At 36.4% G+C, this 144,179-nt stretch overlaps 10 protein-coding genes and 3 long non-coding RNA genes across 17 annotated transcripts; 4 read left to right on the plus strand and 9 right to left on the minus strand.

Moving 5' to 3' along the window:
- The first annotated feature begins 25,177 nt into the window (after positions 1–25,177).
- On the plus strand, positions 25,178–26,054 carry LOC145089619 (uncharacterized). The gene is made up of 3 exons (XM_079028035.1): positions 25,178–25,512; positions 25,609–25,722; positions 25,826–26,054. The coding sequence occupies exons 1-3, from the start codon at positions 25,178–25,180 to the stop codon at positions 26,052–26,054; spliced, it is 678 nt and encodes a 225-aa protein (XP_078884161.1).
- Positions 26,055–47,065: 21,011 nt separating this feature from the next.
- LOC145086887 (uncharacterized) lies at positions 47,066–54,884 on the plus strand. The gene is made up of 3 exons (XM_079024737.1): positions 47,066–47,944; positions 53,923–54,468; positions 54,597–54,884. Exons 1-3 carry the CDS (start codon positions 47,177–47,179, stop codon positions 54,693–54,695), a joined length of 1,413 nt encoding a protein of 470 aa, XP_078880863.1. The 5' UTR covers positions 47,066–47,176; the 3' UTR covers positions 54,696–54,884.
- A 24-nt stretch (positions 54,885–54,908) lies between these two features.
- On the minus strand, positions 54,909–56,357 carry LOC145086888 (aquaporin SIP1-1-like). The gene is made up of 3 exons (XM_079024738.1): positions 55,790–56,357; positions 55,306–55,578; positions 54,909–55,183 (listed from the first exon to the last, which is right to left on the minus strand). Exons 1-3 carry the CDS (start codon positions 56,084–56,086, stop codon positions 55,031–55,033), a joined length of 723 nt encoding a protein of 240 aa, XP_078880864.1. The 5' UTR covers positions 56,087–56,357; the 3' UTR covers positions 54,909–55,030.
- A 2,904-nt stretch (positions 56,358–59,261) lies between these two features.
- On the minus strand, positions 59,262–62,333 carry LOC145086889 (uncharacterized). Its single transcript, XR_013700664.1, has 3 exons — positions 61,947–62,333; positions 59,488–60,001; positions 59,262–59,414 (listed from the first exon to the last, which is right to left on the minus strand). It is a non-coding gene; the product is annotated as an uncharacterized LOC145086889 (long non-coding RNA).
- Positions 60,046–61,014, minus strand: LOC145086264 (uncharacterized). The gene is made up of 2 exons (XM_079024017.1): positions 60,847–61,014; positions 60,046–60,760 (listed from the first exon to the last, which is right to left on the minus strand). Exons 1-2 carry the CDS (start codon positions 61,012–61,014, stop codon positions 60,188–60,190), a joined length of 741 nt encoding a protein of 246 aa, XP_078880143.1. The 3' UTR covers positions 60,046–60,187.
- A 1,760-nt stretch (positions 62,334–64,093) lies between the features above and the next one.
- On the minus strand, positions 64,094–67,984 carry ELM1 (fission ELM1-like protein (DUF1022)). The gene is made up of 10 exons (XM_079024739.1): positions 67,685–67,984; positions 66,607–66,845; positions 66,416–66,512; positions 66,174–66,323; positions 65,347–65,473; positions 65,137–65,249; positions 64,984–65,047; positions 64,791–64,884; positions 64,609–64,717; positions 64,094–64,512 (listed from the first exon to the last, which is right to left on the minus strand). Exons 1-10 carry the CDS (start codon positions 67,868–67,870, stop codon positions 64,411–64,413), a joined length of 1,281 nt encoding a protein of 426 aa, XP_078880865.1. The 5' UTR covers positions 67,871–67,984; the 3' UTR covers positions 64,094–64,410.
- A 2,964-nt stretch (positions 67,985–70,948) lies between these two features.
- LOC145086891 (vesicle-associated membrane protein 714-like) lies at positions 70,949–72,477 on the minus strand. The gene is made up of 4 exons (XM_079024740.1): positions 72,178–72,477; positions 71,477–71,667; positions 71,206–71,369; positions 70,949–71,107 (listed from the first exon to the last, which is right to left on the minus strand). Exons 1-4 carry the CDS (start codon positions 72,392–72,394, stop codon positions 71,017–71,019), a joined length of 663 nt encoding a protein of 220 aa, XP_078880866.1. The 5' UTR covers positions 72,395–72,477; the 3' UTR covers positions 70,949–71,016.
- A 17,000-nt stretch (positions 72,478–89,477) lies between these two features.
- LOC145086892 (NAC domain-containing protein 90-like) lies at positions 89,478–91,328 on the minus strand. Of its 2 annotated transcripts, none has more exons than XM_079024742.1 (3): positions 91,005–91,328; positions 90,587–90,882; positions 89,478–89,706 (listed from the first exon to the last, which is right to left on the minus strand). In XM_079024742.1, exons 1-3 carry the CDS (start codon positions 91,153–91,155, stop codon positions 89,674–89,676), a joined length of 480 nt encoding a protein of 159 aa, XP_078880868.1. In that variant the 5' UTR covers positions 91,156–91,328; the 3' UTR covers positions 89,478–89,673. The 2 variants fall into 2 exon arrangements, with proteins under 2 accessions (XP_078880868.1, XP_078880867.1); XM_079024741.1 differs by having other exon boundaries at positions 89,478–89,749; positions 91,005–91,324.
- Positions 91,329–92,080: 752 nt separating this feature from the next.
- On the minus strand, positions 92,081–94,036 carry LOC145090474 (uncharacterized). 3 transcript variants are annotated; one of them, XR_013701598.1, is made up of 5 exons: positions 93,629–94,036; positions 93,202–93,490; positions 92,884–92,942; positions 92,702–92,795; positions 92,081–92,606 (listed from the first exon to the last, which is right to left on the minus strand). It is a non-coding gene; the product is annotated as an uncharacterized LOC145090474 (long non-coding RNA). The 3 variants fall into 3 exon arrangements; XR_013701597.1 differs by having other exon boundaries at positions 93,202–93,496; XR_013701596.1 differs by having other exon boundaries at positions 93,202–94,036.
- LOC145090475 (uncharacterized) lies at positions 94,037–94,628 on the minus strand. Its single transcript, XR_013701599.1, has 3 exons — positions 94,386–94,628; positions 94,238–94,308; positions 94,037–94,074 (listed from the first exon to the last, which is right to left on the minus strand). It is a non-coding gene; the product is annotated as an uncharacterized LOC145090475 (long non-coding RNA).
- A 25,848-nt stretch (positions 94,629–120,476) lies between these two features.
- LOC145086894 (rho GTPase-activating protein 5-like) lies at positions 120,477–124,617 on the plus strand. The gene is made up of 5 exons (XM_079024743.1): positions 120,477–121,153; positions 121,542–121,662; positions 122,453–122,572; positions 122,742–122,972; positions 124,068–124,617. The coding sequence occupies exons 1-5, from the start codon at positions 120,735–120,737 to the stop codon at positions 124,464–124,466; spliced, it is 1,290 nt and encodes a 429-aa protein (XP_078880869.1). The 5' UTR covers positions 120,477–120,734; the 3' UTR covers positions 124,467–124,617.
- Positions 124,618–125,633: 1,016 nt separating this feature from the next.
- LOC145089621 (uncharacterized) lies at positions 125,634–126,287 on the plus strand. The gene has a single exon (XM_079028037.1). It carries the CDS (start codon positions 125,634–125,636, stop codon positions 126,285–126,287), a length of 654 nt encoding a protein of 217 aa, XP_078884163.1.
- A 13,970-nt stretch (positions 126,288–140,257) lies between these two features.
- On the minus strand, positions 140,258–141,732 carry LOC145086895 (copper ion binding protein). 2 transcript variants are annotated; one of them, XM_079024745.1, is made up of 4 exons: positions 141,598–141,732; positions 140,948–141,077; positions 140,787–140,825; positions 140,258–140,642 (listed from the first exon to the last, which is right to left on the minus strand). In XM_079024745.1, the coding sequence occupies exons 2-4, from the start codon at positions 141,047–141,049 to the stop codon at positions 140,439–140,441; spliced, it is 345 nt and encodes a 114-aa protein (XP_078880871.1). In that variant the 5' UTR covers positions 141,050–141,077; positions 141,598–141,732; the 3' UTR covers positions 140,258–140,438. The 2 variants fall into 2 exon arrangements, with proteins under 2 accessions (XP_078880871.1, XP_078880870.1); XM_079024744.1 differs by having other exon boundaries at positions 140,948–141,088.
- Between the last annotated feature and the right edge of the window lie 2,447 nt (positions 141,733–144,179).

The raw sequence follows: 144,179 nt of genomic DNA on the forward strand, positions 1-144,179 counted from the left end.
CCGACGCCAAATCGTCGCGATAAGGGTAGCTATGGCGACGACATCTATGCCAACGACAATATTGACCTATGCTGACACGCCTATGCCGATGACTATTTGCCGACGACATCTCGTCGGCATACCCTATATCGACGACATGTTGTCTTGATAGGGTCCAAATTTGTCGTCGCCACAGGGTGTTAATGTTGTAGTGACAAACTTATTTTTTTGGCTTTATAGGAGCACAATGTGAGTTTTTTTTGGTCTAAAAGGTCACCGAACCGCTATTACATGTTGACAAAGACTAAAAGAGCATTTCATATCCTAGTTTAGGGACCCATAAAGCCCAAAAAAAAAACTTTAAGGACTAAATGGGTAAACCCTAGAAAGTTTGTAGTGCATTAATGTCATTTTCGCAAAAATAAAAATGTGCCACCCAATATATATTTTGTATATATTATACTACGATAACTCGATAAATGTTATAAAAAATCTAAACAAAACAACAATAATATGATATATATATATATATATATATATATATATATATATATATATATATATACTCTTAAATAGTTATATCAATCGCGAGACTCTCTGAGTATTCTTCGTAGCAAATTTGGTCAACAACTCTTCATAATTAGTATTTTTCCAATATATCATTCTCACTAGTTATCATAGTCAATCCATTAATTCTTTTTTTTTTTTGTGACATTGTGGACTATAAGTAGGAATTTACAACTTTAATTTTTGTAGCACCTGGTTCCTGGTACGTAAAATTCATCTAAGTATTTTACATTTTTAGCCTTGGACTCACTGAGTGGAGACGGGTTTGGGAGCACGTTTAAGTTGGCGACTCGGCGAGTCCCCGCTGTCTGATGAAACCCTAAATTTCAAGGGTTTGCACCCTATTTAAACCAACCTTATGCGCCCCAACCTCGCCCCCTTCACCCTCAGAGCTCCCAACATCGTTCAAACCCTTATTCCTTGTGAGATTGAAGTGCTTTGGTGTGTTTCTTGAAGATTTTGAGAAGAAAGAAGAGTAGATCAAGAAGAGAAGAAGGAGGCCAGGCATCCTTGTGTTATCTCAGTGATTTCCTTGAGGTATAACGCAATTTCCCCCTGTTTTCATGCTTATAGTCCCTTATAGCTCCATTAAAGTCCTCCTTGAGCCATTTCCAAGCTTGATCACGAATTAGGGTTTGTAATAAGTTGATTAACCCTTAGATCTAGGCATGATTGAGCTCCAGGAGCTCAGATCTACTACCTTTATGGAGCCATATTGCATGAAAGCCCTAGATCTACTCTTCTAGTGCATTTTGGGCCCTAAAACCTTCATTAGTGTTTATTTACACGTAAAGTTGGAAACTTTACGTGTTAATCAGGCCCTAGAAACCCAGATCTATGTATGGTATGAGCTGGATTCAAGCAGAATCGAGTATATAGTATTTGCATGTGGCAGACTCGGCGAGTCGTTCATATGACTCGGTGAGTCGAGTCGCGAGTCCCCGAGTTTTCCCATTTTCGTGTTTGCGGAGTGGAGTATTGAGTCATTGGGTGTGACTCAGTGAGTCAGAAGCCAGACTCACCCATGAAGAAACTCGGCGAGTCAATGCCCTGACTCGGCGAGTCCAAGGCAATCTTCTTGCCTCAAGAACAGACTCGACGAGTTGTTCATACAACTCGGCGAGTAGGATGAAGGACGTTTGGACATCAGTTTAGAAGGAGAACTCGTCGAGTCGATGCCAAACTTGACGAGTAGAGACAGGACAATGGTCAGACAAAGGGATAGGGACTCGGCGAGTTGGCAGGCCAACTCGGCGAGTCGGGTCAACTGGAAGTTGACTTTGACTTTGACTCTTGGCTTAGTTAGGGGTAAATGGTCATTTTACCCTGAGGTCGATTAGCAGCATTTGACTGAGTGTTTTATGGGGATTATAGCCGGAGGATTTCCGGGGCAGCAACAGCAGGAGACAATCAGTTCCCACACAAATCAGCAGCTACTTTGAGGTGAGTTACCTTCCAGTAGCGGTGGGTCTACGGCCACAATGTCGGCCCACCAGTAGGATTGTATGATAGATGTTTGTCTCTGTGATATTCATCTAGGGTTACTACTAACTGTGATATGTTATTGTGCTAGTATGATATGATGCTATGTGCTAGTGACAGTAGGGGGAGATAGTCCCCCAGAACACCGGTCGATAGGGCCGAAGGGGCGGTCATGCCCAGCCATGCTAGATAGTTTATGAGATATATGTGTTAGGTGGTAGTAGTAGGGGTGAAATAGTCCCCAGTATCCGGTCGAGAGGACCGAAGGGGAGACCAGCACCCAGATATGCTAGTCAGTATCCGGTCGAGATGACCGAAGGGGAGGCAAGCTCCCAGATATACTGGTCAGTATCCGGTCGAGAGGACCGAAGGGGAGGCCAGCTCCCCGATATACTAGACAGTATCCGGTCGAGAGCACCGAAGGGGTAGGTCGGGTACCCAGATATGTCTGACAATATTTGTATGTTGTGTGATTGTATGGTATGTGGTATGTTGGGGGAACTCACTAAGCTTCGTGCTTATAGTTTTCAGTTTTGGTTTCAGGTACCTCTTCTTCGAAGGGGAAGGAGATGGCGCGGTAGCGGCCCATCACACACACGCCTTGTATTCCGCACTATGAGATCCTCCTGGGAATTTGTACTCTGACTTTATTATGTTTTCTGAAATGTTTTTGAAGACATGCGATAACTTATATGAAATGATATGATCAGTGAACGTTTTATTTCTGTGGTTCGCTAAGAATATGTTTTAAAAATGAAATTTTTGGCTCGTATTTTTGGGATGTTACAAGTTGGTATCAGAGCCCTGGTTTGAGGGATTCAGACACACCTTCGGGGGTGTTTGAACTCAAATCGAGGGATTAAAAGATTTTGAAAAAAGAAAATGTGTTCTAAAAGGCTAAGTAAAGGGTTTTAAGAAAGAACAAAGTGTGTGATGTGCGCGACCAGCCAAGCTCAAGTAAGTATTCCCTAAAGTACCCATACAAGCTTATGTTATGTTTACCAGTTTCAGTAGAACAACATGCTAGAATAGGACTAAGGATCTAGGAGCGATGCCTTATGTGCCTACTTTATGTGCTTCAGTGTATGAAAAGCTGCATGCTAGAATTGAGTAGACAGCAGTAGGATAGCATGTTTAGGTTATGCCTGATAGTACGAGTTTAGCATTGTATGCCGGTTCAGTTTCTCTCTGCAAGGATAGAGTTGCTTGAGATTGTTTCCTTTTGTCCAAATGTTGTTTGCTTTGTACCATGTGGGCTTTGAGTGATGGGAGTTAGCTGTTAGGTGAATACGTTAAAGTCACATGTGATCAGGGTTAAATAATCTCAGAGTGTTGGATTTGACCCTATTACTTAGCTCTTGTTTGAGTCCTAACCGTTGTAGGGATGAGTCCCTTACTCGAAGGATAATCCGAGCCTCGTCCCATGTGATTGTATTCAGGTAATAGCTAGTTGGCATCACAAAGAGACCTTTAGCAGCTGAGGACTAGGTTGGGTGGAGTCAGAGGTTTCCTAGGGTAAGCCTAGGATAAGAATCGCAGAGATCAGCGGTAGCGAAAGGGATCTGGTGGAGTCAAGGCAGTCCTTGGAGGAGGTACGAATAGATATGGAAGGAAGTATAGGCCCGTACTACTGAAAGCAGAGGATCCGTACTCGAGCCGAGGAAGGCCAAGATAAGACCAGGGAACTTGTAGTAGGTGTGATCCCTCCAGAGGTATCAGTATCACTAACGGTTATTATTTTTGTATTTCAGAATGGTGGTACTACGCTCGAGGCCAGCAGTTGGCAGTTCAGGAGAGGGATCGGGTTCGGGATCAGTTTTCGAGCCAGTAGATGAGGGGTTGTGCGAGTTGATGTGTGTAAAATGCACTAGTTTTAATCCTATTACTTCAAACACAAATTAAACACACGAAAGGCAGTGAACCTATCGATTAATAGTATAGTTTAAGCAAGTAGGGTATCGAACACAGGGAATGGTAACAATCAAATTAAGTACTAGTATTACCTAATTAAAAACAATTAATAAAAGAGGGGGTTTCTCTAGTTTTGCAAGACTAGAAACTTAATCAATCAATTAACTTTCAAACAAAGACAATTAACAACTAAGAAGAACAATAAAGGACAACTAGATTCAATGATAAAAGAGACTTCTGTTCAGATTCGATTCACTTATTCCTATGGTTGATTTCGTGGCAAGTGCAATGGTTACCGATTCCTAATGTGATTGGATTCATGTTCATTATTATCAATCCTTTAGTAGACAAGTTAATTCAAACAATGGCCAGTTGATTAAACTAACAAGTTTCCTAGTGTTTAGTTCGTATCAAGCAAGACTTATAATAATAGTTAATCAAATTTGTTCAATTCAATCAACTCATGTATAGATGTTCATCACACATGCTCACACATTGATTTACATATTTTATAGTTAACCCTAGTTTCATATTCACTATTCCTAGGCATACAATCTTATATTCATAAAACTATATGAATCAAGTAATCAAGAAGATATTCATGCAACTCAATCACTTATTTGTTAACTAAAAACATTTATCATCAATACATAAGGATCTTTAATAAGCTTAACAATATGAATAACCAAATTAATATCAATTCAACCACTCAATCAAACCATATTCATAAGATTATCTCATCCAAACAGAAGTAAAATGCTTTTAGCTCATATCTAAAGCAAGTAATAACCTAAAATCAAAATCTAATGATTCAAACATGGTTCAAAACAAAGATTAAGAAAAGAAGAATGATTATTTGCCTTTGATTCTCTTCTAAATTGTCTCTTATGTTGCAATCTCGAAAATAGCAGCTCCAAGAACCCTTTTGGTCTTCAAAAGTCGCAGCTAGCCTCCACAAAAAGTTAGGGTTCGGATGAGAAGAGTTTCTATATATAAATTCTGAAAACAGCGTCAACTCGACGAGTTTTCACCAAAAACTCGTCGAGTTTTTTCGATAATCCACGTATACAGCGTGTACGGCAAGGCATCCTTAAATCGAGAATATTCTAATAAAATCTTCGAGTTTTTGGTAAAAACTCGTCGAGTTTACTTGGAATTAACATTTTCTCAAAACACAAAAGTCGTCCGAAATTGTGTCTAGTTTTCAGAACATTTTGAATCTCGTCAATCGGAGTTACGGTTCATGAGATATGGCCAAAACACTGATGAGGGGTCAAGCTATCCAGCAACATCCTTCTTTCTTCAAAATCCAAGATCCAAGCTTCCAATCACTCAATCCTCTTCCTTTCTCACCCGAGCATGTCTTTTATTGCTGAAATTGAAATATTAAGCTAATTAAGTATCTTTTGTTCATAAAATGATATAAAATCAACAATAATTAATAAGATAATGAATGATTATAATGACTAAATAAGCCCATATCAAAATACCCCACACTTGACTTTTACTTGCCCCCAAGCAAAACCGAATTTTAGCACACTAATACCACATAAGACAATCCCAATCGTACCCAGCCATTATGCCAAGACCGCAACGCATCCATTTGTGTCTAAAATTTCTCCTAAGGACCCCCCTCAATTCTAAATACTTACAATCCTCATAAACATTTGTCCACTTCTTTTAAACAACGCTCATTTTATGCATCCCTCCGAATCCATCCCCAGAAAACTTTCTTAACCTCAAGTCATTTTTGGTTAAATCCCCAAGCATACATACGATAAAATAACCTAGAAAAGAAAATTACAAATAAAAGACAAATACAACTTTTGATTGAATCTTTTATACTTTGTAGCTTTTGTTCATGATATTCTTCTTTGTCTTCACAGCTTTGTAGATTCTTTATTCAAACATTTCATCACTTTTTTTTTTCAACTTTTTTTTCTTTTCTTTTTTTTTCTTTTTTTTTCACACACTTTTTCCATTCAAAACTAAAAACCTAGAAAAACATATGCTTAAGCAAGGGAATTTAACTTCATCATTTATTGGTTAAAGGCATTAGTCTAGTGTGCAATGACTACTTAAGCTTTCCTGGATACATTTCTGGTACACAATGCTAAACATGTTGCGATCCTCAAACTAAGTGAGGTTGTGTTTTTGTCCCATGATTTCACTAAAATAAAGGGGGCCACAAATGCACTATAACGTATGTTGGCTCAACTAAACATTTGGGTTCTCATAGAATCATCAAATACAATACTAGCATGGAATCCTAATTGCTTTACCAAAATTTTCTAAATTAACCCTAGCAATTTTTATGCAATTTTCAAAAATTAAACCTAGGATTCTAATATAACTAATGTAATCAACCCCCTACCCCACACTTAATTTATGCAATGTCCCCATTGCATGTTATGCATGAAAAAGAACATAAAAGTAGAGAAAATTAGAACAAACTCCCCTGGGATAGTAGTTGCGAGGTTGATATTCTTCTTTTGAGCTCCTTCTTCAGCTGACTTTGGACATGGGAACAGCTCATCCATGCCTTGGGTGTCAAATCTCGTATGGTTATGCTCCAAAATATAGAGGAAAAAGATCTTGGAAATGCTCGGAAAATAAACAGTGATAGCACAGCCAATTGCCTTCGTAGAATGTAATCAAATAACCAACTCAAAGGTAAGAGAAAGAGCAACTCGTCGAGTTGGGTCGCTGAAACTGGCACAGTCGGGTTTTTCCAAAAGAACTCGTCGAGTTTATATAGGGAACTCGACGAGTTTTATGCACTGAGTGAACAAAATATACTCCAACTTCAGTTTCGTTTCTGGATTTTAAGGGAATGATTATAGCAATATTCCCCCTCATTTTTCTTCAGTAAAAGCTCATCCTTTCAGCCATTTATTCACCGGACTCGTAATTAGACTCAATTCTCCCACTCTTCTCGTTTTAGACTCGATTTCACATTTATTCCTCACGCTTTAACAATTTGATCGATTCTCGCCCTAACTTCTGCAAAGATCAAAATCAAGAACCAAATAATAAAAAGGAAAACAATCATTAAATTAAAATCCTACACTACCCTAATAAACTAGAAGTTCAAAAAGAAAAAGAAAAGCAAACTTCTAATGATGGGTTGCCTCCCGCAAGCGCTTCTTTTAGTGCGAGTCTTTAGCTGGACTCTCAAATTAATAAACTTCCAATAAAGTCAATGCCAATCCATCTGTTGCATTGAATATCTTCTTTGGTGGACCAATTTGTAAAATTTGGCTCTTTGCTTCTATAATTGGCCAAACGAGCTTGAATATATAAAACCCAAGAATCTTGATAAGGGTTAGGACCGGTTGGATACTAATCAGAAATGGATCGCGTTTCAGAACTTTCTCCAAAGTTGGAATCGTCACCCCATCCTTCGAAACACAAACTGGAAATACAGTGGGCCATGTCGTGGTAATGGTCAAACCACAGCTTGGTTCCTGCAATTCAGCTTGTTCTCGTTCTTCATTTAACCCTTCTGCTAGCAATCTTTCCAGCTCCTCCAAATCTCTTTCTGGATTAAATTCTTCATCTTTTAACTCTAGCTCTTGTAACTCAGATTGCTCTTTTTCATTAGGCAAGATGTTATCTAACCATCTTCCAAATTTCATCAAATCCTCATCTGAGTCATATTCCTCATCTTCTTGCTCAATTACCTGTACTACTTCCTCAAGAAAAGCATCAAAAGCATCGAGATTTGGAAAATACATAATAATATTATAATAAAAATTAAAACAGAAAACGTGTAACTTTATATGAGATAAATCTCACACAAAAGATCGATATCACTAGCAAATAAAATTAACTATTAGAACCGTTCCCCGGCAACGGCGCCAAAAACTTGATGTGTGTAAAACGTACTAGTTTTAATCCTATTACTTCAAACACAAATTAAACACACGAAAGGCAGTGAACCTATCGATTAATAGTATAGTTTAAGCAAGTAGGGTATCGAACACAGGGAATGGTAACAATCAAATTAAGTACTAGTATTACCTAATTAAAAACAATTAATAAAAGAGGGGGTTTCTCTAGTTTTGCAAGACTAGAAACTTAATCAATCAATTAACTTTCAAACAAAGACAATTAACAACTAAGAAGAACAATAAAGGACAACTAGATTCAATGATAAAAGAGACTTCTGTTCAGATTCGATTCACTTATTCCTATGGTTGATTTCGTGGCAAGTGCAATGGTTACCGATTCCTAATGTGATTGGATTCATGTTCATTATTATCAATCCTTTAGTAGACAAGTTAATTCAAACAATGGCCAGTTGATTAAACTAACAAGTTTCCTAGTGTTTAGTTCGTATCAAGCAAGACTTATAATAATAGTTAATCAAATTTGTTCAATTCAATCAACTCATGTATAGATGTTCATCACACATGCTCACACATTGATTTACATATTTTATAGTTAACCCTAGTTTCATATTCACTATTCCTAGGCATACAATCTTATATTCATAAAACTATATGAATCAAGTAATCAAGAAGATATTCATGCAACTCAATCACTTATTTGTTAACTAAAAACATTTATCATCAATACATAAGGATCTTTAATAAGCTTAACAATATGAATAACCAAATTAATATCAATTCAACCACTCAATCAAACCATATTCATAAGATTATCTCATCCAAACAGAAGTAAAATGCTTTTAGCTCATATCTAAAGCAAGTAATAACCTAAAATCAAAATCTAATGATTCAAACATGGTTCAAAACAAAGATTAAGAAAAGAAGAATGATTATTTGCCTTTGATTCTCTTCTAAATTGTCTCTTATGTTGCAATCTCGAAAATAGCAGCTCCAAGAACCCTTTTGGTCTTCAAAAGTCGCAGCTAGCCTCCACAAAAAGTTAGGGTTCGGATGAGAAGAGTTTCTATATATAAATTCTGAAAACAGCGTCAACTCGACGAGTTTTCACCAAAAACTCGTCGAGTTTTTTCGATAATCCACGTATACAGCGTGTACGGCAAGGCATCCTTAAATCGAGAATATTCTAATAAAATCTTCGAGTTTTTGGTAAAAACTCGTCGAGTTTACTTGGAATTAACATTTTCTCAAAACACAAAAGTCGTCCGAAATTGTGTCTAGTTTTCAGAACATTTTGAATCTCGTCAATCGGAGTTACGGTTCATGAGATATGGCCAAAACACTGATGAGGGGTCAAGCTATCCAGCAACATCCTTCTTTCTTCAAAATCCAAGATCCAAGCTTCCAATCACTCAATCCTCTTCCTTTCTCACCCGAGCATGTCTTTTATTGCTGAAATTGAAATATTAAGCTAATTAAGTATCTTTTGTTCATAAAATGATATAAAATCAACAATAATTAATAAGATAATGAATGATTATAATGACTAAATAAGCCCATATCAAAATACCCCACACTTGACTTTTACTTGCCCCCAAGCAAAACCGAATTTTAGCACACTAATACCACATAAGACAATCCCAATCGTACCCAGCCATTATGCCAAGACCGCAACGCATCCATTTGTGTCTAAAATTTCTCCTAAGGACCCCCCTCAATTCTAAATACTTACAATCCTCATAAACATTTGTCCACTTCTTTTAAACAACGCTCATTTTATGCATCCCTCCGAATCCATCCCCAGAAAACTTTCTTAACCTCAAGTCATTTTTGGTTAAATCCCCAAGCATACATACGATAAAATAACCTAGAAAAGAAAATTACAAATAAAAGACAAATACAACTTTTGATTGAATCTTTTATACTTTGTAGCTTTTGTTCATGATATTCTTCTTTGTCTTCACAGCTTTGTAGATTCTTTATTCAAACATTTCATCACTTTTTTTTTTCAACTTTTTTTTCTTTTCTTTTTTTTTCTTTTTTTTTCACACACTTTTTCCATTCAAAACTAAAAACCTAGAAAAACATATGCTTAAGCAAGGGAATTTAACTTCATCATTTATTGGTTAAAGGCATTAGTCTAGTGTGCAATGACTACTTAAGCTTTCCTGGATACATTTCTGGTACACAATGCTAAACATGTTGCGATCCTCAAACTAAGTGAGGTTGTGTTTTTGTCCCATGATTTCACTAAAATAAAGGGGGCCACAAATGCACTATAACGTATGTTGGCTCAACTAAACATTTGGGTTCTCATAGAATCATCAAATACAATACTAGCATGGAATCCTAATTGCTTTACCAAAATTTTCTAAATTAACCCTAGCAATTTTTATGCAATTTTCAAAAATTAAACCTAGGATTCTAATATAACTAATGTAATCAACCCCCTACCCCACACTTAATTTATGCAATGTCCCCATTGCATGTTATGCATGAAAAAGAACATAAAAGTAGAGAAAATTAGAACAAACTCCCCTGGGATAGTAGTTGCGAGGTTGATATTCTTCTTTTGAGCTCCTTCTTCAGCTGACTTTGGACATGGGAACAGCTCATCCATGCCTTGGGTGTCAAATCTCGTATGGTTATGCTCCAAAATATAGAGGAAAAAGATCTTGGAAATGCTCGGAAAATAAACAGTGATAGCACAGCCAATTGCCTTCGTAGAATGTAATCAAATAACCAACTCAAAGGTAAGAGAAAGAGCAACTCGTCGAGTTGGGTCGCTGAAACTGGCACAGTCGGGTTTTTCCAAAAGAACTCGTCGAGTTTATATAGGGAACTCGACGAGTTTTATGCACTGAGTGAACAAAATATACTCCAACTTCAGTTTCGTTTCTGGATTTTAAGGGAATGATTATAGCAATATTCCCCCTCATTTTTCTTCAGTAAAAGCTCATCCTTTCAGCCATTTATTCACCGGACTCGTAATTAGACTCAATTCTCCCACTCTTCTCGTTTTAGACTCGATTTCACATTTATTCCTCACGCTTTAACAATTTGATCGATTCTCGCCCTAACTTCTGCAAAGATCAAAATCAAGAACCAAATAATAAAAAGGAAAACAATCATTAAATTAAAATCCTACACTACCCTAATAAACTAGAAGTTCAAAAAGAAAAAGAAAAGCAAACTTCTAATGATGGGTTGCCTCCCGCAAGCGCTTCTTTTAGTGCGAGTCTTTAGCTGGACTCTCAAATTAATAAACTTCCAATAAAGTCAATGCCAATCCATCTGTTGCATTGAATATCTTCTTTGGTGGACCAATTTGTAAAATTTGGCTCTTTGCTTCTATAATTGGCCAAACGAGCTTGAATATATAAAACCCAAGAATCTTGATAAGGGTTAGGACCGGTTGGATACTAATCAGAAATGGATCGCGTTTCAGAACTTTCTCCAAAGTTGGAATCGTCACCCCATCCTTCGAAACACAAACTGGAAATACAGTGGGCCATGTCGTGGTAATGGTCAAACCACAGCTTGGTTCCTGCAATTCAGCTTGTTCTCGTTCTTCATTTAACCCTTCTGCTAGCAATCTTTCCAGCTCCTCCAAATCTCTTTCTGGATTAAATTCTTCATCTTTTAACTCTAGCTCTTGTAACTCAGATTGCTCTTTTTCATTAGGCAAGATGTTATCTAACCATCTTCCAAATTTCATCAAATCCTCATCTGAGTCATATTCCTCATCTTCTTGCTCAATTACCTGTACTACTTCCTCAAGAAAAGCATCAAAAGCATCGAGATTTGGAAAATACATAATAATATTATAATAAAAATTAAAACAGAAAACGTGTAACTTTATATGAGATAAATCTCACACAAAAGATCGATATCACTAGCAAATAAAATTAACTATTAGAACCGTTCCCCGGCAACGGCGCCAAAAACTTGATGTGTGTAAAACGTACTAGTTTTAATCCTATTACTTCAAACACAAATTAAACACACGAAAGGCAGTGAACCTATCGATTAATAGTATAGTTTAAGCAAGTAGGGTATCGAACACAGGGAATGGTAACAATCAAATTAAGTACTAGTATTACCTAATTAAAAACAATTAATAAAAGAGGGGGTTTCTCTAGTTTTGCAAGACTAGAAACTTAATCAATCAATTAACTTTCAAACAAAGACAATTAACAACTAAGAAGAACAATAAAGGACAACTAGATTCAATGATAAAAGAGACTTCTGTTCAGATTCGATTCACTTATTCCTATGGTTGATTTCGTGGCAAGTGCAATGGTTACCGATTCCTAATGTGATTGGATTCATGTTCATTATTATCAATCCTTTAGTAGACAAGTTAATTCAAACAATGGCCAGTTGATTAAACTAACAAGTTTCCTAGTGTTTAGTTCGTATCAAGCAAGACTTATAATAATAGTTAATCAAATTTGTTCAATTCAATCAACTCATGTATAGATGTTCATCACACATGCTCACACATTGATTTACATATTTTATAGTTAACCCTAGTTTCATATTCACTATTCCTAGGCATACAATCTTATATTCATAAAACTATATGAATCAAGTAATCAAGAAGATATTCATGCAACTCAATCACTTATTTGTTAACTAAAAACATTTATCATCAATACATAAGGATCTTTAATAAGCTTAACAATATGAATAACCAAATTAATATCAATTCAACCACTCAATCAAACCATATTCATAAGATTATCTCATCCAAACAGAAGTAAAATGCTTTTAGCTCATATCTAAAGCAAGTAATAACCTAAAATCAAAATCTAATGATTCAAACATGGTTCAAAACAAAGATTAAGAAAAGAAGAATGATTATTTGCCTTTGATTCTCTTCTAAATTGTCTCTTATGTTGCAATCTCGAAAATAGCAGCTCCAAGAACCCTTTTGGTCTTCAAAAGTCGCAGCTAGCCTCCACAAAAAGTTAGGGTTCGGATGAGAAGAGTTTCTATATATAAATTCTGAAAACAGCGTCAACTCGACGAGTTTTCACCAAAAACTCGTCGAGTTTTTTCGATAATCCACGTATACAGCGTGTACGGCAAGGCATCCTTAAATCGAGAATATTCTAATAAAATCTTCGAGTTTTTGGTAAAAACTCGTCGAGTTTACTTGGAATTAACATTTTCTCAAAACACAAAAGTCGTCCGAAATTGTGTCTAGTTTTCAGAACATTTTGAATCTCGTCAATCGGAGTTACGGTTCATGAGATATGGCCAAAACACTGATGAGGGGTCAAGCTATCCAGCAACATCCTTCTTTCTTCAAAATCCAAGATCCAAGCTTCCAATCACTCAATCCTCTTCCTTTCTCACCCGAGCATGTCTTTTATTGCTGAAATTGAAATATTAAGCTAATTAAGTATCTTTTGTTCATAAAATGATATAAAATCAACAATAATTAATAAGATAATGAATGATTATAATGACTAAATAAGCCCATATCAAAATACCCCACACTTGACTTTTACTTGCCCCCAAGCAAAACCGAATTTTAGCACACTAATACCACATAAGACAATCCCAATCGTACCCAGCCATTATGCCAAGACCGCAACGCATCCATTTGTGTCTAAAATTTCTCCTAAGGACCCCCCTCAATTCTAAATACTTACAATCCTCATAAACATTTGTCCACTTCTTTTAAACAACGCTCATTTTATGCATCCCTCCGAATCCATCCCCAGAAAACTTTCTTAACCTCAAGTCATTTTTGGTTAAATCCCCAAGCATACATACGATAAAATAACCTAGAAAAGAAAATTACAAATAAAAGACAAATACAACTTTTGATTGAATCTTTTATACTTTGTAGCTTTTGTTCATGATATTCTTCTTTGTCTTCACAGCTTTGTAGATTCTTTATTCAAACATTTCATCACTTTTTTTTTTCAACTTTTTTTTCTTTTCTTTTTTTTTCTTTTTTTTTCACACACTTTTTCCATTCAAAACTAAAAACCTAGAAAAACATATGCTTAAGCAAGGGAATTTAACTTCATCATTTATTGGTTAAAGGCATTAGTCTAGTGTGCAATGACTACTTAAGCTTTCCTGGATACATTTCTGGTACACAATGCTAAACATGTTGCGATCCTCAAACTAAGTGAGGTTGTGTTTTTGTCCCATGATTTCACTAAAATAAAGGGGGCCACAAATGCACTATAACGTATGTTGGCTCAACTAAACATTTGGGTTCTCATAGAATCATCAAATACAATACTAGCATGGAATCCTAATTGCTTTACCAAAATTTTCTAAATTAACCCTAGCAATTTTTATGCAATTTTCAAAAATTAAACCTAGGATTCTAATATAACTAATGTAATCAACCCCCTACCCCACACTTAATTTATGCAATGTCCCCATTGCATGTTATGCATGAAAAAGAACATAAAAGTAGAGAAAATTAGAACAAACTCCCCTGGGATAGTAGTTGCGAGGTTGATATTCTTCTTTTGAGCTCCTTCTTCAGCTGACTTTGGACATGGGAACAGCTCATCCATGCCTTGGGTGTCAAATCTCGTATGGTTATGCTCCAAAATATAGAGGAAAAAGATCTTGGAAATGCTCGGAAAATAAACAGTGATAGCACAGCCAATTGCCTTCGTAGAATGTAATCAAATAACCAACTCAAAGGTAAGAGAAAGAGCAACTCATCGAGTTGGGTCGCTGAAACTGGCACAGTCGGGTTTTTCCAAAAGAACTCGTCGAGTTTATATAGGGAACTCGACGAGTTTTATGCACTGAGTGAACAAAATATACTCCAACTTCAGTTTCGTTTCTGGATTTTAAGGGAATGATTATAGCAATATTCCCCCTCATTTTTCTTCAGTAAAAGCTCATCCTTTCAGCCATTTATTCACCGGACTCGTAATTAGACTCAATTCTCCCACTCTTCTCGTTTTAGACTCGATTTCACATTTATTCCTCACGCTTTAACAATTTGATCGATTCTCGCCCTAACTTCTGCAAAGATCAAAATCAAGAACCAAATAATAAAAAGGAAAACAATCATTAAATTAAAATCCTACACTACCCTAATAAACTAGAAGTTCAAAAAGAAAAAGAAAAGCAAACTTCTAATGATGGGTTGCCTCCCGCAAGCGCTTCTTTTAGTGCGAGTCTTTAGCTGGACTCTCAAATTAATAAACTTCCAATAAAGTCAATGCCAATCCATCTGTTGCATTGAATATCTTCTTTGGTGGACCAATTTGTAAAATTTGGCTCTTTGCTTCTATAATTGGCCAAACGAGCTTGAATATATAAAACCCAAGAATCTTGATAAGGGTTAGGACCGGTTGGATACTAATCAGAAATGGATCGCGTTTCAGAACTTTCTCCAAAGTTGGAATCGTCACCCCATCCTTCGAAACACAAACTGGAAATACAGTGGGCCATGTCGTGGTAATGGTCAAACCACAGCTTGGTTCCTGCAATTCAGCTTGTTCTCGTTCTTCATTTAACCCTTCTGCTAGCAATCTTTCCAGCTCCTCCAAATCTCTTTCTGGATTAAATTCTTCATCTTTTAACTCTAGCTCTTGTAACTCAGATTGCTCTTTTTCATTAGGCAAGATGTTATCTAACCATCTTCCAAATTTCATCAAATCCTCATCTGAGTCATATTCCTCATCTTCTTGCTCAATTACCTGTACTACTTCCTCAAGAAAAGCATCAAAAGCATCGAGATTTGGAAAATACATAATAATATTATAATAAAAATTAAAACAGAAAACGTGTAACTTTATATGAGATAAATCTCACACAAAAGATCGATATCACTAGCAAATAAAATTAACTATTAGAACCGTTCCCCGGCAACGGCGCCAAAAACTTGATGTGTGTAAAACGTACTAGTTTTAATCCTATTACTTCAAACACAAATTAAACACACGAAAGGCAGTGAACCTATCGATTAATAGTATAGTTTAAGCAAGTAGGGTATCGAACACAGGGAACGGTAACAATCAAATTAAGTACTAGTATTACCTAATTAAAAACAATTAATAAAAGAGGGGGTTTCTCTAGTTTTGCAAGACTAGAAACTTAATCAATCAATTAACTTTCAAACAAAGACAATTAACAACTAAGAAGAACAATAAAGGACAACTAGATTCAATGATAAAAGAGACTTCTGTTCAGATTCGATTCACTTATTCCTATGGTTGATTTCGTGGCAAGTGCAATGGTTACCGATTCCTAATGTGATTGGGTTCATGTTCATTATTACCAATCCTTTAGTAGACAAGTTAATTCAAACAATGGCCAGTTGATTAAACTAACAAGTTTCCTAGTGTTTAGTTCGTATCAAGCAAGACTTATAATAATAGTTAATCAAATTTGTTCAATTCAATCAACTCATGTATAGATGTTCATCACACATGCTCACACATTGATTTACATATTTTATAGTTAACCCTAGTTTCATATTCACTATTCCTAGGCATACAATCTTATATTCATAAAACTATATGAATCAAGTAATCAAGAAGATATTCATGCAACTCAATCACTTATTTGTTAACTAAAAACATTTATCATCAATACATAAGGATCTTTAATAAGCTTAACAATATGAATAACCAAATTAATATCAATTCAACCACTCAATCAAACCATATTCATAAGATTATCTCATCCAAACAGAAGTAAAACGCTTTTAGCTCATATCTAAAGCAAGTAATAACCTAAAATCAAAATCTAATGATTCAAACAAGGTTCAAAACAAAGATTAAGAAAAGAAGAATGATTATTTGCCTTTGATTCTCTTCTAAATTGTCTCTTATGTTGCAATCTCGAAAATAGCAGCTCCAAGAACCCTTCTGGTCTTCAAAAGTCGCAGCTAGCCTCCACAAAAAGTTAGGGTTCGGATGAGAAGAGTTTCTATATATAAATTCTGAAAACAGCGTCAACTCGACGAGTTTTCACCAAAAACTCGTCGAGTTTTTTCGATAATCCACGTATACAGCGTGTACGGCAAGGCATCCTTAAATCGAGAATATTCTAATAAACTCTTCGAGTTTTTGGTAAAAACTCGTCGAGTTTACTTGGAATTAACATTTTCTCAAAACACAAAAGTCGTCCGAAATTGTGTCTAGTTTTCATAACATTTTGAATCTCGTCAATCGGAGTTACGGTTCATGAGATATGGCCAAAACACTGATGAGGGGTCAAGCTATCCAGCAACATCCTTCTTTCTTCAAAATCCAAGATCCAAGCTTCCAATCACTCAATCCTCTTCCTTTCTCACCCGAGCATGTCTTTTATTGCTGAAATTGAAATATTAGGCTAATTAAGTATCTTTTGTTCATAAAATGATATAAAATCAACAATAATTAATAAGATAATGAATGATTTCTATGACTAAATAAGCCCATATCACGAGTTCATCGCGTCAGAGATCACCAGAGGCATCCTTCAGTCGACCCCCATTATCTTCGGGTCGATCAAGGAAGGGATATTGGAGATGATGGAGGATCGCCTCAGGGCATTCAGGAGCGACATGGCATCTGGCCAGTCGGGATCTCGCACACTGTCCTTCAACGGCTTCCGGGGCAGTGGTGCGCCGGATTTTCACGGGGCGAAGGACCCCATAGCTGCTAGACGATGGATTGCAGACATTGAATCTGTACAGTTGACTAGCTTCTGCCCTGAGGGGTCGAAGGTGAAATATGCAGCAGGATGTTTGAGAGATCGAGCTAGGGATTGGTGGGAGTCCGTTGGTGACTCGTTGGGAGCCTCGGCTGTCGAGGCTATGACCTGGTCGGACTTCGTGACCAGGTTCAGGGCAGAGTTTGTGTTGGCGGTCGAGCTTCAGCAGCTGGCCAGGGAGTTCCTAGATATGAGACAGACGACGGAGACTGTGGCGGAGATCACCGCCAAGTTCCGGGAGAGGGCGTTGCTGGTGCCCCAGTATGCAGGTGACGAGCATATGAGGAGGACCCGCTATCATGACATGCTACGAGCTGATATTCGGGAGCACGTCAGTTTTTCAGCTTGCCTTACCCTGGACTCTATGATTGCCAAGGCAAGGGAGAGGGAGATAGACCTGGAGCACATCCAGAAGAGGAAGGCGGAAGAGGGGCATGTTATGGGGGCTTCGAGGAAGAAGCCCAAGGGACCAGATGCGGGGCCGAAAGGACAACAGGGGTGGGGTCGCTGCAGGAAATGCGGCAAGACGCACGCAGAGCGTGCAAGTTAGGATCTTCAGGCTGCTACAAGTGCGGCAAGTTAGGGCACTTCAGCAGGGATCGTACCGCCCCTGCACCTGTGATTCAGACATCAGAGTTGTTGTGTTTCCACTGCAACCAGAGGGGCCACAAGAAGGCCAATTGCCCCTAGTTGACAGCATCATCGCCGATTAAGGCGCCATCTCCAGCTACCCTGCGGATTACAGATGGCCGGCAGGGCAAGGTAGAGGCTCCAGTGGTGAGGAGCCAGGCGTTTCAGCTGACTACAGAGGAGGCTCGTGCCGCACCCGACGTGGTGACGGGTAGGATTCTTTCCCTCTATCTTATTTTTTATGATGATTATGATGTTGATATGTGCTCTGTGTATATGCGTTAGGATCGTTCCATGTGAACGGTATTCCTGTTCAGGTGTTGTTTGACTCGGGTGCCACCCGATCATTTGTTTCCCTTGCACTTAGCAAGAGGTTTACTGAGTCTTCAGGCATGTTGGAATGCCCTATAGAGGTGGAGATTGCCGATGATCGATCGGTGCGAGCGTCGGCAGTATTCATGGATTCTGTCCTAAGGTTATTTGAGGAGCGTTATTTGGTAGATTTGGTTCCTATCCCTTTGCGGGGGAACAAGGTGATTATAGGCATGGATTGGTTGAGCCCTAATGGGGCAATGATAGATTGCGCACAATAGTTAGTGCGGATCAGGACCCTAAGTGGGGGAGAGTTGGTGATCCACGGTGAGAGGCCACAACGTGGACCTGCAGTATGTTCAGCAGCGAGAGCTATGCACTACCTTCAGCAGGGTTGTGCGGGATATGTTGCGTATGTTATGGATACCCGGGAGACGGGTAAGGCGACGTTGAGCGAGGTTCCAGTGGTGCAAGACTACACTGATGTGTTCCCGGAGGAGCTTCCTGGAATACCTCCGGAGCGTCAGGTAGAGTTCAGGATCGACCTAGTTCCTGGTGCGGCTCCGATAGCCAAGGCACCGTATCGGTTGGCTCCTCCCGAGATACAGGAGTTGTCTACGCAGCTGTAGGAGCTGCTAGATAAGGGATTTATTCGACCGAGCAGTTCACCCTGGGGAGCCCCAATCTTGTTTGTGAAAAAGAAGGACGGGTCGCATCGGATGTGTATAGATTACCGAGAGCTGAATAAGGTGATGGTGAAGAACCGTTACCCACTCCCGAGGATTGATGACCTCTTTGATCAGTTACAGGGAGCATATTGGTTCTCCAAGATCCATTTGCGTTCAGGCTATCATCAGATGAGGGTTAGAGAGGAGGATGTACAGAAGACCGCGTTTCGGACGCGTTATGGCCATTATGAGTTCGTGGTGATACCGTTTGGGCTCACCAATGCTCCTGTCGCGTTCATGGACCTCATGAAATGCGTGTGTAGACCGATGCTGGATCGGTCTGTGATAGTTTTCATTGATGACATCTTGGTTTATTCCAAGACGCAGGAGGAGCACGGGGAGCATCTAAGAGAGGTTTTGGAGACCTTGAGGAGGGAGAGCTTGTACGCCAAGTTCTCCAAATGTGAGTTTTGGTTGCGTGAGGTGCAGTTTCTTGGACACCTCGTCAACCAGAACGGGATTTCAGTAGACCCGACCAAGGTGGAGGCCATGATGAGATGGGAGGTTCCGAAGTCTCCATCCGAGATTCGGAGTTTCCTAAGATTAGTAGGCTACTATCGGAGATTCATTCAGGATTTCTCCAAGATAGTCGTACCCCTAACACGGTTGACTAGGAAAGTTGTGGTCTTTTGATGGGGGCCTGAGCAACAGGCAGCGTTTGAGATTCTGAGGCAGAGATTGTGTGAGGCGCCAACCTTAGCCCTGCCAGAGGGTGTAGAGGATTTCGTGGTATACTGTGATGCATCTATCTCGGGCTTAGGCGTAGTATTGATGCAGAGGGGACATGTCATTGCTTATGCCTCGAGGCAGCTGAAGCCTCACCAGGCGAACTACCCGATGCATGATTTAGAGTTGGGGGTGGTGGTCTTCGCCCTCAAGATTTGGCGGCATTACCTCTACGGGGTTCGATGTACCATTTACACGGACCACAAGATTTGAGATACCTCATGGATCAGCCGAATCTGAACATGAGGCAGCGTCGGTGGTTGGACGTGGTGAAGGATTACGATTGCGAGATCTTTTATCACCTGGGGAAGGCCAACGTAGTGGCCGATGCGCTTAGCCATAAAGCGGCACCGATCAAGGATGTGTGTATGAGGATGACAGTGGTGACCCCACTGTTAGAGCAGATTCGGGAAGCTCAGCAGGAGGCTATGAAGGAGGAACATCGGAAGAGTGAGCGAATAGTGGGTCAAGTCACCTCCTTCGATTATGATAGTCGAGGGTTATTGAAACTACACCGTAGGGTGTGGGTGCCGTATCACGGAGGCGTGCGCCAGATCTTAATGGAGGAGGCGCACAAATCCCGATTCTTTATTCATCCAGGGGCGACGAAGATGTATCGGGATCTTCGTCTAGACTATTGGTGGCCCTGCATGAAGCGGGATGTGGCGTGGTACGTCGAGCGGTGTTTGACCTATAGGAAGGTCAAGGCCAAACATCAGAGACCGCACGGCAAGATGCAGCCGTTGGATATCCCGTTGTGGAAATGGGAGGATATTACGATGGATTTTATCACGAAGCTTCCCCGGACGGCACGAGGAGTAGATTCGATTTGGGTCATCGTGGATCGGTTGACCAAGAGCGCCCATTTTATTCCGATTCAGGAGAGTATCTCGGCCAAAAAGTTGGCCGATATCTATATCAGGGAGATAGTGGCACGGCATGGGGTGCCAGTGTCAGTGATATCAGATCGAGATGTGCGGTTCACTTCCAGGTTGTGGAAGAAGTTTCATGATGAGTTGGGCACTCGTCTGAATATTAGCACCGCCTTTCACCCGCAGACGGATGGTCAGAGCGAGCGGACCATCCAGACATTGGAGGATATGTTACGGGCATGCGTGCTAGACTTCGGTGGTTGTTGGGATACCTATCTTCCCTTGGCTGAGTTCTCATACAACAACAGCTACCACGCGAGTATTGACCATCCCCCATTCGAGATGTTGTACGGACGGAGGTGCAGGACCCCGATATGTTGGGGTGAAGTTGGCCAGAGGGTCATGGGGAGCACCGAGGTGGTGCTCAAGACGACCGAGAGGATCCAGCAGGTTCAAAGTCGGCTTCAGACTGTGCAGAGTCGGCAGAAAAGTTACACCGACAAGCATCGATCAGACCTGGAGTTTGAGGTCGGGAATATGGTTCTCCTGAAAGTGTCGCCTTGGAAAGGCATCATTCGATTCAGGAAGTGGGGCAAGTTGGTCCCGAGATACATTGGTCCGTTCAGGGTTGTAGCCCGGGTGGGCAAGGTGGCATATAGGCTGGATCTGCCAGCCGAGCTCAGTCAGATCCACAGCACCTTCCATGTCTCCCAGCTATGGAAGTGCCTAGTGGATGATTCAACGGTGGTGCCGCTAGAGGATATACATGTTGATGACAGCCTGAATTACATTGAGCGCCTAGTCGCAATCCTCGACCGGAAGTCGAAGGATCTGAGGAATAAGAGGGTGGAATTAGTAAAGGTGCAATGGCAGCACCGAAAGGGTTCAGAATGGACTTGGGAGCCGGTGGAAGAAATGATGGAGCATTACCCCGAGCTGTTTCGAGATCGAGCAGCAGACTTCGAGGACGAAGTCTAAAATAAGTAGGGGAGATTTGTAGCACCTGGTTCCTGGTATGTAAAATTCATCTAAGTATTTTACATTTTTAGCCTTGGACTCGGCGAGTTGTAGGCCCGAATCACCGAGTGGAGACGGGTTTGGGAGCACGTTTAAGTTGGCGACTCGGCGAGTCCCCACTGTCTGATGAAACCCTAAATTTCAAGGGTTTGCACCCTATTTAAACCAACCTTATGCGCCCCAACCTCACCCCCTTCACCCTTAGAGCTCCCAACATCGTTCAAACCCTTATTCCTTGTGAGATTGAAGTGCTTTGGTGTGTTTTTGAAGATTTTGAGAAGAAAGAAGAGTAGATCAAGAAGAGAAGAAGGAGGCCAGGCATCCTTGTGTTATCTCAGTGATTTCCTTGAGGTATAACTCAGTTTCCCCCTGTTTTCATGCTTATAGTCCCTTATAGCTCCATTAAAGTCCTCTTTGAGCCATTTCCAAGCTTGATCACGAATTAGGGTTTGTAATAAGTTGATTAACCCTTAGATCTAGGCATGATTGAGCTCCAGGAGCTCAGATCTACTGCCTTTATGGAGCCATATTGCATGAAAGCCCTAGATCTACTCTTCTAGTACATTTTGAGACCTAAAACCTTCATTGGTGTTTATTTACACGTAAAGTTGGAAACTTTACGTGTTAATCAGGTCCTAGAAACCCAGATCTATGTATGGTATGAGCTAGATTCAAGCAGAATCGAGTATATAGTATTTGCATGTGGCATACTCGGCGAGTCGTTCATCTGACTCGGCGAGTCGAGTCGTGAGTCCCCGAGTTTTCCCCTTTTCGTGTTTGCGAAGTGGAGTAGTGAGTCATGGGGTGTGACTCAGTGAGTCGGAAGCCAAACTCACCCATGAAGAAACTCGGCGAGTCAATGCCCTGACTCGGCGAGTCCAAGGAAATCTTCTTGCCTCAAGAACAGACTCGACGAGTTGTTCATACAACTCGGCGAGTAGGATGAAGGACGTTTGGACATCAGTTTAGAAGGAGAACTCGTCGAGTCGATGCCAAACTTGACGAGTAGAGACGGGACAATGGTCAGACAAAGGGATAGGGACTCGGCGAGTTGGCAGGCCAACTCGACGATTCGGGTCAACTGGAAGTTGACTTTGACTTTGACTCTTGGCTTAGTTAAGGGTAAATGGTCATTTTACCCTGAGGTCGATTAGCAGCATTTGACTGAGTTTTTTTGTGGGGATTATAGCCGGAGGATTTCCGGGGCAGCAGCAGCAGGAGACAGTCAGTTCCCATGCAGATCAGCAGCTACTTTGAGGTGAGTTACCTTCCAGTAGCAGTGGGTCTACGGCCACAATGTCGGCCCACCAGTAGGATTGTATGATAGATGTTTGTCTCTGTGATATTCATCTAGGGTTACTACTACCTGTGATATGTTATTGTACTAGTATGATATGATGCTATGTGCTAGTGACAGTAGGGGGAGATAGTCCCCCAGAACACCGGTCGATAGGGCCGAAGGGGCGGTCATGCCCAGCCATGCTAGATAGTTTATGAGATATATGTGTTAAGTGGTAGTAGTAGGGGTGAAATAGTCCCCAGTATCCGGTCGAGAGGACCGAAGGGGAGATCAGCACCCAGATATGCTAGTCAGTATCCGATCGAGATGACCGAAGGGGAGGCAAGCTCCCAGATATACTGGTCAGTATCCGGTCGAGAGGACCGAAGGGGAGGCCAGCTCCCCGATATACTAGACAGTATCCGGTCGAGAGGACCGAAGGGGTAGGTCGGGCACCCAGATATGCCTGACAATATTTGTATGTTATGTGATTGTATGGTATGTGGTATGTTAGGGGAACTCACTAAGCTTCGTGCTTACAGTTTTCAGTTTTGGTTTCAGGTACCTCTTCTTCGAAAGGGAAGGAGTTGGCGCGGTAGCGGCCCATCACACACACGCCTTGTATTCCGCACTATGAGATCCTCCTGGGAATTTGTACTCTGACTTTATTATGTTTTCTGAAATGTTTTTGAAGACATGCGATAACTTTTATGAAATGATATTATCAGTGAACGTTTTATTTCTAAGGTTCGCTAAGAATATGTTTTAAAAATGAAATTTTTGGCTCGTATTTTTGGGATGTTACAATTATGATCTCTATCAACACCCGCATTATCAACATTAATATCACTATTGTTTTTATTCTAAGAAGAAACTTAAGTTTTTTTAATAATCCTATCAAGAACCCTACATTGACACTTTCTTAATTCTTCATATCTTGTTTTAGGTTTTTCACTACCCAATTGATGTTTAGGAGGCATAATTTCTATAAATTATACATGATATAACATTAACACTAACGAAAATCATAAACATTATTCTAATCGACTATTTAGATGAAACAAAGCATTAACAAATGTATAGAAACTAGAGGAAACTGACAATTAAAGAAATCACTCAAAACAAAAATCAGATTTCATAATGCACTAATGTGAAGTCAGAAATTCAATAATTCAAAATATGTGTATTAGTGTGCTACGTTCGCTAATTAGCAACAATCATCAAAATATAAAAATGAGAGATCGTCAGATTCAAAAATGATGAAGAGTTAGATACTTGTTTAATTTCAGTCGACAATAAAAACGAAAGTATGAGTGCAATCAGAAACGAAAGACAGTTTAGTGGACTCACAAAAAACATGAAACAAGAAACGACGCTTGATTTTTGCAATTTCCACAAATTTGGAATTGAAACAAAACGTAAACTCTTTCTTGTCGCAAATCTACATTATCCCAAATGCAAATTTTACTTTAAGACTAATTTTTAAAACGTGGGTGGTTGAGATTTGTAATCGTAACTTGAGCTATTAGAACCGAAACATGAGATTTTTTCTTTTAGATTGCCGATTGCTAGAGTATTGATAGTGAATTGAATCGTATGCAAAATTGCGCCCCCTCTATAACATGCACCCTGTGCATTCGTCCATCTCGCAAACCCTCAAAGACGCACATGAGAAGAATCACATTCCTTAAGCAACTATTTCCATTCCCTCCCACAAAACCAAATAGGTTTTTCATTGCTATGCAACAAACACCATTCCATTATTTTCCAAATTTCATCATTATTAAAGATTACCTTACTTAAATGACAAACAACTTACGTAAGGGACCAAAAGGGTAAATTATTTGTTTGAACTTTGACGTAGATTTCTTGCGCATAATTAACCTTCGGGATCTTTTCTAGACCACCGTACCTATCCTTACACATATACAATTCCTAAGACGTATCCTCCACGAATACAAATATTACACCTATAAAAGCAACCCTATATATAGTACTACCAATATCTTAGACGCTAGGAGAATCCAGAAATAAAATACGAGAGATCAGGGAGAGAATTGAAAGAGAGCGAGAGACTCTGGTGAGGCTTGAAGGCTTGAAACTCAAACAAGCAGAACACCACTAGCAATGGAGCGATCAGAAACCCATGATGATCATAATAGTGACAATGTGCATGTGATTGATATAACAACCGATCCTGCTCTTCAACCTTCCAATGAGACAAATGGTCGTCAAAAGTGCCTAGAGAATTCTGGCTATTGGAGATCTTTCCAGTTCGTTCTAACAATGAGCCAAATAATAGCAGCCATGGTTTTCTTCTACATCTCCAAACATGAGCACCCTCGTGCTTCTTTACTTGCATGTCTTATCTGTTATGTTTCTGGATGCGTTGCAAATCTTGCTCTTCTCTTTTGGCGTTTTTACAATCGCAATGAAACATCAAACACACATTCTGTCTACAGGTATATATGTAGTGAAAATTGTCTAATTGCAATTGGCAATGCAAGATATATATATGTTATCTATTTCCTTAATTAAAGATTTTGTTTCTGTTGCAGGATCAAACTACTAGAAATATGGTTGGAGTTGTTCTTTATGGGATGGTCTGTTTTTGTGGGCGTGTTGGTATATGGAGTACGTTCTCCTGGTTCTGGTGCTCCTAACTTGTACAGGTGGCAAACTCAATACATGTCATCTCGTTTCTTATAATTTCATCTTAATTTTTATGAATGCTCTTTTATAGCTTACCTTTTTTTTTTTTTTTGGTTTTAACAGGTTATTATCAGTGTTTGCAGTCTGTCTCACTTTTCAGTATAGCATGTCACTTTGTCTCCCATGTATCATTCCAGTTCTCTCAAAAAAAGCTACTAGTACTACTGAGCCGATTATCCCTGTGACCACCTTCAAAATTAATATCAAGAAACTAGAGTATCGGAATGATGAAGAACCCCACGAAAGTACAACAGAAGGTGGCGTCGTGTCTACAGTAACAGAAAATGCATGAACGTGTGATCCTACCATGAGAAGATGACATGTCAATGATGTTGCATTAGATTGACATCGATGTCGGATTTTTGTTCAATCGTTAGTTTTTTCATACAAATTTCAGCAAATCTAGTTTATTCATTCTGCATATATAGAACAGAAGTAGTTTAGATTAAAATTGAAATAGACACATTATTGATAAGCGTGTCAAGATCGATATGAAGAATACCCAAATTTCATAGCTTTTTTCATACTAATGTCTAGACAGATTATTCGTAAGTTTTGATCTTTTTGTAGCATATAATTAAAGAATGGTTGAAATATTTTAGAGTATTATCATGTAGTCTTACAATTCTACCCTCATCTGTTTCTTCTTCTTCTATTTCCCGAGTGCAAGGTTATTTAATTTTTTAATATACTAGTATCTTTTGGACATCATATATAAAAGACATTTTATTAATTCCATTCAAATACTTACTACATGTATAGGCAAAACGTAAAATATGGCCATTTTTTATAGAATATGATTATTTATTTATAATTTTATGATAAGAATGATATTATGTTGGAACGTAATCCGTACTTTCGTACAAAGTCACTCACATCTTGATGACTTCTGAGATCAAGGAACTTGATGGTTTTGCACAAACTTCTTGATTCTATGTGAAACACCAACTAACTGCAATCTAATAGAATAATGTCGAAAATTGATAAGATTTGTCTCCTTTTTGTGATTAAGTAAACACAATTCTCTGGCACAATGAAAGTTTAACCTTCAAAATTTATAACTTATTACTCTTAAAATTTATAAAATATTAAGCCTTATTGAAAGGTTTTAAAAACCAAATCAATTTTGCAAGAATTATGAAAATTTATAAAGAATATTGAAACTATAATATTTATAAAATTTACAATGATATCACAAAAGAAATGGAAGTAGAATAATGTAATACACAAATAAATGAAAGTACATTGTTATTTTTCGCGTTTAAATACAAATATGGCATAAATTTTACTTTGACGAATCTGGTGCCAAAATATACGACTCCCCCAAAATGAGTGCTTCATTTGCCTAAAAAGAAACACAATGACTAAAAATTAGTTAGACCTTGTCAATTTGATCAAGCTTGTGAACCAAAATTCAAATTATAATAACGACCTTAATACAAACAACTTTGGTCAAAATACTTGTTCAACAAAAACCTATTTATGCATTTGTGCCTAGATAGTACCTAAAAAACTAGAAAAGGGAAAAAGAACTAGTTCTTTTAGATAAGTCGCTAAAATTTTAAACAATTTAATTAGGTTTCATTACAAGAACATAGTATTAATGTCGTCCTCAACAGCAGCATTTAGTATCTCCATAGTTGAGGGGTGAACAAATAAAGTAAGTAAGGTTATACCTTCAGGAGACTTGGACTTAGGTGCATGACCACAACATTGATTATATAAATATTACAATAAACTTTATATTAATCTTATAAAACTAAATTCATAATATTGCTAAAATGTTAATTAAATAAAAATTAAAAGAAGCTTTTACATTAATCTTATAGAACTAAATTTATAATATGGCTAAAACGATAATTCCTATACATCAAAATACAAAAAGAGAATTATAATACCTACAGAAACTGAGTTTGTTGTTGGTTGTGTCATTCATTATAAGTGTATGATAGACGGTACTATTTAGTTGAACATATATCACAAAATACTAAAAAAAGTGAGGCCTTTAATATTTTCACAACTACAAATTATCATTTTTTTTATTTGTTTTTTTTTTCTTGGCTGATTTGGCAACAAAAAAACATGTTTTAAACATTGCGTATATAATCATCAAAAGTCATAAGGTAAACTGCATTTTTTTATGAAAAGTAAGATGAAAAATAAAACTTTCATCAAATTAAATTTAACAAAATAGAAGAATCACATTCCTTAAGGAACTCTTCTCATTCCCTACTACAAAACCGAATAGTTTTTTCATTGCTATGCAACAAACTCTATTGCATTCTTTTTCTAATTTCATCATTATCAAGTCCGACCTAATACATGGGCGAGTTGGATTATGGCCCAGGGCACCACAGAAAGAGGGGGATAAATTTGGTCCATTAAGTAATACTATATATATTGAGTTTGGTCCAAAGTTTAGTCCAGTAAGTGGTTTGATACCAATGTTTGGAAGGCAGCAGATTACACATAAGAGTGTGGGTTTCAAACAATGTTTGTGATATAAGTATCATTTTTATCCAATTTTACCCTCCCCACCCAATCTAACATCAATCTAATCAACATTTTACATCAATCTAATCAACATTTTACTTATGATTCATCATTTTTTTTCTTTTTTTTTTCCTTTTTCCTTTTTTTGTTGTTTTTTGTTTTATTATTATTATTATTATTATTATTATTATTGTTGTTGTTAATTTCGATAACCATATAAAATTCGAACAACATTATAAATTCGGCCGATATTATAAAATTCGAACGACAATATAAAATGAAACAAAAGTAAAGTTTGTTTTCAATCCACATAACGCACCACACATATATAATACCGGACCAATTAATATATCAATGATAAATAAAAAACAGACTTTGCTTTTATTCCGTTTTATATTGTCGTTCGAATTTTATTATGTCGTCCAAATTTATAATGTCGTTTGAATTTTAAAATTTTCTTCGAATTTTAAAATGTTGTCCGGATTTTATACGGTTATCGAAATTTATAATAATAATAATAATAATAATAATAATAATAAAATTAAAAATTAAAAGAAAAATAAAAAAAAACAACAAAAAAGAATAGAAAAAAAAAAACAACTAAACAAAAAAGTGATTTCAACGAGTGGAATTAGAAAAGAAGGAGGGTACTTATAGGGGTACTTATAGCATTATCCATCAAATGATCCTAGAATCTTAGAGAATAGCAATCGCCAAACTTATGGATGTTCTAGAAAAACACAATCTGTAGAAGATCGAGGAGCCTTGATTGACTGAATACGTTTTCAAATTTTTATTCTGATGGATATCTATTTCATTCTCATTCTAGTTTATCTACTTCTCTCTTAAACATACTACACATAGTTTCTACATCCAATTATCTAAGTTCCAATTTGTGTTAATTAAGTGTTTGTGCCTTTATGGTGGTTAACCTAGACTTGATCGCTGATAACCTTCCTGTTCTTAAGTTCTTGTATTCTAAGTTCAATTTTTTATGAAGCAAACACCAAAAAATCTGAAGATTTATGAGGTTTCGATTTACGGATTGGATGAGTTTAATTATGGGTTCTTATTTCTCTCTGATTCCCTTTTCTCATTCCAATTTCTTATTAGTGTTTATTGTATTCTGATATGATTTCGATTTTTTTTAAGAAGCAAACACCAAAAACCTAAAGATTTGTTGAGGTTTTGGATTTGTGGATTTGGTGAGCTTTATATGTAAGTTCTTTTTTCTCTTAAGTTCCGATTTTTGTTCACTATATTCTGATTTCTATATTTTTTTCTTAAGAAAACACCGAAAACTATTTTTGAGGTATTCGATTTCTTGATTGGACTAGTTCAATTACTAAATTCTTTTTTCTCGTGTTCTGATTCCCTTTTTCTCATTCCAATTTCTGATTATGTTCAATGTGCTCTGAGTTCCATTTTCTTTTCTGAAAGAAACACCAAAAAATCTAAAGATTTGTGAGGTTTTCGATTTCTGGATTGAGTGAGTTTGATTTTTGGATTCTTACTTTTTGTATTTCTGATATCATTTTTCTCATTCCAATTGTTGATTTATGTTCATTTTTTTGTTGTTTGTTTCAAGAGGCATACCATATAATTTGGGTGAGTTTGATTTCTCTCGAACATCAAAAGGTATATAATTACTTCATTGTTGCTATTAGATAGTAGTTTTTTAGAAATGGATTCTTATTTCTGATTCTAAGATTGATTTATGAGATCATTTAACATATTGAAAGAGAAAACAAAAACATAAACTTTGGTTAGGTTGTATATTTTTTTGCTTAGTTTAATATATATATTTCTTGACTTTTCAGTATGTTTCCTTGATTAGGTGCTCAAAATACAAAACTGAAAAAAGACAACAAGAAAAGGCTTTGAAGCGCTTGTAAAAGAAAGATTGAATGGATTAGTAATTGGGAATAAGACTTGTTAAGGTAATTAACTTTTCGGGTTGTTCACATATAGGTAACTATCTTTTTTTGTACACATCTAGGTAACAAACTTTTTGGAACTGTTCACATATGACCATTACGACCTACTGTAGCAGGTTACATCCAGCTGCAACAGGTCATAATGGTTATATGTGAATAATTTCATCAAGTTCGTTACCTAGATGTGTACAAAAAAAAATAGTTACCTAAATATGAACAAAACCAAAAGTAAGAGTGAATTACATGAATGGTCCGTATGGTTTGGGGGAATTTGTGTATCTGGTCCCTAACTTATTTTTTTAACTTGGATGGTCCCTACTGTTTATTTTTGTTGCGCGCTTAATCTCTGTCTTACCTAAAAAGACTATTGTGCCCTTATTAATTTATTTTTTAATTAATTTTCTTATTCATGTTTTTGTTTTTATATGTTTAAAAAAAAATTAATAGACCCCACATATTTGTATCATCACCGTAAACCTGAAACTACATTTGAGAAATTTAATATCGGTCCCACCGGTCACCATCTCATCTCACATCCTCTTTAACCTCTATTTTCTTTCAATCTTTAGTGACATGGAAGTCTTCACCATCCTTTTTTTGGTCTTACCAAACGCAACAAAACTAAACAATAGAGACCATTCAAATTAAAAAAAAATAAGTTAGGGACCAAACATATAAATTCCCCTAAACCACAGGAACCATTCGTGTAATTTACTCTTACTTTTGGTTTTGTTCATATTTGGGTAACTATTTTTTCTTTTGTACAGATCTAGGTAATGAACTTGTTGAAAGTGTTCACATGTAACCATTATAACCTACTGTAGCCGGATGTAACCTGCTACAGCAGGTCATAGTGGCCATATGTGAACAGTTTCAAAAAGTTTGTTACCTTTATGTGTATAAAAAAAAGATAGTTACCTACATGTGAACAAACTGAAAAGTTAATTACCTTAATTAGTCCTATTCCCTTAGTAATTTTAAGCATTAAAAGTTGTTTTTTTTTCTTTTGTAAAATATTGATTACTATAAAATAAGAGATGTTTTGTATAAAAAATTACAAAGACAATGTTTTAAGTGATTTTTCTATGTTTTTATTTGTATTATTTGTTTGATATTTTTATAAAAAAAATTTAAATATATGTTTTTGTCTATCGTACGGTACATATACATAAGGGCATAAAATTATCATCTCGCCCCGTATATTAAAAATCAATGGACCGGCCCTGGTGATACCTTAACTAAGGGCAGAGATAAAAATGAATTGGGAGTATTAGTTTAGTAAAAAACAGGGACCAAAAGTGATCACTTTTAAAACTTTGGTGGCAAACTTGGGAAACACCTAATGCATATGATTCAATAGGGGTGAGCAAACCCAAACCAAAAAACCGATAAACCGATTAAAACTGACGAAACCGAAACCGAAAAAACCAAAACCGACGGTTTGGGTTTGATATTTTTATAAACCGAAAAATCAGGTTCGGTTTCGGTTTTTAACCAGAAATCGACCCATCCAACCAGGTCCGGTCCAGACGGTGGGCAACCCGAGCGACCGCCCAGGACCCACGTCTCCAAGGGCCCAAAATTTATAGACTATGTGGTGTGTGTGTGTGCATATATATATATATATATATATATATATATATATATATATATATATATATATATATATATTACCTAAATGATTTTCAGACCCTAAAGTTGGTTCAAACTTAAACTAGGTCAAAAGATAAACAATTTGGCTTGTTTTTTATTCCTAATTGAACACGTTTATAATGAAAAATAAATGATATTTTTTGAATATTTATTATATTTGTCTTTAAGGACCCCATTTTTTATTTTCGCCTTAGGCCCTATATATGTTTGGACCGGCACTGCATCCAACCCGAGAAACCGACTCATACTTAAAACTGACAAACCATCCCAAGAAACCGACCCATCCAACCCGAGAAACCACCCATAATTGATTGTGCTTTGGTTGTAATAGACTATTTCGTGTTTTAGTTGTAAATTGTAATGAGCTATTTGTTGTAATACTCATGTTTTTTGAAGTACTTAACTTCAATTTGGTATTTTTTGAAGTATCTAACTTGTTGCTTCATTTATGGAAAATGGGTTAAAACCCAAAACCCATGGGTTTAAACCCATAATCTGTGAGTGTATGGGTTGAACCCAAGAAACCGAAAAAACGTCCAAACCACCTCAAAACCTAAGAAACCGAACCGACCAGAAACCGATCCTATTGGGTTCTAAAAACCAAAAACCGACCATTTATGGGTTGGGTTGGGTTTGGGTCTAAAACCGACTCATGCACAACCCTACGATTCAATAAGAATTAATATTATAAATTAATATTATATATAATTTTCTTTTGGATATAAAATAGTAGAAAAGTTAATAAAATGAATCTTACCCGCCAAGTCTTCGCTAAATTATCAATTGACTAATGACTTCTTACGTCTGTTATTTTTTAAACGACAAATAGATAGTAAAAAAGGCTTAAACATTTAGCAAGTAGCTAAAGAGCACAATACAAAGTATTACAAGAGATTAAATAATATGAGTAAAGGGAGAAATACTTCAGACTCAACTACCACAAACACTTCTTACGAACGCTAGCTACTTTTTTAATTAAAAATAACCAGCCATTATTCATAATTTTTTCGAAAAATCACTGGTAAAATAAGATTTTCTGAATATCAAGATATTGTTTATGTTAATGGAAGTGATTCATTTACAATAGCTTTTTTTTAATAAATAAGAATTTATGTTTTATAGAGCTGTAAAATATAATAATATTTTAAAATATGAATTGATATGTGATAAATTAATATGTTATCTATGAATCAATTCTCTGATTAATATCGTAAAAATTAGCAATATTACGGTATTACACAGAGTTAGCAACTGCCTACCCAATTTTGGATCGTTGGAGGGAACATCTCTTCCAGTTAACTAAGGAAATACATAAAAAACCAACTGTAAAATGTTCCGATAAAGAAATTTGATCATGCATAAAAATTTTCAAGAACTTGCTAACCAAGAGTTACATAGGTGATATGTCAACACATTTTCATAAAATTAAAGAATAAATGTTTATATTGAAAGTAGTTCGATTTTATTATGAAAATGCAATATATTTAATTTAGATGTTAACTTTTTTGTTGAGTAATGTAATTGATATAGATTAAATAATTTAATTTGGTCCAATAATTCGTCTTACCTATTTTTCAAAAGAAGTCTATGATATTTAATAAATAATTAGATATTTTACTAAAATATATTTTAAATCATGTGTCGCATTGTTTTTTACTATAAAAAATGTCTATACATATGACACGTACGAGTACAAAACATTGTTATCTTAATTAATAAGCTTGCGTAAAACTTGTTTAACTTTGCTCATTCAAATGTGTAATTATATATTATAAGATGGCATGGTACACGTGTTTTCTTAAAGACTATAACATAAAATGAAAATGAGTGATAAAAATAAAGAAAATTATTATAAACTATATTGCGAGAAATTCCCTTTACTGCTAAGAACATCATTTTCGAAAAAGTTTTTTTAGTTTTTAAAAAAAATATGAATTGTCTTGTCATTTTGACTAAAAAAAATCATAGACCATACTAAGAAAATCATAATCCAACTATGAAAATCAATACGTTTTAGTGGATTTTACTTTATAAAATAATATTGTTTTGTAAAAAAATTATCAAACCTACTATATGATATTTGGAGAAAAAATTTCAATATGTTTTTTCTTCTGATATTTATATCAATTTATCCATTTTATCCATTTTGTTCTTGTTGATATAACATAAATTCAAAAGATTTAGTATTTTATTATTGTTTGTATTGGTAGTTCATGATAGTGAGAAAATGAGAATTGATATACATTAGACCATCGGAGTAGTTCATGATAGTGAGAAAATGAGAATTGATATACATTAGACCATCCGATATAAACTTTGGTGTTTAAATTCTTTTCTATATATATTTTCCACATTTATACAAATTGGTGAAAGAGAAGACATGTTTGGATGACAAAAAAAAAGTGTCTTTCTGACACCCTACATTGAAGTATCTTATCCAAATAGCTAATGGGGTGATATGAAGCATTTAAAGAAGTGTATTCAGATGGGTTCAACTCTTATACATTTGTATGTGGTGGATAATTATCTACTAGAAAACACACATAATGTTCAATACAATGCTGCAAATTGATATGTTACTTGTTGTGACTGATCTAGCGAAAGAAGAGGGTCTGGTAGCAGAAAAAGGGGAAAGCTCTACTGAGAATAGATCCAACGGAAGAGGTAGCAACAATCAAGCATGTATGCATATCTCTCTAAATGATCCTTATAATGTTGGTAGATATATTGTATATGGAGCACTGATACACCAATAGTCCGATCCACAAGTTATTTATGAAAACTAGTATATGTATTGACAAATTTAGTATGCCAAATTCGAATATTATGTGTAGCACCATATCAAACACGGGCATGACCATATCAAACGTCGTTACCACTATGTCAAATGTCAGTAGCACCATTTCAAACACCAATAGTACAATATCAAATGACGGTTGCACAATATCAAATGTCGGTTGATCCACGTCAAATGCCTATAGAACGGAAAATTTGTTATGTCAAACTGTTAAATTGTCAGAACTTTAGTTATGTTGATAAAGTTACATGTAACGGCGATGGTAATGATGGTACCGGTTATGACGAAGGTGGCTACGCTTATTTCATAGAAAGTGGTGAGCCAAAAGAAGAAATCGTTGTGAGGAAATCCGACACAGAAGAATATGATGTTGAAATTGAATAACTGATTGTCGTAAACAATCACACACAAACACCATTATTGGTATGCCATATTTACCGGAATGTCCAGTTCACGAATATACAATTGGTCCATTGCACAACTAAAACTCGACTGATGTAATAATTGTGCTACAAATTTACAACATCAAAGTATCTCTTCAGTTGGCTCTAGGAGTAAAAACTATAGAGGAGGGTTTCAGTACAAAATTACTAGATTTACCAAAAAAAATGATTGCACATAAATTGTGTTGATAAAAATTATAAATTTTATGTTACATATTTTAAACTAAATGATTGTAACATGTTCCAGATTCACATACTAGTGGATCAACACACATGTTATTCAACAACACAGTTAAAACCCAATCCATCACCAAGAAGGAAAAAAAAGTGTTGGATATATTGTTGTCAGTGTGTTGGGTAATGATCAATGTAGAGTCTACCACGGACTCCACATCTAAAAAGATTTAACACTGAGGTTCAACATTCATGTTATTTGCAAACAAGCATGACATGCCAAAACAGTTACACATTAATCTTCTAAGGGGAACTCAAGTGGGGTCATTTCCCAAGATGTACATATAGTGTTACAACCTAGAGAAGCATGATTTTGGTTCGGTCACACATTAAAACGGATGTTGAAGACTACTTTGAGTTCTTGTTTTTCTACATTGGTTTCATGGTAGTAATTATCATTTGTGTATGAAGTTATTTTCATTAACTTCAACATTTATATAGTCATCATCCATTTATTAACTTGTTTTGATTGTTACACCTTACTTGTGTGGATCACCTGATAGAGATATATTTATGAAAATCCTTGGAGGATTAAAAACGCCTAAAGCATTAAGTGCAAAACCCAAAGAAATGTATTCTATAAAATTACAAAGATCTTTATATGGGACATTAACGTAATCTGGACATATATGATACAATCATTTAAGCAATTATTTGACAAGTAAAGGTTATACAAATAACACTATTTGTCCATGTGTATTTATCAAGAAAACAACATCTAGGTATGTGATCATTGCAATCTATGTTGATGATCAAAACATAATTGGAATGAATAAAGAAATCCTCGAAGTGATTAGCTTTTAAAGAAAGAATTTCAAATGAAAGATCATGGAAAAACCAAATATTGTCTTGGTTTGTAGATTGAGCATATGTCTAATGGAATACTTGTGCATCAATCAAATTATACATAAAGAGTCTTGAAGCGTTTTAATATGGTCAATGCCAATTGCTTAAGCACCCCAATGGTTGTTAGATCATTAAATATTGACAAATATATATTTCGTCCATGTGAAGAGAAATGAAGAAGTTCTTGGTACAGAAGTATTATATATAAATGCAATTGGGGCTCTTATGTATCTTACTAGTTGTACTAGACCCAACATTTCTTTCATTGTAAACTTGATAGCAATGTTCAGTTCATCCCTTATAGGAAAAGACATTATAATGGAATCAAAAATATTTTTTTGATACCTTCGATGAACTATTAATTTAGGGTTATTTCATCCTAACAATTCAAACCAAGGTTTGATTGGTTATGCAAATGCAGGCTATTTATCTGACTCTCATAAAGCTAGGTCTCAAAGTGGATACGTATTCATGAATGGAGGTACCGTATATTAAAATAATAAAGACAAAATAAATGTTAGATGCTATAATGACTTCTTAAGTAATAAAATAATTCTCAATTTTAAGTAATATATTGATATTTATAGCTTATATTTATATTTTAAGTTCAGACTATTGGTGTAAATTAATTGTCTAGACTGTGATATCTAAATTAATTTATATAAATAAATTCAATATTTCAAAATTATCATTCTGCAACAAATTGAATTTCAAAATAACTTTCTTTAATTCACATCTTTCAATATATAATTACATGATTTCATTAAAATGATAGAAACAAAATAGTTGTTAGATGCTATAATTAATTCTTAAGTAATAATATAAATCTCAATTTTAAGTAATACATTGATCTTTAAACTTTAGATTTAAATTTTCAGTTAAAACTATTGGTATAAATTTATTTATATATGATGTCAAGATTAAGGAATCAAAATTAATTTATATACATAAATTCAATATTTCAAAATTATTATTTTCCAACAAATGAATTTCATAATAAGTTTCCTTTATTCATATCTTTCAATATATAACTATATGATTTCATTAAAATTATATAAACAAAATAAATGTTAGATGCTATAGTTTAATTCTTAACTAATAAAATAATTCTCAATTTTAAGTAATATATTGATGTTTAAATTTTATATTTATATTTTTAGTTCAAACTATTAGTGTAAATTAATTTATAATGATGTCAAAATTAAGGTATCTAAATTAATTAATATATAAATTCAATATTTCAAAATTATCATTTTGCAACAAATTTAATTTCATAATAACTTTTCTTAATTCACATCTTTCAATATATAATTATATGATTTCGTTAAAACAAAACAAAACAAAATAAATGTTAGATGCTATAATTATTTCTTAAATTATAAAATAATTTTTAATTTTAAGTAATATATTGATGTTTAAACCATATATTTGTATTTTCAATTCAAACAATTAATGTAAATTAATTTATAGTGGTGTCTAGATTAGGTTGTCTTAATTAATTTATATACACAAATTCAATATTTCATAAGTATCATTTTGCAATAAATTGAATTTCATAATAACTTTCTTTAATTCACATCTTTCAAATTTTGGAAAATGTTAGTGATTTATATATGCATAATTGATTTGTAGAAAAAGCTTTATAAGTTATATCTATTAAAATTCAAGGTATGACCAGTATGTTTCATATATATATATATATATATATATATATATATATATATATATATATATATATATATATATATATATATATATATATATATATATATATCAGTGTTTCAGAAATCAGCCTTGGCGATCGACTAATCGTTTAGCGGCCTTCAACCGATTACGATTAGGGTGTTTGGCAAAAATTTGTCAAACTCGGGCTTGATGGTTCTTGGCTGTCCTCGGTGGTGATAGGTGAGAAATATTTAAAATATTCATTTTTTTATTTTTCAAATAGTACACCAATATATTAAATTTTCAAATTTTTAAGTTTACAAAATTTAAAATATTACACTAAAATTTTCAAAATTTTAAATTTTTAAAATTTTAAAATTTCAAATACTTATTTTTTTAGGATAGATTATTTTTTTAAATAATTTAATTAGTAATTTAGGGTCACCGGTTAATCCTCATCTAGTCCGAGTAATCGTTTATCGTCAATCGACCGCCGAGTTATTGCTGAGCAATTTTAACAACCTTGATATATATATATATATATATATATATATATATATATATATATATATATATATATATATATATATATATATATAAAGCCTTTTTATTGTCATGTCTTCTAACCGAAATTTACCCCCTTCGATCTAAGCCACGTGCCTTATGTTCCGATCAACGCAACGTATCCTAACATTCATTTTAGGCAAGATCCACCGATTCACATTTTTCGTCAAGCCCTTTTCCTGGTGTCGCCTGTATCAAATGCACACGATGTCCATCATGCCACATACCCTATATTCTAAACGACGACATGAACATCAAAGTCAATTCATCATTGTGTTGCTTCAAATCGCTCATTTGAAATGATAAGACCAAATCAATAGTGGAACGACGCTAATCAAATTGGTGACAAATGGATTAAGGTAAACCGACAAGTGTTCTTTCCAGGGATTTCAGAAAAATGATGCATTGAATGGACACAACCTCTCATAAGCTTCTTGAAGACAAAAGGTATATATATACCCTCTTCTCTCCATTCCTTTTGTTCCATCTCGATTGCTCTTATGTTTTCCGGATGCATTCTCTCTTCCTCATTATCTATTAGCATAATTTTTTTTTGTAGGGTCTAAATGGAGATGCTCTAAAGCGGTGGCAGTTTAAGCCCGAAGATGATGAATTTTCCTCGGATTACATGGTCTCAAGGATTTTTTCTTATCCGAACAATTGTGAGATTTTATTTAAAATTTTGAAATCACTAAACGAAATGATGGTCAAGTAAGATTTCATGCTCTTCTTATTTTTTTTTTTTAATTTTCATTTACTTTTCCTTTGAAACCCAGCTTTGATGGGTTTTTGATTTTTTGGTTTGAAACTCATTCAAATTTCAAGCGTGTTTGTGATTTTTTTTCTCCGGCCAACATTACATTTACACTGTATTATCATGTCTCTATGTCCTATCGATTGAACGATGTGTGCAATCAATTTCATTTTTGTTTCATCGTATCTCCTTTTCGTTTTCAATTTAAATAAGGGTTTGGGTTCATTGTTATACAATCGTTGTTTCTTTAACTCTCTGAAGAATATTTTGTTAAAGTTGGAAGATATCAAGGTAGATTAAAAATGTTTTCAATTTCTTTCCATTTATGAATGCGATTAATAAATGGCATCGCTCCCAATTTTTTAACCACCTCTTATATAGATTTGAATGGATTTGGTGACAACCAGGGCCTAGGAATGAATATTTGTTTCTGAGTTCTTCTTTTTTGATGGATTCGCATCGGACATCCCTGGGTTCGACTCTAAGCACATGTATCTTTTCTTCAACTTTATAAAGGGCATAAATAGAATGTAACAGTTTTCTTAAGAAAATGAATAATAATTTTTGGCAGAATGATATAAGTATCCATTGGATCTGAAGACCACAATTCTTGCACTCCATGGTTTAAGATCAAATGACAGTAGTTCCCTATTGAATGATATAAGATCAAAGTATAAGCATAATATGGTTAGCTAATGACAGAAGCCTTTTGTTTTGTTTTGTATTTTTTTTTAACTTCTGAGAAGTTGTGTACTATATTTGATTATATGCTTCACGGTTCTGATCTGTTGCAAGTTTGCTACTAGAAATGTGATTTTAACAGACAAGAAGTTATATTTTCTCTACGGTATGCCTATTTACCATATATGTTTTGGCATGTGTTGTGTTTGCTTAATAAATCTTAAATTTACAGTTGAAAATTGAGGTTTTGGTTGTGAAAATGGTAAAACATTGAATGCTATTTCTAATTATGTATTTCTTTTTGCAGATTATTGATAGGCCAACTAGCCAACCAAACAACTATTGAGCTCTTCATATTGCAAGCCGTTTTTGATCTCTTTCCTCGACATTTTATGTGAATTGGGGTTCTTCCACCACATTTATCTCCATTAGTGATAATGAAGCAAAAGGGTATGTACACGAGTATGCCGAAACCATTAAAAGACTTCAAGTTGCTTCTAGAAAAGAGATCCTTCCAATGCCAGGTGATGAAAAGATGAACTTTGATAATGCCCACAATTTATTTCCTAAGGTTCTTATTTACTGAGTAAGGCTAAAGAAGTTGCTGAAAGAAAACATAACGCCAGCCTCTTGTTATACAAAATATAGTTTGCAAAGTACATTCAGACTAATCATTTAACATAAAAGCATTGACCTTTGTATCACATTAAGTCCAAAAAGGGTAAAATGTTCATTTACTCAATTCATACTATTATTTTGGTCGGAAAAGTGACCAGTACTCACATTCAATCCAAAAAAGTTAAAATTGTTGCCTACTCACATTCACACTGTTCATTAACTGCAAAAAGTGACTGTTCATATGTTCAATCCAAAAAGGGTAATCCGGTCATTTTGTCACATTCACACAATTCGATTAGTCTAACAAAGGGACTATTTGTACTCAATTCAGACAGTTCATTCAGTTGAAAAAAAAGTAGAATTGTCATATACTCACATTCAAAACAGTTCATTCAATAAAAAAAGTGACCGTTTATACTTACATACACTTCATCTAAATCAGACATTACCCATATATGTATTTGTTGCTACTACCCATCTGCATATTTTGCCTTGCTAAAACAATCTTTGTGATCTTTAGTGAAGGATGTGTATCCCTAGATAAATAAATAAATATTTTTATGTAGGTGTATTCGAAAGCAATAACTGAAGATTTAATATAGATTCCACCATTTGACGTGAGCTTATTCAATATAGATTACCACCATTTATGTGAGCTCAAAAGAATTTTATGACAAATTTTATGATGGCAACAATGAGAGAACTCCAACGTGACTATTATAAACAAACAACATGAATTACAAAATTTAAGTTGTTATATATTTTTTTATTCAAGTCTAATTATATGTTGTTGCTTGTGAAGTCACAAGTGCATAATAATACATACGATTACAATAATAAATCTAAAGCGGTTTACATTTATAATTTTAGTAACCATAAGTGACATTAAAAGAGAACTAAGTTTATAATGTCCATTTCGAAAAACCACACCAATGGATTTGTTTGATTGCACACAAAATGTGTGCTATAACACACATCAAGCCATGCACTTGTATATATCCATAACCAATATTAAAAACATGTATCAACATTATCCGGTCAATTTAATACATTTACCTGTATATAAATATCTCAACAAATACAAATAGACCACACAATGGGCTAAAATTGGTTAAAGACATTGCTCTAATTAGAAACTAAGCAAATTACAGAAAAAAAAATTACATATATATTCATATTAAATATAAATCACGTCCGCGAAAACACAGCAACATTATAGCAAATGTTGCTTACCAACCACGGATCTGGAATGTCAAGAATCCTAAAATGTAAGAAATTTGATCAATTTAATTACAGTATATTCATTTTCAAGTTAAATCTAATGTCTGTTTTTGCTGGGTGAGACAAAATTATCCATCCTTATAGACACCGGTATTTTTTACATATAAGGCATCCAGGAGTACATATCCTGTTTCGTACTTCATCAACGGAGCTTCCAATAATAACGTTCTTACATTATTATCGAAATACTCAATAGAAAAACTATGAATAAAAGTTCATTGTTATTTATTGCATTTAGCCATATAAAATACCATCACATAAGAACATTGCAATTATGCAATGTATTAGTTTGAGTATGGTTTGTCAACGTAATCTTTGTGGTTTTACTAAGAAATACCGAAAACACTATTCATGGACCGTGCTTAGCACGGGCCTCTAACTTTTCTAGTATATATATATATATATATATATATATATATATATATATATATATATATATATATGGGAATAATGAATATACCCTTAAGGGATGGGAAGTGATTCGTACATAACAGTTTTTTGTCATATACAACAATTTATGCATTATAGAGTTGTACAATATAACATTTTAAAACACCAATTGTTATGTATGGAGAAAAATTATTGTGTACAAATCATCTCGGTATATATGATTAGGTACCCAAATCTATTAAACTACGTAGTTTTAATAAAATAGAACTCGATTCCTCCTCGATTTTCTGCTTTCGCTCTCCTGCTTCCATAATCAACAATTTAAAGAATTCGGAATTCATAGCAAAAATAAAGAGGTTCAATTCACTGAACACATTGACTGATTATTGGTATAATTTTCTGAAAGAAAAAACTATTTTGTTGATCGACTAATATCATTTCCAAATCACATCGGTTCCTGATTAATCCCACACATATGTTTTCGATTTATTTTTCGGTTTAAGTAGTCACAGTCGGCCATCGTTCCAATGGGTTTGCAATCCACCTGATTAATCAGTCGCTTTACAGCTTGCTTGTCCAACTAGGTTCGTGAATTGCACACTTGTATTGGACAATTTTTGGATATAGTTTGTAGCTCATGAGTATCTGAAATAAAACAATCTCATTTTCTTTTCTTCTTTCCTTTGTATATTGTGTATAGAGTGAGTTAGGTCTAATGGGCAATGTGGAATGAACATCACTACATGCAACCCATTTTCACTATAAATTGTAGTATATGCAGCCCACCCACCAAGTGCTCGATTAAATGTCTCAGTGAAATTTTCTGTGAATATTGCTTGAAAAGCGTAGGCTGGAATTGGTATTATCAAAAACCAATGACTGAAATACCCTTGAAAGTGTATCTGTCATGGCTTTTCCAGATTCTTTAACAGCCGAAAGGTTACTATTGCTGCTTAAATCCGATAATGAGGTTGTCGACACTTCCAACACAAGAACAAAAAAAGAAGTCTAGTTGCAGTTTACTGAAATACCCTCCTAGTCCTCTACTCCTCTACACAACCTTACTAATGACTGAAATACCCTTGTTGCATGTTCCATGATCTGTAAATCATTTTTGCATAATGATGGAGATGTTAAGAGCCAAAAATATTTGGGATCAAAGGGTCTTAACAAAAACAAACTTGTAGAGAGTTCTGTAGAGAGTTCGATGTTCATATTCACCAAGGATACAACTACAATCTGTGATTCAAGTACGACTATTGCTCTTCACTATGTTAACTTTGTATGTCATTATTTTCCTGTTAGTGATCTAATAACTTTTTTTAGGAGAATGAACAAACTTTGTGCAAAGTAAATCTTGCAAAGCCTTGTTGTTGGAATATTTTCCTTCTCTTGATGATAAAGTGTTGTAGCTACAATAGAGGTTGTGATTAGCATTTCTCAAAAACAAAGGATTGTTGAAACTTGAAGAATTGAAAGAATTGTAGAAACGCTACTAGTTGTTCAAAAAGAAAGGTATTTATAAAAATAATTAAATCTTTGATTTTAGAAATATGATAATTATATTAACAATTTTTTACTTTTTCATGAATCTGGTAGATGAAGCATTGCAAGAGAAAAAATGACGAGATGTGTTGTTTTTGTGAGCAAATGAAAATTTTCATGTGATTCTTGACATTTTTTACTTTCTTTTTTGGTCAACCATGTATGAATAATTTGGAAAGTTTTTATGTTCCTTAACATTTTTTAATGATTTGGAAGTAGCACAAGATTAGAGGCAATCAAAAAAAGGAACACATATGGTTTCCTCCAACTTTTTACCAGTCAAAGTTTTAACTTTTTTATACAAATTCATTGCATATGAGGATTCAAAAAAGACGATAACAAACACCAAATAAAGAGTCGTACAAAAATGACAAGTGAAATCGTATTATAACAACTTGTAAATTATACATAAAAACTTATACATCGCTCAAGCCTCAATGCTCCATCATTAACTATACAAAAATAATGTAATCGGTTGGATCTCATAGCAAAAAAACACACAATAGAATGACATAATCTAACAGAATTACATCAGAAATGTTGGAATCATGCACCAAAACATTGTTACCATCTTTCTCCATACTTAGAATCTGCATAAATCTTTAACTAACAGCAAATCATCTAACTAAATTGAAAAAAATAGTGTTATGATATGGGATGACATTTTGTTAAACACCTGGTGGGTTTTTTTTAATAAAGTTGCAAATGAAAAAGAGCCGACTATAATGAATAAGTCTCAATTCTTTAAGAAGGCTAGAAAAAGAGTAGAGCTTACAAATATTCAATCACAATCATAAATCAATTGTCGGCACCAAGTGAATAAGTCTTAATTCTTCAAAAATCAAAACGTCCACCAATAAGAAATCAAATAACTTTCGAGTGAATAACTCTCGATTCTGAAGGTTCAATCGTGGTTCAATCGTTCAGAATAAATAAATAACTTGGAATAAATTCATAAAACCATAAAAGAATAGGAAAAGAAATCGATTTAAACATTGACGTTTGCATCATGCAATCATTGACTTAAGGAAATCAGTCGATGTGATCATCAGTATGCGTTTTTTTTTCCTGTGAGTTCTATGAAATCCAATTAGTAGAAGCAGGATGTCAATCTGTGAAATCCATGGGAACGTGATGTATCAATATTTTTAAGAAGGAAGAAGTGTCCACGTATCAATTTTTCTTTCAAACGAAGTCAATAATGAAACGACACAGTTTTAAGTATTGGGTTTGTAATCTTATATACGGTATATTCACTATTCCTTATATATATATATATATATATATATATATATATATATATATATATATATATATATATATATAGGGAAGAGTTATATGGAAAATGAATGATTAGGGCAACACATATTTGAACCAATGAAAACATGACAACACATTACTTCTACAATAACTTCCACAATACATTACTTGTGAAGAAAGAAATGGACACGTGTCATTTGATTATTGGTTCCGGTAGATGTTGCCCTAGTTATTTGTTTTCCATAAAACTCATCCCTATATATATATATATATATATATATATATATATATATATATATATATATATATAGAGAGAGAGAGAGAGAGAGGTGGGTTCAATTGAGAAAATAAAAAAGGTTGAGAATTGGGGAATCATTCTCAGCCACTCATTTATATAAGCATAAAAAGACACGGTGGCAAACTTGTAAATATGTTAATAACCTTCAATGTCAAATACGTAACTATAGAGATTTCGATAACAGTTCGTTCATCCTCAAAATTTCTCCTCCAACCTTTCAACAATCATCCAAATTTCTTCAACTAAACTATCATCAATGTCATCCAGTGTTAATCAATCATCAATATTCGTAGATGGGAGGTTCGTCGTTCAAGACAAATTCGCAACCCAAATTCATCAATTTCATCGATTTGTTAAAGTTTGGAACTGGAATTTCCCAGATTCGCAAACGAAATCAGTTGGAATCGGAATTTCTTCACTGTTCATGAAATTGGAATCGGAGTTCTTGACTCGCAGTCACGGTGGACATTGAAGGACTCAGAATCGATGCTCACAGGTTCCCAATATGATTTTCGGAAATCAAAATCAAAATGAGAAATCGATCAGACATAGGTGTCGCGTCTGAAAGTTGAAATCGGAAGTATATGATGATTTGGAATTGATAACTTGATGTTTTTAACATTTTTAAAATAGTTAACTTGTATGCACTCCAACTGTTTGATGAAATGCATAAACTAAATTACCACGTTATATTCATATATGAATATGTTTTCTCGCTTGAATCAGTATATGATTATTAAAACAAAAAAACGAATATGCAAGTCTGTATGTTATTCATATGTGAATAACATATAAAAATTATATATATTTGTGAAAACACATTGTAATATTCATATGTGAATATACTGTGTAATATTCATAGGTGAATATATCATCTAATATTCACAAGTGAATATACTATGTATTATTCACATGTGATATACCATGTAATACTACGTAATATTCATATATGAAAATATTATCTAATATTCATAAGTGAATATACCATCTAATATTTACAAGTGAATATATTATGTAATATTCACAAGTGAATGAATCGTCTAATATTTAAATATGAATATACTATATTTAGTATATGTTATATTCATATATGAATGATACTTAAAATGTAAAAAAAAAAAAAAAAAAAAAAAAAAAAAAAAAAAAAAAAAAAAAAATTAATCATAGTTTTTATTCATAAGTGAATAACGAATGTACTGTAGAAAAAACTTGATTCATTTTTATTCACTTATAAATAACGGTAGCTGAAAATATTTAAAAAAAAAAATTATTTTATTTTAAAACTATATCAATATGGATGTCTATTTGTAGAGAATAAAAAATCATTAATTTTGGTATATTTAAAATAATTTTTCGATAAAATTAGTTTCTTAAAAATTAAAAAAAAAAACGAAAAAGACTATGTTTTTGTATATATTAAGGTAATGATTAGCATAGTTTAAGGAAATATGTTTTGTTGGAAAACACATGTCTATTCTTTTCCCATTTCCGCTAGTACGACGGAGGCTTTTGCAGCAAAAATAAATGAGTGGCTGAGAATGATTCCCCCATTCTCAATCTTTTTTTTCTCAATTGAACTCTCCCCTATATATATATATATATATATATATATATATATATATATATATATATATATATATATATATATATATATATATATATATATATATATATATATATATATATATATATATATATATATATATATATAATGGATAATGGTTTAATTCAAACTTACAATGGCATTGGCAAGTTGATCATAGACCTTTTACAATGGTTTTGACTTCAAGTATTGCAACTAATGCACTCAAATCCGGAGCCTCTAAACTTGTGCAGTCAAGTTAACTTGCATGAAGTTTACTCAATAAATTTAAAAACATTATTAATTCCGCGATTTCTTTAAAACCTTAGATATTGAGTTGAAACTTTCAATCATCTCAAATTTGTCTTTAGCCATGATCTCTTCCACCTTCAACTTCTCATCAACAGCAATTTGGAAAACACTTGCATTTTCAACATTAATCCTCATCGTCCTAGTCATTTTCTCAAACCAACCCAATTCTCTACAGACTGATATCATTCATGTTGCAACTAATCAGTCCTTCTTACCACTGAACACCACAAACGTTTCCCATCTTGTTTTTGGACTTGTGGGGTCTACAAAAGCATGGCGCTATCGGAAACCCTACATCGAGTCATGGTGGCGCCCAAACACCACCCGCGGATACCTCTATCTTGACAGGACCCCGACTGATGATCTCTTGCCATGGTCACAGTATTCTCCTCCTTTTCGTATTTCTGATGACAATTCAAAGTTATTGGAAGAAACGAAGCATGTTGCACCAATCATGGTGCGAATGGTGCATGCAGTTATCGAGGTTTTTAGGGAAGAGACAGAAGGGGTACGATGGTACGTCATGGGAGATGATGACTCGATCTTTTTTGTTGACAATTTGGTGGATGAACTATCGAAATATGATCATACTAAGTATATATACATTGGAGGTCATTCAGAGAGTATAATCTCGAATCAAATTTACTCGTATGACATGGGATTTGGTGGAGCTGGACTCATATTGAGTTATCCGTTGGCAAAGATGGTGCAACAAAATATTGAAGACTGTTTTAGAAGGTATCCGTATTTGAACAGTGCAGATCTGATTTTGATGACTTGTGTGAATGATTTTGGAGTTTCAGTGACTCCTCATCAAGGTCTTCATCAGGTATAGATTGTCTGTTTAAATGGTGTGGTAAATTACATACTTATTGCACATAGAATTTCAGTATATGCAACTAACAAAATGCAAAAGGAAATGAAAAAAAGGACATCAAATTAATTATATAATAAATTAAAATTTGATAAATTCAAAATATTCAATATCCACTTGTTTAATCTGACTTTTCATGAGAAAAATTTAAGAAAGAATGTCGTGGCTACACCTTTGTTTGCTAAAGAAGTTGTCGTTAATGCTATTTTTTTAACATTAGCTACTAAAATGCATAAAAATTGTAATTAAAATGCAGAAAAATTGTATAAGTAAATGGAGAAAAACAATATATTATATAAAATACTTAGTATAAAATTCATAATATATGTTAAAGTTATTATTTATGCAAATTAAAACATTTACGAAACATAAAACTAATCATGCGTGCCATCGTCATCATCTTCATCCCCTTGGTTCCCTCGTTATTGACTCCATTATCATTTTGTGTCGATAACAATTTAAAGAAGTTTGCGATTCTATCTTCATATGTCGGGTCACTTAGCATAACATCAAGAAGATATGGCTTCAAGGTAAATATGTACATTAGAAAACTTATAGGTTAAATCAATAAAGTAAAATAAAAGGAATTTTAAAACTAACAATTATCAAAATATCAACAAAGAGAAAAATACAAATTACCAAATTAAATGCTAAACTACCAAAATATCAACATAAACCAAACTACCAAAATACTAAACTATCAAAGTATTTGGAAGCCTTTACAAGTTCATCATACAAGTTCTTGCCAATCTACTCAAATTAGTTATTGGTTCGGTGGTTAAAAATGCCAAACGACTTTCTCAAAAATCGGCAAACCACCGAAGGTCCACTCCTTGTAAATGAGATTATCAAATATGCTAAAACATACAAGAAAAGTTAATTCTCTCTAAGTTTGGCTTCCGAAAAGCTTACGACTCCATCAATTCACGGTATTTAGATGGCATACTTCAAGCTACCGGCTTTGGAAATAAATAAAGAGCATGGATTCAAGCTTGCCTTACCTCCTCTAGAGCTTCCATTCTAATCAATGGGTTTCTAACCAGAGAGTTCAAAATGAAGAGTGGCCTTCGCCAAGGCGATCCTCTTTCTCCATTCATTTTCCTTCTAGTCATGGAATGTCTCAATATGGCTTTTAATGAGAGAGAGAGAGAGAGAGAGAGAGAGAGAGAGAGAGGTTTTATCAAAGGTTTCCAAGTTGCAGACGATGCGATGTTTGTCGGAGATTGGGACAGTGAAAATTTAATGCGGGTTCTTACATTTTTCAAATTTACTTCGGGCTTTCAAATCAATACTTCAAAGAGTAAGCTTGTTGGTATTGGTGTCTGGATCTTAAGATTACCAATTTGGCAAACTTCATCAAAAAAAAAAAAACCTTCCATATACCTGTGCTGCTGATTAATCAAAATATGTATAAAATCAATGTTGGGAACCTGGTCATTTATAAATTCAAAAAAAAAGAATCAAGGTGGAAAGTTAAGGTTGTATCTATTAGAGGGATACTCTCTCTTATAAAGTTCGTCCTGGTTTGCTTGGCTCTTATTACTTATCTTCTTTTAAAGCTCCAAAAAAAAATCTTACATATTCTTGAAAGCCCTATAAGAGATTTCATTTAGGGTGCAAATGGCGAAACACCAAAAAAGACTAAGGAATAAATGGACGTTTGCTCTCTCTAGCAAAAACAAATGGGTTTGGGGATTGGGAGCCTCTTTGGAGCGAATCGGGTCTCATCACTACTCTTTGTTTTTTCTAAAAAACCACTTCTGATCATTTATTACTGCGTCGTACAGAACACGCGCAACACTAAGTCTTTCACAACTGTTTGTTTTTCAGAAGACTTCTAACTTAAAAATTGTTGTGCATGTGCTGGGTGGCACGAGACCATCTGCTTCAAACATCTTCACACTGTACTTTAACTTATTGCAGCAATCTGCAGACATTAAAAAACAAACACACTTTTTATTACATGTTGCAAGCGTTTGGTCCACCTCTTCTGCTACAGAGGGTTGTAGAGGTGGTCCACAGACTTCAGGCATTTTTGCTTCGAAAAAACAAACAACAATAAAGTGGAGATTCCTTAATGAACCTAACTATAAGTGGGTCAAAGTTATTGAAGGTATATACAAAAGTAATGGTGGTTTTAACTTGATCATCACCCAAAGGTATTATTCCCTTTGCCTTGCTATCATATTGTCTTGTAATGATTTTGTTAATCTGGGGTTAAATCTCAAAGAGGTCATTCCTAGGAAGGTAGAGCATGGAATGTTCCCAGCTTTTGGGAGGCTAAATGGGTCCAAGGTTTACTTTTCAAATCACAATTTCATCGGTTATAAGTTTTGGAGAAGTATCCAGATTGTTATGTAGTTTATCAACTTTCTTCCTTGAGCTTCTATTAAAATGGAGGATGGATATTAGGGGTGGTATTGAGAAACATGAATTTCAAAATATGTTAAAAAAAAATCTTGGTTCTATTATTTTTCCTAATCAACAAGAATGTTGGGTATGGAATTTAGATGTATTAGGAGACTTCACTGTTAAACATGGTAAAGAGAATTTCATGCTCGTTTCCTTACATGATTAAACCAAGGTCACTAATTGAAACTCCATCTTGTTGATTAAAGTTAACATATTTAGATGGAGGTTGTCTCAAAATGGCCTTACAACCAGTTGCAACCTAGATAAGAGAGGAATATATATCCATTCTGGTATATGCCCTCTTTGCAACAATCTCCTTGATACCATCAACCACATCTTTGGTTCTGTTAATTTTTCCCAACAAATTCATGTCAAATTAATCTTTTGTTGGGGTAATAACCTACCTGTTTCTTCCTTCAAACAAATTCTTTTTGCACTTTAACGAGCTTCTGGTAAGTCTAAGATGTCAGATGCGGTCATTGTGTGTTGCTTATGATCTATCTGGAGTTTTAGGAATAAACTCTTATTTAGAGTTCTCAATCCCTAAATGGGGATGTTATCGATTCAATTTTATACCACTCCTTCATGTGGGTTGCTTATAGGATTAGGGGATCGAATCTATCTTGGTATGAATGGGAAACCTGACCATTGTTGTTAGAATGATTTAACCGTATTGTATATGTTTTTTTCTCTCTAATTTCTTATTAGAGTTTTTATTGAGCCAAAGTTATAAAAAAAGAACATATACCAAAATATCAATAAAAGGATTCCAAACTTACAACTACCACAATATCAACATGAACCAAACTACAAATTCCCAAAATATCAAACTACCTCAACATAAACCAAAATACCAAACCAACATTTACCAAACAACTAAACTACCAAAGTATCAACATAAATAAGTACAATATTACAAAAAAAAAAAAAAAAAAAAAAAAAAAAAAAAAAAAAAACCTTTAACATGGTCCAAACTACAAAGTGCCAAACTACTAAATTACCAAAACATTAACATACTACAAAGTACCAAACTACTAAAGTACCAAAACATTAACATAAACAAACTACTAGAGTAAGAACATAAACAAACCTACCAATTATCGAAGTTTATTATAAATAATGAATATAAACCAAAATTACCAAACTAACATTGCATTCATTGATCTTTATATGAGTTTTTGAAATTATATTAGTTAGTTTTACGTGTGTATAGTGTGATGTCTTTGACTGTTGTAGTGCCTATGATACTGACTATCCCTTAGAGCAACTCGATGTTGAAAATAAAGTTTATGCCTAATGCCTTTAACACGGCCTCATCAAGCACTCAATACCTTTTAAAGTATGGCAACCTCATCCAATGGTGTTGGATTACACTCTTCATCTAATCCTTAAGTTTATAGTTCCAACTAATATACTAAATCATTTCATATTTTTCAAAGATGGTTTGATAGATTAATATACATACATATCCACTTTTTCATTTTTGTAAAGACACCCACGATGTTCATACAAGTAAAGACGATACATTCAAATAGTTCACTTATTAAATATTATATAATATTAGAGTTTGAATATAAGAAATAACATCTTATATTTATTGTTTTCATTTTTTCTCCTACATCATTGTATTTTAAGTATTATGTTTTTTATTTATTTTTTCTTTAAGCGAAACCAATATATTATATTTGATATATTTGGATATGAGATTTGTTTGTTTAGGAATGTATGTTTCTTAATCATAAAATGGGAGGAAAATGATCCTTAGGACACAAGAAAACATATTACATGTATTTCAATGATTTATAATCAAGTCATTACGATCTAAGCTCATGATGATTTATCTAATTAAGTCATTGCAATCTAGGGTTTAACTAATTAAGTCATTACGAACTAAGCTTATTATGATTACATAACAAATATATTAAGTCTTTAACAACTATGGCACAACAAGACCACACTTTAGGGATTGTATAATTAAGTCATTACAACAATAATACATAACAAATGCATTACGTCCTTAACAATTAAGTCATAACAAAACACACTTTAGGGATTATCTAATTAAGTCATTACAAGATGATTACATAAGAAATGCCTTAACTCGTTAAAAAATTAGTCATAACAACAAACACACTTTAGGGATTATCTAATTAAGTCATTACAAGATGATTACATAACAAAGCATTAAGTACATTCCAAGCAGATTAACAAATCATTAAATCATTAACATTCAAGTCCTTACAACCCATAGGGTTATGGTTAATTTCATACTTAAAGAAAGGGAGTTTGGTCTCGTAATCACGAAAACGAGAGGTAAAAATGATTAAATTGGCGGTGGTGCTCATTGTGGTTGTTGACAGATAAATAAATAAATAAATAAATAAATAAATAAATAAATAAAATAAAATAAAATAAAAAGAGAGAGAGAGAGAGAGAGAGAGAGAGAGAGAGAGAAAGATGTGACAGTTTCAAATGGAGATCGAACCCTAAATCACATGTGTTTTGAACTAGAGGAGATAGAAAAGCGATGTAACACAAAAATATAAGATGATAAAGTTTTTTTAGGAAGATGGGTCTATTAGAAAGTCCATCCATCTTTCTTATTATTATTTTAGACATTAAGATGTGAAGTACATTCGAGTACGTCATGAATATTCACAAATGATGATAGAAATTTAGAACGGAAAATTCTGTTTATCGCAAATCTTTAAAATTTCAGAGAATGACATAAGTTTTAGGGAAAATCTCATAAAAAACAAATGTATTTTCATCAAATGCTTAAAAAAATCACTATATTATTTTTTTAGTGCACAAAAACCTTTATATTTTCTGAAATTCTTATTTAAGGTTTTCTACACTTAGAAAAACCTAATTTATTTTCATGAAAGGATTAAAAAAACCATTATATAATTTTTTGTAGTGTATTTATACCCTCATATTTTTTTGAAATTTTTTAATCTAATGAGTTGTAACAATCAAAACGTTGTGAATGGATTACATAACATTTTTAAGTATCTAGGATTTACCAAGCTCAATGTCTTAAATGATACATTTTAAAAAATATAAAGGTTTTAACGTACAAAAAAATTATATAGTGGTTTTTTTTAGACTTTGATGAAAATATCCACATCGAGAATATGCATAAACCTTCTTTTCCAACCATCTCTATAGTTTTTAGATCTCTAAGGGAGGAGGGAGTCGTTCTATCCTAACCCATCGAACCTACTGTCACAACAATTTTTGCCTCTTCTTTTTTTTCATCTTTCTCAACCCACAACATACGGAAATCCTATCTTTTTGAACTCACTCAATCCACTCAATTAAAAAAAAATTGCAAAACAACTAAGGTACAAGTTTTAAAACATACGGTACATGAATTTCCTTTAACTAAGGTACAAGTTTTATGTATTTGTACTTAAAAAAGATAAGGTAAAGTTTCTTGTCCTATGTATACCATGTAATAATGTATGATTGCTATATATATTTGTAGCCAAGTCTAAATATTTTAAGTATCTTTACAGATGGATATACGTGGAGATGCATCAGGATTTCTATCTGCCCATCCAAGAGTTCCATTACTTTCCCTTCATCATTTTGACCACATAGATCCTATTTTTCGCTCCATGGATCGATTCGAATCCACAAAGCACCTCATGAAAGCTGCAAATGTCGATCAACCTCGTTTGATTCAACAAACCATATGTTACAATAGAAATTTGAATTGGTCTTTTTCAGTTTCATGGGGCTACTCGGTTCATATCTATGAGAAACTCATACCTCGTAGCATCCTAAAGATCCCACTTGAGACCTTCAAGCCATGGTTACGAAAAGCTAAGCCACCTCTTTACATATTCAACACAAGAACACTTTCAAACGAGCCATGTTCAACTCCTCATGTATTTTCATTCGAGTCTATAAAGAATATCAATGATTATGAAAGTGAAATCATTACAAGTTATACTCGCTTTGGTTCACGTGGGTTACCAACATGTGGATTCGCAAACAATCATTCTGTAGATTCCGTTTCAAGAATTGACGTTGTTTCACCGAATAGAAAACCCAACCAAGTAAGTTTGATTGTTTGAATATCACATTCAAATTAAAAGAGTTTGTAAATCATCACTAAATATGTATATATGTATAACTAAAATTATTTTCAACTTAAATATCGAATAATATTATTGGTTTGGTGTAGAATGGGAAAACAGAATGTTGCGATGTACTTGAGATTGATGGAATGGGAGTCGCAAAGCTAAATTTGAGGGATTGCATGAACGATGAGTTAATTGCATGAGATTAAGTTTTTCAGAACTATAATATTAAATATTCTAATTGTGAATTGTGATTAAGTTTCTTTTAATTTAACATTATCAATGAACTTGAAGTTTGTATTAATTAGGCATATGCCTAAAACCTTCGTTGACTTTTTCTTGTGTGTTTGAGAAACATATATCAATGAACTCGATTCTCTATCCTTCTACTATTTACAATCCCATATTATATATGGTTTTGGAATGAGATTATGAATTTATGATTAGTAAAGTCATGAAAAGAATATGTTTTTAAACAAGTTTTGGTAATTATTTTCAAGAAAAACATATTCTGTAAATCTAAAAAAAGGCCTTGTTTTTATGCGGTTTTGGGTTTTTGTGGTGGTGGAGGTGGGAAGACAAATCGGTAAAACCATCCAGCCAAAATTGCACCTAATGATGGACATATCCAGTAAACATAAAACTGCTCCCATGTGTTATGTTTATTATTCACATATGCCCACCCAAATGCCTGTAATCATAATCATAATCAGAATCATAATGGTAAAAAGAAGTGTAACTCTTGTAAAAGATCGTATATGGGGATCAAGGAACTATGTTAATTAGAAACAGAAAGAGTTTTGTAATACTTACATTTGCAGGATTCATGGAAGGACCTGTGTAGCTTGAACCAACAAGAATGACCACCATAGTTGCCATGGAAAGCATCCAGTTCTTCAAGAACAAGCTGTTAGGACCCTTGATGATGATCAAGAGAACAACAAAGGTGATAACGAAAGTCAAAACTCCCTCAGCAATGGCTCCGGTATGCAAATCGACTTTTAGTGTAGGTCCTTCTAGCAGATGTTTGTACTCTAATGGCATCAGCTCCAAAAGAGCCATGACACCACCAGCTGCACCAATCGCCTGTCGACAATTCAGAAATTAAACACTGTTTTTACATGTTTAACACTAATAATCAACAAATATTGATCCAATTCTGCACTATTCATAGTTGAATGTAACGATCTGTTTTCGCAATTTCAACTGTAACCTAACAATTTGGGTAATTGGAAACCCTTAGGCCTTAATTCGTCAAAAAATTACGACTATGAAAAGTAATGTTTGGTTGTATTACCTGAGCAGGAAAGCGGACGGCGGTGGACATGAGTGTATCATCGTCGCCACCGGCACCGGCGATACTAAACGCAATTGTACCGATCGCATTGAAGCTAGCGCCACCGAAGGCATCGGCAATCAATCCAAACACGACGGAGATAACAAATATAAGGGAAGTAGTGATTGCAAGGGAAGCCAGGCCTCCGGCACCCATCGAATTAGTAATAATGGAAGTGGCAGCGCCGAGGGTGGAGGCACAGAATATCCACATGAAGGTCACCACCGCATCACCAACTGCCGCCTTCACCACCCCCATATCTAGAAATGAACGGATTCAGCTTTCCGGTGTAACAGAACCCGCAGGTGAAATCAGTTCACCTGAATATGGATTAGAGAACGCCACCTAAAATCAAAATTTCAGCGGATTGATTGTCGATGATGAAGATTTTTGGATCGAGAAATCAGTGATCTAGGGGATCTGGAAATTGTTTAGGCTCCTGTTTCAATGAGTTAGGAGATAAGTTTGACTATATGATGTGATGTGAAGTGAAGTGTATATCTCATTCTTAATATCCACGTTCAAGATCCATGAGCTTTTTAGTAGCAAAATATATATAATTTCGATTAAGTGAAACTATAACGTATTTTACTTTATTTTATTTGAGCGATATAAATAATATCATTTATATATAATAATAAATATGTCATCGACATAATTTGTCATTAAAGCTATCTTTTTTGTCCGATTTTAACATGTCGACTGACAATAGAGTAATAATTTTATTAATTTTATAAAATTATTTGGTAGAAATGTATAGTCCCTTTTGTCGTGTAAATTAATGAACTCGCTGATTTGCAAAATGGCAAATTGTATGAAAATTATTACAGTTTGGACTTTGGGTTTTAATAATCAAAAGATTTTTTTTTATGTTTTAACTATTGAGAGTTTGATTTTTTTTTTTAAGAAAACATCATATAAATCTTGATCTTTATTAATATAATTTGAAATTTATTTTGTTTGACTCTCGATGAAATTTTAATATTCGATTGAACCATTAAATGTTTGAATTTTATTTAAAATGGTTTTATTAAAAAAAGATTCAATAATTGAAGTAGAAAAAAAATCGTGGTGAAACAAAAACAAATTCAAACTATGTGTTTTTTGTGGAATACGAAAAAAATGACTTCACTTGTAGGTTTGGTAATATACGATTCTGATGTTATACTTAAACATTTTAATGACGAACACTTTATGTATGTCACAAAATGAGCAGCTGTCAACACTATAATTGAATAAATGCCACATTACACATGCCAAAACTTATATATCAGATTCAATAAAGAAGATTCTTTTTTTCTTTTTAACTTTTAAGAATTGTCGTATATAAGTAAGTATATTCAGATCCAGTTAAAGCATGATAAGAAAGCACCACTGCCCAATCTTTTTTCACAAGTTTGGCCTCCACCCTTTACTTCTTTTTCACTCTTGCCTTCTAAAAGAAGAAAGTCATGAAATCTTGCAAAACTAGAAATTGCAAAAGGTTGGTTTATATGAATCTAAATAGTCCCAACTTAAATCAAATAGTTAAATTTAAACAAATCAAATTACCATTCGTGTAAACCGGTTGTTAATACTTAATATTGTCATTGTGTTTGATAAATCTAAAGTTTAAAAAGTATGATGTTTTGTGGTTTGGAAATATGAGGCTAGAAACAATTTGTTGAAGTATTACGACTTTTTATTCTTGTTAGACAATCTAATATAATTTTAAAAACAACTCTAATGAGTTAATATAAGATTAACCATATATATTATAAATGAAATAAAATAAAATAATTATTATTCGTTTTTTACTAATTTTCGATTCTCATTGTAATAATAAAAAAATAGTCCAAAATCATAAATTGATAATTTTGTTTTTGTCTAAACAAATCTAAAAATCTTAATATTACGGTATAATTCAGTTCTGATAAAACAAAAGTAACAATCCATAAACTTTAACAAACATAAACACATTAAAAGGGTAAATAAAAAAAATTTAAAAAAAAAAAAAAAAAAAAAAAAAACACTCTGTTTACACCAAAATTCTAATTTGGCATTGTGTTTTTTTGTCTCAAATTTGACACTGTGTTTTCCAGTTTGTTATAATTCTGACCACTTGACCGGTCAACCAGGTTACATGTTGACGTGTCAGTTTTGATAACGTGTCATGCTGATATGATATGCTAACGTGTCAAAATTGAATTCTTTTTCCACAAAAACACTAAGGTTGCGTTTAGTTGCGGAAAAACAGTTTTCATTTTCTGTTTTCTGTTTTCCATTTTCAGTTTTCGTTTTCCGTTTTCATTTTTCATTGGAAAATTTAGAAAACGCGTTTAGTTCAGTCTTATTCATTTTTCATTTTCTGTTTTAGAAAATTAGAAAACGCGTTTAGATGTGCATTTTTCTATCGGTTTTCATTTTCCATTTTTTGTTATTTTAACTAATATCACAAACACCACCCCACCCCCACCCCACCCACCCTACCTACGCCACCCACCCCACCCCCACCCCCACCCACCCTACCCACCCCACCCCCACCCACCCTACCCACCCCCATCCACCCACCCCACCCCACCCACCTTATCCCACCCCACTCTACCCTAACTCATACCCTACCCCTACCTACCCACCACCACCACCTCCAACCCCACCCTACCTACCACCCTTATTCTTTCTACCTATCACCCCCACCTACACATACATTTAATATATAAGAAGCAACATAAAATTCAATGTATCATTTAACATAAAAATGAACATTTTAATAAGACAAGTTTTACTATTTTAATGCTATCAATATTGTGAACGCCCCCGACGACGTTGTGTATGTCTTTCCCATAACATGTTAGCAATTGAATCTCTAACTTGAAGCATTTCATCTTGATCTGTCATATCCAAAGGAAAACCCTCTTGAACCACGTTAAAGCCTTCTGTGAGTTCTTGAAAATTTTCACCACCATATGTATTGAATAAAGTGTCTGCCCTATCCTCCATCCGTATATAATTATGCAGTGCACAACATGCATGCGGGATCAACATTTGGCGTCTCAACGGATAGTTTGGTATATATTTCAAAATGTGAAATCTTTTTTTAAGAACACCAAATGCCCGCTCTATGACATTCCGAACAGATGAATGTACAAAGTTGAATAATTCTTTCTTTCCTCTAACTCCACTACCACTTTGCCAATCAGACCGATGATACCGCTCACCACGATATGGAGCTAAAAATCCCTTTAGATTTGGATACCCACTATCAACAACATAGAAATAATCTACACCACATAAAGCAAATATATATATTTAAGTCGAGTATTTAGAAACTAGATTAAATAAATTAGGTAAAGAAATGTTGAGAAGTCTTACCACCGGTCGGTATTGGAAATTTGTTTTCGGGTCTAATAACGGCATCATAAAATACACGAGAGTCATTCGATGTTCCCTCCCAGCCGGTATACACAAAAGTAAACATCATATCATGGGAACAAATCGCCATCACATTTTGTGTAACAAGCACTGCTTTTCTTCCGCGAAATGACTTTTGTTTTGATAATGGAGCCCAAGCTGCTACGTGAGTGCCATCAATAGCACCGATACAATTCTGCATTGAAATTATGTATGTTAGAGAGATAGAGGTTTTACGTATAAGTGTTAACAAAGAGATCAATGAATACCTTAAAGAATGGATACCATCTCGAATCTGCTCGAATTTCTGGTTGAACTTCACCTCTGTTAGTTGTTTTAACTACTGTAAGAGCAAATGCCTTCAAAGCTCTTAACACATACTTAAACCAATAATGTACAATCCCCGTAGAATGTTGAAAACGATCCGAAATCATTCTATGGCTTGTTCCATGACATAAAATCCGCAAACTCATTGCCAAACCTTCTTCTACACTAACATCCCTTCGATCTTCCAATAAATTCATCATCTTTAGTTTATCACACAAATTTAAAAAAACATGTGGCTTCATCCTAATTGCTTCATAACACTGGATAGGATTACCGCACATTATCTCTCGAATGTATTCTTTTCCACTTAGCATAGATGTCCTACAAGGAGTTCGGTCAATAAAATTCCTATTGTTCTTTATTAACAAAGCAATCATCATCATATCATCCAACTCATCATCGTCATCATCTGAGTAAGAGCTACTATCCGATGAATATGACATTGGGACACTTTATCTGCACCATAAACCATTGAATTTAATGTCAATCAAGTAAAATAACACAAAAAAAAAAGTAAATTCACACATCAAGTTCCATACATATCATCAAAATGTTCCACAAAATGACATCAAGTTTATACATAAACATCAAAACATAAACTAGTGCAATATGTTTATATGACATCCCTAAATTCTAAAACAACTACCCATCTAAACTATCAAGCCACTGTTTCCTCCTATTTTCAGACATCATTAGGAACATTTTTCTCCAATTAATATCAGGAAAGAAGGACAATGCTTTAGTGTACGATCTTGCACCAACACCAGGTGTAGCTTCTAAAGTCGTCATACAATCACTAATCGAGTATTCCTCGGTCAATGAGCTTGTTACATCACCATACTTTGACTTATAATGTTCTGCTCTTGCTAAATCTCTTTCCTTTCTAGCGACTATTGATTCTGAAAATGCATCCAACAAGGTATCATATTTGGAATTTCCAGGACCTTTTTTCATTCTTCTTGAACCTGGTAAACCCTCCATTTCCTCTTCCAACATACGCTTTCCCTTCCGACTACCCCCATTAAACTCACTCTCACCAAAACTACCACCCTCTAGATACTCATCCTCAATTCTGTGCTCTTCTTCTGATGTTTGAGGGGCACAAGTTGAGGCATTATGAAAAGCACCAGAAGCAGTCGAACTATTGAAGACCAAACTCAATAAGGAATAAATCTTACAACCCTTTTTCTTGAACGATTTGAAAACTTTATCTCGCTGTAATATATGGTATACAAATACTTTATTAGTTAGCAAAATAAGTCAAACATTAATAAAATTATTAGGTTTAAGATATTTTATACCTTAAAAAAATCATCCCAAACAGTATCATTAGCAAACACTTTTCCAGAAATAGCATTCCATGTGACTCCAGTATGGTTAATCAATTCACTAAACTTTAGATGAACAGATTTAAGGCGGTGGTATTTTGCTTTCACCTTCTCAGGACCATATCTTAAAGCAAATTTCATAAAAATTTGTTCATCCATTTGTGTCCAATCAGTTCCTTTGAAGATTGGAGCCCCGTTAGGATCTCTCTTGACCCTTTCCTCTAAAATCTCTAAGAAATATTTCTCACAAGCTTCTGTCCACTCCATTGCATCCCCACTGTGCCCACCCATCTATATATAACCAAATTTATTTAAAACTAAACACACTAAAATGATTCTAAATCTAACAGAGTAACCAAATTAATTAGGAGTTATGTGATTACAATGTATAATTAACTCAGACTATTCAATGAATAAAGGTTATATTAAAATTAAATCTAGGAACATGTATAGTAATATAAGAGATCAAATCATAAAATAGAGTTGCACTATAGGCCATTTATGTTAGAGATACAATAGGAGAATGCTACATACATAAACAGATTTACACACAAAGAGATACACACACATACAGACATGAAAATGAAAACACAAATACATGTTATCTCATTAGGGTTTTACATTCCTGTACAGACATGAAATTGAAGCAATATTGAGGGATAAGTTTAAAATGTATTATACTCAAATTGGCATAGATATCTATAATTAAGATCGAGGTTCTATATGACATCAAGAAATCAGCCCATAAACTGAAACTAGGGCAAAAATCAACTGATTTCATCACCACCAATAAAAAGTGAAAGAAAACATTAAACAGAACGATATATGCAATTATTTATCGAAGTAATTAGTAATCGAATATAAAAGATATCCTTAGATGAGAAAAAATTGTGAAACTGTATACGTAGCGTGATGGGTAAAAAGGGTGTTGACACTTGAGACTTACGTATAACAAAGAAATGGGAAAGAATTTGAGATCGATTATGCAACAACTGATTCTCGTCAGCACCAACAAACTGTGAAATCGTAACCACTAAATACATCGATTAAGCTACAAATAAAATTAAATTTACCTGTGTTTTCTTTTTCAATAACGAGCACAGAAAGAAGCAGACGCAAAGACGAGATTTAGTCGGAGAGAGGAACCGTTGTTGTTGAGAGGAGCTGCTATGGCGGCGAATGGAAGGAAGGAGCTGCTATGGCGGCGGCGGCGAATGGAAGGAAGGAGCTGCTATGGCGGCGAATGGAAGGAATTTAGATCGATCTGTGAGACCTTGGGTTGTAAGTGATACGCATCTGCACGGACTTGGAGTCTAGACGCACATGAATCACAACAATTGGGCCATGGGCCAAGAAATTGGGTTGTAGTCGTGAAAGTGGAGCATCAATAATTCATGTCTATCTCACATTGATAATCCATGGTTACCAAATAATTTGATGATGCATTTTAACATGTGAGACCTGGGGGGGTAGGGGGTAGGGGTGGGGGTGGGTGGGTATTTGTGGGTAGGTGTGTGTGTGTGTGTGTTTGTAGGGAGTAAGGTGTGTGTGTGTGGGTGGGGGTGGGTGGGTGGGTGTTTGTGGGTGTGTGTGTGTGTGTGTAGGGGGTGGGGGTGGGGGTGGGTGTTTGGGTGTGTGTGTGTGTGTTTGTGGTGGGTGAGGTGTGTGTGTGTGTGGGGGGGGGGGAGGGTGGGGGTGGGGTGGGTGTTTGTGTGTGTGTGTGTGTGGAGGGGGGGGGGGAGGTAGGTAAAAGTGGGTGGGATGAGAGTATGTGTGTTTATATTTAGAAAAATTTTAGAAATAGAAAAATATGGAAAACAATGATTATTGGTTTTCCAAATTTTTTCAATTTCTTTGTAATTTTAGAAAACGGAAAATTTTCATTTTCCGTGAAAAATTTAGAAAAATAGACGAACTAAACACGTTTTCAAAATTCTCATTTTTCTTGGAAAATTTTTCCGGAAAACGGCCCATTTTTCCGTAACTAAACGCACCCTAAGTTTTCACGTTTTTTCAATTTTGACACTAAGTTTAATTTTTCTTTCAATTTTGACACTATGTTTTTTTGTTCCAAATCGAACATAATTTTTTCATTTTTGTTCAATGTTGAGAATTTTCTATTTGAAACCGTATAAATATTTTTTAATACATTTAAACCGCATAAATGTTTTTTTCAATTAAAACCCATAGTTTTGTATAAATAAAAGTTTTTTTTTTACATTCAAACCATAATTTTACGTATAAATATGTATTAGTTATATAAAAACCGTATTTTATATTAAATACGCAACTTTAAAATGAGTTTAGAGGTTTAGAGACGTGTAACCGATCAAAACTCGGATGTCAAGTTTGCAACCTATGAAATTTTTATGGTTAGTTTGATTCTCATGATACAACTAATACATATTTATTAATTTTGCTTTGAAAAAAAACCCTTGTATTTAAATATAACCTGCTAGATTTATACATATTTATACATTTTGCTTTGAATTGAAAAAAAACTTATAAATGTAATGACATAATTTAGAAAAACAAAACACAGTGTCAAAATCAAAATTTTGATAAACTTAATGACTGTATTGCAATTTAAGAAAAATGGTTACCGGAAAGACAATGAGAACCCGTCATTAGTGATTTTATTACAATTTGCCCTTAAAAATATACTATTATTTAGTCAAAAAAAAAATTAGTCAAAAAAAACCCCAAGACCTTGTCTTTGACTATTAATATATAATTATATATTAAATCTAAGACTTTTTCTAGTTTAATATCACCAGCCCAACACCATAACCCAAACTCAAAATGTTTAAACCATTATTAGTTCATTTGATAACATGAGTGGAATGTTTCCTCTTTTTCCCTAGGTAGGACAAGTAACACATATCGAATTGTATAACAAAGTTCCAAGAAATTCAAATAATTCAATTCGACAATTATGATTTATCTGAATCTTGAGATCGACCCTAAACAAAATGAATAAAGAAGCTTAAAGCCTTAACACGGTGACATGGCCACATGAGTGTTACGTGAATCCTAAATTTTGAATTTTTACAAACATTAAATCTTATTTTGGAAGATAAGTAATGTTGGGAATTTATCTTAAAACTTGTTTTTTTTACTATATCAAAATCATTGATGGAGTGACTAGCTTTGTAGTTTGCATATTCTTATGTGGCAAAAGTTATAATACATATACATACTCCTATACATGTATAAAATATAAGTACAAAGAAAAATTAATATACAATATATGTAAAATATAATGAATATGTCAATCTTCTCTCCCTCGAGGTTTTCATTTCACAATTGTTTGAATGATGATTGCTGCCCCCGTCTTTTATTATTAATTCCCATTTCACAATGAACACAAATGACCAATCTGTCCCTCAAGGTTTTCTTTTCACACTAAAGCTATAAAATATAAATGCCGGTTTATACACACAAACCTCCTTGTCCGTATCAAAAACTATATGTATGTATCTATAATCCCCCACAAACCATGGGAAAAGGGCAAAAAAGTAATTTCAGACAAAAATCTTACGGCCTTAATCTCCACCCCCTTTCAGCAAGTGCTTCATGTACTCGATTTGCAGCCTCTGTAGTGTCATTTAAAGGCGGGTAACTCCAGCTTTCCGACATCTACAAAAAAAATTTATATAAATATTTTTTTTAGAAATTAAAAAAAAAAAATTGTCGCTAAAATATCAAGAAGATGAAAATAGCAAACCAACTTACATCCTCAAGACCTGTAAATGGCCTAACAAGACCTCTTTCTTTTAAAGTTTTATGAAATTCTCCAAATTTCCATTTACATCGATCAGCTCCAATCACATATACAGGTTTTCTATATAAAAAAAAAAAAGGAAATTAAGTAGGATGAATGGTTGACTTTTTGACTTTTTGGTTAAATGCTTTACCCAGTGCTGCAGGCTTCACTCAACATGCTGATTGAATCTGCTGAGACAATGAATGCATCTGCCCATGCTAAATGTCCCATGTGTGGATTTGGTTCTGAATTTATAAAATTAAAAATAAATAAATAAGGAAAATAATAGTGAAAAAGATTGGAGTTTAATCATGAGGATGTTTTTTAAAAGTTGGATTAATTACCTTCGTTATCCCATATATAGATTTTTGGAAATTCTGCGAGTTCTTTTCTCACATAAGTTGCAATCTGTTGATATATTTGTAGTAGGAATGATTAATAATATATAAATATTTATTTTTAAAAAATAAGTATTCAGAATAAAATAAATTATATACCTTATCTGGAGTTCTTCTTGAAAAAGAAATTCTTACACTCCCACAGGTGTCAAGAACACCCTTCAAATGGGTAGTTAGCTGCTTTGCAAGGTCTGTACTATATCTACATCGGCCTTTTTTTATAGAAAGTAGAAATAAACAAAGGCGCATAAAGAAATATAAGATAATATTTAAAATTTAATAAAAACAGGATTAAGTAATAATAATTACTTGTGGGCCCCCCAATGTTGACCACGATTAAGGGTTTTGGTAAAGGTGCAAACTCATCATGCCAAGCAATAGCTGCACTGCGAAGTGCAGCAGAATCAACTTGATGCAGTGAACCCAATGTAAGTACCTGACAGAAGGGCAAAATGGTCATTTACTCATATTCAAACAGTTCATTCGCACCAAAAAGAGAACAGACTATAGTGTATATTTATCTATTCAGCACTGATTCTAGAGTCTAGACAGACATAATTTACAACAGCTGTCAAATACAGTCATTCGTTATTCAGCATTTTTTTTATAAATAAAAGGGTAAAATGGTCATTTACTCACAGTTCATTCTTACCAAAAAAGAAACAGGCTTGTGTAATGTATACAACACTTACTGCAAACAGACATCATTTACCCATTCTGAACTTACTCTAAAAATATTAAATAAACACTCATTTGTTAACTGTTGTTATTCAGCATTGCTTCTAAACAAAAGGGTAAAATGGTCATTTAATCACAAAAACAAAGACTTTTATGTATACAGCACATACTACAGACAGACATCATTTACCCATTCAGAACTTACCCTAGACAGATCAAATAAACAGTCAATTGTTATTCAGCATTGCTTCTAAACAAAAGGGTAAAATGGTCATTTACTCACAGTTCATTCAGACCAAAAAAGAAAGACTATGTATACAGCAGATACTACAGACAGACATCATTTACCCATCCAGAACTTACTAAAGACAGATCAAATAAACAGTCATTTGTTATTCAACCTTGTTTCTAAACAAAAGGGTAAAATGGTCATTTACTCGGATTAAGACATTACATACCACGTTCTTAGTAGGGGGCTCATCAGGAGTCATATACTTGCGAAGAAACTTAGGAACCTGCTCTTGTGCATGAGGGGTAAGAGCGTAATAATCATGTTGAGGAGCAACCACCAAGTCAAACCTACTCACTTGTCTTCTTGGATGTTGAATCTGAAACCCAATTACCAAATGTTAAAAAGATTCAATTAAAAATGTTTATTTCACTGATTAATGTAAGGAGAAAAGGGTTCGAGTTGACTCACCTGAACAACAAACACATTTTCAGATGCTAATCTTTTTATAGAGCTAGCAATTGATATGGTGTCTCTACCACATGCAACCACCAATAAAGGCCCATCCCTAACCAAAAAAAAAAGATTAATGATAAAAGAAATGCAAAATTTAGTTACAAGTATTGAGTATTGACTTAACATCAGCTTCAAGAAAGGCTTACTTGTCAGCAGTTCCTCTTGCCATTGTTACTATTGACTTAACATCAGCTTCAAGTATAGATGATAAGCCTACATTTCCACCATTTTCTGAGGTCAAAGATTTGACTTTACTCCCTTTAGTTGTAAATAGAACTTGTGAATAGCTGTAAATCAGTCTGATGATGTAATATATCTGTTTATGGACAGAAACTGGAAGCCAGTGTAGATATTCATTGATTCCTCCACTTGGCCTAGTAACACGCTGCATGTGTTGACACAAGAACAATAACAGATTAAAAAAATATGTAAAGTTTTTGACAAGATTGCCCTTTCTTCAAAAGAGCCACATTGTATTCTCTTTTCAGTTATATTAGGATAACACACATCACCTATAAATTATAATGAACAATCTTGCTACCATTTTTAGAATCAAAAGAGGGGCATCAAGAAAGCATTTATCCACCTAAGTTTTTTCAACATTCCTTCATCATATGGATAAACAGAAAATCATGTTCTATAAGAGTGTTGTTCAAGTTATAGTTATTACAGGTAAATCTAAATCAATCAAATCACAATCATATTGCTCCATCAGTCCCAAGAAGAAGAAGAAGAAGAAGAAGAAGAAGAAGAAGAAGAAGAAGCAGAAGACAAATCGTTGGTATCCAAATGAAAATTTGATATCAGCTTAGGATCTACTCATCTACCGGTGTGAAATATCACATGAACCCTAACTGATTCCTCATTAAAGGCAGACAACAAATCTAACAGCAGCGCCTTCCAATTGCAGCCTTTCAATAGAGATTGATGCTGTTAATCTGTTATCAATTTGTTTTTGATGTTAAAGGATTCATCCTAACTTGCCAATTAGCTCATTTGAGATGAGAACTCGAGGTGAATTAAGAAAGGGAGAGAGTTTCGTTCCATAACCTAAATTCTCTACTCAAATAACACTATACCTAATAATATCATTGTTGAAGTGCACTAAAACATCTGTTTAAGCTACAAACTGGACAAATACGTTTACAGCTTCATTTCTTCAGAAAATTAAAACGAAAAATCAAACAGAATTGCAAAACTGCAAGACAAAAAACCAGAACTTACATATAGAGTTTGTTTTTCCGACAATCCAAGGGCTCTAACTAAACCAATGCTCTGATTCTCCGACGCCGGGAAACCGTTACCGATAATAACAGCCCGCTTGACGACACCGTAAACCCCGCCTTCAAAGATGTCCGGTACGCCTCTCGGTGGACTACCCGGCGGTTCCGGAAGCCTAATTGGCTTCATCTGCGTATCTTTTACGCTCCAAATTGATCGTGTGCTTTGACTTCAAATCCGTGATATACAAGATGCTGAATCTGAAGTATTGAAGAATGGTGGCGGAGGAAGTTTGCTATTTGTAAACGACAAGGCACTTGCGACTCAGTGTATTTATCTAATGAGTTGGCGAGTCATGACTCAGCTGTGAGATGACGAGTTCTGATTTGTTAAACTTTACAGAAACAGCAACATACTTTGTTTGATGTCATAGTTTAGCCACATAACTTCTCTTTTCGAAGAAAAAAACCCCCAAAATGTTTTATATTGACCTTGACATATTTAAGGCCAAATTCTATAAAAATTATTGTCTTAAAAAAAATCTAATTTATTTACTGGAAGTTTGTTTATTTTTTCAAAAAAAAAAAAAAAAAAAAAAAAAAAAAACTGCTGAATATCTTTCTAGTTAAAGTATTTTTATTTAAAAAAAAAGAAGTAAAAGTTTTAATGGTTAATCATTAAAAAGAATTTCTTCAAATGGTTAAACTAACAAATTCCAAATTATAGTGTTTTATAAAATTCAAAATTTTATGAACATTAGTTTATATGGTTAAATTAGGGGAAAAAAATCAATAGATAAACCGGATAAAACCAAAATACAATGTTTTTTATGAAATTTAGTCGGCTAACAAAATTTTAGGATAAATCATTTTATTACATAAAATTTCTACATTTAGTATAAAGTTATTAAAATATTGCAATCATTATTAAAGAACAACTTTTATTGTCAAGATATATTAAAATCAACCTACAAAGTTTCTAGATATATTTTTGAAAAACAAATTTAAGATAAATCTATTTTTTGGTGTTCTCCTTACATGTTTTAGTTTGGGTAAGGTAGATGATGATCAATAACATTTATCATTATTTTGTTAATCCCTGGAATTTTTATAATTTAAATTATCCAAAATCCTACTATTTTTGTCTCATCGTGAATATATAGATTTCGACCAAGCAATGTTCTTATGATAATTTTTTTTTTGAACGGCGGAAATTTTATTAAAAAACTAACAAGAAGGTAGAAAAAAAAATTTACATAAATAAAGTAGCAGAAATTTGATTATGTAGCCAAGAAGACCATCCAAACTTTGTTTTCCTACACATATTAGAAATCGAAAAAAATGCCCTACGAACAATACCATAAAAAATGTTCACTTTCCTAGGAAGAGTCTTGCCAAAAACCATATTATTACGGAATTTCCACAAATATCAAAAAGTAGTAAAAATCATCGCTTCAAACACCTTCCGTTGACCATCCCAAAGGAATCGAATCTGACCAAGAAATAAGAGATTGCACTGTAATCTGAGTTGGAGTCTAAACACCCCACCAAATAAGAGATTGCACTGTAATCTGAATTGGATTCCCAAATATCAATCAACTCACTACATTTAGAAAAAAGATGGTCAACCGTCTCAATATTACGATTACACACAGGACACAAGATGGAGTCCACCATGATTCCTCTTTGAGAAAGTCTCTCTCGGGTAGGGATACCATGTAACCAAATTCTCCAAATAAGAATATTGATTTTGATGGGAATCCAATTATTCCATCGAGTCTCTGCCCCTCCCGAAAACAACATACCACCATCTAGAAAGGATGTAGCAGACGAAACCGGAAAAATATCTGAAACATCAAGGACCCAACCCTATCTATCCGGACGCGACTCCAACTAAAGGGCCTACATCATGGAAATAAATTTATCGCATTGTGTCTGCTCAACCAATGTGAACCCGATCTCTAACTATACAATAATGATGGTTATTCATGGCATAAATTCTATGGAAAATAAGTGATAGGGGTGAATCTCCCAACCACACATCATGTCAAAACGAAGTAAATCGCCCATCTTCGACTCTGAAAGGACACAGGCTAAAGATCAAGACCTTTTATCCCGAAGCTGACCCATCATACGAAAAATACCATTCTAAGGACTAGTATAAAATCTCTTGGGTATCAAAGATCTAAAACCACCATCTGTACCATAAATAGACTTGATCAAACGAACCCATAGTAAATTGAGGAAATGATAAAATCGCCACCACCACCAAAAAATCATAGCTCTATTATAAGATAACAAACTGCCAACACCTAACTCACCCTCTCCTCTAGACACAAGGACTCTATCCCATCGAACCCAAGCATACTACTATCTCTTATGATAATTGATAAGAGTTATTAATATAAAATATATTATTTATAAACCGTAATATTCATAAAGATTTTGCTTCTGTCTCTTGGTTTTGAAATAGCATTGTTAGTGTATTTCATGCAACTAAGACGGTTGCCTAGTATAGGAGTGGATCATTTTATCATCTTGTAATGTCAAGAACCTTGAATTTTATTATCCTTGTTAAAAATCAACTTTCATCGACCAAATTTGACATAGGGTTGAAGAATTTATACTAGTTTATCAATTTTGACCTAAAGTATGTTCAATTTCATGTGTCATTTTCATGTGTATATAAAAAGAGTCTTTGTAATGAATTACGTACTATTTTGTTACCTTTTACCTTATGATTTGGAAATTCAAAGCATTTTGATCCATGTCTACGGTTCTTCATGAGTTGTAAATTGTTTACATTGTGTTGTTTCATAAATTATATGTCTTATAAAACTGTTAATGATTTTCTTTTGCAAAAAGATAGTTAATTAAAAATTATTTTATATAAAATGTCAAATATAAAACTTTAGGATTTAGACAAAATATTCCATACATTTTTACACAAATGAGGGAGGATTCAAATAAAAACCCCATGACTTTACCAAAGGAATCCAAAACTTGAATTCCTTCACCAATGAGATTAGCTGAACTCCAACGGAATTCAACTCCGTGTGAATTTGCAACCAAACACCACACTGGAATGGAATTGAATTCCAATTCCGCCCAAACAAACTACAATATCAAATTTAAGACGCAAAAAACTACAAGTATATTTATATAATTTACACAGGAAATAACAAGTGCTTTTAGTGTCAAATACACAACCTGAACAAAGCAAAAGCTTTACCCACCCCACCCCACCCCCACCCCCACCCCACCCCACCCCCCAACTCACATAACAAACAATAAACCAATGAAGAGTAATCTATCACATACCTCAAGACAAACAAGTTAAGATCTGCATGAAGGCAAAGTAAGGCCTCCACAACAAGCTGCAACTATTATATACAATAATAGAAATATCAACCCTGTCAATAAAGCCCTGAAATTTATCCCAATAGAACTGATAAGTCCAACTGATTTATACATTATAAACATTGATTAATAATGATATAGTAATATTTATAGTTATATACTTACAGTAGTTTGAAATTTTTCATCCAAAGAGCTCTACGAAGTCTCTTTGATTGTTTCTTGAAATGAAAGGCACTATCTTGCATTGTTGCAGTTTTATCAACAAGAAGCTCGATTCTATCACCTCTCTCTAATATCTTCTCAATGTTATCCACCATAATCGTGCGTACCTGAATAAAGGAATGTAATTGATTTAATTATTGGTATTAAGTTTTGTGAATTACTTGAGGTGAAAGAAGTTTTGTATTGTGTCTTGGAATTTAGATAGAATACTTGCCTCACCAACTTCACTTCTAACACGGGTGAGTGTATCTGCACTTGGATTACTTGAGAAAAACTCCATTTGTTGATGTAAAACCCTTGAAAATTCATCGTTCATGGCATATGCAGGAGCATATGGTGCTACTTTCCCATAGTTTTTCAAGAACCTCATTTGAATGTCTTCTAAGTATGAAAATGGGATTCTTCCTGCAAAAATTTCATGTATATGTATTAGTACATATTGTCATATTCAATTACTTTGTGACAACATCAAAGATTTCATACCAAGTGATTATTGATTTGAAAGAAACAGATTGTTGTTCTATAGGATAGGTTTCATAAGAATTTGAATACACTGAACTGTGAATTGAAGTATAAATCTAATTCATGAAATAGCTTCTCAATCGTATCACACGAAATCATAACTAGAAATTCTTCAGTGAGCACAAACAAACTCGTATACTTTCAGGAATTATGGTGAAATTGATGCAAAACTGTTGGTAGGGGCGGATTTCCCTAAATTAAGTATACGCATTTCTTCACGAAATTTCTGTTAATTGAACAGTAGATAAATCATTCAATCAAGTTTGTCTGCTTCCAACACCCTATAATCTACTCATCTTAATACAACGCCAATCTATAACTTGTAAAACAGATCGGTGTGAGTAAAATTGATTGTCGGAGTGTGTGCAAGTAAGAGAAAGGAGAGATACGAACTTCCAAAGGTATCGTTAGCCATACAGAGGAAGATGAACGAGTCAGATCTGAGTATATGGAAGATGTAACGATCCTGAGAAAAACATAGTCTAGATTCAACCTCCGCCGGCAACTTCTCAAGAATCCGGCGAGCAACTGCTCCGGTGTTACCAGATACGGCGCTGAACTCCGCCAGCACCGTCGTGCCCCTCGCTACCAGCGCATACAGAATTGCCATTGATTTCGCCGATAATTTCCTCTCCGCTTACACACTCAAAATTTGGCGATTATCTCTGTCATCGAAGAACCCTCTGTTGGTTGACTCAATTCGAGAAAATAAATTATGTTTTATTCTTTTTATCACCATAAACTTTCAAATCTTTTCAAAACGGTCACAAAAGTTTAATATTTTCTACTTAAGACCACAATCCAGTTTTTGGTAACTTTTTAACCACATGTAACGATTATGATATTAATGTTACGGAAATCTTCAAAAAAGTCCTATTTTATCCTAATTTACGAATAAGTTCCAAACTAAAATTTGTTTATGAAAAAACATGAATTGTTGTAAAAGTGAAGATTTGATCATTTTTTTTTCCGGTTTACCGGTTTCATTAATGTCATAGTTCCATTAAAGTCTTATTATTTTCCTTTAATTTACGAATAAGTCTCAAACTAAAATTACGTAATGATTTGACAATTTTCTCCCTATAACATACATTGTATCGGTTTCATTGTTAATCTGGACGTCTAGTCATTAAATGAGTTAATGAGATGGATACGATGAGTTATATAATGATATGTTTACTGTAAAACTTGATAGTCATCTCATCAGCCCGTTTATGACTATGTGTTCAGGTCAGCAATGAATCCGGTAAAATGTGTGTTTCCGGAAAGAAAGAAAAAAAAAAAGCGAAAAATGAGTTGATAAGATGGATATTATGGGTTACATAAGATTAGATAGGTAATTTGAAATTTCTTATAAACTTCAAAATTGATGAAATTGTTGCTAGTTTATGTAATTATTGCAGTCTTCGTTAGATGCATTTTATATTCCATAGAATATACAATGTAGCACGATATCAAATTTTATAGTAGACATGACATTATATAACTCAACATATTCATCTCATCAGGTCATTTAATGACTAGATGTCCATATTAACAATGAAATCGGTAAAACATATGTTACAGAGCGAAAATGGTCAACTCATCATTTAATTTTAGTTTGGGACTTATTCGTAAATTAGGGTAAAATAATGGGACTTTAATGGAACCAGGTCAACAATGAAACAGATAAACCGGAAAAAAAAAACGTCAAACCGTCATTTTTACCGATAATTCATGTTTTTTCATAAATAAATTTTAGTTTAGAACTTATTCATAAATTTGTTTAAAATATTAAGACTTTACTAGAGATTTCTCTTCATGTTAAAATAATTAGATTTTGAGAAATATATAATAACTTGTAAAAGAACATATGGTCAATGGTAAGTCATGCTAATTATGTGGACAAAACATGTCAATGGAAAGTCATGCTAATTATACAGACAAAACATGTCATGATCATGAAAGGCAACAAAAGCATATTAGTCGTCATATAAACATATTCATTGCAAGATAAACATGCCAAAATATCTTATCAACCACTTCTTCATGTATAGAACTTTTATAAAACATATGTTATTATTTTTTACTTTTGATTAATGAATTAAAAGTTTTTCTATCTATTTGTAATTTTTACATATCATTAATTACTCTCTAACTAAGTTTTTAACATGTTGTGTTTTTGGTGTTGATATGTCTGTTAGGAATTAAACTAAGTTTTTAACATGTTGTGACTGGGATGTCGATGATCACAAAACAAGGTGTGAATAACCATGAAAATTACTTGGTACCCTTAAGTGTTTACCCCTCAATCGATGTGTCGGTTAACCACACACGCTTCATCGATACTATGATAAACATTAAGTTACCCTTTGTCTACCTTGTTAAATACGAGTTAGTGTGCCGGTTAACCACACACGCTCCACTAACCGACTTAAACAAAGTGCAAAGTGTAATTTCATAGATTAGCACTTTATTCACATTTTCCTAAGTAACTAAGATTGGGTATTTATAAAAGGTTTAGTTACTTGGTATTTATCATTAATACTTTTAATGAAGGGAGAATTTATAGTCTTTGTCCTGCCCGTTCGGCTAAAGACCCTCCACCAGTCAAGGAAGCGGTGGGTGAGAGTGGACACCCATTAAACTGTCATTTTATAGGCAGTAGTCTTATACCCCCCTTATAGACCGGCTTCGTGAATGAGGCCTACTAACGGTAAGATTGACTTGCTCTTATACATACATACATACATACATACATATATATATATATATTATTAACTTATAATATTATAAAGTATAAGGGCTGGATTTTAACTCTTAAAATTCTAAGGGCTAAACTTGGAATTAAAGTATTCATAAGAGAAAATTTTTTCAAATTCCAAAACTTGAGGAAAAGTTTTGAAAATATTCAAAACTAATTAATTCCATAACTTATGTGTTTAAAGTAGTTATAATTAAAAACTCTTCAAGTTCCATAACTTGAGGACAAGTTATGGAAGACTTTAAACTATTAAAGAATGTAATTCTTCTTCTTTGTAACTTATGGAACTAATTAAGGTTACATATTTTAATGATTTAATGAAGTGACTCTTGAACCTCCATAACTTGAGTACAAGTTATGGAGTCATTGTCACACCCCAAAACCAAGAACGGCGGAAACGTTCTGGGGCGGAGGACGTCATGTACAGTATCACAACAATGAAAAGTAGTAAACAAGCAATAACATCATCCATTGCATTAATAATATAATTATTATACATGTGTTCTGTCAAATTTTGATAAACACTAAAGCATAAATCAAAATGAAAGATGAGTCTTGAACAAGCTCCATCTTCCTTTCTCCTTGCATGGGTACCTGTCTATGATAACCTGAGGATACAAGTAATTTTGAAAGCGAGTATCAGCTTTGAAGTTGGTGAGATCATAAGTATTTTAGTGTCTTAATTTGTATGTAAGTATTTGTATGTAAGAATTTGTATATGAACTGTAGGTATGAAGATGTTCGTAAAACAACTGTAAACGTTTGAAAAACCTAGAAATCCCTATGATTCCTACTTTATATAAAGAGGTCTTCTACCAAGACTTAACTGTTCTCAATGTAGTCTTCTACCAAGACGTAATTGTTCTATATGTTCGTTTCTTGTAAGAGTGTGTAATTTTCCCAAGTGTAACTATTATTAACAAAATATAGTTTTTACATTTATAGTTTAAGTGAAAAGATCACTAAATATATGTACAGGGAAAATTAATGTAGTACTAAAACGTAGCTCTATAAGAACTACTGCTGTACTAACTACCTTAAACCGGATTTATATTAAGGCATCATGTGATTAATTGCACCATACTATCGACTGGTAACAACGACATACGAATGGTCGTAATAACGGAATGACGTTTGGCACCCGCAGACCTGCAGGTCCGGCTGTAGCTAGCAGCAAGGTGTAGGATAGTCAATCCAGTATAGATCTATACGCAAACTCACGCTCTCCCTCCAAGAGAATTTTGGCTACAACTCGGGCCATGACATTTAAGGCATGCTCCGATACAGTGGATCACAATTATTAACGTATTCATGTAAGTGTAATGTAATGAATTGTTCTAGCTGTAATGTACGTGCTCTCTACCTAGCAAGTATAGTAATGTAATCGTTCTAGTATCGTTGTATATGTTCTCTTTCTAGTATAGTTGTATATGTTCTTCTAGTAGTAAGTATTGACTCATGAATGAACTGACTCATAGTATGATATCGCGTTCTAGTATCTTCCTAAACTACCCATATGGTAGTTTACTAGTAGTCTAACTGGTACGTATGGACATGGATGTGTACCCTTGCTACCCAAGGGCATGGGATGAACTGGAAGGACCTTTTATGACTATATATGTACACATGATATATAACTAATATTTAAACGACTTTCGGACGAGTACCCGATATCCCACCAGACCACATCTCAAGCGCGAAAAGGAAATAGGGTGGATAGCCTTCCTAAGTCTTTTAAACATTTCTTATATAACTATACATATAGAGGCATGCAATTTATAATATAAAAGCATAAATAAGTTTTGTAAAACATTTGAACATAAATATTATTTTAAGAAAAGATCGACTTGATGTCAATCTATAAAACAGTTTGAAGGCATAAGTTTGATAAAACAGTTTAAGTATAAAGAAACATTTGTTTGAAACACAATTGTAAATACGTTTGAAATGTAATATACAGAGTAAAATGTACAGTGTAGTAAGGAGTTTAAAACATATAAAATGTTTATAAAAATCATTTGAAGGAACTGTTTGGTAAAACGGCTAATGAGTAGCCAAATCATTTGAATGTTGTATATTAATCATATGTGATTGATATAATAACTAGCATAATTCTACTTATTAATCACATGTGATTGATATAATAACTAGCATGATTCTACTTGTATCCCCCCCCCCCCTCCATAAAACATTTAAAAATAGTTTAAAACATTAGTAAGTGACTGGAATTGAACGGACTGTTATCGTAAGGAAGGATCGGACAAGTGCTTGGTGTCAAGTGAAGACTTTAGACACACACAATGATCCTAATTACATATGAAGACATATGTATATAAATAATTAGTGATTAAAACACTAGTTATACAATTATAAACATTTAAACGCTAGGAAAACACTTTTGGTGAAGTGCTAGGAGGCTAATAGGTTGCAACAAAGGAGAGCAATGCCTCCAATGGAAGTTTATGGTCAAATGACCATATGTCTTGGAGTTTACGGCCCAGGGGAGTAAACTCCTGGCCGTAAACTCTCAACAAAGCCCCTAAATTAAGTCTAACAATTATACAACTCATGTGGTGAATTGTTTCAAGGCTAAATCAAGTGTTTGGGTACCATATTAACTCCTTTAAGGAGTTTACGGCCCTGGGACCATATTCCCTTGGAGTTTACGGCCGTAAACTCCCTTGGGAGGGTGGTTATGGTGTTTTCAAGTCTCAAACATTTCAAGGTAATGATCTATGTTGGGTTCTAGGCATAAGGAAGGAGTTACGGTGTCATTTGACCCCTTTATCGGTGTTTACGGCCCAAGAGCTTGTCTTGGCCGTAAACTCCTCAATACATGTGTTTCCTTATGTTTTCTAGGCTATAAACACTTTAGGGTACATGTCTAAAATAAAGTCTAAGCCTTGGGTGCCTTAAAAACACCATTTAGAGCATGTTCTTTGGAGTTTACGGCCTAAGATATTCTTGGGCCATGAACTCCCAAACTTGGGTGATTCTAGCTTGATTTCATGTTCCTAATACACTCCTATACAAGTCCAAGGCAGTAGTACATCACGGAGGACAATCTAGGCTTGGTTTCGGGAGTTTACCGCCCAAGAACACCTTGGGGAGTAAACTCCTAAATCGGATGATTTAGCTATGTAATCTATGTTATGAACACAATTAAAGCTTTCTAACACTACTAGAAAGAGTTACTCACAATTTGGGATAAAAACCCGAAGATCCGTGAGAGAGAATTTTGACTTTTCTCTAAATGGAATTCAACAAATGAACCAATTTGGTTCAGAATTCTATTTATAGTCCTGAGATATTTTTTTTTGGCAGAAAATATTTTTATTCCTGGAACGAACTCTAATGTCCTAGAGTCTTGGAATAACAGTGTTGCACAAAACCCTAGTGCATCCACTCTCCTAATATCTCCTTAAGTGTAAAATCCTGAAAACTGCCAAACTTATACTCGAAATTTGAGTTTTCACTGTAACTGTTCTACATCTATTGGCTTGATATGGTTTGTTCAGAATGGAAATTTCGGGTTGTCACAGTCATAAAACCATTTAATAAGGATAAGACTCTTCATTTTGTAACCATTGCCAACTTTTATGAGTTTTAAGAAACTTTAATATGACTTTTCATGTAACTTGAGGACAAGTTACACAAACACATTTTAGAATCAATTCTTAGATTAAAATGGATCAAAGACACATAATCAATCAACCTTTTTCTATTAATCTAAGCAACTCATATGAACAAGATAATTGGAATCAAACTTTTTCATGTAATTAGCATAACACTTAAACTAATACAAAACATGAATCTATTGACAGTTATCTTTGAAATTGGATTATTATGAACATTACCACATCAAAAATAAGTTTATAAGTCCAAAAATAGCTTAGGGTAATGTTCCAAGTCCAATTCCAGCCAAAACAGTCGAATATATGCTGTCCGGGGGTCCAACTCGTTGAGTGCATGAACAAACTCGACGAGTTGGATGCTTTTTGCCTTGGACTCGGCGAGTCTGCTATGTAGACAACACCAAAATTCGATTTTTAAGCAGTTTAAGCAAGTATAACAAGAAAACAAGCATAGGCTCTGATACCACTGTTGGGTTTTGAGCATTCTAACACTCCTATGGTGTACATGCAACCCTATAAACCTTGGATCTATGTTTTCTCTATTATACATGCAAATAAGAACTTTCCAAGGCTTTAATCCTAACTAGCATAATATGAGGCAACTATACTACAAAGACTAGTTAGATGACATACCTTTTGGTGTAGCTTGATGTCTTCAAGCTTTAAGAGCTTAGCCCCAATAGTGTGGAAGCCTCAAGTGGAATCACAAATCACCAAAACACCTTGGAAGAACTTGATAGAATATGTATGCACACTAAAATCGGCCCACTCTTATTTCCATATACTAGTGCCAATTTTGTTAGCCAAGGACCCCTTTATATATTATGGAGGATTAGTGTTACATCCATGTAAACCCTAATACCCATGACCTTTCATTTACATAGGATCCATGGGTTAAAAGCTCCATGGACTATCCATGATAGCTTAGCCCAACCTAAATGAACTTGGCCCATTCCATATATATAAAATTCCATATTTAATTAGTTCCTTTTAATCACTTAATTAATTCTAAATTAATTCTTGATCAATACTAATTAAATAATATGATTCCATATTAATATATTAGGACTTATAATATATTAATATTAATCATAAATATACTATTCTCAAAAGACTATCCATATAAATTGTGCCGGTGAAGTGCAACCCAAATGGACCATGCCGGGTCCGGTCAAGTACATACCAAATATAGTTATGGACTTAGACATTAATCCAACACGTACGTGCAGCGTACCAAGGAGTACGCGCATCTTATGTTAGCATACTCAAAACCCTAATTTTTAGGGTTTTAGCGATATAAATACCCCATTATGGCTCAAACCCTAGCCTCCTTACTAGTCCCTCACCCTCAAAAAACCCTAATACGCCCTCATACTCCATTGTTGTGTGAGTTTGACCTTTTGAGCTTATTTTGGTGAAGAAATCTTGGGCGAAGAGAAGAGGAGTTGAAGAAGAAGAACTTGACTATCTTGAGCTCAAGGATCTGAAACTATTTCATCTTTTAGCACTTAAAGGGGGTATAAAGCTCCCAACTTTCCTCTTAGAAGCTTAGATCTAGGATTATGGAGCTTTGGACCTTTTTAGGTCCAAAGGATGGATCTTTATCATGCAACTTCGTTTTTGAGCTTAGGATTGCCACCCTTGGAGCTGAAAGCATTCCTTTAGCAGTAAAGTTTCAACCTTTAAGGCCTTTATGTAACCATGCATGAGATCTAGCCATTTCTATGGAGTTAGTTGCTATTATTCTATGTTTGGGCTCATTTGGTGGGTTGCAAGCCACCAAGTGATCGACTTTATGGATCAAGGCATTGAAGAGGACTTGGATCTGTGATTATAGCCTTTGGATTAGGGTATTAAGCACTTAATGGAAAAAGTGACTTAATAGAGAAGTAAGTTGGGTGTACATGCAAGTACGCGCATCGTACACGTCATTTAGCCAGTACGCTTAGCGTATATAGGAGTACGCCCCGCGTACTCAACATGTATGGGTTTGGCGTGTTTTGGGCCTTAGTTTGGCCCATACTTTGGACTTTGGATCTTTGGGCCTTAGTGGGCCATCAAAAGTCAGATAATTTGGGCTAAGAATATGTTTGGGCTTAGGGTAAGGCCTATTAGTGGGAATGAGCTCAATTTAGCAAATTGGGCCATTAGTGGGCCACTAGTGGGCTTGGGAAACCTACCTAGTGTGGATCCTTTTGTAGTATGGTATTGGACCTTAGATATGGACCAAGTAGGACCAAGGGGGTAAAATGGTCATTTTACCCTAAGAAGATTAATTATCAGATTTTGACAAAGTATTATTGTATAGAGTTAGTCGGGGAGTCGTGGGAGCATCCAGTAGAGATTCCTCATGCACAAGTTCAGCATTCAGTTTCAGGGTCAGGTTTGACCCGAGGTTTTATCCGCGAGGTTTATGTTAGTCAGAATGACCAGGTGGAAGACCAACGAAGGTAGGCAGCTGGTGTTGGGATAATTGGTGGGTTTTGGAAGCAGATCACAAGCAGTGGACCATGGCAAACTTCGAGGACGAAGTTTAGTTTATGTGGGGGAGAGTTGTAACACCTAAAATCTGGAAGGCCAAGAAAGGAAAGAAACCCTAATTTTTAGGGGCGACTCGGTGAGTCCAAGGAGGAACTCGGCGAGTCCAAGCGGGATCCGGGTCGAGGAGTAAGTGACCGACTCGGCGAGTCTACCAAGGAGACTCGGCGAGTTTGGTCTGTGCGAGGAAAACCCTAATTCCGGGAGTTGTATCCTATATAAAGGGTGTTATGTCCCTCCCTCAGCCCCTATATCACCCTAGAGAACCTGTAAACCCTATATCTCGTGTGAGCTTCCATCATTTGAGGGAAATAGCTTTGGAGGAAGGAAATTTTGGAAAGGAACTTGAAGATCAAGAAGGTTGCTTCAAAGGAGAGGTGTATATCCGAGATCTACTTCAGTTTGTGTTCATCTTGGAGGTATTAAACTGCCATTTCCCTTATTTGCATCTAGATCTATTTTTGTTATGAGATTTGGGGGTTTTATGGTTGATTGAGACCCAATTCGAGTTAGGGGCTTAGATATGTTGTTGCCACTTCAGATCTAGTGTTGGAATGGTCCAATATGTCATAAAGCATCAGAAGATGAGTAGTTGGTGAAGCCCTTTTGTCCTTAAACCAAACCCTAGTATGTTTTGAGCCTAGATCTCTTTAGTTATACGTAAAGTTTGCAACTTTACGTAGGGATTGAGCTTTGGAAGTATGGATCTATGGTTTGGAGTCCCTGCATGACTCAAAAGTCCTCCGCATGTTTGGAGATCTGAATGGACTCGGGGAGTCCTTTGAGTGGACTCGGCGAGTAGCATGAAGATCTGGAGAAACTCGATGAGTGGGATGAACGGCTCGTCGAGTCGGATGAAGTTGGGTAGGAACTCGGCGAGTTGGATGAACAACTCGGCGAGTCTATTGAAGGTTTTCGTGGACTCGCCGAGTCTGTTCTTGGACTCGGTGAGTCAAGTCGCGAAACCCTAAACCCTTCGAGTTTAGATTCGAATCAGTGAGTCGAATGGAGACTCGGTGAGTTGGACAGGTCAGGACTCGGTAATTGGTAGACTCGGCGAGTCATGGACTGACTCGGCAAGTCGAGTCGCGAATAGAAGGACTCTGAACATATGAACTCGGCGAGTCAATAGGGTGACTTGGTGAGTAGGGTTGACCTGGAAGGTTGACTTTGACCAGGACTTTGATGTTGACCAGAGTTGACTTGGTTGTCTTTTGGGGGTCAATTAGACTCAGTGTTGCTTTGACATTGGTAGCTCGGGGAACAAGTGGAGCAGGAGTTCAGAGAGTTGTCGGGCAGCAGATAGTGGGTTCATCAGCCAGTTCAGCCAGTGCAGGTGAGTTTCCCTTTGTATGAATGGGTCTACGGCCACAATGTCGGTCCATGTAGTTACGAGTAGAAGACCCGGGGGTTAGCCCTAGGCACAGTATGCTAGTATGTTATCCGGGACGAGGTCCAATGATAGAGGGCGGGTGCCCAAGGGATGGTTTATGTGATAGTTTATACTTGTTGTCTGTGTGATACTTGTATGTGCCTGGTAGGGAGGTGAGTGTGGGCGAGGTCCCGTATCTCACCAATAGCAGAGTGTGGATGGTGTTCCACATCTCAGTAGCAGCAGATCAGGGGTGAGGCCCAAGTTAGGGAAGGAGTGAGGGTGGGTTGGGCCCGTACCTCACTATCAGCAGGAGTATGGACGGGGTACCATGACTCATCAGTAGCAGGACAAGGGCGGGGCCCAGAGATAGGCGAGGCCTCAGGACAAGATTCGTTAGTATGTGTTTAGCTTATGTGATGTGATGTGATATGTTTATATGCTATTATATGTTAGTGGGCGAGGCCCTGTGACAGGAGAGGCCTAAGTGAAACAGATCTGTATCCGAGTGGGGCTCGAAGCCAGGCGGGGCCTGGAGCGGCGGGACCGTTGTAGCGGGCGAGGCCCAAGGTAGGGGGCGAGGCCCAGGATAGCGGGCGTGGCCCAGTATGTGCAGTATGTGGTTATGCATGGTATATGGTAGGGTGGGGAACTCACTAAGCTTCGTGCTTACGGTTTTTAGTTTTGGTTTCAGGTACTTCCGGTAGCGGAGGGAAGAGCTCGGGGTGATCGCATGGCACACACCATAGTTTAGACAGCCTGGAATGGTTACTCTGATAACGAACATGTATTTTGGAAACTAGTACTCTGTTTATGTTTTGAGATGATGAATTTGCTTAAAGTAAAGTTTTATTAAAAGAAATTTTTAGTCTTGAATTTTGGGACGTTACAATTTGATACAACATTTGATGTGATGTTTTGAGACACATGATTTATGATTTTATTTATAATAATTTATGAGTTATGGTTTTGTTAATGTTTTAAAAAAGAAATTTTTGGACCGTATTTTGGAGTGTTCCATTTTAGTTAAAAAAGATCCTAAATTAACACGAATTGGAATATCGGTATGAGGAGAATGAGGAAAAACATCACCAGGGGATGATAATTGATATGGTCTGGCCCCAAGTATTGATCATGTTAGTGGAAAGCAGTGCATGGACCCGAGAGTCCTTGCAAACAGATTCAGAGTTTATGGAAGTTCGAGAATAGCAGTTGCTCTACATGGATAATGTAGAGTGAAGTTTAGCTTAGTGGCATGTGCAGGTGCGGTAAGGGTTGTTGAGTGGATTTCCTTGGATAAGGAAAGGGAAGGGTATGTAACTCCGGGGGAAAGTGTTGGTTCACGGAAGTGAAACAGCAGCGTGAATGGATAATTAAGAGCATTTCGATTATGGTTATTGAGTACTGGGATTGTACCAATGTTATGGAAGCACATCCGGGTTGGGTGTCTGTTGAGGTTGCGGAGGGATTTACGGTAGTGTAGAACCAGGGGCGTTCGGAAGGGATGCAAGGAGGGAGCCTTGGATTTTTTGTATGGTTGTGATCAGGAGGTTATGTATGTAGTAGCAATTCATCCTATGGATGTCTGGAAGTATCGTCAAGGTGTCGGGTTTTCCAGCCTGAGGATGTTAGAGCAGGTTCAGCATGCGTATGTGACTGCAGGGGAGAGCTCATAGGAGTTGCTCAGGAGCTAAAGGATGTGCCATCCTGTCAGGTCGGAAAGAAACGAGTTGGTTTCGGAAAGGAAAGTGGGATAAGTCCCAGAAGTGAATTCGATAAAGGATATGCCAGTCGAGGAAAGGGGTAGCAGCTTGGTACCGGGTCAGGGCCCTGTGGCTCAGGGTGATATCTAGCTTGGTAAGAGTCAAGTGATTGTTGTGAATTGGAGTGATGAAAGTATCATTGGGTGATCATTGGTTAATAAGGGTTGTTATCAGAGAAAGAAGCCGGTGGCCGGCTTGAATCGGTTGTCGTAACTCTGGGAGGGAAGAGTTGGACTTTATAGAAGTCTGATAGCAGTGTTCGGAGGAACCTGGGTCGGTTGAGACCAGGAGCTGTTTTGAGGGAGTGTCATATGGGATGTGTTGCTGCAGGATTTGAGGACGAACCCTAATTTAAGTGGGGGAGAATTGTAACACCCCAAGTTCAGAAGTGCAAGTTCAGGGTGCTTGGTGTAATTAAGGAAGATCGACTCGGCGAGTCAATGGATAGACTCGGCGAGTTGAGTCGTGATTTTGGTCACGTGCTTAGTGATCAACTCGGCGAGTCGACGGCTGGACTCGGCGAGTCGGTGCTGGAATGAGAAACCCTATTTCAGGATTTGCACCCTATATAAGGAACCTTATGTTTTCCCCTCAGCCTTTTTGCTGCCCATTTGAGATCCAGAAAACCCTAATTCGTGAGGAAACACAATTGTGAGTGAATTAGAGCTTGGAGGAGGATCTTTGGTATTGAAGTTTGAAGGTTTGGAGGCTTGTATCAGGAAGCTTGGGGAGATCAGAAATCTACAGTTGGTTGGGCTCATTTCAAGGGTAAGGAACCATTTCCTTAAGCTATTTCTTCATGGATTCATGTATGGTGATTGATATGAGATCTAATTCGAGATAGAAGCTTGGATCTGAGGATGCTACTTCAGATCTAAGCTTGTGATGGTCCCATATGTCATAAAGTTCCTGTTTAAGAGTTATTGGTGAAACCCTTTTGTCCTTAGCCTTAGCCCTAGAGTGTTTTGAGCTTATATCTCCTTGGTTTCACATAAAGTTTGCAACTTTATGTGAGGGCTAGGCTGTAGAAGAGTGGATCTATAGATTTGAGTCCCTGCATGGCTTGAAAAGCCTCTGTATGGAATGAGAACTGAAGAGACTCGGCGAGTTCCATAGGTAAACTCGGCGAGTTGGATGAAGGTGGGCATGGACTCGACGAGTTGGAAGAACAACTCGACGAGTCTATTGAAGATTGTCTTGGACTCGATGAGTCTGTTCTTGGACTCGACGAGTCTGGTCATGGGGTCCTAACCTCTTATGGTTGATCGGTGAATCGGTGAGTCGAGGGATGACTTGGTGAGTTAAGCGTGAAGGGATTCAGAGTTGTTGGACTCGGCGAGTCTTGGGGCGACTCGGCGAGTTGAGTCGCGTCATGGGAAGTTTTCAGAGCATAGGGACTCAACGAGTCAGCGGGTTGACTCGGCGAGTAGAGTCAGTCAGGAAGGCTGACTTTGACTGAGGACTTTGACTTTGACCAAGAGTTGATCAGTTGACTTCCAAGGGTATTTTGGTAATTATTGGTATTTATTGAGTTCGGTCATTTGGTATTGATCAGTGGTGGAGTTCGTGTCGGAGGTTGGAGCAACGTGATCTTATCTCTTCAGTCAACAGTTGCGAGGTGAGTTATCCTCACTATATCGACAGGGTCTAAGGCACCAAGGCCGGCCCTTTATCAGATGGAAATCCGGGTAGTTGTTATGTTGTTGCTTTGCTATATGTTTGCATCCTGGTAGTTAGGATGGTATATGTTAGAGACCTGATTAAGGTCGGGGTCCTGGTATATATGATGATGCTATGTTAGTGACTGGTTAGGTCGGTATCCTGGTTAAAGTGTGTTATGTATGTGATCTGCTAGATTGGTTGATTAGTGATGAATTGCTATATGATTATATGTTTATGTGCACATGGTTGGTTGACTGGGGTTGGGTTGAGGCGGGTCCTGCTGTGTGTTGTAGGCCAACATACCCAGGGCGGACCGGATATTCCGAAGGCCCAGCGAGCGGTCCGGATAGGTTGTAGGCCCCATGAGGGCGGACCAGACGTGTCGAGGCTCGGAGAGTGGACCATGCCGACTAAAGGCTCGGTGCGGGCAGACCAGTCATACTGTAGACTCGGAGAGTGGACCAGGTGGGTTGAAGGCCCGATGCGGGCGGACCACCCACACTGTAGACTCGATGTATATGGCTAGACTCGGAGGGTGGACCAGGTGGACTGAAGGCCCGGTGCGGCGGACCAGTCACACAGTAGACCCGAAGTGCATGGTTGTTCTGTTTATGATATGATATGTTATGTGTATGGTTTATGTGGTTGGTATTTTGGGGGTAACTCACTAAGCTTTCAGGCTTACAGTTTTCAATGTATTGTTTCAGGTACTTGAGGAGATCGTGGCAAGGCGAAGGCGTGATCATACCGCTCCTCATTTTTATGTACTTATGATGTGGTTCTGGGAAATACTCTCATATTAAATGAATTTGAAAACCTTTTTGTAATGAATTAATGAAAATGGGTTGTTTTTGAAAAGTTTAAAATTGGTTGTAAATTTTGGATGTTACATTAAATTGTTTATGTTGACATTCACCACGTGATAGTGTAGAGGATGGAGGCTTTTTACACTATTTATTGGGTCATGACAGTTTCTTTCCATAAATTTGGGGATTATTTCCCTGGGAAAGATACATAAGAGATATTGGGTATTCAAAGGGAAAGTATTACTCATTGAATGTCCCTCTTCGGGCGTGTTTGGCAAAAGTAGTTGTTAGCTGGAAGCGAGTAGCGGTTAGCTGGTAGCGGGTAGCTGGTAGCAGGAAGCTGTAGCTTTTATTTGTTATATGAATGTTTGACAAAAGTAGCTGGAAGCTTTTGAAATATATAAAATTACATAAAAGGACAATATATTAAAAATAAATAAATATACAAATATAATTTTAAGGAAAATTATGGAAATTGATTTCAAAAGCTCAGGAGCGTTTTATTAAATGCTACATGAAGTAGCTTTTAGAATCGGAGCGTTTTGTTAAAACTAAAAGCTAAACGTTCGTACTACCAAACGAAGCTTTTTGTTTAAACTAGAGCGTTTTATCAAAAACTAAAAGCTAGAAACTCCCAAACGCTTCTAAAAGCTTTGTGCCAAACACACCCTTCCTTTCACATAGCATATCACGAGCACTTTAAGTTTTTTAATTTTATTGTATTCTATTCTCTTACAATAAAGACTCTAAAAAAACCTTATGCTTAGCTTTATTTTATAAAATTCAACCAATAAATAATGACCAAAAAATATCCTGAACAATCCAAACTCACGCCAACGGGATACCGGGTCTTCATCTAGTTAAAATATCCGACCAACATGCATGCCATCTTCCAAACTCACGTTACATGTTTGGATTAACAATTTGTAGAACCGTATAAAATTAAAATTGGAAACTGTTTAAGTTAACATATTAGCATACTGATATATCCGACATTCATACATCTAGTACTAAGAAAACAAAAATTTTACTTATTTATAATTCACCTATATTTTGATTTGTAAACTTATAAATAGTTTTGTATGTTATTTTATGTTGTTGGAATGTCTTAATGAGATTACATTTTTAATACATTGAAATGGGAGACAAATATGTCAACTTTCAAACCATGTTAATTGCTTGATTGAAGAGTAAATTACATGAATGATCCCTATGGTTTGGGGTAATTTACGCGCTTGGTCCCTAACTTATATTTTTATCTCGGAAGGTCACTACTGTTTGTTTTTGTTATACGTTTGGTCCCTGCTGTTTGTTTTTGTTACACACTTGGTCCTTGTCTTACCTAAAAAGACTATTATTTAAATAGAAAAAAATGATAGGGTATGTAAGGTAAGGTGAGAAGGTGGGGCTGGGGTGTGTTTATTTAAATAAATTAAAAAAATCGATGGCAAAATAGTCTTTTTAGATAAGACATGGACCAAGCACGTAATAGAAATAAACAGTAGGGACTAGGGATGAAAGTGGGTCCAAACCCGGACCCGATGGACCCGGACCCGGAAAACCCGGAACCGGTTAACGGGATTTTATAGAACCGGAAACCGGACCGGTATATAGGAACCGGTTTCCGGTTCGGGTCCGGGTATGGTTCCGGGTAAAGTGGGTCTAGAACCGGAAAACCCGGAAACTTCAAAGTGGGTAGGTTGGAACCGGATAAAGTGGGTTTAGACCCGGAAAACCCGAAAAAACCGGAATTTTTTGGTAATTACTTACAACTTAGTGGGTTGAACTTTGAAAATTTTCATATTGATATCCCCACTTTGGGGGGCTGTAACTTATTGAATACGAAACCACAATTAACAAAATTAGAGTCTAAAATCATGTACAAACTCTAAAATACACTCTGGAAAAACCTGCATGTCAATCCGAATTTAAACGAATGAGATATACTTGTGTTAATATTTTCACATAATATAAAGTACAAAAACAAATAGCTGAAAAGTTGAAAATTTTCAGTTTTGATATCCCGACTTCGGAGGACTGTAAATCATTGAATGTTAAACCAAAAATGATAAAATTATAGTTTAAACTCATGTACAAACTGTAAACTAGAAGTTGCAAAAACCACATGTCAATCCGACTTCAAACGAATTAGATATGCATGCTTTAAAACTTTCACCGAATACAAAAAAACTAAAAAACTAAAAACTTTCAGCTTTGGTATCTCAACTTTTGAGGACTGTAAGTCAATGAATATAAAACTAAAAATGAAAAATTTATAGTCTAGAATCATGTACAAACTCTAAACTACATGTTGGAAAAAACCGTATGTCAATTGGAGTTGAAACGAATAAGATATGCATCTTGTAAACGTTTCACAAAAAGTGGTTCCGGCCCTAAAAGTGGTTCCGGTTCCAAAAACCGGTTCCGGATTTTAGACCCGGTTTACCCGGACCCAATGGACCCAAACCCGGATTACCCGGAACCCGGATAAAGCCAATTTTTAAACCCGGAACCGGACCCGGTTCTATATATTCCGGTTCTAACGGGTCCGGTTCCGGTTCCGGTCCGGTTTTCCGGTTCTAAATCTCATCCCTAGTAGGGACCTTCCGAGTTAAAAAAATAAATTATAAACCTAACGTGCAAATTACTCTAAACCATAGGGACCATTCGTGTAATTTACTCTTGATTGAATAAACTAAAGATACCTATGAAATTTGGAAACTGATTGAGTGAACATATAAGTACATTGATAAACCTTATCCGAAGAAATCTATAACTAAAAACTAAATTTTGACTTATTTCATATTTGTTTAAGTTTTATTTATAGACTTGTAGATTGATTTCTATGTTATTTTATGTTGTTGGACTGTCTTATTGAGTTTAAATATCGGTGTATTTAAATGCCCTCATTACGTGCTTTGACTAACAAATATTCAAAGATCCGTAAGAAATTAATTTGGAAACCGATTGAGTTAACATACCAGCGCCTTGATATCCGTGTCCCGTGATATAAGTTTATAACATTAGTTTTGAGGGCGTTAATGTATTAATATCTAATTATCACCAATCTCATTACTTTACTATGATTAATCAGTTACTTGATTCTAGTAATGAACACCACAAATATGACTTTTGGAAACAAAAATGTAAAAAAAAAATGTGTCAATCGAAGAGTGATGGATAACAGAACTGTGTACATTGTTCAAAAGTAAAATAAGTAGAAAATTCCTAATTCAAGTGAATAAAAACACGATCAATTAGATGAGGAGGCTAGTTCCTCCTAGCCATGACATGTTAATTAGGTTCAAATTAACCGGTCTTCACTAAGATGATAACAAACTTGAAGAACCAATCTCATATGTTCCTAGCCCTAAAGGTCGCCTATCAAATGCTCGTACGCTTCCTGATATCACATAAACTCTGCATAAGCTCAGCTGATTTTGTAACTGCATAAGTTCGCAAAATCTCATTATATAGCATACATATTTGAACGATATATAGCAAACTAAAACCCGGCTCCAAAAAACATGGGAAAAACTCATGAAGCTAAGAATTATTGTTTGCTTAAAAAAAAAAAAAAGAAGCCTTAATTTGAAGCAATGGTCCTCCATTGCTCAAAATTCTTTCCGTACAAGTACTTACTAGAACCTTGATGTTAATAAAAGTTCCAAAAACATTGAAAACATGAATTTGTTATATTAAGGATATTTTCATCCATAATTAAGAATTTTATATTCGTGAGTTTTCAACTCTAATATTTCTTTTATTTTAACCATACACTAAAAATAACATCACAAAAGATATATAACATCTTATAATATATAGAATAGTATCTTCTTCTCATTATTATATTATTTTATTAAATATAACAATTATTATACTATTGTTAAAATTACTTAGTTTTCAATAGATTTTATGTTACAAAAAAATGTTAAAAATTAATGTGACAAACTTTAAATATATTATATTTAATGCTCAATTCATTTCAAATCTCTTGAACTAAATTTTATAATACTATATTTAATGTAAAATAAATTTAAGTAATTATCAATTTAATATGTATAAAACCAAATTTATAGTGTTTTGGTGTAATGAATACCGATCCACCAATTTGGTAGGTCAGTTTGCATTAACACTAAGAAAATGGTGGTTTTAATCTGCCAAAAAGTTGGAGCAAAATATACCCTACATGTCAAAATATCACAGATTCATCCCACATGATCATTTTGCAAATTATCAAACTCGTATCACAAAAAGTTCATCAATTAAGTCCATATGTATACCTCTGGAACCAAAAACTTTTTGGTGGCATCGAGTTCTTCTTTGATTGCCCGATACTCATTCATCTTCCACTTTGTTTTCTTGCTTCCAGACGACTTCCCATGGTAAAACACCATTGTCTTCTTCAATCCAATCACCTTATTGTTAGATGAGTAGACATACGTAGGCGAACCAGTGGCTTTCCAATAACCAGTTGATGTCATTCTTGAAGGCCGACCTCCTTTCACTTCCTTTTCTTGCTTCGGTACAAAGAAAAACCATTGCTCGGTATCCTCCCTGCATAATTCTCCCGCTTCCTCTAACACAACAAGAACATATAACCTTCTTAGTTTTCAGTATAAGTATCAAAAGAAACTTCCATATGTAAAGCTCTATAAATGACTACAGGGATATTAAGAAAAGAAGAATATATATAGTTACTTGGGAGAAGCCATGGTTCATGTTGGTAGACATTGACTACAGGGATAACACGATGAAGATCATCTCTTCGGGCTTCGAGTTCATTGGGAAGATAGAAGGAAAGGAGCTCTTCTTCAGTCGGGTAGAAGCGATAACCAGGTGGGTGGGCCATGGAGGTGTTTGTTGTCGGAATAGCAGTGGTTGTTGCAGGTGATGGTGGTTTATAAATAGTTTGGTGGCGAAACACGGAGTGTGAAGAAAGGACGTATGACGCATGAGCACGAGGTCTTGACTATTGAATAGGTCTTGCCATAGCTCACTTATGGCCACTCATGTAGTTTTAGATTGAATATGTCAAATAAAATTAAAAATGGTTGTGGCTTTTCATTTATATATGACGTGATAAATGTATTTATCTATATACTATATGTCATCCTTAATGGCAAAAGTTATGGCTTTTTAGAACAGGAGATGCATCTAATCTAGTCTTAAATTACACTATTTTTTCGTGACTTATCCTCAATCATTTGGATCGAAATGTAACATGTCAATTGTCAATATATACCAGATATTTATGGATTACTGATATCAATATATAGAAATATGAAAGTGTTTTTATTTATAAAATTTAGTTAAGATTAAAGTGTTTTTCTTTACCTAGAAGGTTTGTTGCAAAATGATTTCATCTTCTTCAATTTCAGTATAAATAATTTGCTATTTTATCTAATTTTTATGAGTATTCATACATATTCCAGCATCACTTTTTATTTCGTGGCTTGTTGTCTCCTATGTCTTTATCACATAGGTATCAAGTAGCATGGACTTTACGTCAATGAAGAAAGAACGATTCGTGACAATAATTCATTAAAATCTTTACGCGTAAAGCATATGGATCATTTTAGTTATACAATCCCTCGTCAAAAAATATTGGTATTAAGAAAAAGAATTTTGATGGTTTACGAAAGTTAAATGTGGGTAACTTGGGTTAGTTTTTGGTTGGTACTTGGTTTGGAAAATAATATCCCAAAACTTTGGGTTAGTTTTTGGTTAACGTACAATTTCAAAAAAATAAAATGAAAGCGTACATATATTTATTTTGTTTTTAATATCATCATGGACAAATTTGATGCAAAACTAGGTGGGGAGCCCCCGCGTCGCGGGGGCCGGATATGACAAAGAAGCTAGGGAAGAACATATGAACATAAAGTAGAAACTCTTGGATTGTTTCATAACAAAAGTCGTGAACATAAACGTATGCAAAACGAGTAAAAGAGAACTTGAAGTTTCGACAAATAAGAACATGATGTGCTAAGAACGTTTAGTTATCACCACAGTAATAACCATGATTGCCAAACCCATAAGAGTTGCTCCAATGGCGGTTTTCTCCATTGATATTTCAGCAGTTCCATCTGGATTCACAGTAAATTCTCCTTTTGGTGCATCACCGAAAAGGGTCTGAAACGTATCAGATAAAGTGTTCATCATGTCAACCACTGTAACTGTAACTTTAAGCTTGATGTCCTTCACATAATCCATGAAACCCTTTCCGGATTCAGATTTCGATTCATCTCTCATCAGTAGAAGAACCCTTTCCATCTAGACCAAACTCCGGGAAAAAAACACCTAAAAAGATTATTCAAATTCCGATCATTATTTTTTCCATAGAAGAAGAACCGAAAGGTGTTGTTAAATGTTAATTAAGTTGAAAAGTTACTAACTTGATTGATGATTGTCGAGGAATTCCACAAGGGCCTCGTTTTTTAAAACGACATTCCACACATTTGGATCAGAAGCAATTGAAGCACCAACATTCTGGTAAGAACCAAAAGAAAGGAATTAAAATGTGATTTTACTTCAATTATGGTATACATAAGAAACTCACAAGTAGAAGCATACATACATGTGCAGATGGGCTTTCGTTAAGAAGCTTAAAAGCTTTGATTGCATGGCTTGAAAAACCTGAATAATATAAAACAGAACGTAATTAGTATGAATGATCTGAATTACTCTATATTGTCTCCAAAATGGAAATAAATGAACCATGATGGAATGAAATAAGCATCCTTCCATTTGTTGTGGTTCCCTTACGAAATAAAACTAATGGAGGAAATCTATCAGTGGAGGCTTTTCTATGTATTGAAATTCTTAAAAGCACATTATGTATCAAAATGCTTACATACATATATGTGATTTGACAATAACACCCAACTCAGCTTACTTTCATCTTTTGAATCTTCTATTCCTTGTCTTACAAGCCCATATGCAGCATTAATCAACTCCCGAGTCCCTCCTCTGTTAATTGCACTAATGCAAAAGGGCTCAATCCCATATGAAAGAAGCTTCTCTTTGAATGATTCCTACTTTTCAAATGCTTCCGGAACATCCCTTTTGTTGTATTCAACTATAAGAGGTTTTTTAGCAAGTTCTGGACTGAACATTTCTAGGTCAAGTCTAACTGCATCAAATTCATAGTCTGGTTGTTGAGATGAGCCATCAACAATGTATACCTAACCCTCCATTTCCATCACACAACAGTAAGGGTATTTTGGTCTTTTAGCAAAAATGTTGAATCATTGTGAAAAGAAATATAAATCTTCCATTGCTGAAATTATAACCTTTTTGATAAAAGACCAAAATATCCTTACTGTTGCTTTCGGGCTATCAGTGTTTGTTGATTTATTGTTAGTTCCAAAATTTGTGAGTGGCAATTTCAAACATTTGCCAGCTGAGTAGTTTACTTCTACCATCAAGGTCAAGGAACTTCAAAGCTTCCATTGCTGAAATTATAACCTTATTTGGCATGAGAAAATTAGAAAAAGAAAAAAAGTAGTAACATCAACAAAATTTAAATCTAATGCTTTGAAGATGTGCAAAATAAAACGAAAACGGTAACATGTTGGTAAGAAGTTGTTAGGATACCTGATTACTATTAAAGGGTTAAACTGTCAATATCAAATTCATAAATCCTGAAGAATAGCGTTTAATATTTAAAATTTATAAAAAGCAAAAAAGAACAGAAGATGCTTTTAAGATTAAGAAAGAACCAATCCTGCACCAATCTTGCACCAATTTCCACAAAGATAACCTGAACCTGTAGCCAAAAGCACACGGTAAGTATTTGATGTCGAAACACACACATAGGAAAAGCGCATACAAAAAAAAAAGAAACAAAACCCAAGAAATTGACAACCATAAATAAAACTTGCAAGAACCCTAATATGTATACTAAAACTTGTTGGAGGAAAATATCATACCAGTTTTTTGATTCAACGATAGGTGGAGGAAGGAGGGGAACTTTTTGAGGGTTTTCCACATCATTCGTCATCTAAATTTGCAATCAGATAAGTTAATTCGATAAAAGTATATGAATACGCCAACACCAAACGAATGTGAATAATCTACATTATGAAGGCATCAAGGATCGCCTGATTGGCGGTGAAGCTGGAGAACACCGGAATCGGCCAGACGATGGAGGACGTCTTGTACGCTGTAATCACTTGTACAATTTCATACGAGTTGCATGTGTGAAAGCTCCGAGTAGATCCGATGAGCAGACACCAAATCGGTTCTTTGAAGTAAAACACAGCTCTTTGAAGCGCTTTTATGGTGGGTGAACGCATCTCTCTAAAGCGCTTCGCGGCGGCACCAGCGACTGCACTAGCAGCGAACACGACAGCTTCTTTAGGCACCACGATCCCCTTGATGTCGAGTTGCTCGCCACTAATAATCGGTCTACGCAAAAATAGCAGGGGCGAAAAAGCGATGGGAGGTTTGTGGAAGAAAAGAGAGATAACGTTGACCAAAGATATTTTGAGGCGGTGGGAAGGATCCGAAAGCGGATAAACCAAACGATGATCAACACGTGAACACAAGAAAGTAAATATTTCCATAAAACACCCAGATCAAGAAAAAACAGAAATAACATATCCAAGGGCCATTCTTGCCAAATAACAGATAGGTTCATTATTCCTAAAAACTATCCTCCTTTAATATATATATATATATATATATATATATATATATATATATATATATAAGAATACTTTAATAATAAAATAGGGTGGTTGTTTTTTATTTATTATATATCTTGGATAACTTATTCAAAACATGCAAAACTTCGGTGATGCTATCGGCTACTGTGTCCTTTTTACTTAAGAACTTAATTAATATCGTTCTTATGACATTCTGTTTTAGATTTTTGATTTTTTACTTAATGCATACAAAGGTTTTAACCGTGGAAACACGACCACTTAATTTATAGACTAAAGGGTTATTCTTTCTACGGCCTCTAAGTTGATCCACGCCTCCTATCGTATAACCATTATATGAGATGTTATCAAGTACACCTTGATCTTCTAGGTCTATTTGTTGAGGAATAAAGACTTGATCATCATGATCGAAGAGAGAATGACCTCCTATGAAGGAATGGATAGAGAGAGGACACCCTCACAGTGAGAGAATGGCATGAGAGAGATTGATTCCCATAATCAAGTGTAACGTCCCGAAAATCAGAAAGAACAATTTTCATTTTTAAAGTATTAATTCATATAACATTATGTTTCCAAATCATTCAATGTGAAAATAGTAATTAAACATCAGAGTAAAATCTCAATTAATCAAATGCGGAATAAACTCTGGAGGATGTTGTGCATGTTGGATTAGTGTCTAAGTTCATAACTATTTTGGTATGTACTTGACCCGATTATGAGCATGATCTTTTTGGGTTGCCTTCACCATAGCAATATGTTGGATGAATTAAGGAGAGAAAGGTTTAATTATGATTTATTAATATATTATGAGAATAATATATTAAAGGATAAATCATATTATTTAATTAATATTAGTCAAGAATTAATTGATAATTAATTTTGTGGCTAAAAGAGATTAAGTAAACTTAAGGGACTGGAATTGTAATTATAAGATAATTGCAAGAGTGGGCTAATGGACTCCATAGAGTGGAGTAGACGAAATTTATGGGGAAGCCCATAAGATTTCGTCCATGACTCTAAAGAAAGGGATCCATGGGCTGCTTAGGGCCTAAGCAGTCAGATTAGGGTTTCCCAGTTGAAAACTCTAATAGCCTAGATGTATATATAGATCCCTAAGGCCCCAAAAACGTGGTAAGGAGTTCCTCTAGGGTTTCTAAACGTTTTGGACAGCCTCTTCTTTTCTCCTCTTCATCCAAGTTGCTTAGTGGTGTTTGTGACTCCATTAGAGGTGCAGCACTTGAGGCACTAAGCTTTCTGAAGCCAATCAAAGCAAGGAATTGATTATTATTGCAATATAACAATCAAAGGTAATTACTAAACCCTTATTCCGGTTCTTATTTGATAGATCTAGGGTTTATAGCTTCGGATATTCAATTTCATGTTCATTAGACAAACTAGATTCAAAAGCTATTAGGGTTTGCATGTACACCATAGGAATGATATTTTGCTCAAATCCCATCAGTGATATCAGAGCCTAGGGCTGTTTGTTTGATGTATTTGATGCTATAATGGATTATTCTTGCTTAAAAATAAAAAATTAGGGTTTCTGGGGGCTGGACTCGCCGAGTCCATGCCTGACTCGACGAGTCAGCTGGTTAGAAAGAGGTAATTTCGGGATTTTGTGCTTCTTTGGCTGTGGGATAGTTACCAAAACGTTTTTTATTGATATAAATAAGATTTTTATTATATTGGGTGATTATTCTTGCCAAAATAAAAGATAACTTCGTATTAATTAAATAATTATTTTATTATATGATAAAATTTAATTATTTGAATTATTTGGTGAATTATCTTGCAAGATATTGGACTATGTCAAAATTAGATAATTGCCTTATTTGAATTTTGTGATCTAGAATGTTCTTGATAAAGTTTGGAAAAGTTTCAAATTAACCCTTTAGGTTTTATAGTTTAAATTTGAACTTAAAAGTTTTGTTTTTAGAATTTAAATAAGTTAAACCCTAATGTTTTGAAAAGTTTAAAAACTTGCCCTCAAGTTTTGGAATTTAAAAGTTAATTAAAAGTTTAATTTTGAAATGTTAACTTTTAAAACCGTAGTAATTTGAAAAAGTTCAAATCACACCCTTATGGTTTTATTAATTAATTAAAGTGTATAATTAAAAGTGATTTAATAAACCCATAAAGTTTTGGTTTACATTTAATTAAATTAAAAGTATAATTTACTAAATTGAACCACCTAGTGTTTTAAAAAGTGTAAAATACACCCTATACTATATATAACATTAAAAGTCTAATATTATATATATGTATGAGTAAACAGTCAGTCTTACCGTTAGTAGGTTTCATTCACGAAGCTGGTCTACAAGGGGTGTTTAAGGAAATTGCCTATAAAATGGCGATTGAATGGGTATCCACTCTTAACCACCGCACTCTTGACTAGTGGAGGGTCGTTAGCCGAACGGGTAGGATAGGACAGAAACCTTCCATTATAAGTCAAATGAAGTACAAAGAAACTAAATGCTTTTACAAATTTCCAAATCATAGTTACTTTAGGCAAAATGTGAAATTGTATGATAATCCATAGAATTACACTTTGTACCCTTGTCAAACATTAGTGGAGCGTGTATGGTTAAACGACACACTAATTTGGGGATGACATTGGTGGCGAAGGGTGGCTCGATGCTTATCATAGATCAATAGAGCGTGTGTGGCTAACCGACACATTGATTAGGTGATAGTAGCATTGGGTGCACCACGTGATTCGTATGGTTATTCACACCTTGTTTGTGATCCTCGGCATCCCAGTCACAAATAGTAGGGCATAATCGAGATTAAACATGCCATTAAAAAGTTCAATGAATCTCATAAGATTTAGGAGTTTCAATTCATTTAAAACTTAAACTTCCTTTTCGTTTTTCATGGTGGAAATTGGTAAATCGTCATTTACCTACCTTCAAATATTCTGCGACTAGATTACGACATCCCTCTTCTAGGTTGTAGAGTATTGTGTTGGATCCTAGCCTTGATGTTTCCTTTTGGGTGTTACATCAAGGATTCTAATTAACTTAACTTGAATTTTCTCCCTTTTTGTAGATGTTTAGTTCTGACAATCATGGTCTTCCCAAATCCCATGGAACAAGCTTTCCAAATGAAGATGATGTTCCACAATACGATCGAGGAACAAGAGATCATGCTTCACTTCCTCCACCTCCTCCAATTGTTCTCCCTAACCCACAAGTTCGAAGGCTTGAAAAGTTCAAGCTCACTCAAGCCCTTTTAGCAAGTAAACACGAAGATGGGAAACCTGTGTGTGCACACGTCTTAGAGATGAAGTCATACATTGATAGGTTAAGCATGTTGGGTGTCGAGATTTCAAGTGAGTTGGCTGTTGACTAGGTTCTTCAGTCACTTCCTAAATCATATAGTGAGTTCGTTAGAGAGTACTATATGATGGATCACGACGTGACCCTCATTGATCTCATCTATTTGCTTATAGCTGCTGAACCAGCAATGATTTGGCGTGTTGGTCAAGCAAATTTGTCTGGTGAATCAAACTCCCAAACTTCAATGGACACTGGCAACATTGGAAGTCCAGAAAGAACTAAGTCTGTGATTGTCCGATGTGCTATGCCAAAGGAGTCCATTTGCTTTTATTGCCAAGAGAAGGGGCATTGGAGACGAAGCTGCCCAAACTACTTAAGAGATCTAAGATATGGGAGAGTCAAGACGTATGGCTCTGCTTCAGGTAAAATCCTTTAACTAACTCTTTTAAGTTCCTATTCTAGATTCTTAATACATTATGTGATAAGATTACATTTTGATGTTTTGTAGGATCGAAGAAAAGAGAGGAGGCTTAAGGGAAGAAGTGAGCTGAATCTAATCATGAAGAAATGGATTTCGATCGCATCACTTGAAGATTGGATTCTTGAGCTACTACTTGGAGTTAGAATAGATTGCTGAAAAATATGTAATAACATAGTTTTTCAATTGAATTACATTGTAAGGACAAGTTTTTCCGCAATAAAATAAATTTTGAGTTTTATCTTATTTATTTATCCTTACAATGGCATGTATGAAAAATTAATGTTTGAAGGTTTCTATTATTAGCAATAATGGACTTGATTCTTAATTTTATTTGTGGAAATGTCGAGAATTTGCCAAATAGGGAGAGTTTCTCATCGCCCAAGTTTCAATTGGACAGAAACTTGGAATCATACAACTTGGTTGTGTGATGAATGAGAAACTTTATAATTGGAAATTCAAGACTAATTCTTTGGCAAAGTGTCAATTGAAGGACTAGGAGATCGAGTACACTAGGTCGTACATTGATTAAGTCTACCACAAGAGTGAAGATGATATTCTTCACGATTTACTAAAGTTTAGTAAATATGGTTATACTTATAAGATTAAGTGTAATTCTGAGTTGATTGAAAATGTTTCAATGAATAGCAGAACGAATAAGAAGAATCGAGTAGGCAGGAAGATAAAAGTTTCTCTATTCTAAGAAGAAGGGAGAGTACCTTTTATTATGTTTTATGATAAGTCTTAATGATTAAGAGCCATATCTCAATTGACCCTCTAAGTGAGTCTTAGTGCATTTGTATGTCTAAGAAGAGGATCGAGAAATGTGGAAATGGTTAAATCAAGAAGTCAATCATACTTCATTCCAATATCAAGTCTTAGAGTTATACTCCAAGATTGTGAATTGAGTGACAAGTCTTAAGAAGGTTTATAACACTCATCAAATGTGGAATTTGAAAAGGTTTTCTTATTCTTGCACATTTGAAATTGGTAAGTTGTGATGTCCTGGATAAGACAAAGACCAACTAGGACCAATTTGTGAAGTGTTTGAGCTACACTAACTCTTGAATATTTGTTTGTCAAGAAATGTTTCTTGATAAGAAAACCTTATATGTCAAGGAGTCAGTGGGAGTTTTAATGTTTTTGAAAAAGTTTCAAGAACAAATCAAGAATAAATCTTATCGATCATCACTAGCACACGACTTGAGGTTTACAACCTATCATTTTGACATTATTTTGTTTCTGTGCCATTCCAATTGAGTTAATTATGCATGTGAGTTCTATGAGTTCTCATTTGAATGCATAAAGACAAAGAACCTTGATCAATGGAAAGTACATTGATATGTAAGGATAAGTTACTAAATTACATGGAAGACATGGTGGGCACTCGTGTTACCATAAGGCAAGAAATCAAGATTAAGAAAGATCAGTCCATATGAGATTGGATTTGTCGCAAACTTTGGTTTTGGCAAATTCACATGGATAGGGACTCATACACCATAAAATCTAAGTGTCATAAGATTCCCTCATTCGAGAAAATGACTGTGAGGTAATGCTTTCACTAAGAGAGATTTTAAGAAGATATCAATTGTGAAAATTATATTCTCAAATTCGATTATGGTTACGACATCCCTTTCCATAGTTCAAATTGTGAGATTTGGCAATTAGTCTAAACATTTGGGACTTAGTAACATAAGTTCTGAATTGTTTAGACATACATATGAACTATCTAAGTTAAAGGTGTATAAGTTTGAGAAGCTTAGATAAAGGATTATCGAAGCATCTGGTATTAGAAATATGAATTTTGTGGATATCAATTAGCATTGTTTTCTGGAAGTTCAATTATTTTCTGAATACATGTCAAAGCTAGTGGGAGCATAAGTGTTATGCTTATATGATAATAATCATCATGATAGTGGGAGCATAAGTGTTATGCTTGTATGATTATTATGACAAGTATTGCAAGTTAGCAATATTAATTATAGAAAAACAAAGATTCAATTTGCAAAGTTGCATGGTTTGAAAAGTTGTTTTGCTATAATTAAGGGAGAGAATATTATACTTCGTTTCAAAATCTAAAGCTTAGATTGAGAAATTTTATTAAATTTAGTCAAAGGATACATAGAGTGTTCTCAAATTTCAATTATGATTACGACATCCCTCTTCATAGTTCGAATTGTGAGAACGTGACACATAAACTATTATGGCAGAAGATCGATAGAGTATCATATATTTATGTAAGACATTATGCATCGTGTCTCATACGCTTCGGGTATAGGATCAATTGAAAATGCTATAATATTTGACCATTCTAAAATTTTCCAAATGTCTAGCGCATTAAGAGGGAAAAAGGACTAGAATCGGTTTTGACTAAAATAATTAAACAACTATCAAAGGACGATTCAAAGTTCGCTGAGGATTAGTCGCTTGTGAGTAGTTGGAAGTATGGTATTGGATGGACCATATTGACATTATTATGAATAGATAAGATTCTATTAAGAATGAGTTGTCATATGGAAAATGTGGAAATGTTTCCATATTGGGAGTTGGATATTGAGAATCTATGTCTAGATTAGAAACTTTTATGCAAGAAGGATGTTCGAAGGAATGTACTCTGAATGTGAGACTTCACGTCTATGGAATTGTCTTGTAAAAATTTCCGATAGAGTACTTTATAATTTCATTAGCCAAGTCTTGGTGACTTTTGTGTTATGACTTTACGAAAGGATCATTGCATAAAATGTTAGAATCTAGCATATTCTAATAGTAGCAAAGAACCTTGTGTTCTTACACTAATGATAAGGATTGAGAATTATGAAATGAGCATCATTGGAAAAGTTTTTCAATTGATCTATTTCACAAAGCATGGACCATAGGAAACAAAGTGTGCATGCTTGGAGCATGGGACAATTGTTGTTGTAATTCAAGTAATGGGTTGATTATCCGAAACATTAAATGATATATAATGAGTAATCAATATGGTGGATAAATAGAAGTGCTTTATTTACGCTCACAAGTTTGGGGCCATATAGGATTAAGTATTATTGTTATGTTTCAATTTGCATGTTTTGACTCCCAGAATAACTGGGTTATTCGAACCTCCACAGTCATTCATACGTTGGAAGTAGGTATGAAAGAAGACTGTCATGAAGAGTCTGTAGATTGTCTGAAGAGTTTAGACATAGCACAAGTTTGCTGCAGAGTTCATGAGTGCTTTGATAAGATTAGAGTATTGGATTAAACTCACGCTCACTTGGATCACTTTATGGATTTATCACGGGTGATTAGTGAGACGATAATATTGTATATTCTTGAAACCGAGACGTGTGAGTTGTTATATGTTGGTCGGTTGCACATTGATAATAAGTAAACGCACCAGTAACTTGGTGTCATAAAACTTATTGTTGTGTGTGATTCGATCAGTGAATGCAAGTGAGCATTTGAGTCAAAGTTTATCCATTCCTTTTACCCAAAGTGGGATAAAAGCGATATATGTGGGCCCCTCGATGATTTAGTGATGACCCCTAAGCGCTTGGCCAAACCGGGACTATGTTGATGTGTTCAATTGTAGTCTGTTTTCAGTCGTCATAAATCGAAAGTCGGGAAACTGTATAGAGAGAATGATTTAAATCCATGTCTCGTGTCTATACGATATCTTGAGAATGGAGGAATATATGATCCCTTATCTAAAGGACACACGTATCTGATAAGATCAGAGTTGACAGCGGCTTTTGAAAGCTACGATTGTTGATCAGGTTCTGAAGTCATACGGAAAATAGTTATTAGACTTATCCAAGTGGGAGACTGTTGGATTAGTGTCTAAGTCCATAACTATTTTGGTATGTACTTGACCCGATTATGAGCATGGTCCTTTTGGGTTGCCTTCACCATAGCAATATGTATGATGAATTAAGGAGAGAAAGGTTTAATTATGATTTATTAATATATTATGAGAATAATATATTAAAGGAGAAATCATATTGTTTAATTAATATTAGTCAAGAATTAATTGATAATTAATTTTGTGGCTAAAAGAGATTAAGTAAACTTAAGGGACTGGAATTGTAATTATAAGATAATTGCAAGAGTGGGCTAATGGACTCCATAGAGTGGAGTGGACGAAATTTATGGGGAAGCCCATAAGATTTCGTCCATGACTCTAAAGAAATGGATCCATGGGCTGCTTAGGGCCTAAGGAGTCAGATTAGGGTTTCCCAGTTGAAAACCCTAATAGCCTACATGTATATATAGATGCCTAAGGCCCCAAAAACGTGGTAAGGAGTTCCTCTAGGGTTTCTAGACGTTTTGGGTAGCCTCTTCTCTTCTCCTCTTCATCCAAGTTGCTTAGTGGTGTTTGTGACTCCATTAGAGATGCAACACTTGAGGCACTAAGCTTTCTGAAGCCAATCAAAGCAAGGAATTGATTATTATTGCAATATAACAATCAAAGGTAATTACTAAACCCTTATTTTGGTTCTTATTTGATAGATCTAGGGTTTATAGCTTTGGATATTCAATTTCATGTTCATTAGACAAACTAGATCCAAAAGCTATTAGGGTTTGCATGTACACCATAGGAATGACGTTTTGCTCAAATCCCATCAGTGCAGTCACGTTAGACCCTTCCCTTCCGAACTGGAAGTACCTGAAACCATAAACATAAACTGTAAGCACAAAGCTTACTGAGTTCCCAATAATACCACATACCATACATTCACTGGGCCTAGCCCGCACATTGGTCCCTACCCATAATAACGAGCCTAGCCCTTCCTGAACATTGGGCCCAACCCAACATACATTTGGGCCTAACCCATCATACAATGGGCCTAGCCCGACATACAATGCAATAGATACAAAGACAGCTAGCATCCTACATAACATACATTGAGCCTATCCTTTCTTGATCCATGGGCCCATCCCATCATACAATGGGCCTAGCCCGTCATACAATGAGCCTAGCCTGACATACAATGCAAGAGTCATAAAGACAACTAGCATATAACAGATTCTAGTGGTCGGAATTGATGCCTTCGAGGGTATAGTAAAGAGACTCACCTCTCAGTCTAAACAAATAGTTGAATAGGTCCCGACTCTGAATATCAACTCTACCTGTTACCTATTCATCAAATATTAACCAACCTTTCATACAACTTAAAATAATCAAAATATCCTTAGGCTAAACTTGGTTAAATCCAAGTCAAACTTAAAAAGTCAAAGATGTTCAACATGGCTGTGAATGCCCAGCGTTCCCAGCTTGTACGCTCGATATATACGAGTTTGACCAAAACTATGATGGATGACCACGAACATCCAACGTTTTGGGGAATGCTCAACGTACGCGGTTGAGTTCCTTTTTCTTGTTAAGATCTTAATCCTTAAGCTCTTTTCCTATAATCTAGATATAGTCTTAAAATAATGTCCTTAACCATAAACTTTCCAACTTTATGGTCTAGCCTGGCCATTAAGTGCCCAAACACCAAAAACCCTAACTACTTAACCCATTAAGACCTTGCAACTCATGCATGGGAGGAAATTAACAATCAAGATCACATTTTTATGGTTCCTAATAACTCCATAATGGATAAAGTTTCTAACTTTATCCATTAGAATGGTCCAAACGACCAAGATCTAGTCTTTAAGTCTCAAATGGACCAAAAGTTCATCATTTTCAACTTAATCCATTAATTCCAAGTCTCCAACATCTAGATCTGAATCAATATAATGTTTAAGTGGATAAAGTTTCCAATTTTATCCATAACAAGGTCACAAACTTTCAAGATCTAAACTTTATGCACTAAAGTGACCAAAAGCTCATAACAACCAAAATTAGCTAAATCTAACAAATGCATCATCAAGATTCAAGCTTTAGTGAATTAATGACATCAACAAAGACCAAAACATGACAAATCATAACCAAACTAGATCTACATAAGAAAGCCATCAAGATTAAGACTTGATACTTCCAGAAGCTAGATCACGATGAACAAGGCATGAATCTCCAAGCTCTAATCCATACTTCTCCATGGAGTTCACCTTCTTCCAAAATGTACTATAAATCCACTCAAAATCACTCTAAGGCTCCAAATCCTTCCAAATGGGGCTAGGGTTTTGAATTTAGGGTTAGAGGGGATGGAGACTAAAGATAAGAAGGGTTGGAAATGAGTTAAGGTGTTTAAATAGGGTCTAATGCACTCAACTAGGGTTTGGGTATGATTCGTGAACGCCTAGTGTTCCTGGGGAACGCCCAACATATCCGAAGGAGCCTCCGCGAGCACCCAACCCTGAATGCGCAACGTACATTCCTTATACGCCCAGTGTTCCTGTCTAGCCCAAAATCCTTGTAACTTCAAACGGTTAAAACACATCAAACTAAAACACATCGAACTAAAATCCTTAAATTCAATAAAACACATTGAACTAAAACTTTATTAGCCCAAAATCTTGGCTACACGGAAAGGTGTTGAGGAGCTTTACAACCCTATCTATTTACTTTTGACATAAAACACATCAAACTAAAATCCTTAAATTCAATAAAAGATCTGAACCATCACTTTACCAATATACCCTTGTGATCTAAAGCACAAAACGGACTCTTGGATCACAAAATCTACATCACTCACATTCGTATGGGTCCAAACCTTATTTTCCTCAATGCTCGAAACCTTATGATAATTGATCTTCGGGTCACAGACCCAAATTATGAAACGACTTGAAGCAGAGTGTTACAACTCTCCCCCACTTAAATTAGATTTTGTCCTCAAAATCACTCATTACCACCTTCCGGGCAACCATACGATACGACCAAAACCTCTCAAACCCTGCTTTGACAAGAAGGTTGACTCATACTCACGAAGACCTTCTAATGCTACCATAGAAACCCAAACATAGCAGAACCCACACATCCTAATGGTGATCAAGTTATTGATCCGTTAACTTAAGTCATACAGAAAACACGCACTCATTTGCTATAAGTCCGGAACCCAAAACTTTACTTGACCTCCTCACAGGCAGAACCATTCCGAAACACAATCAATAGGGCCTATCTCTGCAATCTGAACCGAAAACATATTCCGATACTAAATTATCCAACTGAAACCCTTGAGTCTAACTACTACAGGCTACTAGAGCTTAAACACCACACGGATGCCATCCCTTGATCACTGAGTCATCCTATTCTAAACGTAATCCAATACCTTACTTAAGTCTTTTATTTACCGGGTCTCATCCATACTATCATAACCAAACGTGTCTCGCCCATGGGTCTCACCCACTCTACACAATCGAACGGGCCTCGCCCATGGGTCTCACCCAGTCTGCACAATCGAATGGGCCTCTCCCACGGGTCTCACTTAATCAAGTGTCGTATAGGCATACATCACCTCTGATCCAACGATCCTCATACCAAACATATTGTAGTCCTCCGACAATAATGTCCGCCTCGACCGATGCATGCGTTGATCCTCCTTCAGCCAACGACCATTCCTACAATGGCCTACATCATTCTGGTGAATGCTAAGACTACATTGCAAACTTACAACACTTTCTCGAAATCCTATCATCCTTGTGTATGCTACGGTTACCCAGTGGTCTTACAATCACTTCCATAACTGCCTAAAAATCTGGTGAATGCTACAGGCTACCCCGTAGTCTTACAACACTCTCATTCTGCCATGGGTACAGTCCATGGTATTGACAGCTATCTACGAGAAAACTTCGCCATGAATCAATACCAGTCAAAACTCTAATTTAATGATCCTCAACAGGCTTTCAGGTCGTGCTTCAAACCTCAAGGCCTTAATCAGACAAGAACAGACAGTGAGGTCCTACACAATCCCCAACCTGAGACTAATCACAACCCAAAATGCGCCACTACTGATGGTTCACATCCTCGAATGTGATAACCTAATTTCCACCGTTTCTTTTCTGATTACAACTACCCAACAAACCTTATTCTTAGCAAAATTTTGGCTCATTCCACGATCAAAACTGGATATCCACTTGCCATTAGCATGTCATTCCAAGTTGACTCACATTGGAACATTTCCATTAATCCCGAGCGATTTTCCCCCACTTGGAATCATCTAAAATTTTTCAATGTTGTACCCATTCGAATTTCTAATCCATCTACAACTTTGCTACCCAAGACTGCCGCCAACCCGAGTCTGCAAGAACTAAAATTTCATGTCTAAACAACCCACAAACTCCTATTTCGAGATGAATACCTACACTACAAAACTTGAATAAAAGGTTAATGTATCCAATGCACTTCCTGAATCCTTACATAAGCTTATCCGATAAAAAAAAGAATTTAACTGGCACAAAACGGGCACACACACTAACCAAGACCTTCGGTAAGCAAAATGATATAAAAAACCTCCAAATAAATATAAAAGAAAAATAATTAACCAACTACAAGGGTACTACCACTCCCAAATAATCAAACATAATATTCCACATACACCAATTCAGGATAATAAGTACAAAAGCAAGAGCACAAGAAAGATGAATGTACCGCACTCCTACAACACCCCATGGAACTCGAGTCTCCTCGGTCTACATCTGAAATGCTTGGCCCCTCACCGCTAGAACCTATGTCCTAACCTCACGTCCATCTGTAATCCTTAGTGTAGCTGGAGCAGGTGCCCTCACCGCTCCACTTACAAATCTCGTACAATCAGTATTCTTATGGCCCACCTGGTTGCAATGAAAACAAATCAGACCCGAACCCCACGGAAAATCTCTACTAAAATGACATGCCTAACCGCAGTTGAAACATCCTCTTACCGTCTCCCGATAGCTCGCTTCGTGAGTCATCCCGCACTTGGCACAACGGCCCCGAACCTGATGGCCTCCTACTCTAGAATCCTGAGTCCTAGGCTTCTTCGTCTAGCCCACTGCTATCTGAATCTATTCTGACTTCCTCTTCATAAGGTGCTCCAAATCAATCTCCCACTCACGGACTCTAGCAATCTTATCATTCAGGGTCTTGCACCCTGACAAGCTCACAAAATATTTGATACTATCCCTCAACATATCATGGTACCTTGCCTTCTTCATCTCCTTGTCCGTTGCATACTGCAGAACCAACAAGTTTCTCTCCCAAAACTTAGCAGTGATCTCTGCCACCGTCTCAGTAGTCTAGTGAAGGTCCTGAAACTCCCTCACCAACTGCTGCACCTTAATAGCCGGTGAAAACTCCTCCTGGAATCTTGTGACAAACTCCTCCCAAGACATGGCCACCACGACCGTAGATCCCAATACTCTACCGACCTTCTCCCACCAATCACGGGCTTGGTCCCTCAAAAGACAAGATGCAAATCCTACTTTTGCCCCATCAGGGCATAAGCTCGTCCGCTGAACATTCTCCATGTCAGCGATCCATCGCCGGCTAGCAATGGGGTCCTTAGCCCCAAAGAACTCTAGATCTCTACAAGCCTTGAACTCCCGAAATTAGGGAGTCTCCGCTCCCAACTGTCCTGCCGTGATCTCGGCCTGAAAGGCCCCGGGTCGCTCATCCAGTAACTCCATAATCCCAGAGCGGTACCCTTACCGACGCTCCTCCATAATCTACAAGATCCGCTTGTTGAACCGAAAATCACATGAGTCTACTCCAAAATATAGCAGTTAATCTCTGACGAAATGAACTCCCGCATCCGTTCATCCATCGGCTCAGTGCCAACACCTGAGCCTAAACTAGAACTTAAACCTCATCTACGTGTGATCATTACCATTCTGAAAAGCAACCATATAATAATCAGATAATTCCCATAGAATTCCTCAACCTACAGGCTTCCTAGATTCTCCGTGACCCTTCTTGATTTAAGTATGGATCATGTGCTTTCAGTAGTACATGCCCAATGTTAGATTAGGTGTCTAAGCCCATAACTATATTAGGTATGTACTTAACCCAGTTGTAGCATGGTCCTTTTGGGTTGCCTTCAGCAGAGCAACTTGACTGGATGATTAATGGATAAAGAGGTTATTATGGTTTGTTAATATATTATATGAATAATATATTAAAAGAGAAATCATATTGGTTAATTAATATTGGTCAAGAATTAATTAAGAAATTAATTTTGTGATCAAAAGATATTAATTGAACCTAGGGGACTGGAATTGCAATTATAAGATAATTGGATTTTGGGCTGAGGATCCCTTAGAAAGGGGTGGACGAAATCAAAGAGGGAAACCCACCTTGAATTCATCCAAGGCCTCATTCTGGAAGGTTCCTTTGGATTGCTTAAGGCCTAAGAAGTCTAATTAGGGTTTTGACTGAAACCCTAGCAGATCACCTATATAGCAGATCACCTATATAAAGTACGCTGATCAGCATAGGTGAGCTGCTAACCAACTTGGAAGACATGGAAAGCCCTTGTGCTGCCAGGAGGCAAGAAATTAAGATTAAACAAATTCAGTCCATATGAGTTTGGATTTGTCACAAACATTGTCTTATGATTATGGTTATGACAAATTCACTTGGATAGGAACACATAAACCATAAAATCTAAGTGGTAAGGTTTCTCTCTGCTTCATGAAAATGATTGTGAGGAAAGGCTTTCACTAAGAAGATTTTAAGGAGATAGCGATTGTGATATTTTCATTCTCGAATTTGATTATGACTACGACATCCCTCTCCATAGTTTGAATTGTGAGAAAATGAGAATAGTTTGAACATTTAAGACTTATTGTTGTAAGTTCTAGAATTGTTTAAACACATATATGCGTTATCTAAGGAAAGGTGTGTAAGTTTGAGAAGCTTAGATAAAGTTTTATCGAAGCATCACGTATCAGAAATATGAACTTTGGTAAGTAAGTCAATAAGTATTGATTTCTAGAAGTCCATTTGATTTCTGAATACATGTCAAAGCTAGTGGGAGTATAAGTGTTATGCTAGTAAGCATATAATTATCATGTTAGTGGGAGCATGATTATTATGTTAAGTGTTGCAAGTTAACAATATTAATTATAGAAAACAAAAGTTTTAATTTGCAAAGTTGCGGAGGTTAAAAGTTGTTTTGCCATAATTAATGGAGAGAAATTTATACTTCATTTCAATTCTAAAAGCTTAGATCGAGAAATTTTAATTATATTTAGTCAAAGGACATATATGAATGTTATGTTGAAAAGATTCAACATAAGGAAATTCTATATATAGCAATATTATAGCAAGAGACGGGTAAAGTATCATGTCCTTATGTAAGACGTTATGAATTGTATCCCATACACTTCGGGTATAGGATCGATTACATATGTTGTAATATTCGACCGTTTTGTATTTTCCAAATGCCTAGGGCATTAAGAGAGAAAAGGACAAGAACCGGATATGACTAAAGTAGTTAAACAATCGTCAAGGACAATCTAAGGTTTACCAAGAATTGGCCACTTGTGTGTAACATCCGGAATTTCAGGTATTATATTTATTCGTTGAATTTCAAGTTTTGTGGAAGAACTCGGAGAGTTGATGCGTAGACTCGCCGAGTAGAGACGTGAATCATAATCCGGGTGGATAGCAGGACTCAGCAAGTCGCCCCCAAGGACTCGGCGAGTTCACGCTGTTTAATGAAACCCTAATTCCTTGGGTTTGGGGCCTATTTAAGGGGCCTTATGGCCGTCATTTGCGGTTACCAGACCCCAGAGAGAAACCCTAAGTGAGCTAGAGCGTTTGTGAGAGGAAAGGAGTCATTTCTTGATCATTGTTAGTGTTTTTGCAAATAGAAGAGGACCAAGACAAGAGGAGGCTGAAGAGGGTGCTAATCCAGTGATTCCAGGGCTCAGAGACTTCATTTTGAGGTATTCATTCGACCCTTCTTCAGTTTATGGTGTAATTCTTAGAGTTAGGTATTTTTAGCCCCTTTAGAGGATGGTTATATGGAGTAATTGGTCCCCTCTCGTGTTGGTGCTGTAGATCTGGACCCAAAGAGGTTCAGAGACCCTTTTCCCTTGAGCTTTATGAGTGTTAATGGGGGTTATGAGCTTTGGATGTCATTTTAGAGGTCATATCTTCAAATAAGGCCTTTGAGACTTTGCATGAGCACCAAGATGTTAGCTTTACGTGATTATAATGCTTTGGGAAGCTGGATCTACGGTTTAGAGGAGCGGATCTGACCTCAGGAGGTCAGTTTAGCTTGAGCATGGCATGAACTCGCCGAGTCCAATAGCCGACTCGGCGAGTAGGACGAGGGTTTTCCCGATAATCACACAGTTGGTGACTCACTGAGTTGGGGAGTGACTCGGTGAGTCAGAGGGAATCTAGAGGACAGAGTGCACGATGGTACTCGTCGAGTCAGGAGCCGGACTCGGCGAGTTGGGTCGGGACATTTCACAGATTGTGATTTGTGATGATTTATAGAGTTGAGGATTGACTCAGTAAGTCGAAGGAGGACTAGGAGAGTGAAGAAAACGTGTGGACTCGCCGAGTCACAGTTGTGCACTCGGCGAGTTTGGTCAAGGTTGACCGTTGACTTCGTTGACTTTTAGGGTTAGTCAATGATTGGACCTTAGAGTTATCGGAAGGGTAGGATAGTCTTTTACCCTTACTAGAGGATGTATATAGAGAGAAAGAGAGAGAGATTAGCCTAGCCTTGAGGGTTGTATTAATTAGAGTATTTATTTCATGTGATTAGGCAAGGGCTAGACCATAGTTTACCGAGTCAGAGATTTACTGAGATATCCGAGGTGAGTCTTCTCACTATACTTTACCTTGAGTAGGTAATCAGAGTTATGTGATACATTGTTTGTATGCTATATATGTGTTATGTGTTGCACTGCATTATTCTATGTGATTTATGTTGTGCATGTGTACAAAGTTAGAACCGGAAGGTTCACAGAGATAGAACCTGAGGGTTCACAGAGTTTGGGTGCACGGACCCATAGAGTTATAGCCTCGAGTGGCTAATATGTGTTATATATGGTATTTTGGGGAACTCACTAAGCTTTGTGCTTACAGTGTTTCGTGTTATGTGTTTCAGGTACTAGTGAGGATCGCGGAAAGGCGCCGACTTGATCAGTACACACACAGGATATTTATGTTATGAGATCTTGGGATTGATATATGTTATGAATTGAGTTTTACTGAGATATCCGAGGTGAGTCTTCTCACTATACTTTACCTTGAGTAGGTAATCAGAGTTATGTGATACATTGTTTGTATGCTATATATGTGTTATGTGTTGCACTGCATTATTCTATGTGATTTATGTTGTGCATGTGTACAGAGTTAGAACCGGAAGGTTCACAGAGATAGAACCTGAGGGTTCACAGAGTTTGGGTGCACGGACCCATAGAGTTATAGCCTCGAGTGGCTAATATGTGTTATATATGGTATTTTGGGGAACTCACTAAGCTTTGTGCTTACAGTGTTTCGTGTTATGTGTTTCAGGTACTAGTGAGGATCGCGGAAAGGCGCCGACTTGATCAGTACACACACAGGATATTTCTGTTATGAGATCTTGGGATTGATATATGTTATGAATTGAGTTTTAAACAATGATGCTTTATAAATAATGAATGAATTATGTTTTTATCAAATGCGAAAAATTGTTTTGAAATTTACGGTGTTACAAGTTGGTATCAGAGCCTTGGTTTGAGGGATTCGAGTACAACTTCGGGCGTATTTGAACTCAAACTGAGGATTTGAGAAATATTTTCAAAAGAGAACCAAGTTTTCTAAAAAGAGTAAAAGATTTTTGGAAAACGCAGAGCAGATTCGTGTGTACGATCAGTCAGCACCCGAATGGTGATTTCCCAAAATACCCTTATGTTATATGCTTATGAGATTGATATGATGTATTCTCATGCTAGAGTGGGCTAGGTATTCCTATTAGGACTAGAGTGGCCTGATTTGTGATGCCTTAGCCTAGGGGAAGGTGAGCTGCTATGAGATGCTTGAGAGTGAGTAGGTAGTAGTGAGGAGCTTATGAAAGATCTGTTAGAGAGTGGATTATGCATAATAGAGTACTTGGGACTTGGGATCCTAGGAGGAGGACTTGGGGTGTATACTAACGCGGTGTGGACGGTAGTATTGGACCCGTACTACTGAAACACCGGGGCGGTGTACAGTTCAAGTAAGAATCTTCGGGATGCCAGGGATCAAGGAGGGATGAGTTATCGAGTGCGAGTATGCTCGAGTGAGTTTCTAATATATCGTATGTTGTATTTTAGAGGTAGATCATGGTGAGGACATGTCATGCGCCAGAGAGCAGTGAGACTAGTATTGAGGAGATCCGCCGGATCATCCATGAGGAGGTGGCTGCGGCCATCAGGGCAGAGATACCAGAGATGTTCGGGTCTATTAAGACCATGCTGATTGAGACTTTTAATGAGCGTTATACCGCTCTTTCTGAGGCTGCTGTTGCAGCGGCCACCGCAACCGTCGCTGTTGCTAGGCCGCAAGGGGGTGACTCGTTGTTGTTCAGGGAGTTCAGCAACACGAAGCCACCAGAGTTTGATGGGACGCAGGATCCGATTGCAACGATGAGAGGGGTATCTGACATTGAGGGGTGCTTCTATACATGCTCGCGACCGGAGCACTTGAGGGTTCGGTTTGCGCTGAACCAACTTCGCCTGGGGGCGAAGGACTGGTGGAAGTTCGTGACAGCACACTATTCTCCAGCAGAGCTTGCTGCGGTGACCTGGGAGAAGTTCACCGCCATGTTTCGTGATGAGTACGTTCCCTCGGTGGAACGGGATCGGTTGGCACAAGAGTTTTTGACCCTCAAGCAGGGTACGGAGTCTGTTACGGTTATTACCAGGATGTTTCATGAGAGGGCGATGTTCTGCCCTGAGCACGTGTCTACTGAGCAGGCACGTATGAGCCGTTATTTGAGTATTTTGAGGAGAGATATTTGGGAGTTCGTGGCAAACTCCTCGTACCAGACAAATGCCCGGAAGAGGGAGATCGAGATAGAGACTCAGGCTAGGGAGGAGGCGGAGTCTCAGGGGAGGGATCGGCGACCGGCACAGTCCCAGCCGGCAGCCAAGCCCGCTGATTCCAGAGCAGGGAGCCAGAAGGGTCGCACTTGTGGAAAGTGCGGCAAGGGTCATAATGGAGTTTGTAGAGATGGATCTTGCTACAAGTGTGGCAAGGAGGGGCATATGGCCAAGGACTGCCCCAAGGGGTTTGCAGTGTGTTTTCACTGCAACCAGACCGGACACCGGAAGGCCGAGTGTCCGCTACTGCGAGGGTCAGAACAGGGAGCTTCTCAGGGGTCTGACCCTGCTGCTGTTAGAGCTTCTGATAGTCGGCCGGTGAAGACCGAGACGCCGAAGGCTCGGGGGAGAGCCTTCCAGTTGACTGCGGAAGAGGTCCGTGCAGCGCCCGATGTCGTGGCTGGTATGTATTCCTTCATGTATTTATTTTAATGTTTGAGATTTTTTGCTTATATTATGATATGCGTAGGTACTTTTCTTGTGAGTTCTGTACCTGCTTTGGTGTTATTTGACTCGGGTGCGAGTCGATCTTTTATATCGTTGGATTTTAGTCAGCACTTCGGTATTAGTCGAGAGGCGTTGAGTCGACCTCTGAGAGTCTCCATCGCCGACGAGAGAGAAGTGTATGCCACGGAGGTGATTCGAGGATGTGTACTCGAGATTTTCGGTGTAGAGTTTCCTATTGATTTGGTCCCGATTGCGATGGGGGACGTCTGTGTCATCATAGGCATGGATTGGTTGAGCAGATTTGGAGCAGTTATCGATTATGAGCGGCAGCTGGTGACTATATGAGACCCAAGTGGAGGAGTTCTTACGGTGTACGGTGAGGGTACCCATCCCGTTTCAGCGTTTTGTTCGGCCGCTAGAGCGAGGCAGAGTCTACAGCAGGGCTGTAGTGGTTTTGTAGCGTATGTGATGGATACGAGAGTTGGTGCAGAGAGACCGAGTACGGCTGGGGAGGTTCCGATAGTGCGTGAATTCCCAGATGTCTTTCCCGAGGAGTTACCAGGTGTGCCTCCCGAGAGGCAGGTTGAGTTTCGCATTGATTTGATTCCAGGGGCAGCACCTATTGCCAAGGCGCCCTATCGCCTTGCACCACCAGAGATGCAGGAGTTATCCTCGTAGCTTCAGGAGTTGCTGGGGAAGGGGTTTATACGGCCGAGCAGCTCGTCGTGGGGAGCACCAATCCTTTTTGTGAAGAAAAAGGATGGTTCGCACCGAATGTGCATAAATTATCGAGAGCTGAACAAGTTAACGGTCAAGAACCGTTATCCTTTGCCGAGGATCGACGATTTATTTGATCAGCTGCAGGGAGCGTCTTGGTTTTCCAAGATTGATCTGAGATCTGGATATCATCAGATGAGGGTGCGCGAGGAGGATATCCAGAAGACCGCATTCAAGACTTGTTATGGGCATTACGAGTTCGTGGTGATGCCATTCGGGCTCACCAATGCACCTGCAGCGTTCATGGATCTCATGAATAGGGTATGCAGACCGATGCTGGATCAATCAGTGATTGTATTCATTGACGACATTTTGGTGTATTCGAGATCCAGGGAGCAGCATGAGGAGCATTTGCGAGAAATCCTCAGTATGCTGAGATCGGAGAGGCTCTACGCCAAATTCTCCAAGTGCGATTTTTGGTTACGGGAGGTGCAGTTCCTTGGTCACCTCGTTAACCAAAAGGGGATTTTGGTCGATCCGGCCAAGATTGAGGCGGTGATGAGTTGGGAGGTGCCGAAATCTCCTTCTGAGATCAGGAGTTTTCTAGGGTTGGCCGACTATTATCGGAGGTTCATCAGGGATTTCTCCAAGATTGTTGTTCCTCTCACCAGGTTGACTCGGAAGGGTGTGGTGTTCAGCTGGGACCCAGAGCAGCAGGCCTCATTTGAGACTCTTCGCCAGAGATTGTGCGAAGCCCCGTTGTTGGCTCTTCCAGAGGGAATGGAGGACTTCGTGGTGTAGTGTGACACATCGATATCTAGGTTGGGCGCGGTGTTGATGTAGAGGGGGCATGTGATCGCGTACGCATCGAGGCAACTGAAGCCCCGTGAGGCAAGGTATCCCACCCATGATCTAGATTTGGGGGCTGTGATGTTCGCCCTCAAGATTTGGCGCCATTATCTGTATGGGGTTCAGTGTACGATATACACGGACCACAAGAGTTTGAAGTATTTGATGGATCAGCCAAACCTGAACATGCGTCAGAGGAGATGGTTGGATGTAGTAAATGATTATGATTGTGAGATCCTGTACCACCCGGGCAAGGCTAACGTGGTAGCCGACGCCCTGAGTCATAGGGCAGAGAGCACCCCGATTCGGGATATTTGTATGAGATTGACGGTGATGACTCCGATGTTGGACACCATCAGAGGGGCTCAGGCTGAGGCAGTGAGACCGGAGAACCGTAAGAGAGAGCGAGTTATCAGACAGGTGTCAGAGTTCATGACCAATAGCAGAGGGCTTATGACCTTCCAGGGTCGGATTTGGGTACCGTTTGTTGGAGGAACACGTACCATCCTGATGGAGGAGGCGCATAGATCGAGATTCTCCATCCATCCTGGGGCCACTAAGATGTTTCTGGATCTTAAAAGGGAGTATTGGTGGCCCTATATGAAGAGAGATGTAGCATGGTTTGTTGAGAGGTGCCTAACCTGTCGCAGGGTTAAAGCCGAACATCAGAGACCGCATGGTAAGTTGCAGCCACTGGAAGTCCCAGAGTGGAAATGGGAGCAGATATCCATGGATTTTATCACCAAATTGCCGAGAACGGCGAGGGGTGTCGATGCGATTTGGGTGATAGTAGACCGTTTGACAAAGAGCTCTCACTTTCTCGCCATTAGTGAGAGTTCTTCTGCGGAGAAGTTAGCAGAGATATATGTGAGAGAGGTGGTATCGCGGCATGGGGTGCCGATCTTGATTGTGTCAGATCGAGATGTGCGTTTCACTTCCAGATTTTGGAAGACATTCCATGAGGAGTTGGGTACGAGGCTGCATTTTAGTACCGCATACCACCCACAGACTGACGGTCAGAGCGAGCGGACGATTCAGACGCTCGAGGACATGCTCCGAGCATGTGTGTTGGATTTTGGCGGAAGTTGGGACACGTATTTGCCCTTAGCGGAGTTTTCCTACAACAACAGCCATCATTCGAGCATTGGAGTGCCGCCTTTTGAGCCGTTGTATGGGAGGAGGTGTCGGACTCCCATTTGTTGGGGAGAGGTGGGGCAACGAGTGATGGGTAGCACGGAGATTGTGTTTCAGACGACAGAGCAGATACAACAGGTCAGGCAGAGATTGTTGACCACTAAGAGTCGCCAGAAGAGTTATGCGGATAGGCGACGATCCGAGCTTGAGTTCCAGGTCGGTGATTATGTTCTCCTGAAGGTATCTCCTTGGAAAGGAGTGATTCGATTCAGGAAGAGGGGCAAGTTAGGGTCCCGGTATATTGGGCCGTTCAGAGTAATCGCGAGGGTGGACAGGGTAGCGTATCGCTTGGAGCTACCTGCGGAGTTGGAGCGGATTCATGATACCTTCCACATGTCTCAGTTGAGGAAATGTATAGCCGACGAGTCGGTGGTAGTGTCGTTAGAGGATATTCAGGTGGATGCGAGCCTGAACTACGCGGAGAGACCAATTGCGATTGTGGATCGGAAGATCAAGGTTCTGAGGAACAAGGAGGTACCTCTGGTGTAGGTTCAGTGGCAACATCGGAGAGGATCCGAGTTGACTTGGGAGCCAGAGCGGGAGATGCGTGAGCAGCATTCAGAGCTATTTCAGGGATGAGTCTTCGAGGGCGAAGACTGTTTCAAGTGGGGGAGAATTATAACATCCGGAATTTCAGGTATTATATTTATTCGTTGAATTTCAAGTTTTGTGGAAGAACTCGGCGAGTTGATGCGTAGACTCGCCGAGTAGAGACGCGAATCATTATCCGGGTGGATAGCTGGACTCGGCGAGTCTCCCCCAAGGACTCGGCGAGTCCATGCTGTTTAATGAAACCCTAATTCCTCGGGTTTGGGGCCTATTTAAGGGGCCTTATGGCCGTCATTTGCGGCTACCAGACCCCAGAGAGAAACCCTAAGTGAGCTAGAGCGTTTGTGAGAGGAAAGGAGTCATTTCTTGATCATTGTTAGTGTTTTTGCAAATAGAAGAGGACCAAGACAAGAGGAGGCTGAAGAGGGTGCTAATCCAGTGATTCCAGGGCTCAGAGACTTCATTTTGAGGTATTCATTCGACCCTTCTTCAGTTTATGGTGTAATTCTTAGAGTTAGGTATTTTTAGCCCCTTTAGAGGATGGTTATATGGAGTAATTGGTCCCCTCTCGTGTTGGTGCTGTAGATCTGGACCCAAAGAGGTTCAGAGACCCTTTTCCCTTGAGCTTTATGAGTGTTAATGGGGGTTATGAGCTTTGGATGTCATTTTAGAGGTCATATCTTCAAATAAGGCCTTTGAGCCTTTGCATGAGCACCAAGATGTTAGCTTTACGTGATTATAATGCTTTGGGAAGTTGGATCTACGGTTTAGAGGAGCGGATCTGACCTCAGGAGGTCAGTTTAGCTTGAGCATGGCATGAACTCGCCGAGTCCAATAGCCGACTCGGCGAGTAGGACGAGGGTTTTCCCGATAATCACACAGTTGGTGACTCACTGAGTTGGGGAGTGACTCGGTGAGTCAGAGGGAATCTAGAGGACAGAGTGCACGATGGTACTCGTCGAGTCAGGAGTCGGACTCGGCGAGTTGGGTCGGGACATTTCACAGATTGTGATTTGTGTTGATTTGCAGAGTTGAGGATTGACTCAGTAAGTCGAAGGAGGACTAGGAGAGTGAAGAAAACGTGTGGACTCGCCGAGTCATAATTGTGCACTCGGCGAGTTTGGTCAAGGTTGACCGTTGACTTCGTTGACTTTTAGGGTTAGTCAATGATTGGACCTTAGAGTTATCGAAAGGGTAGGATAGTATTTTACCCTTCCTAGAGGATGTATAGAGAGAGAGAGATTAGCCTAGCCCTGAGGGTTGTATTAATTAGAGTATTTATTTCATGTGATTAGGCAGGGGCTAGACCAGAGTTTACCGAGTCAGAGATTTACTAAGATATCCGAGGTGAGTCTTCTCACTATACTTTACCTTGAGTAGGTAATCAGAGTTATGTGATACATTGTTTGTATGCTATATATGTGTTATGTGTTGCACTGCATTATTCTATGTGATTTATGTTGTGCATGTGTACAGAGTTAGAACCAGAAGGTTCACAGAGATAGAACCTGAGGGTTCACAGAGTTTGGGTGCACGGACCCACATAGTTATAGCCTCGAGTGGCTAATATGTGTTATATATGGTATTTTGGGGAACTCACTAAGCTTTGTGCTTACAGTGTTTCGTGTTATGTGTTTCAGGTACTAGTGAGGATCGCGGAAAGGCACCGACTTGATCAGTACACACACGAGATATTTATGTTATGAGATCTTCGGATTGATATATGTTATGAATTGAGTTTTAAACAACGATGCTTTATAAATAATGAATGAATTATGTTTTTATCAAATGCGAAAAATTATTTTGAAATTTACAGTGTTACATTGTGGGTAGTTGGTAGTATAGTAATGGATGGACCAAGTTGACATTATTATAAATAGATAGGATTCTATTTATATTGAGTTGTCAGACGGCAAATATGGAAATGTTTCCATAATGGGAGTTGGATATTAAGAATCTATGTAGATTAGAAACTTTTATGCAAGAAGGATGTTCAAAGGAATGTACTTTGAATGTGTACTTTGTAATATCATTGGCAAAGTCTTTGTGACTTTTGTGCTGTGACATTACAAAAGGGTCATTGCATGAAATGTTAGAATCTAACATATTCTAATAGTGGCAAGAATTTGGTATTCTTACACTTGTGATAAGGATTGAGAATTGTGAAATGGGCATCATTGGAAATGTGTTCAACCGATCTATTTCACAAAGTAAAGACCATAGATAAACATAGTGTGCATGCTTGGAGCATGGGATGACTATTGTTTCAATTCAAGTGTGCATCATTGGAAATGTGTTGTATCAACAACTAATAACAAAAAACACAATATTTGAATGTCCGATTAGAAAATGCATAAAAAGAGCAAAAAAAAGTGTCTCAAATGAAAAAAACATGCACCATAACATGTCATAACGTGCCATAGCACACCCTATCTCGCTTTTCCACGCTTCACGTCTAACAACAACATTATGAGGCTTTTCGTAACGACAAAGTCGCGTCTCACGCCATGACACACCTTTTAGAACACCGATCCCACGTAAAATATCATGATAAAAACCTAAAGAAATCATTCATAAGTACTAAATGAGTAAAAAAACAAAAATGACTTATTTTGAAACAAAAAGAATATTAAGGAGTAAATGTGTACAAAAATAATAAGGACAAAATGTGTACAAAATGAGAAATATATTATCCTATTAAGTCATTTTTCTCGGCTAACCTAAAGTAACCGGTCATAAGGACTGAAAATGTACAATTTAAGAAGTTAAAGAGGTAAATGTAAACGAAAAAAAACTCAGTGACTAAATATGTAAAAATCAAATAAATATTATACAAAGAATTTATTGAAATATGTACAAATCAAATGAATATTATGCAAAGAATTTATTGAAGCTGATCTAAAAGATGATCTAAGTTCCAATTCAACAAAATGACAATGATGCAAATAATTTATAATCAAACCAAACTTTTGAAATATCAAATAAGATTGGGATATGTAAATCAAAATATAATGGAGAAATTTAAAATATAATATTTTGATTAAATAAAAAAAAGGAAAAAACTTCCTCATTTCTCTTTGGAGTTTAGACGCTCCATCCAAAAAGCATAAAAAAATCTCCCACTTCATGAATCATGATGCTCACGTTCTATTAATCAATCCACAATTCCCTCCCAATTTTCCATTTCCCCCAAATCAAAATCTGCCCTCAAATCATTTCGTTAATCCCACCACCAAAGGCCAAATCAACCAATATTATTTTACTCAAAAATCTCTACAAATCCAAACAGACAAAACCCACCTTCTTGTTTTCTACAGCCATGACAGAGGTCCTCCATTCTCCATCTTCATCTTCTTCTTCTTTGCAAACCCACCATGACACTGCATTGTTTCAGTATGTAAATCAAGAATCGGAAGAATCAGTAGACAGGGTTTCTAGGGTTACCGATTGCCATGAAGATGACGACGAAGACGATGAATTGAATGTTCGAAGAGAAAGGGATAATCAACAGCTGTCGTTATTGGCACTTTTGTTTACCCTATTCAGGAAATCTTTCTGGGTTGCTGCTTCTTGCAAGACCACAGTTACAGAAGAGCAGCAAGATCTTTCTGCTATGGAGATTGGATGGCCCACTAATGTGCGCCATGTAGCGCATGTTACCTTCGATCGGTTCAATGGGTTCTTGGGTCTTCCTGTTGAGTTTGAACCTGAAGTTCCCAGAAGAGCCCCTAGTGCAAGGTACATTTCAAATTTACAATCCTGAAATTCACGTTTTTTAATGTTTTTACTTGATTATTCTTGTTTGTTGAAGTCATTAGCACTTGTTAATTCTTCTCCATTCTCTTTAAAAGTGTTCTTGTTGTTGTAATTCATTTAAAACAGTCGAGTAAAAGAGAGTCTTATATCAAACCTAATAACCATTATATGCAAATTTTCATTAATTCTTGCATCTTTTTTTCCATATGTGCCTATAATCAAGAAAATAGACTTTTATCACATAACCAAATCTATATTCCAATTTCAAGGCTTTACTCTTACTCCTATGATCTATAGCCCTATCAAAAACCATTTTGAGTTCTCCAATCGCATTTTGACAACTGTTTTTTTTCTTCTTCTTTATTTATAGTGCTACAGTGTTTGGTGTTTCCACTGAATCAATGCAGTTATCACACGACTTCAGAGGCAACAGTATTCCAACAATCCTCTTGCTCATGCAGCATCGCTTGTATAGTCAGGGTGGCTTACAGGTATGCCAAATTTTTTTTTTTTTTATTTATTTATTTATTTATTTATTTTTTTTTGTATCACAAAATAATAAACATTACCTATGAAAATCAAAGTAGCTAAGAAGCTTAGGTAGTTAGGTCTTGTTTCTTTCTTTTTCCTCTTTTTTCTTGTTTCATCATGCCAATTTTACACATTTACCCTTGTCCCTTTTTTGTCATTTGACATGATAATCAGAAGTTGTTAAACAATGAAAACAAACTATCAGCTGATTGCAATTTGGTATCATATAAACTTATTCAAACACTTTTTCTTCCTCATAAGCTAATAATCACAATTATGAAAAAGCACAAGTTGTCTTAAATAAGCAAATATAAAGAAGCAACACCATAGTCTTGTTAACATTAAATCCAAGAAATATCAATACACTTCCATTTCAGTTTCTTTCTATTACAACAATATACATTCAAATTTTTTTTATCTTATGGTATTTTACATTGAAAAATTCACCCAATTGTAACATTGTACTTTCATTTTTTTTTCTTATTAGGACACTATATTTTGAAATAATCCACCTAATTATAGCTTTTTATTTGTATGATATTGGGTTATGAATCTCATAAAAGACCTTATATGTTGTGTTTTTTCTGGATTAAACCTCATCGTTATCTTTTTCATGAAAAAAGATAAAAGACCTTACGTTTTTTCATTTTTTCCGAAAAAAACCTTCAACTTTGTTTTATTTCCGGAAAAACCCCTCAACCTTGTAAATGTTTCCAACTAAACCCTCAACTTTCTATGCTATATTTTCAGGCTGAAGGTGTTTTTAGAATCAATGCAGAGAATAGTCAAGAAGAACATTTGAGGAATCAGTTGAATAGTGGAGTGGTTCCAAATGGTATTGATGTACATTGTTTGGCAGGTCTTATTAAGGTATATATGATATATGAGGAATTAAAAATGATATTATTTTGGATTGAAGTGTGTTTGTTTGGTATGATGGAATGGAATCACATATTCCATTCCTATTCCGTAATCTTCGATTCCATTCCGTTCCGTCTTTGATTACTACATTTTTTTTTAATGTGGTTTTGATTTTCAGGCATGGTTTAGAGAGCTACCGAGGGGAGTGTTGGACCCACTTTCACCTGAGCGGGTAATGCAGTGTGAGTCGGAGGAAGATTGTGCTGCCCTGGTCAGGCTCCTACCCCTGACCGAAGCTGCCCTACTTGATTGGGCAGTTAATCTCATGGCTGATGTTGTCCAACAACAACATTTTAACAAAATGAATGCTCACAACATCGCCATGGTTTTTGCACCCAACATGACACAGGTATATATTATTATTATTATATTCCATTTGTAAATTAAAAATATTCAAAATGGTTGACTTTGACTTAATTTCATGAAAATGTTTGACTTTACATTTGTTTTCTGGGTTGTTATCTTAAAAGACCTTATATATTGTTTTTTATTTTTCCAGAAAAGCCTCATCGTTTTATATTTCTTTCCGAAAAAAGACCCTCAAACTTTTTTTGTTCGGAAAAAACACTTATGTTTAACAAGTTTTTTTATGGGGTTAATATCGTAAAAGATCTTATATATTGTTATTTTTTCGGATTAAACCTCAACTTTATTTATTTATTTTATTTTTGAAAAAGACCTTGCATTTTCCCATTTTTTCCAATTTGACCCTTTTAGCAATTTTTTTCAGAAAAAACTTGTCAAACGTGAGGGGTTTTTTCGGAAACGATTAAAAGGTTGAGGGTATTTTCGAAAAAAAAGTAAAAAATTGAGGGTTTTTTCCGGAAAAAGTACAATTTCGTTTTCATGAAAAAAGTAAAGTTGAGGTTTAATCCAAGAAAAAAACCCAATATATGAGGTCTTGTATGATATCAACTCTTTATTATGATAAAAACTACTAAAAGGGTCAAGTTCAAAAATGCAAGGTCTTTTTCAGGATTAACCTCAACTTTCTTTTATTACTGAAAAGACCTTGCATTTTTTTTTTGATCCGGATCTTTTAGTCATTTTTTTCTAAAAACTTGTAAAATGTGTGGGTTTTTTCTGAAAATATTAAAAAAGTTGAGGTTTTTTCGGAAACAGTTAGAAGGCTGAGGTTTTTTTTGGGAAAAAAAAAGACAAAGTTGAGGGGTTTTTTTTTTGGAAAAAATGAAAAAATACAAGGTTATTTTCAAGAAAAAAAATAAAGCTGAGGTTAAATTAAATAAAAAAACAGTTTTTTTTTTTGTTTTTAATGAGATTAATCCTGATAAAACCTACTAAAATGGTCAAATAAAAAAAATGGAAAAATACAAGGTGTTTTTTCAAGAAAAAAAATTGAAGTTCGAGATTTAAATCGAAAAAAAAAAAACAAAATATATTAAGGTCTTTTACGATATTAACCCTGGTTTTGATTTTGTGACAGATGGCAGATCCACTAACAGCTTTGATGTATGCAGTCCAAGTAATGAAGTTTTTAAAAACCCTCGTCACAAAAACCCTCCGTCAAAGACAAGATTCACTTCTGGAACCCTCTGCAAGTCCGCCAGATGAGAACGACCACCACCACCACCACCACGGGCCGCCATGTCTCCGCCACAGCCGCGGTGGAAGTGAAGAGGGAGAAAAGGAGGTGGATTCTAGCGGCTCTGATTCTGTTTTGTTGGATAATGTAACGGATGATGATCATCTCAGCTGCTCAACCTCCACTGAAGAATCTTATGGAACTGGGTTTTGTGAAACTCCGGTGGCGGAGAAGAGCAAAGGGATTGTGAATCTGAGCTCGATAACCGCGTTGATGGAGAGGATTGAGACGTGGCGGTGATCGGAGAGTGGTGGTGGTTGGAGGAGGTGGAGGATGGTGGGTGTAAGTAGTAAGTAGTAGTGATTGTGTTTTAGGGTTTGTATGAACTTCTTTGTGGATTTTTTTTTTTTTTTTTTTTTTTTTATCAATTTAAATTCAATCATTTCGTTTGTTTGTTTGTTTTTTTTTTTTTTTTTTTTTTTTTTTTTTTTTTTTTTTTTTTTTGTGTAATTTGAAGTAATTCTCTTATATTCTTTGTCAATTTATACGTTGTGTTATTATATAACAAATCGTAAATTTATCATACAATATGTTCTTAAGGTTAAATGTAAGAAACAATAATCTAATTTCATTTATTTGTATGTTATGATATCTTAGTTTTGTTTATTTCTATTACAATGTTATACTTTTGACTTTTTTTAAGGTATTATAATATGAAAAATTTATGTGATTATGTCATTGTACTTGTTAACTTTTTTCTTTGTTATGATATTACATTTTTGAAAAATCTACCTAATTTATTATTGCAATTTCATTTTTTTTTCCTAATTAGAACATTAGATTTGGAAAAACATCAAAATAAAATAAGACTACTTAAAATTATTTTGTATTTAATAACATTGATATAAATACAAAGCAATTTTCGACTTTGTTACAACTTATAACATTGTATTTTGAAAATTGTGTCTATTTATAGCGATATCTAAATATAGAAATAAAAATAGGATGCTAAAAACAAATATAGTACATCGATATTTCTTGTATTTAAGCCTTCTTTACGCTTTTGTTACTTTTGTCGAGAGTCAAGACATTCACGTGGTGAACAATATATTGACTTTGGTAAGATTGAAATAATAAAGTATATTAAAAGGATGAATTTTAAAGAAATCTTGACCACTAATTTATATCCACATCACCATAACAATTGACCACTCATCCATTAATTGTTTCTTCAACTGTCAAACACATGATCACCTATTTGATAGCACCCCCTCCCTCCTCACCTTGTGGACCTTGACCTAATCAACTACCCCTACCCACCCCACCCCACCCCACTCCTCATCATGTTAACCTTGTATCTAGGAGGCTTTATCTGTGTTCCCACTTGTTTTGTGTATTTGTGTTGTTCATCACACAATCATCATCTCTAAAAGGATAATAAAAAAAAAAAAAACAGTACCTGAAAATATGGCTGCCTGTGGAAGCCTTCAACATATCTTTGATAAGCCATCGCCATTAGAGACCCCAAAAGCTTCCATTGATGATTCATGGAAACGCATCAATCCCAATAAAGCCATTGACGATATGTTCAGTGAGCTTCATTTCAATGAGAAAAACGATTTACGTCCATCCACCAACCATTATCAATGCACGAGTGTTGGCATGAATTCAGAAAGCTTATCCATGTGCACCGAAGGCCTTGGTTTTGAAAGCTTTGATGACGTGGTTGAAGATATGAAAGAAAAACAAGATGTTCATATTGATCATCAACGTAAACAACAACAACAGGAGGAAAGAACGACAAAGCATGCAGTATCAGAGATGTTATCAGGTGATCAGTCGAAGAGGTCGAGGATAAAAGGAATGGAATTCCCTCCACCAATTTCTTCTATTGGAATCAGTGGGAAGCCATGGGTGTACCTTGAATCTTTTCGTAGCAATGGAAGGTTTATTCTTAAGGAGGTAAAGATCCCGACTCAAGAACTCTTGCATGCATGTCGAGAAGATGGAAGATTGAAGTTGCAGTTTATTCAGTCTGATGGTGAAGCATTAAATGAAGAAGACGATGATGAAGAGAGAAAAAATGGAGGTGAAGTCGGTAACAATGGTGATGGTACATGATCAAATGAGATTAGAGGAGATCAGTCGCCATATAGATGGGAAGTGTTTAATTTCTTTGTGAATAATCATTTGTTTTTTTTGCATGAATTAAGTATAATCATCTGTTGAGTAGTGTTTATGATGTAAATTTCAAGCATTTTCATGATTCTAGAAGTAATAAAACTTTGTCGTAGGTTCGAGAAGGATGTGTGTTCGTATTTTTGGTGGAGCAAAAGTTTATGTTATAAATTTATGTGGGTAAAGGTTCCAAAAGTTCCTTCTTTGATCTAACATACGTAGAAAAGTAAACCATTGGTCGACTTCACCATCGGTCTTGGAGAACGCTTTAGGGCTTAGGCTTCTATACTTTATCCTCAATGAATATAAACAATCATCTAAAAAATAACTAATTACACCAAAAAACAGAGAATTTATATGGTTACACTAGCTATGACAGAGATTGTATGGCTACATAAGAATAGTACCAAAATAGCGAAACCCGAACGATTATAAAATATCTAACAAAATAGCAATGTCTTGTTATGGGGTAACCCTTTAAAAAAGCTTCAACACTTGATATTTTTTGAATGACTTCCACACGTGATTATAAAGTGTTTTCACACGTGATTATAAAATAGCAAAACCCGAACGATTATAAAATATCTAACAAAATAGCAATGTATTGTTATGGGGTAACCCTTTAAAAAAGCTTCCACACGTGATTTTTTTAATGACTTCCACATGTGATTATAAAGTGTTTTCTAAGGCTCAAAATCAAAGCAAGATGCTTTGATAAAACACTTAACAAAAATCACTAAACTTGGAACTCTAAAATTTGATCTCTCAGATTGCTCTAAACATTACCCCATTATCATCGCCCTAAATGTTCTCTCTTTTATAGGGTAGCACTCCTGGTGCTACTTCTTAAATTTTTCAGCATTATAAGATAATTTTTGGTAAATTTTCTCGGTGTAATATATATTTTCTGGAGTGCTATTTCCCAAAATCACATGTGCTACACCTTGACATTTTCCTTATTCCTCCACTGTTTATAGGAAAAGAAAGCTAACCTTAAAACATTCAAAATTAGGAGAATCGAATTTGAACCCAAAACCTCGACAGTGGGGATGATAAGAGTCTTTTTTAACAGTTGGATAATAATTAGAAGCCAGTATCATTAAGTTAGTAAAAATCATCAACGCACCCGAGACCCCCAATCTAAGAGGCAGAGCCTCTACCAAGTGGTCTAGTCCCACAGTGACGGGTGATAAGAGGTAGTGATTGGATTGGTTTGCTTAAAGTGCCCTAGAAATCCAACAAAGCTTCTAAAGCAAAGTTTCTCCGACATAACGATCGGATTGGTCGAAGGCTTGACTAGTTGATTGGATCGGTCATTTAACTGGTCATTTGTGGAAGAAACAACTATCATATTTCAACATTCCACCTCAACTGAAACTAGTTAACAAAACGAGTTCCTCTAAGTATAATATCCAACACAACTGAGTTCAGCCACCAAGCAAATTACACCATTTTGCTTGCAAATAAAACATAATATAATGGTAAAAAATGGATCGATCCATGAGGAAATGGTTGTATTCAATTACCAATGTAATCCAATTGAACAAGTGAAATAAAATTAAACAAGTAAAATTAAACTTAGGGGTTGTGATTTGTTTGAAAACTAAAAGACTTGAAAAATTAAAATGCTTGCAATTAAGCAAGATGGTGAGATGCTCGGATATTAGAGAGAACTGATCAACCAAGACAATTCAACATAATGAATACTTGTTTGTCTATCATTAGGATTCAATATGCAAGCTTATCATTCAACCTAATGGTTATAACAATCATGAAACATGATATGTCAAAATTCCTCAAGGATAGTATGGAGTTTGGGGAAACCCACAACACACCTTATTAATCAAAATCAAGGATTCAATTGAAGCAATTGAACCCAATAAAATTGATTAGCCTTAAGAATGAAGGAATTCCCAATTCTCGGAGGATGTCAATGCTTACACATCCATAAAGTAATCATGATCCATAAGCTAGAGATGATCTCTACAATCATAAGCCCTTGTTCTAAGCAAATTCAGTGATTCATTGTTAAATCAAAGAAAGATTCCAACAATTGTTCATCAAGTACCAAACTCATGATCAAAGTATTAAATTATCATAAGAATTATGAACTAAGAGTCATAAACATGAGATAAATGATAACCAAACATAAATCCTTCAAAACTCACAAATATCCATGGGTTTTAGCCCAAGTCAACCAAAATAAAGTAACTAGCCACTCATTGCAACAAGACAATGATCATAAAAGTGTTTTAACATCAAGGATTTAGCAAATACAAGAAGAATGAGATTAGGAATGCTTCTTGCTCTCCAAAATCGATCTAAGGGCTACAAGACCTAACCCCAAGGTAAATGATGGGTCAAATGACCAAAATGCTCCTGGGAAGTCAGCTGCGTGGGTGAGCACGCAGGGTTGCACGGGTGGAGACCTTACCCTCACAAAAGATGCTGGAATGCTATTGGCTCATTCTTCCACTACTCGACCCCACTACCTTATATTCTATTGGTCCCCTTCATACCTCACATCATTCAAATATGGACTAATCATCTTCAAGCATCAAAATGGATAGTGCAAGCTCATCTTCAAGAGTCCATGATCCATCCAAGTCTTCAACACATTAAGCCCAATTCTTCCAAAATGAATACACAAAGCCCAATAAATCCTCGAAAGCTCACAAAGCCCAACAACTCAACAACACGATAATCCGCAACCACAACGAGACTCCAAAAAACTGCAAAACACCTTATGCAAAAGAGAAAGCATCCGATGCGATCCAAAATACAGAAAGGATAAAATATGCAATGCAAAAGCAACAAAAAAGACTAAAAATGCTAAAATAAACTACACAAAAGAAGTAAATAAAAAAAATTATCAAATCACCCAAAGATTAAACCTTACTTGTCCTCAAGTAAGAACAAGAATAAAATGAGCTCGGGATGAGCTAAGCTAAAAAATAAAAAGAAAGGTTATACTAGAACTTAGTTAAATTCAGTCAACATGGTGTAACATCCTGTTCCCAGGTATATTAATTTATGATGTAACTTCTTTAATTATGCAAGGTGACTCGACGATTTGGTGCTTAGACTCGTCGAGTCTGGTCGCGACTGGATGATGTGGTTAATGAGGGGACTCGACGAGTCAGGGGAGCGACTCGCCGAGTCAGAGCTGAAGGAAGAAACCCTAATTTCTCAGGTTTGGGACCTATTTAAAGGCCCTTATGGCCTTCATTTGCGGCTACCAGTTCATAGAGAGAAACCCCAGAGTGTGTGAACGTTTTGAGAGAGAAAGGAAGCCATTCTTGACCTTTGTGGTGTTGTTTAGCAACAAGAAGGAGGTCCTAGCCAAGAGGGAGAAAATAAGGTTGCTATTCTGTGGATTTGGGGCTAAGATCATCACATTTGAGGTACCATTTCGATCCATCTTCTGATTTATGAAGTATATATGGATTTAGGGTTTCATATGCTCTTTGTGGGGATGAATTGATGTCCAAATAGTCCTTTATGGTGATGAGGCTTTGGATCGGATCCATAGAGGTCCAGAGAGCCTTACTCATCAAGCTTTATAAAGAGAAATGGAGGTCATGACCTTGGGTTAAGGAAATTGGGGCTAAATCATCATATATGGTCATTTAGACGTTGCATGTGCATCAAGATAGAGACTTTACGTGATTCTTGAGCTTGGGAAGGTTAGATCTAAGGATTAGAGGAATATATCTGACCTCAGGAGGTCATCTCTGTTGAGCATGACATGAACTCGCCGAGTCCCAAGAACAGACTCGACGAGTAGGGTGAGGGTTCCCCGTAGATCACTCATTTGGTAACTTGCCGAGTTGGGGGAATGACTCGGTGAGTCAGGGGGAATTGGAGGACTTGAGTTCAAGGCGGAACTCGCCGAGTTCATCATGGGACTCGACGAGTTGAGTCGGGGTGGCCCCGCGATTCATGCCAGGTGTGACTCGTCGAGCAAGGAAAAGGCTCGATGTGTCAAGCGAGACTAGAGAGACAGTGTACACGTGTAGACTCACCGAGTCATCCAAGTGAACTCGACGAGTCGAGTCAAAGTTTGACCGTTGACTTTTTTTGACTTTTAGGGTTTGGTCAACAATGGGGTCTTTGAGTCAAGAGAGGGATAAAATGGTCTTTTACCCTTCTGAGGGTGCCAAGAGAGGGTTGAGTCTAGTCTCAAGAATTATATTTATGAGAGTATTTACTTTATGTGATTAGGCGGAGGCTAGATCATATTTCTACGGAGTCAGAGGTTTACCGAGACATCTGAGGTGAGTCTTCTCACTATACTTTACCTAGAGTGGTAATAGAGTTATGTGACAGTGTATTTTAGAGTTATGTGCCAGTGTATTTATATGCTATTTATGTGTTATTATGATATGTGATATGCATGATTCAGAGTTTCCAGAGATAGGACCAGTGGGTCCATAGAGTCAGGACCTTTGGGTCCATAGAGTTAGGGCCAGAGGGCCCACAGAGAGTTGGAACTGGAGGGTCCCACTGAGACACACTGACCAGAGGGTCAACAGAGTTATAGACTTGAGTCGCTAATATGTGTTAGAGTGGTATTTTGGGGAACTCACTAAGCTTTTATGCTTACAGTGTTATGTGTAATGTGTTTCAGGTACCAGTGATGATCGCGGGAAGGCGCCGACATGATCTGTACACACATTAGGCAGAGTTTATTATGAATTGATCTTGGGATTTGTAATGAGATAATGTTGATACATTGTTTTCTTGAAAGTAATTATGAATGAATTTATATGGTTTTACAAAGTGAAAAATTGTTTTAATTTTTACGGTATTACAAGTTGGTATCAGAGCCTTGGTTTGAGGGATTCGGATGCATCTTCGGGCGTATCTGAACTCAAGCTGAGGATTTGAGGAAAATTTTGAAAATAAAGTAAAAAGTTTTGAAAAGAGTTTTGAGACAAACAGAGCAGAGCCGTGTGTACGATCAGCCAGCGCCCGAACGGTGATTGCCCAAAATACCCTTACAATAAGTGTTATCAGATATTATATGTTATGCTATATGATGAATTATGATATGCATGCTAGAGTAGACTAGGTATTCTTATTAGGACTAGAGTGGCCTGATATATGATGCCTTAATCTAGGGGTTTTGCTGCTAGAAATGCTTGAGAGTGTTTAGATAGCAGCGAGGTGCTTATGAGAGATCAGCTAGTGAGTAGCACATGATTAGAGAGAGTAGAGTACTTAGGATTTGGGACTCTGGGAGGAGGAATTGGGATGAATGCTGATGCGGTATGGACGGTAGTATTGGGCCCGTACTACTGAAGATACCGGGTCAGTGCGCAGTCCAAGTAAGAATCCCTAGAGTACTAAGGAACAAGTAGGGTGGAGTTATCGAGTGTGATTATACTCGAGTGAGTCCCTAATATTCTTATGTTGTATTTCAGAGGGAGATCATGGTAGGGACACACCACACACCAGAGAGCAGTGGTACGAGCGATGCAGAAATCCGTAGGATCATTCATGAGGAGGTGGCTGCGGCCATCAAGGCAGAGATACCAGAGATGTTCGGGTCTATCAAGACCACCCTGATTGAGAAATTTGATGAGAGATACGCTGCTCTTTCTGAGACTGCTGTTGTTGCGGCCACTGCAGCTATAGCTGCGACGAGGCCGCAGGGTGGTGATGCGTTGCTGTTCCGAGAATTCAGCAACACGAAACCACCGGAGTTCGAGGGGACCCAGGACCCGATTGCAGCGATGAGGTGGATATCAGACATAGAGGGGTGTTTCTTTACTTGCTCATCTCCAGAGCATTTGAGAGTCCGGTTCGCGTTGAACCAGCTTCGCTTGGGAGCGAAGGACTGGTGGAAGTTTGTGACGGCACACTATACGCCTGCTGAGCTTACTGCAGTGAACTGGGAGAGGTTCACTACTATGTTCCGAGATGAGTACGTTCCCCAGGTGGAGAGAGAGAGAGAGGTTGGCACATGAGTTTCTGAACCTCAAGCAGGGTACCGAGTCTGTTACAGTGATTACTCGAATGATTCCATGAGAGGGCGATGTTTTGCCCAGTGCACGTGTCCTCCGAGCAGACACGTATGAGCCGATATCTGAGTGTGTTGAGGAGGGATATACGAGAGTTCGTAGCGAACTTGACGTACCGGACATTTGTTGAGCTTCAGGAAAATGCTCGGAAGAGGGAGATAGAGCTGGAGACCCAGGCTAGGGAGGAGGCTGAGTCTCAGGGGAGGGATCGGCGACCGGCACAGTCCCAGCCGGCAGCCAAGCGGGCCAACCCCGCTGATTCGAGATCTGGGAGTCAGAGGGGCCACACTTGTGGCAAGTGCGGCAAGAGCCACGATGGGGTGTGCAGAGCAGGGTCTTGCTACAAATGTGGCAAGGAGGGGCATATGGCCAAGGATTGCCCCAAGGGATTTGCAGTATGTTTTCACTGCAACCAGACCGGACACCGGAAGGCAGAGTGTCCACAGTTGCGAGGGACAGCACATGGAGCATCTCAGGGATCTACACCTGCTGTAGTGAGAGCTACAGATAGTCGGCCCGCAAAGGCCGAGGCACTGAAGGCACGAGGGAGAGCCTTCCAGTTGACCACGGAAGAGGTCCGCGCAGCGCCCGATGTCGTGGCTGGTATGTATTCTTTCATGTATTTATTTTTATGTTGAGATCTTGTGCTTATATTATGATATGCGTAGGTACTTTTCTTGTGAGTTCTGTACCTGCCTTAGTGTTATTTGACTCGGGTGTGAGTCGGTCTTTTGTATCTTTGGCTTTTAGCCAGCACATCAGTATTACTCGAGAGGCGTTGAGTCGACCTCTGAGAGTTTCCATAGCTGATGAGAGAGCAGTGTATGCCACAGAGGTGATTCGAGGTTGTATACTCGAGATTTTTAGAGTGGAGTTTCCGATTGACTTAGTTCCTATCGCGATGGGAGATGTCTGTGTCATCGTGGGCATGGACTGGTTGAGCAGATTTGGAGCGGTTATCGACTGCGAGCGACAACTAGTGACCATACGAGACCCTAATGGGGGAGTTCTTACGGTGTACGGCGAGGGTACACGTTCTGGATCGGCATTTTGTTCAGCCGCTAGAGCGAGACAGAGTCTACAGCAGGGCTGTAAGGGATTTGTAGCGTATGTGATGGATACGAGGGTATATTCAAAGAGACCGAGGTCAGTTGATGAGGTTCCGATAGTGCGTGAGTTCCCAGATGTATTTCCGGAGGAGTTGCTGGGTGTGCCTCCCGAGAGGCAGGTAGAGTTCCATATCGATTTGGTTCTAGGGGCTGCGCCTATCGCCAAGGCGCCTGCAGAGATGCAGGAGTTATCATCGCAGCTTCAGGAGCTGTTGGGGAAGGGGTTTATTCGGCTGAGCAGCTCACCGTGGGGAGCGCCTATCCTGTTTGTCAAGAAAAAGGATGGTTCACACCGGATGTGCATTGATTACCGGGAGTTGAACAAGTTGATGGTCAAGAACCGTTACCCGTTGCCGAGGATCGACGGTTTGTTCGATCAGTTACAGGGAGCATCTTGGTTCTCGAAGATCGATTTGAGGTCTGGATATCATCAGTAGGAATGGCAATGGGGCGGGTTCGGGGCGGGGCATGGATTCCCAAACCCGCCCTGATAACTTTCGGGTATCTTATCGGGGCGCCCCATTGGGTTTCGGGTTTCCCCGTCGGGTTTCGGGTATCTTATCGGGTTTACAACAATTGATAACGAAATCTTTATTCTCTTTTAGGGTACCCCAATGTCTTATAAAATATACATGTTCTAGCAACTCTTTTAAATTAAAAACATGATGCATCACTTTAATAAAATAAAATGGACATTATATTAAAAATTATTTGATTTAAGTTTTGTTTAATACGTCAAAACACATAAAAATGATCATTAACACCAGATTGTTAATAACTAAAAAAATTGTCCACAATAAGTATTTTATCTTTGAAGGCGTACAATTAACAGCAAAAATTTTTGAACATTATATATATATATATATATATATATATATATATATATATATATATATATATATATATATATATATATATATATATATAATCGGGGCGGGGCGGGTCGGGGCGAGGATAACCCACTCCCTGCCCCGAACCCGATAAAAAACCCGATAACGACCAGTTACCCGACCCGAAATGATCGGGTTTCCAGAAGACAGCATTCAGGGCTCGTTACGGGCATTACGAGTTCGTGGTGATGCCTTTCGGGCTCACCAATGCACCGACGGTGTTCATGGACCTCATGAACAGAGTGTGCAGGCCGATGTTGGATCGCTTGGTAATCGTGTTCATCGACGACATATTGGTGTATTCGAGATCCAGAGAGCAGCATGAGGAGAATTTGAGGGAGATCCTCAGAGTTTTAAGATCAGAGAGGCTTTATGCCAAATTCTCCAAGTGTGATTTCTGGTTACGAGAGGTCCAGTTCCTAGGGCACCTCGTTAATCAGAAAGGGATATTGGTCGATCCAACCAAGATCGAGGCAGTGATGAGTTGGGAGGTGCCGAGATCCCCAACCGAGATCAGGAGTTTCTTAGGATTGGCAGGCTATTACCGGAGATTTATCAGGGATTTCTCCAAGATCGTCGTGCCACTCACCAAGTTGACCCGGAAGGGTGTTGCTTTTTCATGGGGCCCAGAGCAGTAGGCCTCCTTCGAGATACTTCACCAGAGACTATGCGAAGCCCAGATGTTATCCCTTCCGGAGGGGATGGAGGACTTCGTAGTGTATTGTGACGCGTCGATATCAGGGTTGGGAGCGGTGCTTATGCAGAGGGGGCATGTGATAGCATCTGCATCGAGGCAGCTGAAACCTCATGAGTCGAGGTATCCCACCCACGATCTGGAGTTGGGGGCAGTGGTGTTCGCCCTCAAGATCTGGCGTCATTATTTGTATGGGAGGAGGTGTCGGACTCCCAATTTCTGGGGAGAGGTAAGGAAACATGTGATGGGTAGTACAGAGATTGTGCTTCAGATGATCGAGTAGATTCAGCAGGTCAGACAAAGGTTACTGACGGCCCAGAGCCGTCAGAAGAGTTATGCAGATAGACGACGGTCAGAGCTCGAGTTCCAGATCGGTGACTTCGTACTCCTGAAGGTATCTCCTTGGAAAGGAGTGATCCGATTCAGGAAGAGGGGCAAGCTGGGACCCCGTTATATTGGTCCATTCAGAGTGGTTGCGAGGGTAGGCAGGGTAGCCTACCGGTTGGAGCTACCTGCAGAGTTGGGTCAGATTTATGACACCTTCCACGTATCGCAGCTGATGAAGTGTGTGGCCGATGAGTCGGCAGTGGTGCCATTAGAGGATATTCAGGTGGATGCGAGCCTTAACTATGTTGAGAGGCCGATTGCGATTCGGGATAGGAGGATAAAGATTTTGAGGAACAAGGAGGTGTCGTTAGTTCATATCCAGTGGCAACATCGGAAGGGGTCCGAGCTGACTTGGGAGCCGGAGTTAGAGATGCGTGAGCAGTATCCAGAGTTATTTGCTGAGTGAGACTTCGAGGACGAAGTTTGATTTTAGTGGGGGAGAATTGTAAAATCCTGTTCCCATGTATATTAATTTATGTTGTAATTTCTCTAATTATGCAAGGTGACTCGACGAGTTGGTGCTTAGACTCGTCGAGTCTGGTCGCGACTGGATGATGTGGTTAATGAGGGGACTCGACGAGTCAGGGGAGCGACTCGCCGAGTCAGAGCTGACGGAAGAAACCCTAATTTCTCGGGTTTGGGACCTATTTAAAGGCCCTTATGGCCTTCATTTGTGGCTACCAGTTCATAGAGAGAAACCCCAGAGTGTGTGAACGTTTTGAGAGAGAAAGGAAGCCATTCTTGACCTTTGTGGTGTTGTTTAGCAAGAAGAAGGAGGTCCTATCCAAGAGGGAGCAAATAAGGTTGCTATTCTGTGGATTTGGGGCTAAGATCATCACCTTTGAGGTACCATTTCGATCTATCTTCTGATTTATGAAGTATATATGGATTTAGGGTTTCATATGCTCTTTGTGGGGATGAATTGATGTCCAAATAGTCCTTTCTGGTGATGAGGCTTTGGATCTGGATCCATAGAGGTCCAGAGAGCCTTACTCATCAAGCTTTATAAAGAGAAATGGAGGTCATGACCTTGGGTTAAGGAAATTGGGGCTAAATCATCATATATGGTCATTTAGACGTTGCATGTGCATCAAGATAGAGACTTTACGTGATTCTTGAGCTTGGGAAGGTTAGATCTAAGGATTAGAGGAATATATCTGACCTCAGGAGGTCATCTCTGTTGAGCATGACATGAACTCGCCGAGTCCCAAGAACAGACTCGACGAGTAGGGTGAGGGTTCCCCGTAGATCACTCATTTGGTAACTTGCCGAGTTGGGGGAATGACTCGGTGAGTCAGGGGGAATTGGAGGACTTGAGTTCAAGGCGGAACTCGCCGAGTTCATCATGGGACTCGACGAGTTGAGTCGGGGTGGCCCCGCGATTCATGCCAGGTGTGACTCGTCGAGCAAGGAAAAGGCTCGATGTGTCAAGCGAGACTAGAGAGACAGTGTACACGTGTAGACTCACCGAGTCATCCAAGTGAACTCGACGAGTCGAGTCAAAGTTTGACCGTTGACTTTTTTTGACTTTTAGGGTTTGGTCAACAATGGGGTCTTTGAGTCAAGAGAGGGATAAAATGGTCTTTTACCCTTCTGAGGGTGCCAAGAGAGGGTTGAGTCTAGTCTCAAGAATTATATTTATGAGAGTATTTACTTTATGTGATTAGGCGGAGGCTAGATCATATTTCTACGGAGTCAGAGGTTTACCGAGACATCTGAGGTGAGTCTTCTCACTATACTTTACCTAGAGTGGTAATAGAGTTATGTGACAGTGTATTTTAGAGTTATGTGCCAGTGTATTTATATGCTATTTATGTGTTATTATGATATGTGATATGCATGATTCAGAGTTTCCAGAGATAGGACCAGTGGGTCCATAGAGTCAGGACCTTTGGGTCCATAGAGTTAGGGCCAGAGGGCCCACAGAGAGTTGGAACTGGAGGGTCCCACTGAGACACACTGACCAGAGGGTCAACAGAGTTATAGACTTGAGTCGCTAATATGTGTTAGAGTGGTATTTTGGGGAACTCACTAAGCTTTTATGCTTACAGTGTTATGTGTAATGTGTTTCAGGTACCAGTGATGATCGCGGGAAGGCGCCGACATGATCTGTACACACATTAGGCAGAGTTTATTATGAATTGATCTTGGGATTTGTAATGAGATAATGTTGATACATTGTTTTCTTGAAAGTAATTATGAATGAATTTATATGGTTTTACAAAGTGAAAAATTGTTTTAATTTTTACGGTATTACACATGGTCAGAGTCGGTCTCATATTAACCTTACGCATCTTCCAAATGCTTCCCACTTTAGAGCCATAAACCACATTATCGAACAACTTGAAGGGCGAATTGACCCTGTCTGAATGTGGTACCCATTAGAGTGTACAAAACAAAGGAAATCGGGGATGCACCGAGTAAGGGCACTCTACATCAATGCAGGCCATAATGTATGAAGGAAATATGCCTCCATACACGATGATTCCTACATTGGACATGCTAAAGTGTATCCTAATGAAATAGGGTTTCCAGGGCAAACATCGAGCTTCAAGGGTTTTCCTTTCTACTATACTTTACATTCTACCATCTCGCCGTCATAACCTTTTCTCATCAAAATCAAAAAGGAAAAAAATACAACTCAATCTAAGAAATAGACACAATATATCCTAAATCTTCATCAAAATTCCATCTAATAAGAGCCTTCAAACTCTAGTTTCGTGTAAGTATCTTCGAAAATAATTTAAAGTAGGGGTATTAACATAAAAGTCCCTAAGGTTTTCAAATTTGTGCGGTTTTGTCCCTGTAGCGAATTTGGGTGTGGTAATGCCTAATATTAGGACTAATTGTGTCAAAATCGCCATTTACCACTTACCCCGGTTACACTACCTACCCACCGTCCCTTTCTTCCCCATACCTCCTCTCCAACCTTCTTCTTCTTCTATTCTGAATCAAACCTCAATGAACTGAACGGAACACCTTTCTTCCCCATACCTCCACCCCCCGTATTTCCCCCAAGCACCGCCCAGAAACCCAACTCGTATTGTCGCCCCTGATTGTTCATCACCATCATCTCCTCCACCTCTCTACTCTCTAAAATGTGAATCAGAGCAAAAAATATGCAAATTTTGGTTTAGGTTTTATTTGGGTTTAATTTCGGGTTTCTGCACTTGTGTTTTGGTTTGTGTATTTGTATTGCTACGGTTTTGATTTCATCTATGATTTATGAGTTTAATTTATGGGTATTATATTTGGGTTTGAGCACCCACTGCATCAATCTGGGCACTGAGTTTAGATATGGGCAATAAGGAAAATTGGTGGTGGACAATGGTAGCAATGATACATCTCACAAGTGGTTGTCGTTTGTGGGATACGAAGGGACAAACTTGTTCATGGGAATGGATTCCTTGAGGCCAAATGGAGAGTGTTACCGGGAATTTTATTGAGTTGTCGATTGGTGCTGGTTGCTGGCGGTAAACAGTAGTGGTTGACGGCAGTTGATGGTGGTGATTAATTGTGGTGGGGCGGTGATGATGAAGGTGATGAATAGTTTGGTGACGCTAACAGGTGTGGGGTGACCTGCTAACCTGCTATATGGCAAATATGAACAAAAATGTACAAATGTTTGGCATTATCACACCTAAATTCTCCATAGGGACAAAACCCCACAAATGACTTTAATGTCAATAACCCTTTAAAGTATTACAAAGGCATCAAAAATTACCTATAATGATGCCAATCGTTTGTTCCAAAAGTAGTATGTATACCTAGGGGTGACAATTGTGTCTAGTTTGGGTTGGCGGGATTGGAACATCAACCCGTACACGACCTGTCAACCTGTTTATTTATACGGGTTTGCAAGTCAGATTCAGATTCATGGGTCAGACACAACAACTAATGATGTTGCTATCACAAGGCCATAAAGATGAATCATCTTGTCTCTCAAATATGTCTATGATCATTATAAGTGGATAAAATTGGATAAAATGATGATGTAAAAATAAAAGCAAGAAGCATTTTTAACCTCTGTCATGACTGCAACAATCGTGGGATCAAGTCCACGCCAAATAATAAAAATAAAAAGTTTTATTTTCTCTTTAAATTCATTTATCATGTAGTGCGAAAATGTTTGTATCCATATATAGTATCAGTGTCACCTTCAATAATGAATGAGCCACCAATCACCAAAGCTGCATACAATATATTTCCACGTGGCTGTGTAGCGTACATGTATCAACAAGCTTCCATTTTGTGTTAAATGAGAGACAAATAGAGGTTAAAGTAGCTAAATATAATTTGCACAAAGTACCTGTGAACTCCATAAATTTTCAACTCCATTTACAATTGTGGCACCATAGGGCTGTGGTAACATTTATAATTTTTTTTATCTTAAAATCATAAACGGGTGACGGGTCAACCCGTGATTCTTTTACAAACCCGTATACAACCCGTTTATCAAACGGGTTGACATGTTAAAAAAACTCAACCCAAACCCATTTATCTTAATATTAAATCACGGGTCATATTGAGAATTGTCGGAACTATTTATACCATAACATATAAATCAATATTATGTTTTTGACCCACGTGATCCTTTCTTTTTTATCCTATTCAAACATAATTCATATATTTGATCCAATATATATTCTTAAATTACATCTAATATTGTACTTATTAATGAGATTAATGCAGCAAATGTCATCATAAATCTCAATATGATACTTAAATACCAAAAAAATGTTTTGAGTTATTTGTAATCTGTTTATTTAGTTATGTAACATAAACCAACACCAACTGCTCGATAAAATGCTTGAACCAAATCCAAAACCAATTTATCATCACAAATATACCTCCATACAAACAAGTAAAACTCTTATTCAGTTATTTATCATCTTAAACCATTCAGACATGAGACACAAGATCAAAGAGGAACATGAAAAAAAGATACAATTTTACCTAAATCACTCCCATTTTTTGACTTAAAGTATTCAGTCATGGAGATCCTCAGATTTCTTGTTCTTTGACTTAAGATACCATCCAAGTGCTCCAACAGCTGTCACAACACCAGCTATAACCGCATAGTTCCTGTTCTTGTCTTCTGATACTCCAATGGCGGGCCCACTTCCTTTTGCTTCACCACCACCACCACCACCACCACCACCGGAGGTTGCTGATGTGGCATCCGCTTGGGCCTGTAAAAAAATACCAAAATCATCATTCCTTAATATCAAATGCAAATCATAGCCATATATAGGACTAGAATAAAAGGTCAAACTTTCCAGGCTATTTCCAGACTAGAATAAAAGTAGATGCATTTGGGGTTGTAGTTTGTGAACCTTGCGTGCAAGCTTTTCCATCTTCTCTCTCTCAGTTTTCTACAGGATCAAGAAGGAAACAATTAGAAAGTAGAAAGAGAAATATGGATCAATTTAAACAGGACTTTTCGTAAGTTGAAGGATATGGAATTCAAAGTGTTTTGAAGTGCTTGATTCATTACCTTGATGTAGACATTCTCTGCAGCTTTTTCCTCCTCGCTTAGTATTTTTCCACTGCTTGAGAGCCTTCGAGACATGTATCGAAATGCCTGCTTTGCTGCCATGGTTGCCTTCTTCTTCAACTGCTTTCACCTAAAATAGTACTACATCAGAGTTCATCAGAAGTTCAGATGATTAGGTTTATATCAAGTGGAATTAGCCTTACATTGTTGGAATAATCGGAATTGGGAAAGGTAAAATGATGAGGCTTACAATTGTTGATTCGGTGTAGAAGACAATCAACACAAACATACAAATGCTTACAATCAAATAGATGCCGAGTTTATAATTTCAACTGGAGGTGCGAATTAAGAGTTTATTCGTGTATATCGGTATATGTAGAGCAATACAAAAACATAATTATGTAAAATCCATCGTAGCTCAATAGCAAAACATAGGCGAATGATCCAAAAACTCCTAATGAACATTTCGAATCGAAATGTATACGAATCGTAAGAAAATCGAACAAAATGAAGGCCAGATAAAAATCAGTCGGTTTGACGGTGAATTATGATAAAATTTGTATCGATTATCAAAACCTAACGAAAAAGAACAGCAAAAATGATAATAAACAGGATGAAATAATGAAAATTGTTGCAGAGAAGATACTTACAAAGTTACAAGTGACGTTGAGATGATCGAGAAGCAAAAGAGGTTCTGGGTTTAATCTTTCGATCAATTGGGAAATATCAAAATGGAAGAGAAAGAAAGAAGCTACCAGCACACGTGACACGCCACACGGGCACTTGTCAACAATACTTAATTTGTTGATTATAATATTTTTTGATTTATTTATCCGGTCTCTAATTTTTGTGTTTTTTTTTGGGATAATGTCTTGATAGGTTAAGATACTTTTTGAAATGTACATATTTAGTCCTTATTTTTTTTCTTATAAAATAAACCCTTATACTTTATTAATATGTACACATTAGACCATTTTCACCGGATTCTACAGGTTTTGCTGACGTGGAAGGGTTTATTTTACAAAAAAAAAAAGATTAAGACTAAATGTGTACATTTCAAAAAGTATCTTACCTTATCAAGTCATTTTCCCTTTCTTTTATTTTGTTGAAATGAAATACCCAGGTGGCATCCACATATCCACAACGAAAATTTTCCAACTTTTATTCATCATGAAAAAGAAGGAGAACCCCGATCTCCAACGACTCCTTTGTGTGTTCCTACACATCACTGGTAGCAAGGAGGAATGATGGCAAAAACAACATGGTCGAAGGGGGAGGCAGGAGGAAGTAGAGACGGTAGTTGGCTGCGAGGAGCTGCTTTGGTAGCCCCCTCGTCGATTCTTTCTTCTTTTTCTGGCAACATATCTCAAAGATAGATGCAAAGAGAGACAGATCGGAGAAACACAACAGGTAAAGGGTGTTTGGCTGTTGTTGTTCGACCGGAAGGAAGAGAGATGAGAAAGAGAAGGGTTGCCACCCTTTTCTTGCTGCTGGAGGATCACCCACCTCCGGTGACTAAGCTAATTAATTGCTATTTAGGGCCACTTGTGCTTCCACATCAGCAAAATCTGTAGAATTCGATGAAAATGACCTAATGTGTACATATTAATAAAGTATAAGGGTTTATTTTACAAAAAAAGAATAATGACTAAATGTGTACATTTCAAAAAATATCTTACCCTATCAATTCATTTTCCCTAAAAGAAAATTTGTATATGACCGGTATACCGAGTATAGCCGGTCACAAGGATTGCATTGTTACAAAAAATAAAGTATAAGGGTTTATTTTACAAGAAAAAAAGAATAAGGACTAAATGTGTACATTTCAAAAAGTATCTTACCCTATCAAGTCATTATCCCTTTTTTTCCGCCATGTTCTCTAATTTTTTCTAGAAAGGATATGGAGGAAAAAAAAAGAGTAATTTTTCCTTTCCTTTCCCTTCCTTACATTCTCTTTCTTTTTCAACCCTATCATCTAAAAAAATGAGAGGAAAGAAATTTAAGAAAATAAGTCATTTCTTTCCATCACAAACCCTATATTTCCTTCCCTTTCTCTTGTTAAATAAAACTCAAGAACACCCCTCTTTTCCTTCTTCCATTTCTCTCCTTTAAAAAAACTCGAGAACACATATTTCCTTCCCTTTCCTTCTTTAAAAAAAATTCGAGAACAAGAAGTTTAAGAAGATACAAGCATAATGATATTGTGTTTTGTTTAAGGGAACTTGACTTATCAGACTAATTATCTTTTTGTTTTGTTCATATTTAAGTAACTTCGTTTTTTATATACATTTAGGTAACGAACTTATTGGAAGTGTTCATAAGATCATTATGACCGGTTATAGTAAGTTACAATCGGTCATAATGATCATCTGTGAACATTTCCAACAAGTTTGTTATCTAGATGTGTATAATAAAACGAGGTTACCTAGATATGAACAAAACGAAAAGTTAATTACTTTGATAATTCAATTTACCTTATTTTTTATTTTACATTCTAAATTCAACAAAAATGGTAAATACTTTTAAAACCATACAATTTTGGTAAATATCTTTTTAAAATATACTACTTTAGTATAATAAAAAATAATAAAAAAACCCTTCAAAGTTAATAGGGAAAAAACACATAGTCATTTTATAAAATTTTATTGTTTAAGATATTAAATATAAAAATTAAAATTTACTAAAAAACTAAAAGTATCAGAGATGAAAAACAATAAGATGAAATACAACATCATCTTCAATTAAGTTTGCTTATATATTACAAGAATTTAAAATACAAAAAATAGAAGTAGTTTTTATCTATATCAATAGCATTGCTATTATATATATATATATATATATATATATATATATATATATATATATATATATATATATATATATAACTATTTGATAATTATGTTACAAAAAATGGCCCCTCATAAATATTGTTTTAAGAAAATTTAACTGAATATATTAATATGACAAAAATTATGATTGACCGTCTTAATAAAAAGAAAAATTTGACTTATCTTGGTAGTTACATTTCCGTTTTGTTCACATCTAGGTAACTTTGTTTTTTTGTATACATCTAGATAACGAACTTGTTAGAAGTGTTCATATATGATAATTATGATCGGTTGTAACTTGCTATAGACAATCATAATGGTCATATGTAAACACTTATAAAAGTTCGTTACCTAGATGTATACCTAAAAAATAAAATTATGCAAATGTGAATAAAGAGAAAAGG

This window comes from Lactuca serriola, chromosome 2 (genome assembly GCF_051521515.1).
Source record: "Lactuca serriola cultivar US96UC23 chromosome 2, Lser_US96UC23_V15, whole genome shotgun sequence".
NCBI classification, from domain to species: Eukaryota; Viridiplantae; Streptophyta; class Magnoliopsida; order Asterales; family Asteraceae; genus Lactuca; species Lactuca serriola.

Bases quoted from the DNA above. Each gene is read 5' to 3' on its own strand.
- LOC145086264 (XM_079024017.1), bottom strand. From the start codon at position 61,014: ATGAAATTTGCTTTAAGATATGGTCCTGAGAAGGTGAAAGCAAAATAC. The intron at 60,761-60,846 runs GTATAAAATATC...CATATATTACAG, and splicing joins TTTGGGATGATTTTTTTAAG to CGAGATAAAGTTTTCAAATC.
- LOC145086895 (XM_079024745.1), bottom strand. From the start codon at position 141,049: ATGGCAGCAAAGCAGGCATTTCGATACATGTCTCGAAGGCTCTCAAGC. The intron at 140,826-140,947 runs GTAATGAATCAA...TTGATCCTGTAG, and splicing joins CAGAGAATGTCTACATCAAG to AAAACTGAGAGAGAGAAGAT. The intron at 140,643-140,786 runs GTTCACAAACTA...ATTTTTTTACAG, and splicing joins TGGAAAAGCTTGCACGCAAG to GCCCAAGCGGATGCCACATC.
- LOC145086894 (XM_079024743.1), top strand. From the start codon at position 120,735: ATGACAGAGGTCCTCCATTCTCCATCTTCATCTTCTTCTTCTTTGCAA. The intron at 122,573-122,741 runs GTATATATGATA...TTTGATTTTCAG, and splicing joins GTTTGGCAGGTCTTATTAAG to GCATGGTTTAGAGAGCTACC. The intron at 122,973-124,067 runs GTATATATTATT...ATTTTGTGACAG, and splicing joins TTGCACCCAACATGACACAG to ATGGCAGATCCACTAACAGC.
- ELM1 (XM_079024739.1), bottom strand. From the start codon at position 67,870: ATGAAGCCAATTAGGCTTCCGGAACCGCCGGGTAGTCCACCGAGAGGC. The intron at 64,718-64,790 runs GTAAAGCATTTA...TTTTTTATATAG, and splicing joins AGTGAAGCCTGCAGCACTGG to AAAACCTGTATATGTGATTG. The intron at 64,513-64,608 runs GTAAGTTGGTTT...TTTTTTTTGTAG, and splicing joins CATTTACAGGTCTTGAGGAT to ATGTCGGAAAGCTGGAGTTA.
- LOC145086888 (XM_079024738.1), bottom strand. From the start codon at position 56,086: ATGGGGGTGGTGAAGGCGGCAGTTGGTGATGCGGTGGTGACCTTCATG. The intron at 55,579-55,789 runs GTAATACAACCA...AATTGTCGACAG, and splicing joins CCGTCCGCTTTCCTGCTCAG to GCGATTGGTGCAGCTGGTGG. The intron at 55,184-55,305 runs GTAAGTATTACA...TTATGATTACAG, and splicing joins CTTCCATGAATCCTGCAAAT to GCATTTGGGTGGGCATATGT.
- LOC145086892 (XM_079024741.1), bottom strand. From the start codon at position 91,155: ATGGCCCACCCACCTGGTTATCGCTTCTACCCGACTGAAGAAGAGCTC. The intron at 90,883-91,004 runs GTAACTATATAT...TTGTTGTGTTAG, and splicing joins TGAACCATGGCTTCTCCCAA to AGGAAGCGGGAGAATTATGC. The intron at 89,750-90,586 runs GTATACATATGG...GAACTTATGCAG, and splicing joins AAAAGTTTTTGGTTCCAGAG to TTACAAAATCAGCTGAGCTT.
- LOC145086887 (XM_079024737.1), top strand. From the start codon at position 47,177: ATGATCTCTTCCACCTTCAACTTCTCATCAACAGCAATTTGGAAAACA. The intron at 47,945-53,922 runs GTATAGATTGTC...GTATCTTTACAG, and splicing joins CTCATCAAGGTCTTCATCAG to ATGGATATACGTGGAGATGC. The intron at 54,469-54,596 runs GTAAGTTTGATT...GGTTTGGTGTAG, and splicing joins CGAATAGAAAACCCAACCAA to AATGGGAAAACAGAATGTTG.
- LOC145089621 (XM_079028037.1), top strand. From the start codon at position 125,634: ATGGCTGCCTGTGGAAGCCTTCAACATATCTTTGATAAGCCATCGCCA.
- LOC145086891 (XM_079024740.1), bottom strand. From the start codon at position 72,394: ATGGCAATTCTGTATGCGCTGGTAGCGAGGGGCACGACGGTGCTGGCG. The intron at 71,668-72,177 runs GTTCGTATCTCT...AAATTTTTGCAG, and splicing joins GGCTAACGATACCTTTGGAA to GAAGAATCCCATTTTCATAC. The intron at 71,108-71,205 runs GTAAGTATATAA...GATAAATTTCAG, and splicing joins ATGAAAAATTTCAAACTACT to GGCTTTATTGACAGGGTTGA.
- LOC145089619 (XM_079028035.1), top strand. From the start codon at position 25,178: ATGGAGCGATCAGAAACCCATGATGATCATAATAGTGACAATGTGCAT. The intron at 25,513-25,608 runs GTATATATGTAG...TTTCTGTTGCAG, and splicing joins AACACACATTCTGTCTACAG to GATCAAACTACTAGAAATAT. The intron at 25,723-25,825 runs GTGGCAAACTCA...TGGTTTTAACAG, and splicing joins GGTGCTCCTAACTTGTACAG to GTTATTATCAGTGTTTGCAG.